This window comes from Benincasa hispida, chromosome 4 (assembly GCF_009727055.1).
Source record: "Benincasa hispida cultivar B227 chromosome 4, ASM972705v1, whole genome shotgun sequence".
Taxonomy (NCBI): Eukaryota; Viridiplantae; Streptophyta; class Magnoliopsida; order Cucurbitales; family Cucurbitaceae; genus Benincasa; species Benincasa hispida.
The window spans coordinates 38,883,985-39,028,163 of NC_052352.1; the positions used below are offsets into that span (position 1 = coordinate 38,883,985).

General features: G+C 34.2%; 4 protein-coding genes, 1 long non-coding RNA gene and 1 pseudogene across 11 annotated transcripts; 4 read left to right on the forward strand and 2 right to left on the reverse strand.

The window, feature by feature from the left end:
- Nucleotides 1-17,169: 17,169 nt before the first annotated feature.
- On the forward strand, nt 17,170-22,029 carry LOC120075670 (alcohol dehydrogenase-like 7). Its single transcript, XM_039029273.1, has 10 exons — nt 17,170-17,349; nt 17,452-17,588; nt 17,679-17,725; nt 18,189-18,514; nt 18,870-18,952; nt 19,201-19,276; nt 19,475-19,539; nt 19,703-19,798; nt 21,477-21,641; nt 21,756-22,029. Exons 1-10 carry the CDS (start codon nt 17,298-17,300, stop codon nt 21,870-21,872), a joined length of 1,164 nt encoding a protein of 387 aa, XP_038885201.1. The 5' UTR covers nt 17,170-17,297; the 3' UTR covers nt 21,873-22,029.
- Nucleotides 22,030-38,479: 16,450 nt separating this feature from the next.
- LOC120075432 (alcohol dehydrogenase-like 7) lies at nt 38,480-52,241 on the forward strand. 3 transcript variants are annotated; one of them, XM_039028817.1, is made up of 10 exons: nt 38,481-38,659; nt 38,740-38,876; nt 40,405-40,451; nt 48,244-48,413; nt 49,734-49,816; nt 49,887-49,962; nt 50,390-50,454; nt 50,835-50,930; nt 51,118-51,282; nt 51,789-52,241. In XM_039028817.1, the coding sequence occupies exons 1-10, from the start codon at nt 38,608-38,610 to the stop codon at nt 51,903-51,905; spliced, it is 1,008 nt and encodes a 335-aa protein (XP_038884745.1). In that variant the 5' UTR covers nt 38,481-38,607; the 3' UTR covers nt 51,906-52,241. The 3 variants fall into 3 exon arrangements, with proteins under 3 accessions (XP_038884746.1, XP_038884745.1, XP_038884744.1); XM_039028816.1 differs by having other exon boundaries at nt 38,484-38,659; nt 48,244-48,572; XM_039028818.1 differs by lacking the exon at nt 51,118-51,282 and having other exon boundaries at nt 38,480-38,659; nt 48,244-48,572.
- A 34,054-nt stretch (nt 52,242-86,295) lies between these two features.
- Nucleotides 86,296-95,324, forward strand: LOC120076189 (annotated as a pseudogene).
- On the reverse strand, nt 95,199-102,981 carry LOC120076191 (neutral ceramidase 2-like). The gene is made up of 9 exons (XM_039029955.1): nt 102,707-102,981; nt 100,730-100,938; nt 100,361-100,654; nt 97,462-97,717; nt 97,123-97,381; nt 96,928-97,053; nt 96,328-96,391; nt 96,083-96,252; nt 95,199-95,973 (listed from the first exon to the last, which is right to left on the reverse strand). Exons 1-9 carry the CDS (start codon nt 102,979-102,981, stop codon nt 95,410-95,412), a joined length of 2,217 nt encoding a protein of 738 aa, XP_038885883.1. The 3' UTR covers nt 95,199-95,409.
- Nucleotides 102,982-124,451: 21,470 nt separating this feature from the next.
- On the reverse strand, nt 124,452-125,850 carry LOC120076192 (TMV resistance protein N-like). The gene is made up of 2 exons (XM_039029956.1): nt 125,503-125,850; nt 124,452-124,928 (listed from the first exon to the last, which is right to left on the reverse strand). Exons 1-2 carry the CDS (start codon nt 125,848-125,850, stop codon nt 124,452-124,454), a joined length of 825 nt encoding a protein of 274 aa, XP_038885884.1.
- Nucleotides 125,851-129,604: 3,754 nt separating this feature from the next.
- Nucleotides 129,605-140,265, forward strand: LOC120075214. Of its 5 annotated transcripts, none has more exons than XR_005481228.1 (10): nt 129,605-130,471; nt 130,566-130,692; nt 130,813-130,968; nt 131,556-131,639; nt 131,850-131,915; nt 138,107-138,214; nt 138,315-139,511; nt 139,592-139,696; nt 139,769-139,842; nt 140,113-140,264. It is a non-coding gene; the product is annotated as an uncharacterized LOC120075214 (long non-coding RNA). The 5 variants fall into 5 exon arrangements; XR_005481227.1 differs by having other exon boundaries at nt 138,315-138,630; nt 139,028-139,696; nt 140,113-140,263; XR_005481229.1 differs by having other exon boundaries at nt 138,315-138,630; nt 140,113-140,260.
- Nucleotides 140,266-144,179: the final 3,914 nt, after the last annotated feature.

Sequence of the window (144,179 nt, forward strand, 5' to 3'; positions counted from 1 at the left end):
AATTAGTTTCCGTTTTTGTGTTGTAATTGTTTATGTTCAAATACGATTGGAATTTGGAACGATCATTTCGCTGCTTATGGAAATCCTCATGTTTGATTTCCTTTAGTTTACGCTAAGGGGATTAAAGTTGATCACACTGTTCATGATGAGGAATTCCAAGAACAGTAAATATGATTTGCTTGTCTTGGAAATGTGTTTATTGGAGAATGATGATTTTGCCTAGATAATTGAATTAAATGCCACTAATCATATTTGTTCTTCCTCTTAAGGAATTAGTTCCTAAAGGCAATGGAAGCTGGAGAGATGACTCTTCAAGTTGGTACTGGAAAGGTCCTTTTTTTGGCGTTGATACCCTAAATCTCATAGGATCCTGTAGTTTGTAAATATTTGTATGAACAAACATTTTGTGATTTATAATATATGATATTTTATTCACTTCAATTTATGAAATATTTGATATTTTAGTTACATTAACCACAAACCAATAAACTAAGATCCATGGTTATCATTGTAACTTAAACATGTATGTAGAGACATACAAGTGGATTGTATTTTAAGTGATAATCTAAATGGTCTGTAGTATATGGATAAGAATGGATACCTTATTCTGATGACACTACGAGTATGGCCCGTTTTTTAGGTGTTACAAATGTTGTAAAGTGCTACAAATAATCTAATACTTATCATTCATGTATTAGACATGTGAGCATGGATATCTATACCAAGGAGTTTGTATAAGATCAGACCATGAAATGTTTAGTCTCGTTATATAATGTCGTTCATAATTGAGACTTTCATTTAACTAGGATGACCATAGGTATCATGATCTTAATCCTGAGTGATTGTGAACTCCTACTTATGAGGGCGTTCCTTTGATTTGCATAGGTGAGAGTGGCCAGATCGCCGATTCAACAAGCCTACCATTTTGAGGATATGTCTGATTGGGGAGCTGGGAACTTAGCTACACAAGATGGAATTCACTTCTTCCCCGAAACAGGGGTAAGTAGATAAATTGCTCTCTTAAGGGTTGATTCCAGGTCTTGAACAATGTGGTGCTACACCCTCTCTTGGCTCGAGAAAGGTTTAGTCATAGTAGGACTATGATCTATTATTTATTAAATGAATCAGTGGTACTTAAGAAGTTAGATGTAACTATAGGGGTAAAATGGTAATTTGGCCCAGCTGTACTTACGAGCGATTTGTGAAAGGTCAACGTACTGTTGATTGGTTATATCCAATGGACACAGAAATATATTTGTAGTGCGAAGAGTGCAGCCGTCGGTCTTTAGTGGAGTCTCTGACAGTTAACGGATGGTAGATAATGTGACTAAAGAGTATAGTCAACTGACTATTGGAGCTTCAAGCTATAGGTAGGTGTCCTTGGTAGCTCAATGGATTCAAGTTGAGATTAGTTTTTGGGTTAATTTGAAATGTTCAAATTAAAAAGAGGGAATTTGATTATATAATTAAATTAATTCAATTATATATGATATAATTGATATAATGTATTTGATAAATTATCGTTTGATTGAAGGAACTAATATTTGAATATGATTCAAATATAAATTCTACGAATAAGATTCATAGTTATTAAATTTAATATAAATATGATTTATATTAAATGTCATAAAATAAAGAAAAATAACTATGGTTTATATATTGTATATGATGCAATATTAAAACTGTAGGTTATAAATATAATATGATAAGTTAGTTATCATACTTATTTATATTTATTAATTATTTGATAATTAAAAAAAAATTTCACAATAACCACCCTTAATGGGTAGTTGTACGGTTTTGTGGCGATTGAGGGATAAAATGAAAACAGTTTTCTAATGTTTCTACGAGATATCAGATACATTATCGAGTTACTACACGGTAGCATCGAGAGACTATACGATAGCTTTCTTATCTACACGATCGAGTATCAAGTCTATGTGATAGACCTTCATCTTCTAACGATCGTGTTATCATTTACTCGACCGTCTCCTCCTCCACTCTAAATCTTCCCTCAAACCAAAATAAGCCAGAGGCTAACACTCCTGGATTCTCACACCAAGAATACCAAGGTAATCTTGTGGTTCTGTCTGGTTTGTTCGAGGATCGAGTTTCTACTTGTTGTTGTTCGAGGGAGATCGTCTTGCTCGCTGTGTTCGTGTTGTTCCATGAGTTCGTGTTTGATCGAGGGATATACTTGAAGAAAGATTCTTCAAAGGTATATTTTCTTGATTTTTTGTTTGTATTTCAAGAAGTATGTTGTAATTTAAATTATATGCATAATTTGTTCTGTTTAACTGTAAATGTATGAGTTCTTTCACGATGGAGTTTAGACGATCTACTTCCGCTCATAGGTCCTCTGTATTTAAAGTTTCTTCAATTGGTATCAGAGCTAGGTTGTTCTAATTTCCAAATTCCATTGTTGTATTGAATTTCGTTTATAGTCTTGTGGATGTTGTTTATGGATGTTTACGGGATAATTGTCTCTGTTTAATGTTTTCCTTTACTTTTACAAAAGTTAATTTGTAATGGCCCCTGCGTTTTTGGGCATAATAACTTGCAATCGATTCTGTATTCATTTATGATTTTCAGTCGTTTGTGAAGAAGCTTCAGACGCAAGGAGTTGTTGTTCGCTTCGAGGGAGAAGACGAATCGATGGTCGCATCGTGTAGCTTAAGCTAGATGATCGTTTAGATTTGGCTATGTGATCGTGTAGAAATGTTGTACTCGATCATGTAGTATTTTCTAAACGATCGCATAGCTAATGCTACGCAATTGTGTAAAGAGTTTACTCGATCTTGTTGCGTTGGCTACATGATCGCGTAGATGCTCAGGGTAAATGATTGCATAGTATTTGATACTCGACGTAAGGCATGCACGCTAAACAATCGTGTAAGCTATCATGCTCATCGCATAGTCGTTAGCTACACGATTACATGGCATGCGTTACTCGAAGCGCGTTGCATGATCGCGTGGACTTTCATGCTCATTACATAGTCCTTAGCCACGCGATCATCACTACATGATCATTATACTCGATGTGTGTTAATCGACAATCAGAAAGATTTTCTACACGATCAAGTGACAAGGCTTTAAGGCGGGTGGTTCAAAACCCGATTCACCTGTTCGAACCGATTGACTCAGATTCTTTTGTAATAGTTTAGCTTTTAATTCCGATTTTGAGACAAGTTATCCCGGTCCATCAACTTTTATTAAATGGGCATGTGATGTATGTTTATATTATATATCATAATGTATGTCACATAGTTTTAAAACCCACCATAGGTTATGCATTTTATTCATGCATCATCTTTATATTATAAGTGTTATAGTATAGTAGTTTACATGATTAAATTACTTAAAGCATGCTCATGCATCATATAATATAAGAGTTATAATATATGAATGCATTAAAGCATATCCATGCATCACTTTTATTATAAGTGTTATAATATAAGGTCAAATGTTAGTATGTATGCTTAGTTCATTACTTGTTATATAAAAGTTATATATTAGTAATGAATAAAAATTGCATGAAGCATGACACTTAGGCTTATTTATAAAAGTTATAAATACCTTGTGAATGTCTAGCTTAGCAATATGAATGGTTTTAATTGTTTCATTCTTTATAATAGTTATAATGAATGAAATTAGAATTAAAATCAATAAGAAAGAGTTGAATGCAAACCTTAGGCTTTAATCATGTATTAAAAGAGTTATAAAATTTATTGAGATAGACCTAAGATCACATTTCTAATAAGATTAGAAACCTAAGTTTAATCTTTTAATTCGGTTTAATAGGACTAAATTGACTATAAAAGATTAAATATGTAACAAATATATCTATAAGAGACTTTTTAGCTAAGGCTAGTTCTGGCTAGGCTGAGGTAATTAAGTCGATGGAAACGTCGTACCCCTACCTGGGAACCTACCTGTAAAAGATGAATTAGATAGATTTGTTACATGCATGCAAATTTAATGAAAATCTGTTAAAATGTTTAATAAAACTTGAATCAAACTTGTTTAATCATCAAAAGCAAGTGTTGTTTTTTAGCAAATTAAACAACCACTTAATTAAAATCAGTAGTCGGATTTTCAAAGTTAATGATTCCTTAGGTAGAACATTCAGTGGGAGGTAATTGGGGTATATGATACTTCACTTTATCTCTACACGTTTCTCCCTAAAAATTTCACACCTTGAGATCTATCCTCGGCCTCGAGGCACCCTGAGAATGTCCTCCTACGCATGGCATATTTGATGAAAGTCTGTTAAAGTGTTTAATAAGACTTGAATCAAACTTATTTAATCATCAAAAGCAAGTGTTGTTTTTTAGCAAATTAAACAACCACTTAATTAAAACCAGTAGTCGGATTTTCTAAGTTAATGATTCCTTAGGTAGAACATTCAGTGGGAGGTAATTGGGGTATATAATACTTCACTTTATCTCTACACATTTCTCCCTAAAAATTTTACACCTTGAAATCTATCCTCGGCCTCGAGGCACCCTGGGAGTGTCCCCCTACGCATGGCATTTGGGTAGATCAATACCAAGGTGAATGGAAAGAATGTTCATAGTAAGTAGGAGCGGGATATGTGACAATATATCCTTCGATCTCTCTCATTAGGTTGGATAAAATTTTTGTGCATCGCCTCGAGGCACCCTGGGAGTGTCCCCCTAAAGGATGGTTGTTTTGCACAACTCTTTATCTGATCTTCAGAAATAGATAGGGTTGCTTTAGTCTCTTGTCCTAATCTATTTTTTCCTATGGTTGACTCATCAGGGCGGGACTCTAGGGCCTAAAATGAGGGGGTTATACTTACACAAAATTGTTAAGGATGTTAACAAATTATGGGCCGAAAAATGGTGATTGTTAGATTCAGTTACAATAAGTTGTTTTTGTCTAATGGTTGAGATTGTCTCATTCCAGGGAAGGGGCACTTGTTCACCCTATGGTGACTTTTTTCCTACCTCATTGAAGCATCATTGCAAAATAGATGTCACGTAGGGTACAATGGAACTATTTTGCTAAAACTTAGTTGGTGTTAAAAGTGGTTTAATGCAAATAGACTTATTAAGTTTGTTCTTTTTTCAGCAACTTTTAAATTATGGCTACCGCTACTCTTTCACTTCATGATAAATTGACTGCGAGAATTACGCTAGTTGAAAGAATACCATAAACACGATACTTATCATCGATGACTTAAGGTTCGTCCTTATGGAGAAGTGTCCTCTTATTCCACCTCCTAACACAGCTCGAAATGTTCGAGATGCGTACGAGTGTTGGACACGGGCGAATGAAAAGGCCTGAGCCTACATCTTGGCCAACCTTAACGACGATTTAGCCGAGAAGCATAAGCCCATGATCACTGCACGCGAAATTATAGAGTCCCTGAGGGAAATGTTTGGACAATCGTCCGCGCAACTTAGGCACGACGCTCTTAAGTACATTTTCAATTCGCGAATGAAGGAAGGAATGTTTGTTCGAGAACATGTTCTAAACATGATGGTCCACTTCAATGGTGGCAGAGATGAATAGGTCGATCATCGATGATGTCATCCAGGTTAGCATAATTCTGGAGTCGTTACCAAAAAGCTTCCTTCACTTTGTAAGCAACATTGTTCTGAACAGGATTGATTACAACCTTAAAACTCTATTGAATGAGTTGCAGACTTTCCAATATTTGCTGAAAAGCAAGGAGAAGAAGGTCGGTGAGGTAAATGTTGTCTCATCTTCCAAAAAGTTCCACAAAGGTTCAGCCTCTGGAACTAATTTTGTACCTTCTTCTTCTGGCACCAGCAAGTGAAATAAGAAAAAGGGTCGTAAAGGGAAAGCGCCTGCTGCTCCTCAGGGTAGGTAACTAGCGTGGGTTGACAAGGAAAAGTGTTTCCATTGCAACCAGAATGTGCACTGGAAGCAGAACTGCCCACGTTATTTGGCTGAGAAGAAGAAGACCAAACAAGGTAAATATGATTTACTATTTTGGAAACTTGTTTAGTGGAGAATGATGATTCTATCTAGATTATTGACTCTGGGGCCACTAACCATGTTTGTTCTTCATTTCAGGGAATTAGTTCCTGGTGGTAGCTTGGTGATAATGAGGTGACGATGCGAGTTGGAACCGGGCACGTCGTCTTAATTGTGGCAGTGGGAGGTCTCTAGTTGACTTTACATAATAAGTTTATCATTTTGAATGATGTTTATGTAGTTCCCGAGTTAAAGAGAAGCTTAATTTCTGTAAAGTCTTTGCTCGAATGCAATTATACACTAAATTTCTCAGTTAATAAAGTGCTTATTTTGAAAAATTGTGTTGATATATGTTCGGCTCAACTGGAAAACAATTTGTATGTGCTAAGACCATTAGCAGAAAATTCCATAACATAGAGATGTTTAAAATTGTCGTAACTCAAAACAAACGACTTAAAGTTTCTCCTAAAGAAAATGCCCTACTTTGGTACCTACGTTTAGAGCATATTAATCTCAATAGGATTGAGAGGTTAGTGAAGAATGAACATCTAAGCGAGTTAGAAGAAAATTCTTGACCTATGTGCGAGTCATGCCTTGAAGGCAAAATGACTAAAAGGCCTTTTACTAGAAAAGGTTATAGGGCCAAAGAGCCTCTAAAGTCAATGCATTCAGACTTTTGTGGTCCGATGAATGTGCGAGCCAGGAGAGGCTACGAATTCTTGATCACTTTTACTGATGATTATTCAAGGTATGGGTACGTTTATTTAATGCAACATAAGTCTGAGTCCTTTGAAAAGTTCAAAGAGTTCAAGACTGAAGTTGAAAACACATTAAGTAAAACAATTAAAATGCTTCGATCTGATCGAGATGGAGAATTTTTAGATTCTGAGTTTCAGAACTATTTGATAGAACATGGAATTGTTTCCCAACTCTCAGCACCTGGTACACCTCAACAGAATGGTGTATTAGAGAGGAGAAATTGAACCCTATTAGACATGGTTCGGTCGATGATGAGTTATGCTTCCTTACCTGACTTGTTTTGAGGTTTTGCAATAGAGACTGCAGCTTACATCCTAAACTGTTTCCCTCCAAGAGTGTTGCCAAAATACCTTTGGAGTTGTGGAATGGTCATAAAGCTAGTTTACGTCATTTCCGCATATGGGGTTACCCAACACATGTGCTTGAAGCTAATCCTAAAAAATTGGAACCACGTTCGAGGTTGTGCCTATTTGTAGGCTACCCCAAAGGGACACAAGGGGGTTATTTTTATGATCCTAAAGAAAATAAAGTGTTTGCATCGACAAATGCTACTTTTCTTAAGGAGGATCATATAAGGGAGCACAAACTTAGAAGCAAAATCGTATTGAATGAGCTTTCCAAAGAAACTACTGAATCTTCAACAAGAGTTGTTGAAAAGCATGCTATCTCAACAAGAGTTGTTGAAGAGCATGCTACCTCAACAAGAGTTATTGATGTAGGTTCATCTAGTAGGTCAAATCCACCTCAAGTGTTGAAGGAACCTCGACGTAGTAGGAGGGTTGTGAACTCACCTATTCGCTATATGGGTTTAACTGAAATCCTGGCTATAATAGCTGATGGCAAGGTTAAGGATCCGTTCTCTTAAAAGAAGGCAATGGAGGATGTTGACAGAGATGAATGGTTCAAAGCCATAGATCTCGAAATGGAGTCTATGTACTTCAATTCAGTTTGGGATCTTGTAGATCAACCTGATGGGCTTAAACCTATAGGTTGTAAATGGATCTACAAGAAGAAATGGGATGCTGATGGGAAGGTGCAAGCCTTCAAGGCTAGACTTGTGGCAGAGGGTTATACCCAGGTAGAGGGAGTCGACTATGAGGAGACTTTCTCACCTATTGCCATGCTGAAGTCTATATGCATCCTCCTATCCATTGCCTCATATTATGACTATGAGATATAGCAAATGGATGTCAAAACTGCTTTTTTGAATGGCAATCTTGAGGAGACCATTTATATGGTGCAACCCGAGGGATTCATAGCCCAAGGTCAAGAGAAAAAGGTTTGCAAGTTGAATTGGTCCATTTAGGGATTGAAATGGGCATCTCGATCTTGGAACATAAGGTTTGATACTGCGATCAAATATTATCGCTTTGACCAAAACGTTGATGAGCCTTGTGTCTACAAAAAGATCATCAACAGTTCAGTAGTTTTCCTAGTTTTATATGTGAAAGGGTTAAACAACATGCAACGGAAGTATCAAGGATCCATAAGCATTCTAATTCACTAACTTTGGTAAAAACTAAAGCATGCCCTTCTTAAAAAATGAGTTTTCAGAACATACCTTTGATTAACTCTCCAAGAAAACGTTTGTTCAGCTGCTGTCTTCACTTGATATCAACGTGAACCACCTCAAAGCCTTCTCTACTATACTCTTGGAGCTTTAGGCAGAGTTGTGGGACTCAAGAATAGCTTGAAGATGTGAAGAAACAAGAAAAATTCACAGCAGCCCGACTGAAGAAGACACTTTCTTCTTCTGAAAATTCTCTCAAAATTCTATATCTCTCCTTCTCCAACAACTCCAATCTTCTTTATATATATCAGATGAACATGCAAATATATGGAGTGCATGGCTTGCAACTCATGCTTGGAGAATCAAAGTAGAGAAGATATGGCTTTTGTGTGAGCATAAAGATGATAGTAATGAAGAAAACTCATTTTCATTTTGTGAACCATGCAAACGATTTTCCATTTTCTTTTTTTAAAAATAAAATGATTTAAAACCATTTTAATTCAAAATTTAATTTTCATAAATTTATTTAATATCAAATATTAAATTAATTTTTGCACAATAATCATCTTTATATGTTTAAATCATATTTAAATATTTATTCTCTTATTCCGTTTAATTTGAATGTTTCAAATTAATTTCTCAAGCTACCCTAAAGCTTATCCATTTATGAGCTAGTAGAGGGACCTTGCGGACCTACAGATCATGGGCTCCAATTATTCGAGATTAATCGGCTAAACTCATTAGTCTGATCTAACCCCCATTCGTTAATTAATGGGACACTCCATTATAGCCCATAGTTGAACTCCCCTCACTGTAGATATATTATATCCACTTAATAACCATAATCAGTAAGTCGATCCTTCACAGGTTGCTCGTAATCATAGCTAGGTCAAAAATACCGTTTTACCCCTGTGACTACATCTTGTTCCTTAAGTTTCTACTGATCCTCTAATGAACAATTCTGATTCATAATCTCTATGAATCAAATCCTTTCTCTATCATGAGAAGGCGGGGCCCCGATTGTTCAAGACCTGGAGTCAGTACTTAAGAGAACAACTTATCTACTAACCCTAAATAGGGTAGGAGTGAATTCCATTTTGCAAGGCTGTGTCCCCAGCTATTCATTCGGTCTTATCCCCAAAATGGTAAGCTTATTGAGCAGTACTGTTGGACTACTCTCACCGTTTACAGATCAAAGGATAATTCCAAACAAACAGGAGTTCATAGCTAGCTCAAGATTAAGATCGAGTTAATCTAGGTGATATAATAAATGAAATAGTCAGTTTTAACAGTTTATAAAGAAAAGTGACTATTTTCGTGGTCCAGTCTATATGCAAACTCATTGCATAGGATGCACACACTATCATGTCTCAACATGAATGATTTGTGGATCACATCGTTTGTAGCACCTTACAACTTTTTGTAACAACTATAGAGTGGGCCGCATCCAATAGTGTTACCAGGATGAGATACCCAATTTCATCCATATACTCATTAGACCATTTAGGCTATATACTGTCAACTTGATCCTGTTTATGTCACTATGACTATAGCCAAGGATGCGCTTATTGGATTTTCATAATAAGATGCAAAATCAACAAGTCATTGTTATTGATAAAATAGAATGTTTAACACGAACTGCGAGTTCTAGGGCATTCCCAACAATATGTAGACGATATCCTACTCAATTGGAATGGCGTAGGCTTACTGATGTATGAGATACATCAAGTGGAGGATTAATGTAAATGGGCTTTACATTAAGTTCCATGAAATAAAAAAAGAATTATGGTTTATATGTTTCATGAGATGAAATATTAAAACTATAGGTTATCAATATAATATAGTAAGTTGATTATCATATATATTTATAATAATATTGATTATTGGATAATTATATCTTTTTCTCTAATAACCAATTGAGTGGGAGGTTATTGATAGTTTCATGGTAACCGTGAGATAAAAGGAAAAATGTTTTCCTAATTTTAGTAAGATTTGAGAAAGAGTTTCTACTCTCGAAAAAACTCACGATTTGCTTCAAGTGAACAGGATTCACTAAACATTAGCTGAAGAGAGACTAAACGATTATAGAGTGATATTACACGATAGTTCACTCAACTGGTCATAGCTAAAAGATCACGGAGCATTTGCTATACGATCGCGGAACATTTGCTAAACGATTGGGCATTTGTCTATACGATAGAGCTTTGCCATCTCCTACTTGCTCAATCGTTTACACGATTTTTATTCCTCCAGTCTCTTCCTTTAACCAAGTCCACACAGAGCCCACACTTCTGGATTCTCACACCGAGGATACCAAGGTAGCCATTGTGGTGGTGTCTTACTCAATTCGACGTAGTTCGAGATTTTTGGAGGCCATTCGTTGGGTTCATGATCTTGGAGATCGTTGTGTTCGTGGTTGTTGTTGATCGTGTTGTGTTGAGGTCACTGTGTTCGAGCGTTCGTGCGTTACTGTCTTGAAGACTGAACGAGCATTCATGATTGAGGGAGTTTGAAGTTGAGTCTTCAAAGGTATGTTTAATCTTTTCCTTGATCATCTTAAAAGCATGCTGTAATTTCGTATTGTGCATAGCCTGTAAGTTTTTGTTTCTTGATTGTAATTGTGTATATTCAAATACGAATGGAATTTAAAATGATCATTCCGTTGTTCATGGAAATCCTCATGTATGATTTTCTTCAATTGGTATCTGAGCTAGGTTGTTCTGATATTCCAAATTTCACTTCTATTTTGAACTTCTTTTACAGTCGTGGTAGGTTTTCTGCATTTGCGTTTAAGTGTTAAATGCGTTTGTGGATGGCATTGATGAATGTTTATAGGTTAATTGCCTCTATTTAAAGCTTTGTTTTGATTACAAAGTGTTAATTTGTAAGGGCCCTTGTATTTTTTGGCATAATTAACAAGCAATCGAGTCTGTAATTCAAAGTGTTTGAGTTAGTCGAGTCGTTCGTGATGAAGTTTTGAAGCATGGATATGCGGTTCTCAGCGAGAAAGAATACCAAGAGTTGGTCGTATCATGTAGCCTCAGATAAATGATCATTGGGATTTGTCTACACAATCGTGTAGTTTTTTCTATACAATCGTGTAGTGTTTACTAAACGATCATTTAGCTAATGCTAAACGATAGGGTAAAGTGTTTGCTTTATCGCGTAGAAGTTGGAGGTAAACAATCGAGTGAGAGCATTTAATGCTCATCATTTAATAAAAGATGCGCGCACTAAACGATCGTGTAGTTAGCATGCTCATCGCGTAGTTACTGACTACACGATCACACGGTATACGATACTTAAACGCTCACTCAACAATTGTTTAGACGATTGTGCTTCACCGCATCGTTGTTGTTTAGACGATCGTTTAAGGTTTGTGTTATGCGCTACGCGCTGCACGATCGCGTACCTCATGCTTCATCGCATAGTAAAAGGTACACGATCGTTGCTAAATGATCGTTTAGCTCTGGAAGCGTAGGTAAACGATTGAGTAAAGTGTTTACTCTTTCGTGTAGATGATCGCGAGGAAGTTTGGTACATGATCAGTGGAGACGCAAATTTCGACTGGACGGTTCAAGACCTGATTCACCTTTTTGAACCGGTGACTCTTTGCATTTGTAATAGTTAGCTTTTGTTTTTGAGGATTTTGGGGCAAATTATCCCGATTTATCAATTTTTTGCTTAATATACATAAGATGTATGTGATTTATATGGCATAGTGTATGACATATAGATTTGAAACCTACATTAGGTTGTGCAATTATTCATACATCATATATTATAAGTATTATAATATGGCATGATGAAATTATAAGTGTTATAATATGGAAAGTATTATCAAGGGTTCCAACCAAAACACAGACATACCCCACCCTTAACATAAAATCTAACATTGTCCCCAATGTGATAAGAATAGAAAACAAAGGACAAAACTAAAAAGGGAAATAGAAGACTCCTGAAATTTGGCATACTGGATGGTGATGATTTTTGGTTCGCAGATTCATATGATATTCCTTCTTATCTAGGTAAAAGAGGGACCTACGAAAGAAAAACAAAAAGCTAAGCTAGCAATCAAAAGAAAAGGAAGCAATAAAATAAATTATCACTTGGCTGCCTCCAGGAAGCACAAATTTTTAATGTCGTTTGCTCGATGTTGTGTTCCTATCAAGACACATAAAAATCTCATATTTCTCGGGCCCTTTCTTCCTTGAGTCCACAAAGTTGCTTAAAGGAAGCGAGTTTTTGAAGCGTTCAAAGGCTCCATAGTCAAAAATATTTTTTATTTTTTGTGTTTTTTGGAAAAATAAAGATAGACTTGACTGACTCAACTGAAAATAAAGACTCAAAGGACTTGTGAGGATGAAGTGAGCAATATTAAAAAATAAAAGAGATGTCAAAGGGAAGAACAAAACAGGTTTTGCAGGCTCTAACTCTATCACCTGGCGATCCTCGAGATGAAGCTCGGGCTCATACTTAACCTCACATACTTGTTTAGAACATGACAGAAGATATGCATCTTCATCATCACATACTTAACCTCACATACTTGTGTAGAGAAGTTGGAGACTGTTTAAGGCTTGGAGAGGAATCACAAAGAATAGTGTCTTCAAGGGTGAGTTTCCTCATGATCTCTTCTTTTCTCCTTATCAAAGCATGCTTGTATCAATGTTTATTCAGTCGTTCTTCTCTGTATTTTATATTTTCAAAATTGAACTCCAAAGGCACTGCATTCACACGCTTTCACGAGGAATTCAATTTCTTCACCTAAGTATTACATTACTAATATTTACATACTCCGGAGGAGCTTAAGTTTGAGTGAGAGAGAGTCTCACATCTAGGGGGAGCCTAGATGATTAGCTAAGTTAGGCTCTACGTATGTCGCTGTAATCATTGTTATTTACAGATAAGTACAATGTTGTAATAGTTTGACTTTTATATATCAGTGAATCATCTTTTCTGAGCACACTGTCCCCAAAACATAGGTGGTCTATCACCAAACTAGGTTACCAATTCCTATGTGTTTATTCTTGATTTATTATTTGTTACTTTTTTGTTGTCTCTGACTTTGCTAAAATAAACATCTTATATAACATCGATGTCTTACGTGGGGAACTACGTTCTAAAATTTCAAATTCACATAATTTTTTCTAAAAATTATATATTCAAAATGGAAAAACAAAATCCCTGGTTGGTAAATTCCACTAAAGATTTAAAAAACAGAGGCAGGGGAAAGAAAGTCATCATTTCATTTTTTTTTTTTCAAATAACCCCTATTAGAATCAAACACTTAATCAATTAACTCCACCTATAATTTAAAAAATAATAATAAAGCGAGAGAGATAGGAAAAGAAGTCAATTATTACCCAAATTTGGTGGAAGAAAATTCTTATGTCTCTTCCTTATATGAAAATCCTATAAATTTATAAATTAGAAACCTTTTCAATCAACCTTTAATAACATATTCCAAAATCCTCGAGTCAACTGATGTCAATTTAAAGAGAAGAATTATAATTAAATTGCCTTTCCATGAATTCTTAGTAAAAAAAATTCTAAAAAACTCAATTCAAATGATGTAAAATCAAAGAGATTGAATTACCTTTTGATCGCATATCATGAAGCAAAAATAACTACTTCCCTACTCACGATTTGAACACTTCACAAGCAAGTGGATCAATCTTATTTGATCGTTCAAGCATTCAATCCTAGATCAAGAATTGCAAAAAAGGTTGGTGATATGAATTGTTGTTATCGACACAAAGAAATTATGATTCCCAAATTCAAAATCCAAAACTATTGAAAACAACTTAAAGGCATGGTTTTTAAAAACCTACCATAGAAAACCCTAGTGCCACATCATAGTTCATAATACAATGACAAAAATACCCCTATTTAATATGATATAAAATGGATAAAAATAAAAAGTACTAAAATTATATCAAAAGTATTAAATAAAACATCAATAATAATTTGATGCCCGAGACGATTCATATCACTTCCTCCAACCATCAATGAGAAACACTAAAACTAACAAAGAAATTCTATAAAGAACATTGACTATTACATACCATCACAGATCTTGAAGAGGCTCAAAGAGATGCCACATAGACAAGAGAGTTAGTACTATTCACCATTTTCAATTATGAGATTTTGAAAATAACGATATTGCAGTCAGCATCATTCACCATTTTCTTCGTTATTTAACTAACTGTCAATGTTAACTTATAGGCCATTTAGAACGTTTCCAAATCTCATAACCAAAATATTTGTACAGACATTGAATGCCAAATAGACATTTATTTCAAATCTTAATAACCAAAATATATCTAGTTATTTTTTATTATTATTTCAATGGAATTGTTTAAAAGTATTAAGCTAGTGTTTTTCCAATTTGGCTGTTGACAAATTGGTTGCTAACACATAAAAGGGAATAACGAGGGATAATAAAGAAAAAGTATATCGGTCGGTCAATATTACAAAAGAAAACTATATATACATTTTTAATATTCATTGAGGCCAAAATCCCAAAAAAAGAAAAAAAAATCACAAATCAAGCAACCGTTGAAAACTTGATCTCAAAATAAAAAATATGCTTAATAAAGCATAATGTCATTACTTTCTAGAAGATTTTGAATAAAAACGGCCATTTGACAAGAAGTGCTAAAACTTATCCTCTTTTTCTAGTAAAGTTAAATAAATAAATAAAACACACGTCTAAATGAGACGTGTGAAAGTTAATGTCCGGTTGTAAATTTGCCTTTTTTTCCCCTCTGAGATTAGTAATAAAAATAAAATATTTATAATTTTGCAAAAGAGTGGTTTCATTCTTCGACTTTCAATTTTATCCATTACTCCCTTAAACTTAACAAAATTGTTTCACAATTAAATTCTTAAATATTTTGAACATGCCCAACCCACCTTGAAACTATAGAAATTAGGGAAATTATTTCAAAACATAAAACTGTTGAAAATATTTATAAGATATAACAAAATTTTAGAATTATCAGTGTTTATCAATATATATTATTGATAGTTTTAAAATTTTGTTATATTTTGTAAATATTTTAATTTATTTTTCTATATTTAAAAACATCAACCAGAAATTATTACTATAAAAAAAACTCTCTAACTATAAAGTTGTGAGAATTTAACCCAATCTTTTTAATTTCTAAAGAAATAGTTTTCAAGTTGATGCTTGAGATGTATATCTCAATTTAAGAAAACAAAAAATAATATAAAAAATTATGTTCGATTGTAACTATTCCTATATTATGACCCATTTGAGTGTGTTGAAATGTAAAAATACTTAGGGGCATTGAGAGCATTGAGTTAGTTATTATAGTCGGTGGTTATTAGTTAGGTTATAATAGTTTGTGTTTGAGGTATAAATTATTTTAGTTTGGATTATAATAGTATGTGTTTGAAGTGTAAACTATTTTAGTTTAATGAGAAAATAGTAAACATTGTAGCAAATAATAAAAAAAAAATTGATGAATGTAAAATAGTAAAAACTATAACAAATAGTAAATATTGTTGACTACCGTTAATTGGAGATTACAAAATAATATTTACTATAACAATGTGTGGTTTTAATAGTTGGAGCCTAATTTGAGGCTCAAAGGGCCCTTTACAGTTTAAGAGTAGTGATGTGAAGGTTGTCAAATCATCAATCAAATGAAATTTTGTAAGTATAATCCTCATAAAATGCTTTGAATCTGTTATCCGATACTTTGAACGATCAAATACGAGGTGCCTTTGTTCTGTATTCTGAATTTTTCTCTCAAATAATAAACTATTCTCCTTTTGCCTGTAGACGTAACTAACACACTGTTAGTTAATAACATAAATTTGTATATCGATTTTTTATTGCTTTACATTTTTGTTTTCTTTATTTATCAATTCAATAACACTTAGAAAATTTACAATCAATTTTATTTATCGATTCCAGGCTTTCATGTATGTAACAATTTAGTCCATGTACTTTCAAAATTTTGTAACAATTCTTATCATAAAGATTACCATTAAAATTTAATGAAATTAATTCTTACATAGGTAGATCGATAAACTAATTATGGACTTGATATTTATATGACTATAAAGTCTAAATATTAAAATAATAAATCAACATTTAATTTTGATGGAAGTTTTTATTAGACTAAATTGTTATGACCCAATTTGAATAACTGTTTGGTTTTTTGTTTTTGAAAATTAAAAATATAAACACTTCTTCTACCCTTATTATTCACTTTCTTCTAACGTTTTAAAAAAAGCCAAGTCAAATTTGGAAACTAAAAAGTGTAATTTTCAAAAACTTGTTTTTATTTTAGAATTTGACTAAAGTTTCTAGTGTTTCTTTTACTAAAGTGAAAATTATAATTAAAAATTGAAAAGAAATAAGTATAAATAGAACAAATAGAGAAAAAACAAAACCATTTTCAAATAGAGCCTACGTACTTATATGCTTGAGAGTGGTTTTGAAAAAGTTAAAATTATGTTTAAATCACTCTAAAACACACATTCAATCATTTAAAATTAATTTAATATTTAATTTTACACTGTCAAATACATTTTCATATTATTAAAACATATTTTGAATGTTTAAAAAGAAAATCAAATAGTTTTCAAAATGATAAAAATAATTTTAATCATATTAAAAGCAATCTCTAGCATCAACTCATAACCATAATCGATTTTTAACTTTATAGGTTTAAAAATGTGATGTGAATTTTTTATTTTTTTAGGGGGACAAGATGTGATAGGAATTGAGAACGATTACTACTAATATAAACTCAAATTATAAAGATATGATGTTAGCCTCTATATATATATATATATATATATGATGTTCAGAAAATGAAAAAAAAAACTAAAATAGGTAATGAGATTCAAATTTATTTAATTTATTCACGAGTTGCTATATAATGGGACGAAGATATGCCTTTGAAATCCCACTTCAGACCTCCAATTCCAACGATATTGTATTATTGTACCATATCTCTCGGTCAACACATCGCCGGAGTGAGGGGCTCTCGTCACCGGAAATCTCCTCCCGACCTCCGCCATGGGAGATAACTCCTCCGATGCAACTGGACTTCAGTCTATCCGCTGCAAAGGTTCTTCTTCTGTTCTTCAGTTGTATCGTCTTTCCGATTAATTTTTTACCCAATGTCTCTTCCTCAAATGTCCGTTGTTTTAATGCGTTTGAAATTTGTTAGCTGCTGTCTGCCGAAAGCCTGGAGAGCCGCTAGTGATTGAGGAGATAATTGTGGCGCCGCCTAAGGCTGGTGAAGTTCGTATTCGGATAATATGTACCTCTTTGTGTCACAGCGATCTCATCTTCTGGAAATTGAAGGTTCGTCTTCTAATCATTCTTCTTTTTAGTGTTAAATCTTGTAAATGAAGTATTTCTTTTACTCGACTTTTGGTTGTTCCATTTCCGAAGGATCCTCCGGGGTTTTTTCCTAGAATTCTTGGCCACGAGGCTATCGGGTGAGTTCCACATCTCCTTTTCAATTATTTTCAATCTTTCATGGATTTAAGTATAATTCTACCTTATTAAATGAAATCTGGTGTTGAAGTTTTGAATACCTGTGATTATGATTTTCATTTGTTGTTTAGCGATATTGTGGAAGGATTATACTCTACGAAAAATGCTGCCTGTGTTTTCTTCTTAGCTGTACCCTGCTGTAAACATGAGCAATTTATGGCAATCATTTGTTGTAATTGTATTTACTGGTTGATTGATCGATTGGCCATTCTGCCAAAGACAACTACATATGAATATGCTTGTTGTGTTATTGCTTTGCATACCAGAACAGAAGCAATAAAAGAACAGCTAATAATTTGTAGTTGATCTGAAAATACCTTGTGCTTGAGAATAGGGAGTTAATTCTATTCCAAATCTCTGCTTCTAAAAATAGACCTGCTTCAGATTTGTTGTTTGATGTTGCAGAGTGGTTGAGAGTGTAGGAAAGGATGTTACTGAAGTTAAGGAAGGAGATACAGTAATCCCAACCTTCATGGCTGACTGTGGGGAGTGTAAAGATTGCTTGTCAAGTAAAAGCAATCTGTGTACAAATTTTCCTTTCAGTCTGTCTCCGGGAATGCCTCGATATGGGACAAACAGATTCACAGATTTAAATGGAGAGGTTATTCATCATCTTTTGTTTGTATCAAGTTTCACTGAATACACAGTGGTAGATATCGTCAACGTAACCAAAGTAGATCCTGCAATCCCTCCAAACAGGGCATGTCTTCTTAGTTGTGGGGTAACAACAGGTCAACTTCTAATTCATTACTTAATACTATGAAGATTTGAATTGTATGCTCCTGAATGCTCTTGAGTTTGAGTACATAACTAATTAGTGGCTGTTTAATTGAGCACAAAATCTAGTTCTGTTCTTAAAATGCTGCTAGTGCAGTTTCCTCCTTAAAAACTTGTATACCTCATTAAGAAACTTTGACCTCTATTTGGTTAGAATTTCAATTTGTTGAGAGGACAGAAGCCTTGGTTTTCGTATTCTTCCTACCTATTTCTGCTCAAATGTCATATCAACAGGATAACATTTTTGTGTATACTCAACTATTTTGAGAGCACTCAAAATTTAACAGAATGTTAAACATTTGGTTATAGGGGTTGGTGCGGCATGGAGAACAGCAAATGTAGAGAAGGGATCCACTGTTGCCATATTTGGACTAGGGTCCATAGGTTTGGCTGTATGTATGAGCTATTTGTTGACTTAGTTTCAATATAGGCAATATTTGAATGCATCCATCTTTATTCTTCCTTTCTTCATTACCCATACGAATAATGAATTAAAATATTTAAAAAAATAAAGAAGAATTTGCTGTGAAAAATTATGATTGGACAATTTGGTGAGATGTATAAAGATATGTGTAACCTGAAATGCACCCAAGTATTTTTCAAACGCCTAAAACTTCATGGTTTACCTTTGTTGTTATAGGTTGCTGAAGGAGCAAGACTATGCGGAGCAAGCCGGATTATTGGTATCGATATCAACCCAGATAAGTTTGAAACTGGCGAGTACTTTTATTTCTCTATTATGTCTTAAATTTTTTATTGTGAAGCTCCATCCTATTGAAGGGTCATTAGTTTGAAGGTAACATGGTCCAATCATGTGAAAGCACTGTTATTTAAACTTAAAAGTTCATTATAAGCATTTAAAGATCATATTATTTTTAAGTAGTCTTAAAAATGTGTTCATTTCCCAAATGCAGCAAAAAAGTTTGGAGTCACTGAGTTTGTTAATTCCAAAACTCTTGGCGATAAATCTGTGAGCCAGGTATGTAGGTTATGAATGAGATTGAATGTGATTTGGTTTCACATTCCTTAAATACAAATAATAGCTCAGAATTCACTGTTCGTTTACAAGTTTATCTAAAGAATTTTACTGGAAATGAATTATTGATGCCATTGGATTATTTACACAATTTAATGGGGAGCAGGTGATTATTGAAATGACTGATGGAGGTGCAGACTATTGCTTTGAATGTGTGGGAGCGGCTTCCTTAGTTCAAGAAGCATTTACATGCTGCAGACAGGTCCACCCTTCTCTCTCTGTTATCCATGAATATTCTTCCTTAACCATGACTATACTTTGGTTTGGTATCTATCTTTGTTTCATTTAACTCTTTCAACTGAAATCCATGTGATAGGCATGCTTGATACTGGTACACCTTAAGGGGATATTCGGGACCGAAACTATCTTAAAATTATAATAACCACCTCTTGCTACAGTAATACTATTTCAAAACTCCCAATTAACAATCGTGAACACTATTTCAAAACTTTAATTTGCTACCGTTTTTACTATTTTACATTCATTATTTTTTTATTCTTTATTATAATGTTTACTATTTTCTTTTCAAACTAAAATAGTTTACACCTCAAACACATATTATTATAATTCAAACTAAAATAATCTATACTCAAAACACAAACTATTATAATCCAACTATAATAATCTAGAATTATAATAACTAACTTCTTGCTCCAAACGCTCCCTAAGTAGGTTCTTAAATAAATAAAAATGAGTTTGCAAAAGTCTAACCATGTTTTGTTCCCCACCTTACCCTTTTTTTTTTCAGAGATTCTAAGCACGTGGATTTTAATGGTATATTATATTCACACCCTCACATGTGGGTCCCGATTATTCCAAAGCCAACACTCTCCTCATTTTTAAAATTTTTTTAATTCTATTATTATTATTATTATATATCTCTATCTGAATTATTATTTAACAATAATAATTAAAATTTTTAAAAAATCTATGAAAGTTAAAACGTTTACATAAACAAACATCTCATTTATTTTTTATATAAAAGAAATATACAATTATATAAGAAAATGCTTTAGATTTTATATATGTGCACGTATATGTACACACAAGTGAGGTATGTGGATTTGAATCATTGACCTCAAAAGAAGTAGTATATGTAATTGCCATTGAGCTGTCTTCAATTTGATATTTTATATGTTACATTATTATTCAAAACAATGATATAATCTAAATTAAAAAAGAAATAATACTATAATTTAGCGAGACTACTCTAAAGTTTTTAATAAAAATGTTTTATTTCTATCAAATTAAAAGTTTGGAGATAGAAGATAAATTATATAATTGTTTACTATATTTTTATATAGCAGAGCATTTACATTATTGAAATTATCACGTGAATAGTGGGGTAAAGTTATCCAAATATATATATATATATAGGCTTCCTACCTAACTTTTATCAAAATGATGATTAAATTGAAATACGGACAGCTGATCTATGCTCAATGCTCAGTTGATATTGAAATTATACATTAATTTAATACAATTAAATAGTGACTTGAATTTAGTCCCAATTTGAAGATGGATTTATAAATAATCTTACCTATAAAAACAATTAAGAAAATGATGATAGTTTTAACTATCCTTTTAATTGTAACTCTTTAAATAAGGTGGGTTGTGGTTTATTAATAGAGCTATGCGACAACTGACATACAAGTTTGTTAACCACAAGATTTGTGGTTCTGGATCCTCATACTCTCAATTATATTGGAAAAAAAAAATTACAATATGGTGTCATAAGTTTGAGAACATAATGGCTCAAATTGAAAGTTCAAAAGTAGAATTAAACAAAATAAAAAATTAAAAGTACTGAAAACAAAATGATTATATGGTTTAGCGTCATATCTAGAAATTAATTTCTAGAAATTCATATTTGACCTCAGGGTTGGGGAAAAACAATTGTATTAGGAGTAGACAAGCCTGGAACAGTATTGAATTTTAGCTCTTATGATATCCTTCATCGTGGGAAGACGATTATGGGATCCTTATTTGGAGGGACAAAGCCCAAATCAGATATTCCCACTCTTCTAAAGTGGTACACAGATAAGGTACCTTATCAAACAAAACTTTTTCCTTTTCTTTTTTAATGTGAAATATTGTTGTGCTATATTATATTTATTTCTGCCATTTTATTGATATTAGAATAATGTTTGACCTATCAGAAACTTGAGCTGGATAAATTTGTGACACACGAAGTGGGTTTTGAAGATATCAATGAAGCATTCAATTTGCTAATTGAAGGAAAGTCATTGAGATGTGTGATTTGGATGAACAATTGAGCAACCACCTCACATGCATTGGTTTCATCGTTATTTGTCAGCAACTATATCCATTTAAAATAAAATCCTTATAACCTTATTTTAATTAAATAAACTGTTCTTTTCTTTTCCCCTTTTCTTTAAAAAATTAAATAAAGTGTTCCTTTAGTTAAGTGTTGATTCCTGACCCCCCCTTTTTTTAATGTATGCACGTTTTCCCTCAACTTTTTAGCTATGCATAGTTTTGATATTTGTTGGTTAAATATTTGAATTATTAATCTAATTTTTAAAATCTTAAAATTTTCAAAAACTTAATTAAATTTATAAATAGAAGTAGTGTTTCTAAAGTTCCCTTTATTAAGTATTCCTCGGTTAGAGTAGAGGAGAACGGGAGGGAAAGGGAGGGAAATGTGTGGTTTTTTTAAAATAATAGTAATAATAATCACTATTATTGTTGTTTATTTATTTATTTTTAAAAATGTCACGTCAGTAACTCTATTAATGATCATTTTTGTTAATTGAGAGATTAAAATCATGTATTAATGAAATGTTAGGGACTATATTATTCAATTTAATGCAACGCGAGGGATTAATTTGCTCAACTTTGAAACCTAGAAAGTAATATGATATAAATTTAGAACTTCAAATATTAAAAGTGTAATTTTTTAAAATTAGTTCAATAAAAAAGTGGGAATTGATGACTCAAACTTCTCACCTTCTAGTAGACAATATATGTTTTAATTAATTAAATTATATTTTAGTTAGCGATTTGTCCCTTTCAATAATCGATATATAATTTGTGATTGACTTTCAATTAAATTGTCTTTTTATTCGATTAATAAATGACCAAGTTATTACTAATTAGTGATTATCTTAATCAATCGATCATTACTAATTATGTGCATCAATCAATTTGTTTGTTGTGAGGTTTAGAAAAATAAAAACAAATAAAGGCACTTTTTTTACTACAAAAATAGAAATAAATTTAAGGACAAATTAAATCTAAACGAAAGGCTGTTCATGGAGGATGGTCTTCAAGCCACATAGTTGAGTGTCCAAAACATCAAGTATGGATAGCTAAATCATGAGTGATAGAATTACACTTGTGATTAACCCACAGGAAACCCAGGATGGAAAATAAAATGGAGATCTTTAAGAGTGTCAACGAAAGCATGCACTTCATTCGTAAAGCTAGAATTCCCAACCAAAAGGTGCCAAAGAATTTTGGAATTAGTTTCGACATAGAGAAGGGAAATATCAGTCTCAAAAGCATTGGAAATCCCATTAAACATATCAATAACCTTTAGATCAACAGAGCCCATCAAAGTAAAGTGACTTTCCATAACAAGCATGAGATCACCACACGAATCGCAAACAATGACACCGAAACCCACTTTGTCATCCCGATAAGCTGCATGAGAGTTCACCTTATACGAGCCTAAGAGAGGAGCTGGCTAATTGGGAGCTTTCTCAAAGAAGAAGGGAGGGCGAATCAAAGGATCGGGAGCTTGCTCAGATTGACTAATAGATTCCACCATGTTCACCGCCCATCGAATAGGATGAAAAACTGGAGACATGTGGCCATAAAAAACTAGGACGTTGCGTCGATGCCAAATGGTAGACACAATGAAGGCGAAGATTCACACATCCAATTTATTCAATTTCTCAAGCTTTGCAAAGAAGAGAAGCAACACAATGTAATGTAAGTCAAAAAGAGGAAGGCTAGAAAGCTAGAGAGACCAGATGTGTTTACTTCCCTTACAGTACCAAAGAGCATGGATACATGACCCAGGAGCACAATAGCAAAGCGATCAGTCTCTGCGAGCAATGATGAAGCGACGAGCCAAGGCATTACGTGTAGAGAGGGAGTTTAGGCAAGCACACCACAAAAAAAGGGCCTTTCAAGGATAGAAAGGTCTACATCAATCTCTAGAATTTATCCATTTCAATGCAAAAGGTGGACAATGCTTCCATAATTGAAGCATAAGCTAACTTGTACCCACTTTTTTATGGAATATAGACCCTTTTTTCTATCATAATGCCGAAATAAACTATCCAGCCGAAATGTGGAGCATAAGGGGGTACTCTGAATAATATCAACATCTTTTAGATAGAATATAACTCAGATAACAGAGTTTTATTCCATTGCCTAACACTGACCAGACTATCCACGAAGATACAGAAAGGGGACGTGGTAAAGAAAGAAGCTTGAAAGTAGTTTCTCTAGGAATCCACTGATTAGAGTGAATGTTTGATCTATCGATCATCACCAATCCTTCAATGCCCACCTTTGAGAGCAAGCTAATGACCCCATAGAATGCTGTGTCAAGTATAGGAAGGTCGGTAGCCCAAACTTGCATGGAGAAAAAAGGAATTTGGGAAATACTTTGCCTTTAATATTCGAGCTACCGATGAATGTTCTTTTTCTAAGATGTCCCATGTATGTTTACAGAGCTTGATTGAACGGGTGGATATCATGGAAACCAACCTGCCTTAACAATTTATTAAAAATAAATTATAGAGTTAAAGTTATACAAATCAGGAGAAACCCTTCTGTATTCCATTGAATTTTTCATTTCATAAGTACACGATGAAATGCCCTACATACAGGCAAATGAGGGAAAAAAACTCCTAAACCCACGCACAACAAATTTACATAAAAGTCGGAAGATTGCATCTCTCAAGTAATTAAGAAAAGAATAAATAAATCAAGATGCAATCACGTGTTGCGCATATGCCAAATTAATGGGCTATCTTCACACCCCCTCCCCACGCAAGCCAATGGTTGAAGAATCACGAACATTGAGTTTGTCTCGTAAGCGAAGAAAATTAGTGGCAGATAAAGGTTTCATTAATATATCAGCAACCTGAGCAAAAGCAGGGAGATGTTGAACAATGATACGTTTCTGCAAAGCAAGATAATGCACAAAATATATATCAAATCTCCACATGCTTAGTTTTAGAATGTAACATGGGTTAGCACTAAGATGGACTGCACTTAGTGTTGGATTTTATGTCCTAAAACTCGTAGTTTGTAATATCATATTCTTGTTCAATAAAGCTGTTATTGAAAATCTTTAGTAAATTTAAATTCTATATTCATGAATCCAATAAACTAAGGTTCCGAGGCTATTAAGTTTTAAGTTTGAACTTTATGTAGTGACATAAATGTGGATCAAGTTCAAATATATATAGCCAAAATGGTCTATAGTATATGAATAAGGTTGAGCACCTTGTTCTAGAGACACTATGGATGCAGCCCATTTTGTAGTTAGTACAAACGATGTGATCCTAAACCGTTTATGTGAAGACATGAAAATGGGGGCATCCTATGTAAAGAGTTTACATAAGACTGAACCATGAAATAATCACTTTTACGTTTTAAATGCCGTTTAATGTATAAAACTGACTATTTCGTTAATTGATGACCTATGTAACTTAATCTTAATCTTGAGCTAACTATGAACTCTGTTCACTCGGAATTATCCTTAGATCTGCATGGTGAGGACAGCTCATTATCGCTGGCCCAATAAGGCCTCCCATTTCAGGGGTAAGATGAAGTGGATAACTGGGAACATAGGGTGCAAGACGGAATTCACTCCTACTCGTTATAGGGATAGTAGATAAGTTGTTCCTTTTAATATTGAATCCAGGTCTTGAACAAGGGGCCCTACCCTCTCATTGGCTCGAGAGGGGTTTGGTTTATAGGTTGGATCTTAAACCAATTGTTCATTAGATGATCAGTGAAACTCAAGAAATAAGATGTAGTCTCGGGGGTAAAATGGTTTTTATGACCCAGTTGAGATTACGAACAACCTGTGAAGGATTAACTTACTAATCATGGTTATATCAAATGGACACAAATATATCTATAGTGAGGAGAGTGCAACTACAGGACTATAGTGGAATGACCCATTAGTTAACGAATGTTGATTAGCTCCGTCTAAAGAGTTTAGCCAGCTAATCTCGAATCGTTGGAGCCCATGATCTATAGGTCTATTAGGTTCCTCTACTAGCTCATATGGAATAAACTTAGAACAGTATGATAGAATAATTCAAATTGTTCGAATTAGGTAAAAAGAGAGAAACCGACAAGTATATGTGATATAGTGGTCGATTTTTTAGTTTAGAGATACAACTTTAATATTTAAATGTGATTTAAATATCAAGAATATGAATACGTTCATATTCGGAAGCTCGGAAATAATGGAAATGGTCAAAGATGTAAAAAGTCAAAGAGTTGACTTTTGACTTTGAAAAGTCAAACTTTGACCGACCTTATATTCAAATGTGATTTGAATTTTGAGAAAATGAATGCGGATTCATGCTCGGGAGGTCAAAATTAGTCAACACGAAAAAAATCACAAAAAGTCAAAATGTTGACTTTTGGGTCGAAGTTTGACTTTGACCAAATGACTATTTTGCCCTTTGACTAAAGTTAGTGGGAAAATCCAAACTTTTGTTGGATAATTCCATTAACAAAATAGTGGGCTAAGTGTTGGCTTATAGTGGAGACATTAAGCCCACTTAGATAGTGGATTCTAGGTGTTGGGATTTTGTGAAGTTTTTTCATGCAATTTTGCATGGCCCTTTTCTATAAATATGGGCTTGTGTTTTTGGATTAAAGACTTTTGGACTTTTTTCCAAAATAGTTTTCTAAAATAGGGCTAAAAAAAATCCAAACCCAACCCAAATTTCACTCTTCTATTTCTATCTCTTTTTCTCTCTCTCGGGTTCTTCATCCATCGGGTCCCACAACCCGTTCTGAGTCCAGAGGATAGTAGATCAGCTCTAGTAGTTGTCTGATTCGTGTTCGATCGGAGATAGAGGAGTTTCGGGAGCTTCAAAGGTATTATTTCAAAATAACCCTAATTAATTCATTTAGGGTTGCATGTTTAATTTAGGCAATTAGAGTAAAATCGATTCTCATTTTCGCTGCGCATGTCGATATTTCTTTCATGTGGTATCAGAGCATGTTTTAATTTTACTCAATTGCATGTGGTGGGTATCAATTTATTAGATAAAATTGAGATTGGAAACTAAAATGGTTTTTAGGTTTTGGCAATTAAATTAAGTTTTCTATTGTAGTATTAACTTGTAATTGCTCACATGTTTATGAGCATTAATGTGTGAAAAAAGGGTCTGTAAATTTGCTAGTTATTAGAGTTGAAATTAGATTGTAATTGCTCAGTTCTGGGAAAGAGGACGGCTTCAAAATGGAGAAAAAAATGCTCACAGACTCGATTTTTGCTCCCAGACCCGAGAAAGGGTGCTCATAGGCTCGACCTGAAGCCCGGACCTCACTCGCGTACTCCATGCACTCCACCAAACCTGAGACATGCTCAGATCCGACCTGGTTTGCCTCCGTTTCGCGCGACCCATGCCCCGCGGCTTCCGTTGACCGCCCCCTGCATTAGTTGACCAGCCGGTCCAGTTGAGCCGGTTTGACCGATTCAACCTAATTTTTGGAGTTTTTGGGCCGGTTCGAGTGTTTGAAGCTGGTTCGAGAGCGGTTTTTTGTACTACACTAAATTATTATTGTAATGATTTAGTTGTTAGCTTAATTTAAGAACCAAAACCAATTCATTTTAGGGTGTTTAATTAATTATGCATGTTGATGTATGTTTTAATTAAATTTTGAATCTTGTTGTGCATATAGTATGCCATATAGATTTAAAATCCCACCATAGGTTAACATGTACATACATTTGATACATGTTATAATTGTTATAATGTATATAGTATGCATGTTAATTTTTTTTAATATAAAGTGTTATATTAAAGCTTGATAATCAAGTATGAATGTATGTTATAGATGTATGATTCTAGGGTTATAATGGTTATAATTTTATTTTATAATTGTTATAAAATAACCTAGACTTTAAAATCTATAACAAAGGTAAAAGTCGCATGCTCACCTGGGATTAAATTGGTATAATTTCAATCGGCTTTTCTAAAGAGTTAGAATAGGTCGATTACTTGTTAAACAAAGAATTATTTACTTACCCGGGGAGATCTTGTCTAAGGTTGGGGGTTCTTAAGATGACGGTTTACGGAACACCTCTTACCTGGAGATCAAACTGGCGTCTAAGTCAAATAACCTTGGTTTTAATGAGCATGTGTGAGAGATGTGGGGTAATAAAATTTGTTTATCACCTAGACATCATAGGTTAAAATCCAGTATAAGAGTTATACATGGATCTATCACCTAGACTTAGGATATGTTTAATTTAGCCGAAATATATCTCTAAGTATTTTTTTATACCCTAAACCGTTATAGAACACTTCAGCTTGAGAGAAGTAGCGTACTTTTAGCTCTAGCATCCCTAAGAGTTCACATCATGAGGTCCATGTAGGGCTTTGGGCCGTGCTTAGGAGTGGACTCCCTTCGGAAAGTGTTTGCATGGATCAATATCAAGGTGAATAGGGGAAGTAGTTCATAGTAAGTGGGTGAGGGGTATGTAACAACATATCCCACGGACTCTTCCATTAGGTCGCACCGTGAGATTCCTATAATGCACCTGCATGTCTGCCTTGGAGCGACCTTTCCCTTTAAAGGGTTGTATTATAGGATTTGGAACACCGCGAACTCCAAATCTGGATAGGCTCTCTTAGATCAGTTTTCATATTGACTTTCCACTTTTGGGAGCATGTTGATTCTAGTTTCTGAAATCCAAAAATGGAAGGTTACACTTACAAGAATTACTAATGTTAGTATATTCTCGACCAAAGTAACAATAACTAAAGTGCTATAAGAATAAAGAGTTATTCTGGGGTTAGCATCTAGTCAAGATTGCCTTGGTTCAAAAGATGAATAATCGATTACCCTTCGGTGGAGATTACTCTCAACTTTTAAAATATCGTTGCAAAATATAATAATGAAGGGTACATTATTAGTGTTTGCTAAATTAAATTGGTTACTTTGTGATTATAGTTTTTTCTAAAAGAATATGTTTATCTTTTTCAGCATGAATAGCTCAATAATTCAACTCTTAGCTTCCAAGAAACTAAACGGCGATAATTATTCGGCATGGAAATCAAATCTAAACACAATACTGGTAGTTGACGATTTAAGATTTATCTTAACTAAGGAATGTCCTCAAGCCCCAGCCTCAAATGCTAATCAAACTGTTCGAGAAGCATACGATCGATGGGTTAGAGCAATGAAAAGGCCCGTGTTTACATTCTTGCCAGCATGTTTGATGTTTTGGTAAAGAAACATGAATCCTTAGCTACGGCTAAAGAGATAATAAATTCATTAAGAGAAATGTTTTGGCAACCATCATAGTCCCTTAGACACGAGGCAATTAAACACATTTGCACGAAGCGGATGAAGGAGGGGACCTCTGTTAGAGAACATGTCCTGGACATGATGATGTACTTCAATATCGCTGAAGTAAATGGCGGACCCATTGATGAGGCTAACCAGGTTAGCTTTATCTTACAATCTCTTCCGAAGAGTTTTATACCTTTCGAGACAATTGCGTCTTTAAATAAGATAGAATTTAACCTCACTACCCTTCTTAACGAGCTCTAGCGATTCCAAAACCTTACTTAAGGTAAGGGGAAGGAAGTGGAAGCAAATGTTGCTACCACTAAGAAAAAGTTTTTAAGAGGATCGTCCTCTATATTCAAAGCTGGACCCTCTAAAGCTCAATTGAAAAAGAAGGGAAAAGGGCAGGCTCCCACGATAAAGAAGGGAAAGAAGGATACAGATAAAGAAAAATGTTTCCACTGTAACTAAAACGGGCATTGGAAGAGAAATTGCCCAAAGTACCTTGCAGAGAAGAAAGCTGAGAAAACGGCACAAGGTAAATATGATTTACTGGTCGGTTGAAACATGTTTAGTGGAATATGATAACTTCAACCTGGATACTAGATTCAGGAGCCACTAATCATATTTGTTTCTCGTTTCAGGAAACTAGTTCTTGGAAAAAGCTTGAAGAAGTGAGATAACCCCTAAAGTTGAATAGGAGAGGTTTATCTAGTTGAAGCAGTGAGAAGATCTGAAGTTGTTTTTTGAAAGGATATCTAGTACTTAAAATTTTTTTGTATGCACCTCTTTGAAGAGGAATTTGATATCATCGCTTGATTATAGAACACTTATATACAAATCTTTAATATAAATGAAGCGTCATTTTTTGTAAAGGGTATTCAAGTTTATTCTGCTACACTTGAAGACAATTATATAATTTAAGACCAACTAGAGCAATGTTTTTTAAATACGTGAAATGTTTAGAACATTAGAAACTCAGAATAAAAAACAAAAGGTTTCTTCCAACGCCTATCTATGGCACCTTAGACTTGGTCACATAAATCTCAATAGGATAGGGAGATTGGTCAAGAGTGAACTTTTAAGTCAGTTAGAAGATAACTCTTTACCTCCACGTGAATCCTATCTTGAAGGAAAGATGACCAAGAGATCTTTTACTGGAAAAGGTCTCAAAGCCAAAATACCCTTAAAGCTTATACATTCGGACCTTTGTGGACCAATGAATGTCAAGGCTCGAGGTGGGTATGAATATTTCATCAGTTTTATTGATGATTATTCAAGATATGGTGATGTTTACCTGCTTCATCATAAGTCTGATTCTCATGAAAAGTTCAAAGAATATAAGGCTGAAGTTGAGAATGAATTAAGTAAAACAATAAAGACACTTCGATCAGATCGAAGTGGAGAGTATATGGACATACGATTCCAAGACTATTTGATAGAAAATGGGATCCAGTCAAAATCTCTGCACCTAGTACGCCTCAGCAGAACGGTGTATCAGAAAGAAGAAACAAAACCTTATTAGATATGGTTCACTCTATGATCAGCTATGCTCAATTGCCTGATTCCTTTTAGGGATATGCACTTAAATCCGTTCTCCATATTTTGAACAATGTTCCTTCTAAAAGTGTTTTAGAAACATCTTATGAGCTATGAAAGGGCGTAAAAGTAGTTTACATCACTTTAGAATTTGTGGTTGCCTAGCACATGTGTTGGTACAAAATCCCAAGAAATTAGAACATTGTTCAAAATTATGCCTATTTGTAGGTTATCCAAAGGAAACAAGGGGTGGTCTGTTTTATCATCCTCAAGAAAATAAGGTATTTGTATCGACAAATGCCACATTCTTAGAGGAAGACCACATATGAAGTCATCAACCTCGCAGTAAACTAGTATTGAATAAAATTTCCAAAGACGTTACAGATAGAGCTAGTTCATCTACTAAAGTAGTAGATAAAACTAGTACATCAGGTCAGTCACATACTTCTCAAGAGTTGAGAATGCCTCAATGTAGTGGGAGGGTTGTTCAACAACCTGACCGTTACTTGGGTTTAACAAAAACACAAGTCATCATACCTGATGACGGCATAGAGGATCCATCGACCTATAAACAAACGATGAAAGATGTGGACCGTGATCAGTGGGTCAAAGTCATGGACCTCGAAATGGATTCTATGTACTTCAACTCTGTCTGGAAACTTGTAGATCAACCAAATGATGTAAAACCAATTGGTTGTAAGTGGATCTATAAGAGAAGACGCGATCAAGTCGGTAAAGTACAAAATTTTAAGGCTCGACTTATGGCAAAGGGCTATACCCAGAGAGAGGTAGTGGACTATGAAGAAACTTTCTCTCCCGTTGCCATGCTTAAGTCGATTAGAATACTCTTATCCATTGCCACCTTTTATAACTATGAAATTTGGCAGATGGATGTCAAGACAACCTTTCTAATTGGCGATCTTGAAGAGAGTATCTATATGGCTCAACCAGAGGGGTTTATTGCACAGGGTCAAGAACAAAAGGTTTGTAAGCTTCAAAAATCCATTTATGGGTTGAAACAAGCTTCTAGATCTTGGAATATAAGATTTGATACTGCGAGCAAATCTTATGGCTTTGAACAGAATGTTGACGAGCCTTGTGTTTACAAAAAGATCGTCAATTCTACTATAACGTTCTTAGTTTTATATGTCGATGATATTCTACTTATTGAGAATGATGTAGGATATCTTACTGACGTCAAACAATGGCTAGATACACAATTCTAAATGAAAGATTTAGGAAATGCGTAGTATATTCTTGGGATCCAAATTGTTCAGAATCGCAAGAATAGGACACTAGCCATGTCTCAAGCATCAAAATATTGTCTAGATATAAAATGAAAAATTCCAAAAAGGGTCTGTTGCCTTTCAGACATGAAATTCATCTGTCAAAAGAACAATGTCCTAAGACACCTCAAGAAGTTGAGGATATGAGAAATATTCCCTATGCCTCCGAAGTTGGAAGCCTGATGTATGCAATGTTATGTACTAGACCTGACATATGCTACTCAGTAGGGATCGTCAGTAGATATCAGTCTAATCCTGGACGTGATCATTGGACTACCATTAAGAACATCTTAAAATATCTCATGAGAACTAGGGACTACATGCTCTTGTATAGTGCTAAGGATCTTATCCTTACTGAATACATTGATTCTGATTTCCAAACTGATAAAGATGTTAGAAAGTCTATATTTGGATCAGTGTTCACTCTTAACGGAGGAGCAGTAGTGTGGAGAAGCGTAAAACAAACCTGTATAGCTGACTCCACAATGGAACCTGAATACGTAGCTGCTTACGAAGCAGCAGAAGAAGCAGTATGGCTTAGGAAATTCTTAACAGATTTGGAAGTTGTTCCAAATATGTATCTACCCATCACCTTGTATTGTGACAACAGCGGTGCAGTTGCAAATTCAAAAGAACCTTGAAGCCATAAATGGGGAAAGCACATCGAACGCAAGTACCATCTTATCCGGGAAATCGTACACCGTGGTGACGTTGTAGTGACCCAGATACCTTCTAAGCAAAACATTGCTGATCCTTTTACAAAAACCCTCACGGCTAAAGTTTTTGAGGGTCATCTACAGAGTTTAGGTTTACGGTGTTTCTAAACTAGGACAAGTGGGAGATTAAGTTGGGTGTGAATGCCCTAGTTTATTGTATTCATATGTTTATTGTACTCACATGTAATAGTAATTTCTCACAGTTAAATTCATCATCGTTTGATCCTACTAGGAGTTTTAGTCCAAGTGGGAGTTTGTTGGATTTCATGTCCTAAAACTCGTAGTTTGTAATATCATATTCTTGTTCAATAAAGCTGTTATTGAAAATCTTTAGTAAATTTAAATTTTATATTCATGAATCCAATAAATTAAGGTTCTGAGGCTATTAAGTTTTAAGTTTGAACTTTATGTAGTGACATAAATGTGAATCAAGTTCAAATATATGATTTAAGTATGTTATCTTGTCCAAATACTTCCAGCATGTTTTAGTAACTCCACTTTCATGATGAACTAGTATGATGATTTGAGCACTAAACCTTAGTTCTCAACTAAATGTTTATGACTAGTTATATGACAGATACTGAAGGATAACGAGAAGGTATCCTAAGGATACTGAAGGACAATGAGAAGGTATCCTAGTTAAGTACCTAAGGTATGGCGGTTCTCAGTTATAAGCACGGCACGTAAGTAATACGACGTCAAGGGATTGAGCAAAGTTATTCTCATGCTAAATTTTATGTGATTCCAAGCAACTTATTTCTATGATTGAAAGCATGAGCAACGTATGATGTTTACTAATGTATGAGTTTTCCAAGTATGTTTTCCATGCCTAACGCATGCTAATGGTTTTTACAAGCTAGTTCAACATGATTTAAGCCAACTTATTTTACAAAGTATGAAGCATGCGTTAGGGTTAAAGCTAAGGTTGAATGAAGCTTGATGTACTATGTTTTAAATGTACCTAAGGTGTTGACGATACATAGAAAACTCCACATGCACGTAGGCTGTTCTGAATGAGAGGCCGAAGTATGAGTCTCTTAGCCGGTAACAGACGTTGGGAGCTAGAGCGATGTATGCTCGTTCTCAAGTAGGGAATAATGATGTTTAATGGTGATTAAGAGTAGTTATCAATGTTTATGTTTAGAGGGAGTTGCTTGAGATGCCCATCGGGTTACTTAAAGAGATCGACGTAGGGGTCTCTACTAACCATAGTTCAGTATGAAGAGATCGAAGTAGGGGTCTCATCTGGCCATGGTTTGGCACTGAGAATTAGAGCGATGAATGTTCATTCTCAACTAAGATTCAGGTTTCAGATACAATAGTTTTAAAGGTTTTATGTACATGTTTGCTTGGCATATTTTAGTTCTAGTATTATGTTTTCAAACTTTCAGTTTAAGCATGAGATTTATGTTTTTATTAAGTTACTCACTGGGCTTCTAGCTCATATTTTCAAATGTTTTCCTTTCAGGTAGCGGTCAGTTCCCAAAAGACTTTTCTGTTGCTGCTCTGCCACTCAAAGAAACAGGTTGAAGGAAGCGTAATTGAAGACCTGTATTAGTTAGTACACATGTGTCTGTCTAGTGACTAGTATTCTTGATGGGGCTCACTAAGTTGTAATATTCATGTATGAACAATGTTGTGAAACCCTGTAATGTAAATGTGTTAAGTTCTGAGTTAATATGTTCGTATATTGGTGATATGTATGTATTCAAGGTTTAAGCAAAATTTAACAGGTTAGATAGGCAGTAAGTGCCAGCAAAAGAGTTGGTAACTGCTGCAGTCACCATTCCATCCAAGTTAATAGGTTAATCTAAAGCGGGGTGTGACAGGTACACATTTAGTGGGTTATGTGTATACGAAAGAGGGGTATACATAACCATGTGTACGAAAGAAGTACACATTAAGTGGCCTATGTGTATACGAAAGAGGTGTGCATAACCATGTGTACGTAAGAGGTACACATTTAGTGGGTTATGTGTATACGAAAGAGGTGTAGGTATAACCATGTGTCGAAAGAGGTACACATCCCTACAATCATAGAGAGGACTTGAGGTGTACATAAGAGGTGTACTCTAGGGGAAAGGAAAAAAAAGGAGTGAGCCATGTAAGGGAAATATTCAGGTCCGACTAGTAGAGAGTTTCAGTTCATGTTGCATTTATTGGACATAAATGCTTAGCCTGACCCTGGTAGTGGGGTTACTTACTGAGTATTTTATACTCACTCTTTCTCATGTTTATGTTTCAGATAAAAGTAGGGACGCGCCGGTGAATGACAAACAGAATCCGTGATCGAGCCACTGAGACCAGTTTTATGCTTCCGCTTATGATGTTTAGATTTCTTTCATGTTTTTCCACTTTCGGTCTGCATGTTTGAAACTTACTAATTAGTATTCGTTTCTAAACTTTTACAGTTTTCTAGACTCATTAAATTTCTAATTATGATTTATGGGTACCCTGTTATTTGACTTTGATTTAGTTTTAATGCAAATATTTTATTTGACTTTATTTATTTAGCATTTACTTCACTATGAAAAATGTATCATTTTAAATTCTATGCATGCATGTGTATAGTAACGACCTAGCTCGAGTCCTAGGGAGCCGGGTCGTTACACAACCTACTCTGATACCAATTGAAAACTAAGTGAATCACAATAATTCCACAACCTAGGAAAAATGCTATTGACAAAATTAAAGACAAATAGACAAAAATAAAAAGTAGAAAAGATGCACACAAAGACTTGTTAACCCAGTTCGGTGTAATCACACCTACGTTTGGGAGGCTTTCTGCCTATGTGAAAAGAGATCCACTAGAATGTAACTTAATTTCTACAACATACACTTCAACTAAGATTACATAAAACCGATCTACTCATAACTAGTGAGCACTAAGTTAGGCTCCCCCTAACGTTGATATTGCTTATGATGAGTCTGCAAATTTAGGCTCCCCCTAAATCTGATGCCACAACAACAACTGTACCCTCTCTTCACCTGCTAGTTAAAAGAACGCTCAACCAATACTTTGCCATAACACTACGAAGAATTTACTTGGTCATGTTGGGTTTTATGTCCTAAAACTCATGATTTGTAAACAATAATCTTATTATGTTAATCAATATAAATGTTATTGAAATTTGATTCAATAAAGTTGTTATTGAATGCTTAAATTGCTCATTTCGTTTTAGAAATAACCTAAATTCAATAAACTAAGATCCATGACTATTACATGAGTACTTAAATTTCATGTGGAGACATAAAAATAGATCAAGTGTCGTCTTTGTAGATGTTACAATTGTTGTGAAGTGATCCTGATTCATTCATGTGGAGACATGTGAGTGGGGTGTTCGATGCGAAGGAGTTTATATAAGATCGGACCAAGAAATTAGTCACTCTTACTTTATAACATTGTTTACTATTTAAGACTGACTATTTCAAAGTGATGACCTAGGTAACTTGACCTTAATCTTGAACTAACTATGAACTCCTGTGTCGGCTCCTACCCGCTTTGCATGGGTGAGGGTTGACTCAACAGTGTCGTCTCAATAAGCCTCCTATTTCAGGGGTAAGACCGGATAGATAGCTGGGGACATAGGGTACAACACAGAATTTGTTCCTACCCGCTTTTAGGGATAATAGAGAGGTTGTTCCCTTTAATTGTTGACTCTGGGTCTTGAACAATGGGCCCTACCCTCTTATTGGCCTGAGAAAGATTTGGTTTAGTGAATGGATCACAAACCGATTGTTCGTTAGAGGATCAATGAGACTTAAGGAATAAGATGTAATCTCGGGGGTAAAACAACTTTTGACCTAGTTGTTATTACAAACAACCTGTGAAGGGTTGACTTACTGATTATGGTTATATCGAGTGGATACAATTATATCTACAATGAGAGGAGTGTAACTACTAGGCTTTAGTGGAGTGACCTGGTAGTTAACAAATGTTGGTTAATTAGGTTAAAGAGTTTAACCGGTTAATCTTGGATCATTGGAGCCCATGATTTGTAGGTCTATTAGGTTTTCTTACTAGTTCATAAATGAATTAAACCTTAGAATAACACGATGAGAGAATTTGAAATGTTCAAATTGAGGGAATCAATAATTATATATGATGTAATTACACGTTTAATTATTGAATTAAACGAAATTGGAGAATTGGATAATATTTAAATTTGATTTAAATATTATATGAATAAAGATTCATGATTCCAAACTTAAACACTCAAAATCCACTTAATCTTGCAAGTAGGTGCTTTCATTTTTCTATAAAAACAAGTTGCATGAATAACTTGCACAAAACTGAGCAAGGTTGAGCTGAAATGAAGATCATGCATTGCTGAATGCTGACTAGTTTTGAAGAAGAAGAGTTCTTCAACAAACCCAAAAAAATCTGACTTCTCTTCTCCAATAATCTTCTAAATTCCTACTCATTTTGAATCCTACAATTCAATCTAAGGTTTTAGAAAATAGTAGAAAAGATCACGTGGTGGTTCACACCTTATTGCTGAGGAGATTGAAGCTGAATTTCGTGGATTAAAGGAATTTTACAAAGGTATATAAGAAACCCTATTTTCTAATATATGAACATGCTTTTTTAGTTGCTAAAATTAATGAATTAAAGTGCTTAATGATTCTGTTTGCTTTCACTAATTGCATTCTTACTCCAACAGATCAGACCAAGCTTCAAAAAGACCACATAACTTCTGTTTGTAACACTGATTAAGTAGCTACACTGAACAAAAGAGATCATTTGATTTACAATCGATCAACCTCTAAAGATGAAAATGTGGCTTACCCTAAAACCGCAAAGAAGGCATAAAAAAATGCAATTCTCATCAGGTAAGAAAGCCACCACCAACAGCAACCCAAACAAGGAAAAGATCACCCTAGCAAATCTGCCACCGACAAGGAAAGAATACCCACACCAAGCCAGAGACAAAATATCCAACGCAATAAACGAAAATATTATCAGCCAACCAAAGTTATAACAAGGATTATTGGTATTGGATTTTTATTCTTGTTGTATCTATGGATCTTGATAAGGTTATAATCATAGTGTGGCAACTTTGTGAAGCTCGAAATACAGTGGTGTTTCGGGGACACCGGATTGATGCTAAGACTATTTGGGATGTGATTAACAGACATATTTTTTTACTTTTCCATTTGGAGTGCACAGATTGATAATAAAGGAAATGAGATGTCCCTTCCTACGTATATCCTAAAGTAGATCATATGGCAGCTCCGGATAGATCATATGGCAGCTCCGGATTCTTCTTATTGGAAATTGAATACTGGCGCTACTTGGAACCTAGAAACTTGGGGGCTAGGTTAGCTGCTTTGAGATCATTTGAATTGTGAGTGGCTGGCTGACCTGACATTTATCCCCAAATGTCAAGAGGTGAAGCTCCTTGAAACTATGACGATATTTGGTCTTGAAAAATATGTATACCATCCATGTTTCGATTATCTTGATTGAATGCAATTACCTGGAGGTCATAAATCTACTGAATGATGTTGCTGTCGATTACTCGAAAGTTCCATTATTTATTAAGGAAGCTAAGGATAAGGGTGATGAGCTGGAGTTGTTTTTCTCTCATATTTGTCATAGTGAGAATGTGTTGGTGCAAAGCTTCGGTGGATCAAAAGTCTTTAATTCATTCTACTCCTTATCGTGAATGGTTTACATTGTCTGTATCTCATGATTTCCTGTGTAGGTGGTTGGTTGTTGTTGTATTGATCTTATCCTAAAAAACATTTAAGCATTTTATTATTATTTTTTAGAAATGAAAATAAAATTTGAAAAATATGAGTGAAATGGCAGATATTAGAAAATGGGATGAAAAGACTGAAAAAGGGATGTAAAGGGGGAAAAAAACAAAACAAAACAAAACAAAAGAGTGAGTTTGAAAAGCTCATAGCCGGCCGGGCTACTTCTTATCTTGTCAACGATGGAGCATAAATCGTGGATGGCGAGCGGCGGTAAGCCCATCCGGTGCAGAGGTACCAACTTCTTTTCCTTGCATTTTCTCTCTATTTCGTAATTTCTGTTGTGTATGTTTGAAACTATTGAAAATTGTTAGCGGCGGTGTGCCGGAAGGCTGGGGAGGCGTTGGTAATGGAGGACATAATGGTGGCTCCGCCGATGACCCATGAGGTTCGGATACGGATCATTTGCACCTCCCTCTGTCATACCGATATCAAATATTGGAACATGAAGGTTCTTTTTCTTCTCTTAATCCTTTCATTTTAATTTTTTTTTTTTTTTTTTTTTTTTAAAATTTCAAAACAATTTTTTTTGTATGATTAATTTGTGATTTTGAGTGAATGGTGTGTTCAAAATGTGATTTGGAGTCTATGTATGGGTTGTAGTGTGATTTGTAGATTATTTATGCGATTAATATTTGATTTGGGGCTTGTTGTGTGATTAGACTGTGATTATGAGCCTTTTTTTGTAATTAAATTATGATATAAAGTCTAATGTGCGTTTAAAGTTTCATTTTGGGATTAATAACGTGTGACTTGTGTGATTTTGAGCCTATTTGTATGATTAAATTGTGATTAAGTATGGTTAGCTTATTTTGTGATTAATGTATGTCATTGAGCTTATATTTGTGTGATTGAATTGTGGTTTTGAATCTATCGAGGAGTTTTTTTTGTACGATTGACCCATTCACAAGTGTTTTTATGATTGATGACCTGTTCCTTACAAATGTATGAAATCTAACCTTATGCTTACGTCTAACCTAAAACGAGCATTTGGTAAAAAAAAAATTATAATCCGATCCAAGGATGTTGAACATAAAGAGACACCATCTTGAGAGGACATGTGGAGGATCCCATGTTAGAAAAATCAAGAAATCTCACAATGTTTGTAAAGATATATGGACTACTCTCACTATCAATTGGTTTTGAAATGGAGCCCGTGTTATCAAATAGTTGGAATTAGTTAATTTGTTCCGTTGGCAAAGAAGCATGTTGAATAAAGAGAGTTTTCACGTCCATACAAAAAGGGCCAAAATACCCTCGAGGCCTTGCATCATTGACATTCCTTAACCCTTTGAACCAGGTAAATCCCCCCATTGTTGATCCAACCTAAACCCTCTCGTTTAGACACAACAAAGTACTTCTGTCTTCTACCCTTTGTTATAATGGTCGATAAGTTTCATTAATTTTGAAATATGGTAATAAGTTTTTGGAAGTGAGAAAATGGAAACGTGATTTTTCAAATTATTATTGGAGAATTGTCAACCAAAGAGATTTTCCCCATCATTGTACTTTTGAAATTTACAAATTTAATGAAAATCTACATGAAATTGAAATCAACAAAACACAAATACCTGATGTTTGGAGTGTAACTCTCACCAGAAATATTCTAGAAACATTAGAGTGTAACTCTAAGCTACAAAAACCTAATCATCTCAAAAATGACTTCATTAGCATTAAAAATGGGAAAGTAAACCATATAGAATAGTTTAAAATTGGATTGCGGTTTGATGCCAAAAACTCACCATGAGTTTTATTTGAACCTAATTGCTTCCCTCACTGGATTGTCATATGCAGTTTCTGCTTCATTTTCTTCTCGTTTGTTAACGGAGTTTTGTCATTGCGTCGAGTTATTATTCCGATTTATTTTTGTCTATCTTCTAAATGAAAATTAAAAAGGTCTATCCAGTCAAATTGTTTTGTAACAAACTCCCATCAATTGATATCAAATTCATCCAACCCTATTGTTCGAATGTTATTAGGATCCTCCAGGGATTGTTCCACGAATTTTGGGCCACGAAGCTGTTGGGTAAGTCACAATATCTCCATTCTCTTGGACTTTTTGTTTTTCTTTCTAAATATCTAGCATGTAAACCATAATTTGTATTTCTATTTTTCAAACATTTTTTTGACAATATGGGGTGGGAGAATCAAAGCTCCAACCTCGAGGTTGATAGTAGAAGCTTTATTTTAGTTGAATTATGCTCATGTTAACTTTCTTAAAACTTTGCTCTTTGGTAGCGTGTCGGCACGAGGCATACTCCTCAACCCACCTGTTATGACGATCTAGCTTAGCCATCACTCAGACTCTGAATGATTCTCACGATATAAGATCTTCATTATTCTTTCTAGGGGGATTGACATCGACTTTTCTTTTGATATGGTCAGCCTTAGCTCGTACCTCATCAGAATTAATTTTAGCCTCGTCTTTTATCTGTTGTTGCTAATTGACACCTCTTTGTTACCTTAGTCCTTTGTTTGAATCACCACATCTAAAGTGAGCCTAACCAACCATATCAATCACTTGATGGAGACACAAGTTACTTGGGAGAAGTTGATTCAAGCTCAAGCTAATATAACTTGCCTCAATTGAACCCTCACCGAACTAAGGCTGAACTCAAATCCTTTCAAACTAACTGTTCCAAGGTCCCGGCTAAACTTGAGAAAGTTGAAGATCTTCTTTCAAATACCACATATATGAAGGAGAAGTTTACTGAAACTGAAGTTTTAACTAGAATGCAAGATGTTGTGATGGAATACAGGGTGGAGTGGAGCGAGGAAAGAAATTGAGATGAACTTTGACTATTTAACCAAAGATTTCGAGACCTTGCGCCAGAACCCTACGCTTTCACTTCTGGGAATGTGAGCTTTGAGGTTGATACTGAAGCTAACAAGGACAGTTACTCATCATGAAGTTTAGGAACTTTAGACTTTCATGCTTCTTATGTCGTACTTTTATATTATCATAAAAGCTATTTGCATTTTACTATATTTTTCATGACGTTTAAAGTGACGCTTCTTGTTTGCTGCTTTCCTCGATAGTTGTCTGCCTTTTACCATGATCGGTCTTGACCTTGCTCTTGTTGGGGTTGGCCTTAGAGTGGAAGCTAAAATTCATTCTGGTGAGGTACAGGCCGAGGCTGACCCTATTGAAAGGAAACTTGAGGTCGACCCCTGGAAAGAAAGGATTCATCTTACGTCGTGATAATCATTCAAAGTCTGAGTAATGGTTGTAGCTGGATCGTCATAACTAGTGGGTTGAGGAGTACACCTCGTGTCGCACCCTACCAGAAAGCAAAACTTTGAGAAAGGAGTTTAGCTTCGCCCCCAATCCTAGAGTACCATATTTCCAATTTTTCATATAAGTGGGGCCATTCACAATCACCTCTTCCTTAAAGTTCAGATTTACAGATATTCGCCAAAAGTTGAACTGTGGATCAAAATTTGAAATGACATAGAAAGATAAAAAGTGACTTGGCTAAGAGGAGGTTAGCAATGATAAAGGAGACCCATTGCCATATCTAGCTCAACGAGCATGGCAACAGATGAGATGGCTTCACCCATTGGGAGAGATTTGAGCAGGGGCAAGCTGTATGAGTGTCAGAAAGCCTTGAAGGAAAAAAAAATATAAGGGAAGACAGACACCAAATGGAAACATAGAAAGATAAAAAGTGACCTCACCAAGAGGAGGGTTAGCAATGCATTCATTGGGAGCATGACCCTCATATGTACATCCATTAGACTATATTCGTATCTCAAGCGCTCAAGTTGAGTCTCAATTACAAAAGATGGTGAACTCAAAGGATGGACCTCATCGCCCATCTTGAATCCTGTAAGATCTCACTCCCTGCAAATCGAATTAAAAGAGCAACAAACAGAAAAGAGCAAAACAGAGACAAGAAGAAGGGTGAAGATGATCGAAAATGTAGCTCTGTTACTCCTTGCTTTTATTTATGAACGATTTCTTCTATAATAATCCATTCCTACAGTCATTTAAACAGCCTCTCTAAACCTTCCCCAAAATGGAGCAAACCTCTCCCCAAAAAGGACTCCCTTCTGCCTCCCCGAAAGAAGAAATACAAACAAGGAATATCCCAGCACCTTAGAGAGAGCTGGGTACTTCTCTCCTACCTAAAAGTCTCCCCACTTTTAGCAAATTCCTTTCCTGCCTCCTTTAGTACGATCCTTGCCCTTTTGTAACAGACTCGTGGTCCCCTCCATCCTCTCTCCCCACATTTTTTCCTTGATCATCATTGGTTGTTGTGACATTTCCCTTTTTACCCCTTCTTTTATAAGTATATATTATTGGTGGCCTTATAATACCCCCCTTCTCAAAATGAACCTTATCCTCAAGGTTGAAATGAGGAAACTGTTGATTCAATACTCGAACATCTTCCCAGGTTGCTTCATTCTCGGACATCCCCTTCCATTTGACCAGCCACTCGTGTGTTGCCATGTCTCCATTCCACCGTACCCCCAAAACAGTCTCAGGTGCAATTTGCAGCTCAAACTCTTTAGTCAACATGGGAGGGTGCTGTTGGACCTGTTGGCCTTGTTCGAGCTTCTTCTTGAGCTGAGAGATATGGAATACATTATGTATTTCAGCTTCTGGTGGCAAGCTTAACCTGTAGGCTACTTCTCCCACTCGTTCAGTTATTCTATAAGGTCCATAGAACCTCGGTGCCAGCTTTACACTTCTTTTAGCCAATGTTTTCTGTCTGTAAGGTCTCAGCTTCAAGTATACTTCTTCTCCCACCTCAAAATTCAATTCTCTCCTATGTTTGTCGGCTTGCTTCTTCATTCTATTCTGTGCTATGGCCAAATTCTCCTTCAAGACATTGAGTGCTAAGTCCCTCTCTTGCAACTGTTGTTCCACGGTGTTGTTGAACGTCTTCCTGTCCCCATAAGTGATTAGGGGTGGTGGTGGTCTCCCATAAACAGCTTGAAAAGGGGTGGTTTTGATGGAGATATGGAAAGTTGTTTTATACCATAATTCAGCCCAAGCTATCCATTTGTTCCATTTCCTTGGTTGTTCATTACAAGAACAGCGCAAGTAAGTCTCTAGACATCGGTTCACCCTCTCCGTTTGTCCATCAGTTTGTGGATGGAATGATGTACTTCTTTTAAGTTTCGTTCCCATCGTTGTAAACATCTCCTTCCAAAAATTGCTCACAAAGATTTTATCTTGATCAGTTAAAATAGAAACGGGTACTCCATGGTGTCTCACTACTTCCTGAATAAATATTTCCGCGACTTGCTTTGCTGAAAAAGGGTGTTTGAAAGGGGTGAAGTGAGCATACTTACTCAATTGGTCTACCACAACCATTATAGCATCATACCCTTCAGCCTTTGGTAACCCTTCCACGAAGTCCATGCTTTAGTCTTCCAATATCATGTATGGAATAGGGAGTGGTTGAAGTAAGCCTGCTGGAGTGAGGGTCTCGAACTTGTTTCTTTGGCATATTTCGCACCCCTCAACGTACTTCTTTACATCAGATTTCATTCCTTGCCAGTATAGCTCTCCACTCATTCTCTTGTATGTTCTCAAGAATCCCGAGTGTCCCCTAACACCGAATCATGGAATGTATGCAATAGTGAAGGGATTAAACTAGATTTTTTTGATAGCACTAACCTGTCCTTGTAAGTTAAACGTCATGTTGCCATTTATATCTCGGCATTCCCTCTGGATTTTCCTTCAAAAGGGTGATGATTTTCTGTAGATCCTTATCTTCCTCCACCTCTTTCAAAACAACTTCAATACCTATAATAGTAGGTGCTGATAGTGTACTAAATTCCCCTTGTTCTCGCACTCTTGACAAGGCATCTGCGGCTTTGTTTTGTAACCCCGGTTGGTATAGGATTTCAAAATCATATCCAAGTAGCTTGGTTAACCACCGTTGGAACTGGGGTTGTACTTCTCGCTGCTCTATCAAGAATTTCAAAGCCTTCTGGTCCGATATCACTGTGAATTTGCTTCCCAAGAGATAGTGTCTCCATTTTTCTACTGCTAGAACAACTGCCATCAATTCTTTTTCATAAATAGACTTCCCTTGGGCCCTTGCTGATAATTTCTGACTGAAATATGCTATAGGTCTCGAGTTTTGGGACAGAACAACCCCTAAGCGAGTTCTTGATGCATCTGTTTCTATCACAAATCCTTTTGAGAAGTCTGGGAGNAAATCATATCCAAGTAGCTTGGTTAACCACCGTTGGAACTGGGGTTGTACTTCTCGCTGCTCTATCAAGAATTTCAATGCCTTCTGATCCGAGATTTGGGACAGAACAACCCCTAAGCCGGTTCCTGATGCATCTGTTTCTATCACAAATCCTTTTGAGAAGTCTGGGAGGGCTAGGACGGGGGCCGTGACCATGGCTTGCTTCAGATTCATGAAGGCTTGATTGGCTTCTTCACTCCATTTAAATGAATTTTTCTGGAGAAGCTTGGTAAGAGGGGCTGCTATATTCCCATACCCTTGCACAAAGCGTTGATAGTAACCCGTGAGCCCCAAAAATCCTCTTAACTCAGACACATTCTGAGGTTGTGGCCACTCCCTCATAACTTTAACCTTCCCATCATCAACTTCTACTCCATTAGCTGATATCCAATGGCCTAAATATTGTATTCGCACTTGGCAAAAGGTGCATTTTTTTGATTTGCATACAGCTTGTGATCTTGAAGCACATTGAAGACCACTCCCAAGTGTGTTTCATGTGTTGATAGGTCAGGGCTGTACACCAATATGTCATCAAGGAAAACAAGTACAAATTTACGAAGGAAAGGACGAAAAACCTGGTTCATTAATGATTGAAAGGTGGCTGGTGCATTTGTGAGTCCGAACGACATGACAAGAAATTCATAGTGACCTTCATGCGTTCGGAAAGCTGTCTTCTTGATGTCCTTCTCATTCATCCTGATTTTGTGGTACCTTGACCTCAGATCTAACTTAGAGTAGACTGCTGACCCATGTAATTCATTTAACAACTCTTCGATGACCGGTATAAGGAACTTATCAGCCACTGTTGCTTGGTTTAGTTTTTTATAATCAACACAAAACCTCCATCCTCCATCTTTTTTCTTCACTAATAGGACTGGGCTGGAATATGGGCTGTGACTTGGCCGGATGATCCCTGCCTTCAGCATTTCCTCCACCAACTTTTCAATTTCTTCCTTTTGGCAGTGGCCGTACTTATATGGCCTTACATTGATTGGTCTCTGCTCCGTGTTCATCAATATACGATGGTCTATAGCTCTTTTAGGTGGTAAAGCTCTTATCTCCTCGAAAATGTCCTTATTTTCTTCGATCAGAGCTCGGATCATTAGTGGGAGTTCTTCTGCCTCCTCGAGTTCCTCTTTCCCTTCATTCTTTTCTTTACTGTCATACTCATAATTTTGAAACTCTACCAAAAACCCTTGGTCATCCTCTTCCCAGGATGTTGTGAGTGTCTTGAAGGAAACCTCTGCCTTGGTTAGGGAAGGATCACCCTTCAAAAAGACTTATGAGTTCTCTGACATAAATGACATGGTTAAGGATGGCCAATATACTCCCATGAATCCCGTCGTGCATAACCAAGGCATCCCTAGAACCACGTCCATCTGTCCCAAATCAATCGCTAGGAAGTCGACCTTCACACTGAGGTTGGGTAGTTTAAGATCAATCGCCTTGCAGATCCCTCCCCCTCTTATAGCATCCCCATTTCCAATGACTACAGAAAAACTCTTTCTATTCATTGGTATTTTCAGTTCGTCTACTAACCTTTTATGCACAAAATTGTGTGTGGCTCCGCAGTCGATCAACACTAATACCTCCTCTCCCTTCATTGCCCCCCTCAGCTTCATCGTCCCTGGGCTGATAGGTCATATATCGATCTCAAAGCAATTTCGGCCGTTTCCTCTGTTTCTTCTTCTTCTCACGGCCCCTCTTTTTCCTCTTGCTCCAGGTTGAGTTCTTCGTTATCATTGGTGATGAATAACATCAGTTCCCGGTTCTCCTTTTGCTTGCATCGATGGCCTGGGCTGTATTTCTCATTACAATGAAAACATAGTCCCTTGTCCAGCCATTCGCGAAACTCACTATCTGAAAGCCGTTTCATGGGTGGCTCCTTCTTCACGAAGTTGCTCTTCACAGGTAGGGTGATCCTTTTAGTCCCTTATGTCTCCAAGCTCTTCCCGCTCTTCAGTATCGAATTTTCTTTGCCTTGGGCTTCCTTTTTGCAAGGCCCAACAACCCCCAGATCTGCTAAAGCTATCTTCAGGGCTACATTGCGGTCGCTCACCAGTTGGGCTTCATACATACATTCCTCCAGAGTGGTTGGTTTTCTACTGATCACTTCGGCCCTCAAGGTTGGTTCCAGTCCATTTACAAACGCATCTCTGAGAACTTCTTCCGCCAGGTCGGGTAGGGGTGTCGAATACGTGACAAATTTCTTCACGTACTCTGCATAAGTTCCTTTTTGCTTTATTCTCAACAATCTTACGCCCAAGCTCCCTTCTCCGGTCGGTCTATAGTATTCGAACATCCTCTGTTTCAGCTCCTCCCATATTCTGATAGGTCTCCGGTTGTGGCTCCATCGAAACCAGTCCACTTCCTCTGGCCCAAAGCTGATGACCGCGACCTTAACCTTCTCCTGATCAGATAGCTCGTGGATTTCGAAGTAGTGCTCTGCCCTGTACACCCAAGACTCCGGGTTCTCTCCAGTGAAAACGGGTATTTCCAGCCTCTTGTACTTACTTTTATCGGATCCCCCTCCTCCATTGCTGGGGGTCGACTCTGTTTCGTCAGCCTTCCCTTTCATTTTCATCCTCCTCCCATCAGAAGCACCCGATTCTCAGCCTTCCGAGCCGTATTGCTTTCTCTCATCTCCTCTGTCAACTTTTCGATGTTCTTGCACAAACCCAGCAGCATCTCTTTCATCTCCGATACTTCCTTCCCATTCTTTTCAAGCCTTTCTTCTATTTTTTTCTGAGCCATCGCTCGTGTACGCCCCAGGATGAAGTGGCTCTGATACCACTTGTAAGATCTCACTCCCTGCAAATCGAATTAAAAGAGCAACAAACAGAAAAGAGCAAAATAGAGACAAGAAGAAGGGTGAGATGATTGAAAATGTAGCTCTGTTACTCCTTGCTTTTATTTATGAACGATTTCTTCTATAATAATCCATTCCTACAGTCATTTAAACAGCCTCTCTAAACCTTCCCCAAAATGGAGCAAACCTCTCCCAAAAAGGACTCCCCTTCTGCCTCCCCGAAAGAAAAATACAAACAAGGAATATCCCAGCACCTTAGAGAGAGCTGGGTACTTCTCTCCTACCTAAAGTCTCCCCACTTTTAGCAAATTCCTTTCCTGCCTCTTAGTACGATCCTTGCCCTTTTGTAACAGACTCGTGGTCCCCTCCATCCTCTCTCCCCACATTTTTTCCTTGATCATCATTGGTTGTTGTGATATTTCCCTTTTTATTCCTTCTTTTATAAGTATATATTATTTGTGGCCTTACAAATCCCTGAGCATATGGATCAACTTCATAATAAGAAAAATAAAATGAGTCATGGCTAGAGTAAGAAGCACCATCACCAAAGGTGTTCAAACTCACATCATCATCACTAGCCACAAATGGACCGCAAAAATAAAATGAAGAAAGAAAGAAAACCAGCCTTGCAAAAAAAGAAAAGAGAAGAAGATATGGTTGGAAGATGGAAGTTATGGAAAGGACCCTATTTTATAAGCCAAAAAGGGAGGAAAGTTGTAATTCAAATTTGAATTAAAATTTGCTATTTAAAATCCCTATTACAAATTTGCTTATTGTTAAGCTATTTTGTGTTGCAGAGAGGTTGAGAGTGTAGGAGGTGAAGTAAGTGAAGTAAAACAAGGCGATTTTGTGATCCCAACATTCATGGCCGAGTGTGGGGAGTGTAGAGATTGCACATCAAGTAAAAGCAATCTTTGCTCTAAACAGCCTTTCAAACTCTCTCAAGGGATGCCTCGATGTGGGACAAGTAGGTTCACTGATCTTAATGGAGAGGTTTTGCATCATTTTATGTTTGTGTCAAGTTTCAGTGAATACACTGTGGTGGATGTTGCTCATCTCATTAAGCTTGATCCTATTCTCATCTCTCCTGACAAGGCGTGCCTCCTTGGTTGTGGCGTATCAACAGGTAGTTCTAATATATTATTCTTGCATTGAGTCCATTTTAATATTAGAACTCAATACCTAAACATTCAAATATTCAAACATTGACAATGAGACCATTACCGTTAGGAATAATGAACCTCTAAATCATATCTTCACGATGATATGATATTCTTCAATGTCCACTTTGGGCATAAATTCTCATGACTTTGCCTTTGATTTCACCAAAAGGTCTTATACCCTTGGAGACAATTGTCCTCCCATATATATCCATGATCATCTTCTTATCTTGCTAATGTGGGGCTTTGATTGTATTTCAAACAATTCTCCCCTCAAATAAAGGGCCATCAAGCCTCCCTTCAAATAGTCATCTCTTCAAATTATACTTGAGCACACCACCCATCCAAAAGCTCAACCTGGAAATAGTCACCCTTCGAATTACACTTAAACACTGCCTGCCCAAAAGCTCAACCACAAATGGATACCATCATGACTACATCTTCCAAGGATCCACTTCTTATTCGATGCTCCATGATTCTACCAGTATGGCTGAGTCCGATTATAGCTCTGATATCACATGAAATTATGTGGAGAACTCCAAATTCAAAGAAAAACCATAATCCATCAGAAAGAAATTTACTATGTGAAAATTTGTCACAAATACTGAATTCTCTCCACATTCCCGGTTACAAGAGTACTCTCTCAAAACTTTTTACACCATTTTCACTCTCAACTAGAGAATACTAAAAGGGAATTTGACTAAAGTTAGCACACCCAAACTTAGATTGTTTCTAATTGGAACAACTTGAAAACAAAGTCAAACTCATTTTATATTACTTGAAACCCATTACTTTCCTATATTTTTTAGCTGCAGGAACTCATGACTTTCCCAATCATTTAAGATGTGGGATTTCTCTCTTCAAATATGTTGCCAAAATCCAACAATTACTTTGGGTATAGTAGATTTGTTCTGGTTGTGTTTGGAACATTTTGATGTTTAGGTATTGAGTTCTAAGACCTTTTACAAAAAAAAAAAAAAAAAAAAAAATTGGGATTGAATATTTTTTTTGGGTTTTAGTTTTGAATTTTTTGTTGATTAAAATAAATTTTAAACAAACAAAAAGATGCATTTTAACTGTGAGAGTAGTAGTAAGAAAGCTATTGATTGTTAGCCATTTGGTTCCAGGAGTGGGTGCTGCTTGGAGAACAGCAAATGTGGAAAAGGGATCTACTGTTGCCATTTTTGGGCTGGGGACTGTAGGCTTGGCAGTAAGACTTCATTATTCACTTCAAAGACTTCATTCAAAAGTTTCATGGCTAAGGATTGTTTGGTATTCAGGTTGCTCAAGGAGCAAGAAAATGTGGAGCAGCTAGAATTATTGGGATAGATGTCAACCCAAATAAATTAACATTGGGCAAGTATCTCTTACATATTTAACAAGTCAAGGTTCAAATTTCAACTATTCACACATTATTCTACATTATTAATTATTAACAAAATTCTATGGCATCATAGCATGAATATTTGATAGATTGTTTTTTTTTTCCTTACAATATGTGGGGTGGGGGAACTGAACCTCTGACCTCGAGATTAGTATATAACACAAGCATATGCTAGCTGAGTTATGCTCACGTGCTCGTGAATATTTGATAGATTTGAGTAACAAATGTCGGATTTGATATCAAGTATTTAAATGTTTGGCTTAAATTTTTTTCCAAGTTGAACAAGAAGTTTAGTAACAAGAAAAATGCATTTATATTACAGTCTAATATAAGCATTGAGTTTACTATGATGAGTTTCCACACATTTTTCTAATGAATTATTTATTTTCTTCAATGCAGCAAGAGAGTTTGGAGTCACAGAGGTAGTTAATTCTAGAAGCATTGGAGATAAATCTGTGAGCCAGGTAAGAGCCACAAATTTTATGATCTTGATAATGTTGAAAACATATATTAAAATGATGAATTATATATATCTTTTTTGTATATATAAACTTAATTTTTTATTTAGCTGAATAGAAGATCTGGAGTTCAAATTCATATTTCTCCAACTACACCGTTTTAGTTTCTAAAGCTTGATAGTTGTGTAGTCTTTCAAATTAGAAAAGATTTTCAATTACATTTTTCAATTTTCAAATTTAATTTTAAAAAATCTATTCTTATAACGACAGTACTTAATCGTTGGACATTGATTCGACTAATAATGGGAGAAAATATTAAAAAAATGAATTAACTCTAATTTTCAACTAAAACTTTTGAATCCTAACATTTTTTATTTGACATGCAGGTAATCAATGAGATGACCGATGGGGGTGCAGATTATTGCTTTGAATGTGTTGGACAAAGTTCCTTAATCAAGGAAGCATTTGCATGCTGCAGAAAGGTATCATTATGTATATAGTTTTTGGTGTTTCAAATTTTAGTTTAACGTCAATGTAAGAGTAAAAATTTGAACATCTGATAGTAACAAAGTTGATTTATTTTTAAGTTGACATTTGAGTTGGTTTTGTTTGCGTTATTTTTCTGTATTAACTAATGACGAACAATTTCTTTAACTTCAATGAGTTTAGGGTTGGGGGAAAACAATTATATTTGGTGTGGAGGAGCAAGCTTCACTTTTAGGTCTCAAATCTATAGATGTCATTTATCAAGGGAAAATGGTGATAGGATGCATATATGGTGGACTTAAGCCTAAATCAGACATTCCTACGCTCCTTCAATGGTACATAGATAAGGTACCCAACAACAACTAATGTGAACCCTACTTTTTTCCTTTTTGCTTGTGTGTGTATAATCTTATAATTAATATTTATTCTATATTGCTACCAAAACTACCAAAGGCTCTAATTTAGTTCCTAAACATAATTTTATATGAAAATTATTATGAGCAAAAGTTTTGCTCAAGTGAGCTTAGCTCAATAGTAATGGACATAACCTTCCATAGAGGTCGGAGGTTTAATTCTCCACCTTTGTAGTTGTACATAAAAGAAAAAATTATTATAACTTTAAGGGATCCAATTTTGTAACTAACCCTGCAAAATAGAATTTTAAGAAGTTTGGAGATTATATTGATGATCAAAATTAAAAGTTTTGAGACATAAAATTTAAAATGAAGATATGATGTTGTCAAAATATAAGTGATAGTATCTCAACTATATCTTTCACTTTTGTTTGTACTTTTTATGCAAATTCCTCTGCATGGTGCAATTTTATTTATTTTAGACATATGTGAACTTGACAGAAACTACAATTGGATTTATTTATCACACATGAAATTGGGTTTGAAGACATCAACAAAGCTTTCAATTTGTTAAGTGAAGGTCAATGTCTTAGGTGTGTGATTTGGATGACCAAATGAAGCAGCCTCCTGCCTTCTCACTCTTCAAGCAACTTCCACTATTACAAACTCCTTTTGTATTAAAGTTTAAATGTTTCTTTTCTAGAACATTGGAAATGGATGAGAAGCCTCAATGAAATATATGTTGGTTCACTTTCTTGTATTTTGGCTGGGAAATCAAAAGCATTATGTACAGGTTGCACAAATAAAGTTGGGGCAGTTGTCGAGGGGCGGATCTATGAAGGGCTAGGAGCAAGTGCTCCTCAAATTGTGACAGATTTACATATTTGTATATTGATTTTCATTAAATATTAAAAAATTGTAGATATAGTTAATATATATTGTCCATTTAGTAAACACAAATAATCAGAGAATGCTGTAGTGGTGCAAGGTGTCGTTTTTTCTGTAGTGGGTGTGTCACGTGGCAATTATATTTTTTTTGTTAGAAAGAACTATTAGAAAAAAGTAATATTTTTGTGTCTAACTTTCTTCACCAAATATATTTACATTTATTTTAAAAAAATATATAATATTCTAATTTTTAGTATACTTGAAACAAATCGAAAAAAGTTCATTCCATTTTATTTTTATATAGAAAAATGAATTAAAATATTTATAAATATAGTAAAATTTCATGGTTTATTTGCGATCAGATAGACAAAGATAGCCTATCACATACTGACTATGATATTTTGTTATTATTTGTAAATATTTTCAGTAGTTTTATTATTTAAAATAATTTTTTTAAAAAGAATATACAAATATTTTTTGGGCTTTATAAAATTATTTTACGTAAAATGATGAGATGTTTTTTACTTATATATTTTACTGAATGATTCTATAAAGATTCATAACAATTTTGTTATTATTTATTCTAGATAATATATATCAATGTATTTAAAATTACATTTATGTGAAGGTTAAATTATAAGTTTAGTCCCTAAGATCTGAAAATTGTTATTAATAAATCCCTAAACTTTTAACTTTGATTGTAGTCCTTAAAAGTGTAATAAATCCACAAGCCCCAATTTTATATCTAGTAGATCTTAGAAATACTAAAATATATAAAAGTTAATTGTTTTATAAGACAAAAAAAAGTTTGTCTAATTGAATCTTATATTTTAAATTTTATAGTTAATAGATAAATTAATTTGAAAAAAAATGTCTAATCGAACCTAGTAAGCATAAAGTTAAATTTGATATCTAATATAACATTAAAATTTTAACATTTTCAAACGGATAAGAGATCTATTGAATGCATAATTGATATTTTAGGTTTTTTTAATACAGTATTTAGGAATCTATTAAACACAAAAATCAATAACTCATGGACTTATTAAATATTTTTTAAAGTTTAAGAACTAATATATAAATAACAAAAAATCTTGAAGTTTATATAGGCTAAACTTCTAACTTTATATATATTTGTGTCCCTGACATGAAATTCTGTTGGGTTTTATGTCCTAAAACTCGTAGATAGTAAATGTTATCAATTTCCATCATCAACAAAGAGTTATCAATGTTAATTCAATAAACGTTATCGATTGTGTTGTATTATATTTTATCTTAATAACCCTAAATCCAATAAATTATCATCTAGGGATGTCTTATGAGTCTTGAATGGCATGTGGAGATATATAAGGATCAATGTTCAAGAAACAATGCTCTATAGTATAGGGATACGACTGAGTACCTTATTCTGGTAATACTATGGATATGACCCATTTTGTATTTGATACAAACACAATGATCCAACGCGTTCGTGTAAGTAACATGCAAGTGAAAGTATTCTATGAAATGAGTTTGTATAAGACCAGACCGCGAAATAATAACCACTAGATGTAACACCGTTAACTAGTTTGGTTTCTATTTCAATTGGATGACATAGACAGCTTAGTCTTAATCCTGAGTGTATCATGAACTCCTATTCACGAGGGATTGCCCTTTGATTTGTATGGGTGAGAGTGGTCAGTCTGCTGACTCAATATGCTTACTATTTTGGGGACAAATAATACAAGATGAAATTCGCTTCTTCCCGACTTCAGGGTAAGTAGATAAATAGATGAGTGTTCCCTTAAGTGTTGTCTTCAAGACTTAAACAAAGGACCCTACCCTCTCATTGGCCTGATAGGGGTTTATATGTATTGGTTGGATCACAAACATGTTCGTTAGACGAGCATTGGTACTTAAGGATACAGAGGTAACCCAAGGGTAAAATGATAATTTCACTCAATTGGTGTTATGAACACTCGTGAAGGACTAACTTGTTGTTATTGGTTATATCCGTGGACACAGAAATATATTTACAATGCGAAGAGTGCAACTATCGATTTTTAGTGGAGTGCCTGGTAGTTAATGAATATCGATTAATTTAATTAAAGAGTTTAATCATTTAATCTCATATCATTGGAGCTTCTAATCTGTATGTCTGTAAGGTTCCCTTGTTAGCTCACTAAAGGAAAAGAGAAATGATTTGAATTGTTCAAATCAATTGATGGAATAACATATTAATAAGATTAATATGATATGGTTAATTATAGACGTGATCTATAATTAAGAGAGAAATATTTGAATAGGATTCAAGAATCAAATTCTTCATAAAGAATTAATTAATTAATTTTGAGAGGTGGATGCAAATCAACATATGATGTTTATTAATTAGTCAAATATATATATATATATTATATATATAAAAATTGGACTTAATAAGGGTTATTTTAATTAATGAGCTAATTAATTAAATTAGCTTTAAGAGTAATTTTGGAAAGCTATGGAGAATATAAATTTGTTATTTTGCCCAAATTAGGCTAAGAAAATTCATTTGGTGAAATGAAATTCTAGCCTCCAAATTAATCTCCTCTTAAAATTTCTCTTCTCCATATAAGATTCTTCTTCCTCATCCAAAGTGTCGAGACTACTCTTCTAGCCTTGGGTTCCTAAGAGAATAACGAGGTTTCACTTATGGTAGTATCCATTGTTTGTTGGAGAATCGTTTTGGAGAAGATGATGAAGGTATGTGCTATTCTTCTTCCTCTTTACTACTTTTCAATTAGCATGCTGGTATTTTACATGTTTATCCCCTGTTTGGTTCTATTTTTTGTGCTGATTTTATTTCATTTAAATCGAAAATCGAAATGCAAGGTGTTTACACGCTTCTGCTCGGGATTCGATCCCTTCAAGTTCTAAATCTGCCACTACATTGCCAAAATAGCAATCAAACCCAAAGTATTAGAAAATATAACACAGTGCAAAAATAATTTGTAGATATAACAAAATATAGATCGAGCTCTCAAAATCTATCAATGATAGATTATATTGCTGACAGAAGTCTATCAACGATAGAGTCTATCACTAATAGGAGTCTATCAGCGATAGATTCTATCATTGATAGATTTTGTTATATTTACAATTCTTTAAAGATATTGTTATATAGTTAATTATTAACCTAAAAGTGTTACCTATTGTATTTATCCAATAAAGTTTGGGCAAATTACAAAAATCACCCTTAAAATACGGTGGTAGTTACAACTATATCCTCAAACTTTCACTTGTAAAAATTGAGCCCTTAAAGTTATATAAGTGTCAAAATTAGACCTTTAAACTTATATAATTGTAGAAATAGTAACAATTGTATAAGTGTAAGAATTCGATTTTTATCATTTGAGAGTCCAATTTCTACAACTATTTCAAGTTTGAAGGTCTAATTTTAACATTTGTATAAGTTTGATGACTCAATTTTTACAATTGAAAATTTGAGGGTAGTTTTTACAATTCGTTAAGGGATTAGAATTCCCCGCAGCGGAAACAATTGGACGTATCAATCTCTAAATTTCGTTTTACAGAATACAAAAAATTTAGACTAACGGAAACCATTGTAAAAGATAAACCTAAGCATGCTTTCTATAGTTCAAATAAAGAGAAATGAATAAAGAAATCACATATCCTTGAAGACCAAATCTTCACGTTCCTCTCCAATTCAAGTCGTCTTCTCCCGATCTCACGAACTTGGTATCCACTAACTTAGCGAATAGAAAAGGACACCACCAAGGGATCTTCCTTGTTATTCTCAGGGACGAGAACCATGCAGAGGTGTGGGCTTGGACTCAATCTTGACATGAGAGAAGGAGAAGATAACCAAGAGTTTTTTCTTCTTTGTGAAATTCACAGAGAGAAGGAGAACCTGAGAAAGACACAGAAAGAGAGAGAACTTTCTCTCTCTTCCAATTTGTTATCTGTGAGAGGCAGATATTAAAGAGTGAGGGAGTTATAACTCCTTCCCCTTTATTTTTAATAAATTCAAATTAAAAAAATTGAATTTAATATATGTATTTATATTAACCACTTATATATTTAAACCATGATATATCACATATAACATATAACCTATAGTTAATATTATATCACATATAACATAAACTACAGTTTATTATTCACTCAAATAAACTAAGGTATTAATATGAATCAAATTCATATTATTTCTAACCTATAGTTTTTATATGAATCACATTCATATAAATAATTGAATCATATTCAAATTATAACATCTCTCAATAAAATATATAAATTTAATATAAATCATATTTATATTAATTTAACATATAGTTCCTATTGAATCATATTCAAACATTTATTTCTATCATAAAACTATATTAATTTAATATAAATCATATTCACATTAAATTTCAACATATAGTTTTTATATGAATCATATTCATATAATTAATATTTAAATCATATTCAAACATTTATTTCTCTCATAAAAATGTATCAACATACATTATAATGTATCAATATACATTATTCAACTGTATCTTATAAAATTAATTCCCTTTAATTAATTTGAACAATTCAAATCACACTAAAATTAATTTGATTCCCATCAGTCCTCATTGAGTTAACGAGGGGGTCTTATGGACCAATGATTGAAGCTCCAATGATACGAGATTAATTGATTAAACTCTGTTAATAAAATTAATCAACATTTATTAACTGTCAGTTACTCTAATAAAGACCGACAACTGAACTCTTCGCACTAGATATATTTATGTGTCCATTGGATATAACCAATTAACAGTGCGTTGATCCTTTACAAATTACGCGTAAGTACAACTAGGTCAAATTACAGTCTTACCCTTGTAGTTACATCTAACTTCTTAAGTACCATCGATCATTTTAATGAACAATTAGTCATAGTCCAACTATGATCGAACCTCTATTAGGCCGAGAGAGGGTGAGGCGCCTCATTATTCAAGCCCCGGAATCAACCCTTAAAGGAGCAATTTATCTTCTTACCCTAACTATAGGGAATGAGTGAATTCTTTCTTGTCCCAACTCTCCAATCAGACGAAGACCTAAAATGGTAGGTTTATTGAGTCGGCGAATTTGGCCACTTTCACTATACAAATCAAAGAATCGCCCTCATAGGCAGGAGTTTACAACTCACGCAGGATTAAGGTCAAGTCACCTATGGTCATCATGGTGAAATGTAAGTCTCTTCTAGCAATGGTGTTATAAAGAGAGACTTAACATTTCGTGGTCCTATCTTCATATAAATGTTGGGATTGGTGTCATAATTCTCCCGGAATCTCGTTGTTTGTAATGGTACACATTGTTTGATGAATAAAATAAATGTTATTTCATTCTGGCTTTTACTCATATCCAATAAACAAAGCTCCTTGGTTATCTTATGTGAACTTAAGCATATGTGATATACAAGTGGATCATGCCTTAAGTGATAACCTAAATAGGTCTGTAGTATAAGGATTAAGGTGGGATACCTGATCCTTGTGACACTATGGATACGATCCGCTTTGTAGAGAAATACAAGTGTTATAAACTACTATAGATAGTAGATCCTAACATTCATGTGGAGACGTGCGAGCGGGGGTATCCTATACAAAGAGTTTGTATAAGACCCGGACCACGAGATGACTAGACTTTGTATATAACGCATTGATATTAGAGACTTACATCTCACCTAAACGACCATAGGTGACACGACCTCAATCCTGAGTGTTTTGAGAACTCCTGCCTTTTAAGGCGGTCCTTTGATTAGTATGGGTGAGAGTGACCAGATTGCCAACTCAACATGCCTACCTTTTTGGAGACTTAATAATCTGCAGGCTGGGAACTCAATTCACAAGATGGAATTCACTTCTTTCCCGAAGCAGGGATAAGTAGAGAGATTGCTCCCTTAAAGGCTAATTCCGGGGCTTGAACTTAGTGGCCACAACTTCTCTTTGGAAGAAAGGACTCAGTCATAGTAGGAATATGACTTATGTTCATTAGAGGAATCCGTGGTACTTAAGGAGTTAGATGTAACTACAAGAGCATATTAGTTATTGGCTCAGCTGTACCTACGAGTAATCTGTGAAGGGTTATCGCACTGCTGATTGGTTAAGATGGACACATAATATATATGTGGTAAGGAGAGTTCAACTGTCGGTCTTTAGTGGAGTGCCTGGTAGTTAATGGATGGTGGATCCCGTGACTAAAGATTTAAGTAAGTTATTCACATATCGTTGGAGCTTCAAGCTTGGTAGCTCAATGGATTCAGTTAGAATCAATTCTTGGTGTTGATTTGAAATATTCAAATTGACAATAGGTAATTCGATTATATATGATACGATCGATATGGTGTATGAGATACATCTAGTGGAGTATTAATGTAAATGAGATTTACATTAAGTACCATGAAATAGAAAAAGAACTATGGTTTATATGTTTCATGAGATGAAATATTAAAACTATAGGTTATAATAATAGTATGATAAGTTGGTTATCATTTATATTTATAATAATATTAATTATTGGATAATTAAATCTTTTTCTCTAATAACCAATTGAGTGAGAGGTTATTGGTGGTTCATGATAACCGTGAGATAAAAGGAAAATTTTTTTTTCCTAATTTTAGTAAGTTTTTATCAAAAATTTATTTTGAGATTTTCTCTCGGAAAAAGAATCTCACGGAAGTTGTCAAGTAAATACGATTTACTAAGCGACAGCTTGAGCGATGTAAACGATCGTGTAGTGTTTTGTAAGCGACAGACACGGAACAAAGCGATGAGCTAAACGATCGCTTAACTTTTGCTAAACGATTGGGCATCGACCTATACAATAGGTTTAGTCTTCTCCCACTTGCTCAAATCGTTTACACGATTGTTGTTTCCTTCATTTCTGCCTCAAACCAAGTTCACAAGAGCCCACCCTCTGGATTCTCACACCGAGAATACCAAGGAAGCTTTCTTGGTGGTGGTCATACACAACTCGACACCGTCGAGGTTCTGTGGAGGTCGTCCATGCTGTTGGGGTATTCGTGATCGAGGCGATTGCAGAGTTCGAGTGCGTGGTGTTCGTGTTGTGTAGTGGTCGTGTTGTTCGAGTGTTTGAGGTTGCTGCGTTCGAGCGTTCGTAAGTAAGGAGCATGGAGACGAGTCGATAAATATTCGTAGCATTTCTCCTTGTTCATTTGTATTTTTATGCTGTAATTTCTGTAATGAGTGCATAACCATTTGTCTCTATTTACGACTGTAATTTGTAATGTTCATACATGATTGTAATTTGGAATGATCTATTCCGTTGCTATGGAAATTCTTGTGTTCGATTTTCTTCAATAAACTCTTTTGTATAAGATACCCTCGGTCACATGTCTCCATAAGAATGATCAGGATCAGATTATTTGTAGCACTTTACAACAATTATAATAACTACAAAGTAGGCTGTATCAGTAGTGTTACCAGGATAAGGCACCCAACCTTATCCATATACTACAGACCATTTAAGTTATCACTTAAACATGATCCACTTATATGTCTCTACGTACATGTTTAAGTTATGTTAGATAACCTTGGATCTTAGGTTAATGGATTATTGCACAAGTAGTATAAAATTAATCAACCATTGATTCAACTAACATAAAACTATGAGATTTAGGGCATACACCCCAACAATCTCCCACTTGCACTAAAGCTGGGGAAATATGAACCGGTAAGACATGTATCCTAGGGCATACACTATATCTTACATGCTCTCCTACTTGCCCTAGCACACTAGAGACCTTTCTTGTAGTCCTAAACAATCTAAGAGATCTTCTCACACTGTAGCCTAGAGAATCCTTTTATATAACACAAACAGTTATGTCAATAAGAACCATCTGTTCACCAACGAGATGTACTCACATTTTATGTTATTCCTTCCACTAGGTGCTTACACATGGTCTCCAACCTAATCCTTGAATCACATTATTTCATAAAGTGAATATATTAAGTTATATCTAAAACAATTTTCAAATAAATCAAGACACCTTGAACATAGGAAAATTATTGTTTCACAAGCACAATACTGCCTCTCAGTCTAATAGAGACCATCTAGGATAAAATTTGGATTTCTCTAATTCCAATATGAAACAGTGTAACTCGTAAAAAATCAAATCTTAAATTATATACATTGAAGTTTCATTATTCGTAAGTTTTAATTTTCAACACTCAATGGTCATACCATCGAATTCCCTGATTAAACCAACCAATTGTGTATTAAATGTTAATGAAGTCTCATGTAAAATTGATATCCCTTCAACATTTGGGGTGTCTTACGAAACATTTTCCTTAGACATATCAACGTCATTGTAGATTGGTACATTACCATTCCATCTTTAACAATCACATCGAACATTAAACAACTACTTTGTAAATGTAAGATTCATGAGACAAATTAAACAACATGTCTGAAACATCTGTATGTGGACTTTTGATATACAAAATCACTTTAAATAAACTATTTGAAATTGGTTGAACAGTCAAAACTTGTATATTGATTTTCATTTCTTTCATAATGAGCAAATATCAATATAGAACAGATAAATATCCACGTTTCATTTTCTTGTCTGTACAAGAATACCATCATCACTTAAAGTCATTGATTATGATACTATATCAAAAAATTTCTTGAAATTGTATAGGTGCTCTGAACTCCTTTTCATAAAAGAAGCTATCCAGTTTTACACATCTCATATGTAATAATGAATGCACTAATACTCTGCTGTAGAAACTAGGTAGAAAATTCACTTACAGTTCATTTTCACCCAACAACTCTAACGTGGGTTTTTACCTAACGCCAAGAGTCTTTCTTTGAAGATCTATATCTCCAAATACTACATTTTCAAGCTTTCTTTTCGTAGACCATTTGATGCGTTTTTAATATGTGGTGAAATGAATGCTAAATATTGATTTATAACGCACTGTTTTATCTTGTCGAACCCAAGTGTAAGTTCAGCTAGAGTCCTGATGAGTCCAGGGTCAAACTCAGGGATTACTTTGTAAGTATGCATTGAAAATTACTGTTTCGATCTTGACGCGTCTAAATTACTAAATGAGTGATGAGTTGGTTTTATGCTATTCTAATGCTAAAGTTGGTTAAATGACAAATGCGATGGACAATATAATCTATGTGAGACAGTCTGTGCGATGAGTGTTAAATTTGAATGGATAGAAGTAGGGTTGAGAAGAATATTCACGAAGTAAATGCATAAATCACACGTTCAAGTAGATCACTCGAAATTGTAACCTACACATTTCCTTCTATTAAGTATTCTAACAACCTAGGGTTTAATTTACTTAGGCAAAATATGGCTAATTATTTTTACTAAATGATTATTTCTTTGAAAAGTTAAACAATTTTGATTAATATTCGTTAAACACTTTAACAAATGTTCATCAATTGCATGCTTGTAGCAAATCTATCTAATTCATCTTTCCAGGTAGGTTCTTAGGTAAGGGTGTTCTGTTTCCGTCATCTTAAGTACCCCGGCCTAGACAGAACTTGCCTTAGAGAAAAGGTCCCTTATAAATATGTTTGCTACAAATTTAATCTTTTATTGAAATCATTTTAATCCTATTAAACCGATTTAAAAAGATTAATCTAATTTCTAATCTCATTAGAAATTTGTGAAGTTAGGTTTATGTGAACCATATTTTAAAACTATTTTAAAGAATGATTTTACCTAAGTTCACATGCAACTCTTACTTATTGATTTTAATTTCTAATTTCATTTATCTACAACTCTTATAAAGTAAATGAAACAAATAAAAATCTACATTGCATTGATTGACATACTTTATAAAATTATAACGTTTATAAGACTACCTAAAGTAATGTCATGTATCGTGGAATGTTCATTTGATTACTACATATACATAATACTTATATATAACAAAGTAATGAAATTAAATAACATACACTACATGCATACATTCAAACTATATATTATAACGATTATAATATAAATGATGCATGGTTATGTTATTTATGCATGCAAGCTTATAGTATAACACTTATATTATATGATGCATGAGCATGTTATAAAATTAAATCATATATATACATATATTATAACACTTATAATATAAATGATGCATGAAATTAAATGCATACTATGGTGGGTTTTGATTCTATATGATATATAAGAAAAAGCATACATCATATGTATATTTAATACAAATAGTTAATGGACCGGATAGGACACCTAAAAGAAAATTTAAAGGCTAACTATTACAACATAAGAGTTGTCCGGTTCGAAATAGATGAACTAGGCCTTGAACCGCTCGAATCGAACTACCACCTTTGGAAGTCTCTATAGTAATCATGTAGCATAACTAGTTGTAAGTCTTGCAGAAATTTTCTACATGATCTTGTAGTAGAAGCTACACGATCTTGTAGTGAAAGCTACACGATCTTGTAGTAAAACCTGCACGATCTTGTAGGAAAAGCTACATTCCTCATCGTATTAGTGCTCTGAATTTCTTGTTTGAAGCTCCCTAGGAACAGCACGAGCGACTCAAACCAATGAATTACAGGCTCTATAGCAATAATTATGCCAAGAAACACAGGAGCCTTTACAAATCAAATTTGTAAACAAATAAAGCCTTAAAACAGAGTATCCTATCTTGAAACATCCATAAACAAAACCACATTCAAAACTATTCATCACATGGAACAAAATATAGAATATATAAAACCCACCATTACTGTAAAATCGACTCAACAGAAAAGAATGGAATTTGGGATTAGAAAACCTACAACCTGGCTCTGATACCAAATGAAGGAACTCTAACTGAGGGAAAGATCCTTGAGTGGAAGCAAGATCGACCCAAATTTTCATTTTTCATTGAATATAAGTTTTACAGTAAATAAGAACAAGATATGTATTTACTTAAATCATAGCATGCATTAATAAAGGAGAAAACTTAGGGTTTAAAAAACCCTTACCTTTGAAGACTAATCTTCAAAAATCCCTCGAACAAATCACGAACGGATCTCTTTCTCCAAACAGGAACACCACCACTTGAGAACCCTATGTATTCTCTTGGGACAAAGGATTCAAGCAAGAGTTGTGGGCTTGACTTGAATCCTTGGAAGAGGGAAGGAGATAGAGAGGAGGAGAGGGAAGAGAAGAACTTTTCTTCTCTATAAATTTTTTTCCAGAGAGAACTATTCTCTCAGAGAGAATTCAGGAAAAAGATGAATCTCCAACCACATCCTTCTTTCACAACCCACGAAAATTAACTGAGAGAATGGGGGGAGGGAGTTGTAACTCCTTCCATAATTAATTTAATTTAAATTAATTAATTAAATATATATATATATATATACGCACATACTATATGCTATATCAAATATAACACACAGCCTATAGTTTTATATTGTATCAAATACAACATAACCTATAGATTTTATTTTCTCTCAATAATACATGACATTTAATATAAATCACATTTATATTAAATTCACTTATATGAATCTTATTCACATAATTGATATTTGAATCATATTCAAATATTTAATTCCTCTCAACTTATTTATAGTATTTAATATAAATCATATTTATATTAAATTTAATTACATGAATTTCACTCATATAATTAGTATTTGAATCATATTCAATTTTCTCTCATATTACCTTATATTATAATGTATCAAATAAATTATATTAATTATATCACATATATAATTAATTCCCTCAATTAATTTGAACACTTCAAATTAATCAAAAACTAATTCTCAACTAAATCCCTGTTGAGCTATAGAGGGAACCTTATGGACCTGTAGATTGAAGCTCCAATGGTACTCGAATAATTAATTGAACTCTTTAATTAAATTACCCAACATCCGTTAATTGCCGATCATTCTACTAAAGACCAATAGCTGCACTCTTCGCACTACAGATAAATTTCTGTGTTCATTGGATATAACCAATCAACAGTGTAATGACCCTTCACAAATTGCTCGTAAGTACAGTTGAGCCAAAAGTACCATTTTGCCCCTGTAGTTATATCTAGCTCCTTAAGTACCACTGATCCCTCTAATGAACAATAAGTCATAGTCCAACTATGACCAAGTCCCTCTCGTGTCAGGAGAGGGTGTGGCCACTATGTTCAAGACCAGGAATCAACCCTTAAGAAAGCAATTTATCCACTTGCCCTTGCATCGGGGAAGCAATGAATTCCATCTTGTGTTGTATTCTCAGCTCCCAAGTCAGACAAATCCCCAAAATAGTAGGCTTGTTGAGTTGGCAATTTGACCACTCTCACCCATACAAATTAAAGGACTATCTTCATGAGTAGGAGTTCACAACTCACTTAGGATTCAGGTCATGTCACCTATGGTCATTCTCATGAAATGTAAGTTTTTGTTATTAACAACATTATATAAAGAGATTAATCATTTTGTGGTTCGGTCTTATAGAACTCTTTGTATAGGATACCCCCACTCACATGTCGCCATATGAATGATCAGGATTAGATCATTTGTAGCACTTTACAACACTTGTAACACCTACAAAGTGAATCGTATCCATAGTGTTACCAGGATAAGGTACCCAACTTTATCCATCTACTACAGACCATTTAGGTTATTATTTAAACAAGATCCACTTGTATGTCTCTACATACTTGTTTAAATTACATGAATAACCTTAGATCTTAGTTTATTAGATTGAGTATATGCTGATAAAATAACACTTATTTTATTAACAACAATATGTTTATACAGAGTTTACAAACTACGAGATTACAAAAAGATTTAGAACACCAATCCCAACTATCACACTATTGATTGGTTATATCTATTGGACACAGAAATATATCTGTAGTACGAAGAGTGCAGCTGTTGGTCTTTAGTGGAGTGCCCGACAGTTAATGAATGTTGAATAATTTAATTAAAGGAGTTTGATTAATTATTCAAGTACTATTGGAGTTTTAAGCTACAAGTCTATGAGGTCCCCTCTGTAGCTCAATAGGGATTTAACAAGAATCAATTTTGGATTAATTTGAATTGTTCAATTAATTGATGAAATTAATTATATGTGATATAATTAGTTTAATTTAATTATATATGATATAATTATTATAATGTATTTGATACATTACAATATAAAATTTATTTGAGAGGAAATAAATATTTGATATGATTCAAATATTAATTGTATGAATTTGATTCATATAATTAAATTTAATATAAATGAGATTTATATCAAATGCCATTGATAAGAGAAGTAAAACTATTTAAGGTTCTATTGTAAATGATACAATATTTAAACTATAGGTATATATGTTTTTATGTCATGTACACTATTAGTATATATATTATATATATATATAATTCATACATATAATATATATTATATATTATATATTAATTAGTAGTTATTATATAAATAAATAAATAAATAAAATATATATATATAATAGTTTTATTTAAATTTAAATTAATTTTTAATAATTATATTTTAATTAAAGGGAGGGAAATAACTTTCGTCCTCTAGTTTCTCTCAGCTCACGTGAAGAATGGTCGTGGTTATGAGATTGGTTTTCTTCTTCACAAAATTTTTTTTGGAAAGACATGCTCTCTTGTGAAAAAAAAAATGAACACGAAAATCTCATAGGAAGAATACACACCCTCTCAATTCCTCTCCATCTCCTTCCCTCTCAAAAATTCCAAGAGCCCACACAACTCCTTGGATTTTATCCTAGAGAATATAGAGGAAAGACTTTTGGTGCTAGCCATTTGGATTTGTTTGTGACATTTGGAGAAGAGGATACACGGAAAGAAAAAGTTTTTCAAAGATAAGGTTTTTCTTCAAACCCTAAATTCCTATTCGTTTTAATTTTAAGGCACGCTATAAATTGTTGATTATATGCTATTTTCTTCTGTAAAATCTTGTATTCTATGAAATGATTTTTGGGACCGATCCCCCCCTTCCACATTGACCTTCATCGGTTCCTTCATTGGTATCAGAGCCAGGTTTTGATCCTAATTTTATATTCCATAATTGATTTTATTAGATTCATGTGGGTTTTTCATTATGTGATTTATGTGATGAATGTATAGAATGTTAAATGGTTTACAATTTTTGGATAATTCAGGATTGGATATTAGTTTTGTAGGTTTTAATTTTTTACAAAATATGATTTGTAAGGGCCCTTAGTTTTTTTGGCATTATTTTGTTATGGATGTTCTGTATTATTGAGTCATTCGTGGTCGTTTCAGTGGATTTCTATAGAAAACGAGACCAAAAACAGAGAATTCGAAGGGATCGCAACTGAATAGTGGTAGCTCATACGATAGCGTTGAAACCTGTTCGTTGACCCCTAGCGTTTGCAACGTTAACAATTTGGTGAATGACATGTTCTATCCGTAGTATTTGCATTTTCCGCGAGACAAAAAGAACAAATCGGTTCGCGCCGGTTCGATTCGTAGCTCGGCTGGTTCGTGTCCGATTTGGTTGGTTCAAGTGATTCGGGGCCCGGGTTCGGGTGCTGAGCGAACCAGTTTGTGCGGTTCAAGATCCAATTCACTTGTTTGAACCGATTTGACAACTAATTCTTTAATAGATAGTTAATTTTGATTAATTAAATTAATATAAGTGTTATATTAATTTAATTAATCAAAATTAACTATTTATTATAGAATTAGGTTATATTAATTTAATTAATTGTTTAGGAGTCCAATCTCAGTCCAATAATTATTTTAAATTATGCATTTGATGTATGATTTATTTTTAATTTTATATATGTTATAATGTATGCCATATAGTAAAAATCCTACCATAGGTTATGCATTAATAACATAGTCATGCATCATTTATATTATAAATGTTATAATATGTAGTTACATGATTTAATGTTATAGCATGCTCATGCATCATATAATATAAGTGTTATAGTATATGTTTGAATACATTAATAACATAGTCATGCATCATTTATATTATAGAGTGTTATAATATATAGTTGAATGTTTGTATGGATGTATGTTATTAATTATAGCATTACTTTATTATATAAGTGTTATATATGGTTAGTAATGAAATGGAATTGCATGAAGCATGACACTACTCTAGGTATGGGAAAGTTGCAAATGTAGACATTAGACCCAAAATATTAGCAGATATAACATAATATAAAAAAAATTGAAAATATGGCCAAATTTAAATAGTTTATTAGTGATAGACCATATTATTGGTAGAAGTATATCAGTGATAGATCTTATCACTAGTAAGAGTCTATCAACAAAGTCTATCACTGATAGACTTGGGAGTCTATCAACGATAGAAGTCTATAGCTGATAGACTTGTCTATATTTGCAATTTTTTTTAGATGATGTTATACACTTGGTTATTATTCCTAAAAATGCTATCAATTGCAATTATCCTTAGGTAATTTATAATTGTTATATTTTTTACTAAGTATGTCAATGAATGAAATTGTATGGATTTAATTTATTTCATTTATTTTATAAAAGTTATAATTAAATGAAATTAGAAATTAAAATCAATAATTTATAATTGCATGCAAAACTTAGGTTAAAATCATTTTTAAAAAATAGTTTTAAAATATAATTCACATATCCTTAAGATAAATTCTAATAAGATTAGAAATTAAGTTTAATCTTTTAATTAGTTTAATAGGATTAAATTGGTATTTAATTAAAAGCTTAAATTTGTAGCAAATGTATCTATAAGGGACCTTTTGTCTAAGTCAAGTTCTTGTGTCCCCCTACGGATGGCATTTACATAATTCTTTACTTCAAACTCTAGAAATGGATAGGGTTGCTTTAGTTTTTACCTTAATCGGTTTTTCCTTACGATTGGCTCATTAGGGTGGAACTCTAGAATCTAAAATGAGGGGTTACACTTACAAGAAAATGTTAAGCGAGTTTAACAGTTTCTAGACCAAACAATGGTGACTGATAGTTATAGTAACAAGGAGTTTTTCTGTCTATTGGTTGAGATAATATCATTTCAGTGAAGGGGCATCTGATCACCCTATGGTGGCTTTTGTCTTGTCTCACTGAAACATCATTGCAAAATAGATATCATTTAGAGTGTATTAGATTATTTTGCTAAATTTGATTGGTTTTTTGCAAATGGGATAATGCATGGAGTACTAATATAAATAAATTATATGGTTTCAACACATTACATTATGAATTCTGCAACACTAAACTTACTTGCTGCAGACAAACTTATCGGCAAAAATTATACTACATGGAAAAACACAATCAACACAATTTTGATCATCGATGACCTTAGATTTGTCCTTATAGAGGATTTTTCTCCTGTACCAACTCAAAACGCCACTCGAAACGTTCGAGAGGCATATGAACGTTGGGTACGAAAAAATGAGAAGGCCCGAGCGTATAACTTGGCTAGTCTTTTTGAAGTCTTGGCTAAGAAGCATGAGTCTATGATCACTGCCCGTGAGATCATGGAGTCCCTGGGGGAGATGTTCGGACAACCGTCCGCACAACTCAAGCATGACGTTTTAAAACAAATCTTCAATGCCCATATGCAAGAAGGGGCATCTATTAGAGAACACGTTCTTAACATGATGGTCCACTTCAACATGTTGGAGATGAATGGGTTTGTCATCGATGAGGTCAGTCAGGTAAGCTTCATCTTAGAATCTTTGCCTGAAAATTTTCCTACAGTTCCGCAAAAATGCTGTTATGAATAGGATTGATTACAACCTGACCACTTTGCTCAATGAGCTACAGACTTTCCAGTCCTTGATAAAAAGCAAAGGACAAAAGGGAGAGACAAATGTTACCACATTCTCTAAATAGTTCTACAGAGGATTATCCTCTGAAACTAAGGCTATGCCTTCTTCTTCCAACACCAAAAAATGGAAGAAGAAGAAAGGTGAAAAAGGGAAAGATAACCCACCAACTGCTGCTCAGAAGGGTAAGAAGGCCAAGGCTGCAAAGGGAATTTATTTCCATTATAACTATGAGGGACATTGGAAGAAGAATTGTCCCAAATACTTGGCAGAAAAGAAGAAGGCCAAACAAGGTAAATATGATTTACTTATATTGGAGACTTGTTTAGTAGAAAATGATGATTCAGTCTGGATAATTGATTCATACGCTACTAACCATTATTGTTCTTCATTTCAAGAAATTAATTCCTGGTGGCAACTGGAAGCTACAGATGTGACGATGTATATTGGAACTGGGCACATCTCTTAGCTGTGGTACTAGGAGGACTCTGGCTTACTTTATATAATAGATATATTTTGTTAGAAAACGTATTTGTTGTTCCTGAATTAAAGAGGAACTTAATTTCTGTAAAGTGTTTATTGGAAATAATTATACTATTTTCTTTAATATAAATAAAGCGTTTATTTGCAAAAATGGTATCAATATTTGTTCTGCTAAGCTGGAAGATAATTTATACGTGATAAGACTGTTAGCAACTAAAGCCCTCCTTAACAATGAAATGTTTAAAACTGCGATAACTCAAAATAAAAGACTTAAAATTTCTCCTAAAGAAATTGCCCGTCTCTGGCACCTAAGGTTAGGACACATCAGTCTCGATAGGGTTGAGAGATTGGTTAAGAATGAACTTCTAAGTGAGTTAGAAGAAAGTTCTTTACTTGTATGAGTCATGCCTTGAAGGAAAAATGACTAAAAGATCTTGTATTGTAAAAGATCATAGGGCCAATGAACTCTTGGAGCTTATACATTTAGACCACTATGGTCCAATGGATGTTAAAGCAAGAGGAGGATTTGAATATTTCATCACTTTGACTGACGATTATTCAAGATATGAGTATGTTTATTTAATGCAATAAAATTTTGATGCTTTTGAAAAGTTCAAAGAGTTTAAGGCTGAAGTTGAAAATACATTAAATAAAATAATTTAAACATTTCGATCTGATCGAGGTGGAGAGTTATTGGATCTTACATTCTAGAACTATTTGATAGAACATGGAATTGTATCCCAACTCTCAACACCTGGTACACCTTAGTATGGTGCATCAGAAAGGAGAAATCGAACCATGTTGAACATGGTTCGGTCTGGTCTATGATGAGTTATGCTTCCCTACCGGACTCATTTTGGGATTATGTAGTACAGACTGAACTTATATTTTGAACAATGTTCCATCCAAAAGTGCTACGAGAATACCTTTGAAATTATGGAATGGTCGTAAAGTTAGTTTATGTCATTTCAAGATCTGGTGTTGTCCAACACGTGTACTTAAGGAAAATTCAAGTAACTAGAATCTCGTTCAAAATTATGCCTATTTGTAGGTTACTCTAAAGGAACGAGAGGTGGTTACTTCTATGACCCTAAAGAAAATAAAGTGTTGACAAATGCTACATTTCTAGAATAGGACCATATAAGGGAGTATAAGCCCTGCAGTAAGATTATGTTGAGTGAACTTTCCAACGAAGCTACTTAACCTTCAACAAGAATTGTTGAAGAACCCAATACCTCAACAAGAGTTGTTGAAGTTGGATCATTTATTAGGTCAAATCCACTTCAAGTGTTGAGGGAGCCTCAACATAGTGGGAGGGTTGCGAACCTGCCTGTTCGTCATATGGGTTTAACAGAAATTCTAGCTGTGGTAGCTGACGAAGATATTAATAATCCATTGTCTTACAAGAAGGTAATGGAGGATGTTGACAAAGATGAGTGGTTCAAAGCTATGGATCTCGAAATGGAGTCTATGTACTTCAATTCTGTTTGAGATCTTGTAGATCAACCTGATGGTGTTAAACCTATAGGTTGCAAATGGATCTACAAGAGAAAATGGGGTGCTGATGGGAAGGTGCAAACCTTTAAGGCTAGACCTGTGACAAAGGGTTATACCCAAGTTGAGGGAGTATACTATGAGGAGACTTTCTCACTTGTTGCCATGTTGATGTCTATCCGAATCCTTCTGTCCATTGGCTCATATTATGACTACGAGATCTGGCAATTGAACGTCAGACTACCTTTCTGAATGGAAATCATGACAAGACCATTTATATGGAGTAGTCTGAGGAATTCATAATCCAAGATCAAAAGCAAAAGGTTTGCAAGCTTTATCGGTCAATCTATAGATTGAAGAAAGCTTCTCGATCTTGGAATATAATATTTGATACTGAAATCAAATCTCATAGCTTTGATCAAAATGTTGATGAGTCTTGTGTTTACAAGAGAATCATCAACAGTTTAATAGCTTTTCTAGTGCTATTTGTAGACGATATTCTACTCATTGCTAATGATGTAGGTCTACTGATTGAAATTAAAAATTGGCTAGCGACCCAATTCCAATTAAAAGATTTAGGAGAGGCACAGTTTGTTCTGAGCCTTCAAATCTTTAGAGATCGAAAGAACAAAATGCTAGCTCTATCTCAAGCATCGTATGTTGACAAGATGTAGAACTCCAAGAGGAGTTTACTCCCTTTCAGGCATGAAGTTATATTGTCTAAGGAACAATGTCCTAAGACACCTCAAGAGGTTGAGAAAATGAGACGAATCCCCTATACATCGGTTGTTGGCAGCCTGATGTATTCGATATTATGTACTAAACTTGACATCTGCTATATGGTAGGGATAGTTAGTAGATATCAGTCTAATCCAATATTTGATCACTAGACCGTCGTTAAGAACATCCTCAAGTATCTATGGAGAATGAAGGACTACATGCTCGTATATGGTTATAAGGATTTGATCCTTCCAGGATACACAGACTCTAATTTCTAGAATGATAAGAATTCTAGGAAATCCACATCAGGATCAGTGTTCACTCTGAATGGAGGAGTAGTAATCTGAAGGAGCACTAAGAAGAGGTGCATTGTTGACTCCACCATGGAAGCTGAGTACGTAGCAGCTTGTGAAGCTACTAAGGAAGCTGTGTGGCTGAGAAAACTTTTGACTGATCTGGAAGTAGTTCTAGACATGTTAAAGCCCATCACCCTTTATTGTGATAATATTGGTGTTGTGGCTAATTTCTGAGAGCCTCAGAGTTACAAGCGTGGAAAGCATATAGAGGGGAAGTATCATCTCATCCTAGAGATTGTGCATCGAGGGGACGTTATCGTCACGTAGATAGCTTCAGAGAACAACATTGCTGATCTGTTTACAAAGACCCTTATAGCTAAGGTGTTCGAGGGACACCTGCAGAGTATGGGTCTATGGGACAGAAAAAATGTAGTCTAGGGCAAGTGGGAGATTTTGTACTGGGCACATTTTATGCCCTATTTTATTTCTTTTCATATTTGTATATTAGTGTGACTTGTATATTGTACACCCCATTAGCTTTAGGACGAGTGAGAGATTATTGGGGTTTATACCCTAAATCTTGTAGGGTCCTGTAGCTTGTAATTATGATATACAAATATTTTATTTATTTAATAAAATATGAGATATTTTATTTGACATTTGGTAACATTAAACCCACAACTAATAAACTAACATCCAAGGTTATCATCTGTACCTTAAACATGTATGTAGAGACATACGGGTGGATCATGTTTAAATGATAACCTAAATAGTCTATAGTAGATGGATAAGGATGAATACCTTATCTTAGTGACACTATGAATACAACTCGCTTTGTAGATGTGAGTGAGGGTATTCTATACAAAGGAGTTTGTATAAGACCAGACCTTGAACTGACTAGTCTCATTATATAACATTGTTCATAATAGAGTCTTACATTTCACCAGGATGACCATAGATGACATGACCTGAATTCTGAGTGAGATGTGAACTCTTGTCTATGAGGGCGGTCTTTGGATTTGAATGGGTGAGAGTGGCTAGTTCGCCAGACTTAATAAGCCTACACATTTGGAGATTCGTATAATTAGAGAGTTGGGAACACAGCTACACAAGACGGAATACACGCCTTCCCTGACGTCGGGGGTAAGTATATAAATTGCTCCTTTAAGGGCTGATTCCGGGGCTTGAATAATGTGATGCCATACCCTCTCTTGGCTCGAGAGGGGTTGGTCATAGTTGGACTGTGACTTATGTTTCATTAGAGGGATCAGTGGTACTTAAGAAGTTAGATGTAACTATAGGGGCAAAATTGTAATTTTGGCCTAGCTGTACTTACGAGCAATTTGTGAAGGGTCATTGTACTATTGACTGGTTATATCCAATAGACACAGAAATATATATGTAGTGCGAAGAGTACAACTGTTAGTCTTTAGTGGAGTGCCCGACAATTAATGGATGTTGAATAATTTAATTAAAGGAGTTCAATTAATTATTTAAGTACCATTGGAGCTTCAAGCTACAGGTCCATGAGGTCCCCTCTGTAGCTCAACAGGGATTTAATAAGAATCAATTTTGGATTGATTTGAATTATTCAAATTAATTGATGAATATTATTATAGTAATATAATTAATTTAATTTAATTATAGATGATATAATTACTATAATGTATTTGATAATTATAATATAAAGTTTATTTGAGAGGAAATAAATATTTGAATATGATTCAAATATTAATTATATGAATTTGATTCATATAATTAAATTTAATAAAAATGAGATTTATATTAAATGCCATTGATAAGAGAAGTAAAACTAGGTTATATTGTATGTGATACAATATTAAACCATAGGTTATATGTTTTATGTCATATAACGTATAATTATATATATTATATAAGGTAGTTTATATATATATATATATATATATATATATAGCTTTATTAATTTAAAATTAATTTATTAATTATTTTTGTAACGACCCGACCCCTAGAACTTAAGTAAGGCCGTTACTAAAATAAATTCATGCAAAGAATTTAAAACGACGCTCAGTCATTTGAAATAAATGTTAATTAAAAACAAGAGAAGTTTTCAAAAGACATTTATTAAATGCAATTGTTAAAAACAATAATAGGGTACCCATAAATAATAAGGGTTAATAAGTACATATGAAAAACAATTCTTAATAATAAGTTTCAAACATCAAAACTAAACATTAAGGGAAACATGAAAAGAACTCTAAATCTCATGATGCAGAAGCGTAAAATCTAGTCCCAGTGGCTAGATCATGAATTCCGCTGCGCCATCGCCGGTGCATCTCTACCCTTACCTGAAACATCAACATAAGAAACCCTTACCTGAAACATCAACATAAGAAAGAATGAGTATGAAATACTCAGTAAGTAACCCCACCACTAGGGTCAGGCTAGGCATCTATGTCCTCTAGATACCCGCCTATGGCACATAAATACATGTAACATATAAGAGACTGAGTCCTATCCTATTGTAGTTAAGTATGCCCACAAAACTAGTGAATTCCGAAGGAGACAAAAAACTGGTGAATCCCAAAGGAAACACAAAACTGGTGGATCCCGAAGGAAACACAAACTGGTGAATCCCGAGGGAAACACAAAACTGGTGAATTCCGAAGGAAACACAAACTAGTGAATCCTGAAGGAAACACAAAACTGGTGAATCCAGAAGGAAACACAAACTGGTGAATCCCGAAGGAAACACAAACTGGTAAGCATCTAACTAATCAATGAGGATATTCACACAGTCTTAACGTGCTAAGATTCAACATTGTACGGTTCTAAAGGATACATAAAAATCCTTAATACCATGGCTGCATCACATACCTATAATTCTTAACAACATATTATACATCATCCATGTATAACTTATATCATAAAGCCACAACATACAAGTGTTCCTCAATGCCAGCAGATCAGACATCGACATATGAAAACACATACTATCACATACTAACGATCAAGCAGTTAGGTATGTATGTAAACAAATCAGAATTTGTGCCAGAACATACTTTGATTCAAGTCATACTGTCAATCAATATGCTAACATTTACCATAACATACGCTTATCATGCTAGCATACAACTAGAGCCTGGCCCGTGGGCAGTTCCAGTGATAAGATTACTTACCTTTACTTGTAAATTCCAGAAACTAGCAAGCTCAACCTCTTCCTTGTCCAACGAAACCAAAAGCCCACAGGATCAAACTTAAAAACACCCAAAACAAAGACACCAGGACACCTCAAGATCCAAACCTAACACCCAACATCATGGCAAATTATTTTAGGCCGCAGTCTATGGTTCAGTCAAACTTAAATCGAGAAATTCATAAACATACAACATGCTTAACAACCCACATAAGTTTAGAGCCTTACTCTTCACCAAGATTCGTCGACTCCCCCTTTACTCGGCTGGACGACAACTTTAGCAACCTAAAAATTTTGCCATACATCCAAAACATGACGTGAACCAACAATTTAAGGCCAAACTCTAGTGACTGCTCAAAATCCGTAAGAAATGTCGTTCAACATATTTATAGGTGAAGGTGCCGTAAGCGAAAGAACGGGTAAACGTGCCGTAAGAAATGTCGTTCAACATTGAATATTTAAAAGAATAAAAAAATAAAAAAATAAAAGGTTATTCTTTTTTATTATTTATAAAAAATAATTCCGTCCAGTCGCGGCACATGCGTGTGGGATGTCCACCATACCCACATTTGCTTATCTCTTCACCCCTTTTAAAACATGAGTACCCCCTTGGGGCTTAAACCTACAAGCAAATGTGGGGGTATGTGAGGAGGCTTTTCATTGATAAAACAACCAATGTGAGATTCTCTTTTTTCTTTTTTCCATTTTAAATAAATTTTCACTAACAATCCCCCACTTGAAAATTTAAAACAAAAGAAAACTTTTTTCCATCGAGCAATATCAGTCTGTACAATATCGTGCATAAGTAAAGGTGTCTTACGACTTGAACCTTGACATAGTGAAGATGATTTAGAATATACTAGAGTAACTCTTGGTTTTAAACTCTATCTCTAACAACATCTCCCACACAACATTATTAGGATGTAGTTCGAAAGCTCGTGCTTTAGAGCCTAGCACATATATCCCGGTTTAGTGAATACTCTAGAGAATTTGTCTAAAATTCCATAAGAATCGGCCCCCATTTCAACATTCACATAGGTGAGTCTATCAAGAGTACTCCTATAGCTAGGTACCTCATTTGACATCAAGTATAGATCTCATTAAGAACTAGGTTCAACCTTTTTACACTTCAGGATATTATCCTCAGACTCTAGGTCATAGGAAAGGAACTCTCTGTTTGTTTTAGCATGATTCACTTCATATGACTTATGATCAATTATTACCCGTTGAACATGTTTCTTAGGATTTTCAGTCTACAGGTTGGATTTTCCTCACACGTGGTTCATATTTCTATAGGCATGAGTCCCATCTTTTCTAAGGTTTTGAAAACATTCTCTTTGGCTAGTCCTTTCGTCAAAGGATCTACCAAATTTTCATCAGTCAGTATGTGATCCACTCTAACTGTACCAATAGTGAGGAACTCTCTCATGGTACTGTGCTTATGACGTATTTGTCGTCTCTTTCCATTGTAATAACAGTTCTAAACTTTTATGATTGTTGTAGTACTATCGCAATGGATCAATATGGTTGGTATTAGTTTTTTGCATAAGGAAATTTCTGATAGCAGACTTCTAAGTCAGTCTACTTCTTCACAGCTGTTGCTAGTACTATCATTTATGTATCCATTATAGATTGGGCTAAAATAGTCCGTTTCTTGGACTTCTAAGAAATAGTTCCACCTGCTATATTTAAAATATAGCCACTAGTAGCCTTTGAATCATCTGAGAGGGAGTTATAGTCAGCATCACGAACTCTTCTAGGACAGTGGAAAACTTCTGATAATGTAATCTTAGGTTTTGGGTTTTCTTCAAGTACTCATAACTCTTTCTACAACATTCTAATGTTCTATAGTAGGTTTCCTTGTAAACCTACAAAGTAATCCTACAACATAAGCTATATCAGGCCTAGTTCAGTCAGTAACATATCTGAGACTACCTGATGCTCGCATACTCAGATTGATTAACACCATCATTTGTGTTCTTGAACAACTGAACATTAGGGTCATAAGGAGTACATGCTGGTTTACATTCAAAGTAATTATATTTCTTTAGAATCTTCTCTATTTAATGAGATTGATATAAAGAAAATTCCCTTTTCATACATACTTTCTTTTATGCCTAAGATTACATCTGTTTCTCCTAAGTCTTTCATATCAAAATTTGCACTCAACAAGGATTTCACATCTTTATAACGTGCAAGTTTGATAAAAAAAAAAATTAAGAAATCATCTACATACAAACATATGAGAGTGCATTGATTGTTTTTGAACTTATAAAACCTACACGATCGTGTAGCTTTTTCTAAACGATAAGTATTTAGCTATACGATAGCTTCCTTTTCTCTCCCACTTGCTTATCATCTATACAATTAATTCTTTCTCCAACCTCTACTAAACTCACCAAAGACCACACTTTGGATTCTTACTACGAGAATACCAAGGGCACCATTTTGGTGGTGTCGTCCCCGTTGCATTCACTTGTTCGTGACTGTTCGTGTTGCTGCCGTTCGTGCTGCTACAACCGACTTGTTTGCTGGGCGATAGAGATCGCGGAGAGGTCTTCCGCTGCGTCAGAGTTCTAAACTTGAAAGGTCTTCAACTGGTATGAGAACTCTTTCCCTTGTACTTTATTTTTCAAAGCATTCCTTTAATTAGATTGAATTTGCATAACTGTATGTTTGAATGTATATGTTGTATTTCGGTCACGGTGAAGTCGGAAAGATCCGAATGCACTCATGGATGTTCTTCGTTAAGAGTTCCTTCAATTGGTATCGGAGCTAGGTTCTGATATTCCAATTTCATTATTGCAACAAATTACATAAACATTTTGGTGGGTGCATATCTGCTCTGTTTAATCGTTAAATTGTTGTGGATGTGCGGATTAATGGATGTTTTCATGGATGTTAGCCTCGGTTTGATTTAATTCTTTTACATTTTGTGTTGTTTGTAAAGGCCCCTGCGTTTTTGGGCATTAATAATCGTTATGAGTCTGTAATTCAAAGTCAGTTTGAGTCTTGAGTTGTTCGTGACGAAGATCGAAGAAAGGGTTGCAGTTTTTTGAGGAAGGAGATGATCAAGGGTTGATCGCATCGTGTAGATGATGGTGTAAGTGATCGCTGAGTATCGAGCCGTGTAGTCGATGGAATGCTCACGTATCGTTTAACGCACGCGCGCACTAGACGATCGTTTAGCTCAGGAAGTTTCATCGCTTAGTAACTGACTAAACGATCGCTTAGTAATGCAAGGTAAATTGTTTACATGTCGACGCGTTGATCGCTTAGTAACTTTGCAGCCTCATAGTCGTCTACGCGATTGTTTAGTTTTTGCGTCTATCGTCTAGTGTGCGCTGGGCGACCATTTACCTACGAGATTTACTATACGATGGATTTCTCCTGGAAGTTCAAGACCCGGTTCGCATGTGAACCGATTCGCTCAATAAAAAATGTAATAGATAAGATATTTCACTCCGGTTTTTGTAAAGGCTCATCCCGGTCCATTAATCCTTTATTTATTACATGCGATGTATGGTTTTTATATGTCATATGGTATGCACATATAGAAAATCCCACTTTAGGTTATGCATTGGACATACATCATCTCTTTATTGTAAATGTTATAATTTAGAGAAGCATGATTTAATTATGTAAGAGCATGCTCATGCATCATATAATATAAGAGTTATATTTATGCATGCATAAAAAGCATTGACATGCATCATCTTTATATTACAATTGTTATAGTATAAGGGTGAATGATAACATGTTTGCTTAGTTATTATGCGTTATAAAAGTTATGTATAGTAATGACTAGACATTGCATGAAGCATGATACATAGGTTACTTTATAATTGTTATACATACCTTTGTTGTGCACAATGGTTTTTTAGTTGTTTCTTTTTAAAAGTTAAAGAGAAATTAGAACTAAAAGAAATAAGAAAGACATGCATGCTCACTTAGGTTTAATTCATGGTTTTAAAATGTTTAAAACTTGAATCACATAAACCTAAGATCACGGTTCTAATATGATTAGCAACCATAAGACTTTAATCTTTTAATCAGTTCAATAGGATTAAATTGGCTAATAAAAGGTTAAAGTGTAGCAAATCTATCTAAAGGGACCTTTTGTCTAAGGCGGGTTCTATCTAGGCTGGGGTATTTAAGTTGACGGAAATGTAACACCCCTACCTGGGAACTTATTTGGAAAGGTGAATTAGATAAATTTGATGCATGCATGCAAGTTAAGGACAGTCCATTAAAGTGTTTAAATGTGACTACTTGAACTTGTTCATATTTCATAGACAAATGTTGTTTATGAGCAGAGTTTAAAAAGACGATTTAGACTAAAATCAGTAGCCGGATTGTCTAGGTTAATGAACCCCTAGGTAGAACATTCAGTGGGAGGTACTTGGGGCATAAGATACTTCACTTAAACCTTTCATGTTTCTCCTAAATAGTCCACACCGTGAGATCTACCCTCGGCCTCGAGGCACCTTTGGTGTGTCCTCCTAACGGATGGTGTTTGGATAGGTGGAATATCAAGGTGGATGGAGAGAGTGTTTATAGTTAGTGGGAGCGGGAAGTGCGACAGTAAATCCCTCGGTCTCCCTCGTTAGGTTGAATAAAGTTACTGTGCATCGCCTCGAGGCACCCTGGGAGTGTCCCCCTAAAGGATGGCTATTTTGCACGTTTCTTAATTTGATCTCCTTTAAGAGGATAAGGTAACTTCATCTCTTGTCCTAATCTGCTTCTTCCCTACGGTAGGCTCATTAAGGCAGGACTCAGGCACCAAAAGTGAGGGGTCACACTTATGTGGAATTGTTAAAGGCTAATAGTTCTGGACCAAAAAATGGTGGTTGTTAGGTTCAGTTCCAAGAGTTGGTTCTGCCTAATGGTTGAGAATCTCTCATCCCAGCGAAGGGGCAACTGATCACCCCACCAGTGGTGTTTGTCCTGCCTCACTGGAGCATCATTGCAAAATAGAAGTCTATAACTTAGGGTATTGAAACTATTTTGCAAAACTGACTGGTTTAAAAGTGGTTTAGCAAAAATCTAATAACGTTTTGTTTGTATTTTCAACAACCACTCTTTTTTTTCAAAATGGCAATAGCCACGTTGGCTTTGTTAAGTGCTAAAAAATTAACTGGCGAAAATTTTGCAACATGGAAACACATGATCACGATGATCCTAATCATCAAGGATCTTATGTTCGCTCTCACGGAGGCCTGTCCTATTCCAGCTCCAAATGTCGCTCGAAATATTTGGGAGGCATACGAGCGATGGACAAGGGCGAATGAGAAGGCCTGAGCCTACATCTTGGCAAGTCTTTCTGAAGTCTTGGCCAAAAAACATGAGCTATGGTGTCAGTACGTGAGATCATGAAGTCCCTGTGGGGGTTTCGTTGTCTTATCAGAAGGCAATGGAGGATGTTGACCAGGATGAATGGGTCAAGGCTATGGATCTTGAGATGGAGTCGATGTACTTCAACTCAGTATGGGATCTTGTAGATTAACCTGATGGGGTAAGACCTATAGGTTGTAAATGGATCTACAAGCGCAATGGGGTGCTGATGGGAAGGTACAAACCTTTAAGGCTCGACTTGTGGTAAAGGGTTATACCCAGGTATAGGGAGTCGACTATGAGGAAACTTTTTCACCTGTTGCCATGTTAAAGTCAATCCGCATCCTCTTGTCCATTGCAACTTATTATAATTATGAGATCTGGAAAATAGACATCAAGACGACCTTTCTGAATGGCAATCTTGAGGAGACCATTTACATGGTGCAACCGAGGGATTCATAGCCCAAGGTCAAGAACAAAAAGTTTGCAAAATGAATTGGTCCATTTATGGGTTGAAACAGGCGTCTCAATCTTGAAACATATGGTTTCGATACTGCGATCAAGTCGTATGTCTTTGACCAAAACGTTGATGAACCTTGTGTCTACAAGAAGATCATCAACGCTTCAGTAGTCTTCTTAGTGTTGTATGTAGACGATATACTACTCATTGGGAATGATGTAGGTCTACTGACTGCAGTTAAGAACTGGCTAACGACCCAAATTCCAAATGAAAGATTTGGGAGAGGCTTAGTTTGTTCTTGGTATATAAATCTTTCGGGATCGTAAGAACAAAGTGCTGGCACTGTCTCAGGCATCGTATATTGATAAGATGTTGCTCAAGTACTCGATGCAGGACTCCAAGAAAGGCCTACTGCCGTTCAGGCATAGAGTCACTTTGTCTAAGGACATGTGTCCTAAGATGCCTCAAGAGGTTGAGGAGATAAGATGAGTTCTATATGCATCTGTCGTTGGTAGTTTTATGTACGCGATGCTCTATACTCGTCCAGACATCTGCTATGCTATGGGCATAGTCAGTAGGTATCAGTTTAACCTAGGCTAGGGTGACTGGACTACAGTGAAGAACATCCTCAAGTATCTTCGGAGAACGAGGGACTACATACTCGTGTATGGTTCTAAGAATTTGATCCTTATTGGATACACGAATTCTGACTTTCAGACTGATAAGGACTCTTACAAGTCCCCATCAGGGTCAGTCTTTACTTTTAATGGAGAAGCTGTAGTGTAGCGAAGCACTAAGCAGGAATACATCGCCGACTCCACTATGGAGGCGGAGTACATAGCGGTTTGCGAAGCTGCTAAGAAAGTCGTTTGGCTCAGGAAGTTCTTGACAGAATTTGAAGTTGTTCCAGATATGTCTAGGCCCATTACCCTATATTGTGATAATAGTGGGGCAGTGGCGAACTCTAAGGAGCCGAGGAGTCACAGGCGCGACAAACACATAGAATGGAAGTATCATCTGATCCGCGAGATAGTGCATCAAGGGGACGAGATCGTCACGAAGATCGCTTTGGTGCACAATGTTGCTGACCCATTTACAAATGCTCTCACGGCTACAGTGTTTGAGGGTCACCTACGGAGCATGGGTCTATAGGATCACCCATGGCTGGGCTAGGGCAAGTGGGAGATTTTTTTGTGTTGGCCTTTTATGCTCTAGTTTATTGTTTTGTACTAATTTTTTTTTTGTACACCCTACTTCTCTTTAGGACAAGTGGAAGATTGTTGGGGTTGATGTCCTAAAGTCTCGTGTTCTGTAGTTTGTAAACAGTTTATACGAACGCTTGTGTTGTATATGATATTTACTTCACATCTTGTATTTTGCTCAGTTGCTTGTTTTATTTGCTTTACCACAAACCAATAAATAAAAAATCCCTGGTTATCTGTATGTGACTCAGGCATGTATGTGGTGACATACAAGTGGATCATGTCCTTGAGTGATAACATATAAATGGTCTGTAGTATATGGATTAAAGGAGGAAAACTTATCCTGATAATGCTACAGATGCAGCCTGCTTTGTGGAATGGTTCACAAGTGTTGTGACTTGTCATAGATGGTCTGATACTGATCATTCGTGTTGGGGACATGTGAGTGGGGGCATTCTATATAAAGAGTTTGTATAAGATCTAACCATGAAGTGTTAACGTCTCGTTATATAACACCGTTCATGATAGAGACTTCACTTCACTAGGATGACCATAGGTAACATGACCTCAATCCTGAGTGAGTTGGGAACTCTTGCCATTGAGGGCAGTCTTTTGATTTGTATGGGTGCGAGTGGCTAGGTCGCCGATTTAAACCTACCATTTTGGGGATTTGTCTGATTTGGGAGTTGGGAACTCAACTACACAAGATGAAATTCACTCCTTTCTTGTGGTAGGGGTAAGTAGATAGATAGCTCCCTTAAGGGCTGATTCCAAGGCTTGAACGATGTGGTGCCACACAGCTTCTTTTAGCTCAAGAGGTGTTCACACATAGTTAGACTATGATGTATTATTCATTAAAGGAATCAGTGGTACTTAAAGAGTGACATGTGACTATAGGGGCAAAACGGTAATTTGGCTCAAATGTACTTACGAGCATCTGTGAAGGGTCATCGTACTCATGATTGGTTATATCCGATGGAACACAGAAATAGATCTGTGGTAAGAAGAGTTCAGTTGTTGGTCTTTAGTGGAATGCCTCATAGTTAACGGATGATGGATCTTATGGCTAAAGAGTTTAGTTAGCTATTGACGTACCGTTGGAGCTTCAAGCCACAGGTCCATTAGGTCCCCTGGGTAGCTTGGGTAAAGTCGAGAATCAGTGTTTGGGTTAATTTGAAATGTTCAAATTGACAAGAGGAAGTTCGATTATATATGATATAATTGGACTGGTTAATTATATATGATATAATTGACTAAATGTTTGAGATACATTATTTTGGAGGAAATTCGATATAAATATGATTTATATCAAGTATAGGAGAAATTATTATAGTAGATATGTGATATCAAACTATAGGTTAAGAATATAATTTGATTATATTTATTAATTATTTAATTGATTAATTTTATGATAATTGACCTAAAATTTCTCTCGGACGTGCATTAGTGGGAGCAGCCGCTTCGGTTATGGTAACCAAAGAATAAAATGAAAATTAGTTTTATTTTACAAAGGTTCGAAAAAATTTGGCATCGGTGTGGAAACGTAAACGATCGCATAATCGAGAGCCTATACGATAGTTGCTCAGTGCCTCAACGATCGCACACCTCGCGCCTAAACGATCACACGCTAGTTCCTAAATGATCGCTTAGCTTTCCTAAACGATCACATAGTGNCTCAGTGCCTCAACGATCGCACACCTCGCGCCTAAACGATCACACGCTAGTTCCTAAATGATCGCTTAGCTTTCCTAAACGATCACATAGTGTGCCGTGCTTTCTAAACGATCGTCCACCTTTTACTAAATGATCGCTTAGTAAAACCGACACGATCATGTAGCTTCTTCTAAATGATAAGCATTTAGCTATACGATAGCTTCTTTTTCTCTCCCACTTGCTTATCGTCTACACGATTAATTCTTTCTCCAACCTCTACCAAACTCACCAAAGACCACACTTTGGATTCTCATTCTGAGAATACCAAGGGCTCAATTTTGGTGGTGTTGTTTCCGTTGCGTTGACTTGTTTGTGACCATTCGTGTTGCTGTCGTTCGCGTAGACGATCGTGCTGCTGCAGCCGACTTATTTGCTAGGCGATAGAGATCGTGTAGAGGTCTTCCACTGCGTTAGAGTTCTAAACTTGAAGAGGGTCTTCAATTGGTATGAGAACTCTTTCGTTTGTACTTTATAATTCTAAGCATGCCTTTAATTAGATTGAATTTGCATAACTGTATGTTAGAATGTATATGTTGTATTTTGGTCACGGTGAAATTGGAAAGATTAGAATGCGCTTATGGATGCTCGTCGTTAAGAGTTCCTTCATTTGTCACTTTCATTAACTTTGAATCCCTTAGATGTGATGAGATTATCGAATTTCTCATGCCATTGCTTAGGAGCTTGTTTCAGGTCATAAAGAGATTTATCTAACTTGCAAACCTTGTTCTCTTAACCAAGTTCCATGTAAATATCTTCCCCAAGTTCACCATTCAGGAATGCAGTCTTTACATCCATCTAATGAACTACAAGGTTGTTTGCAGTAGTTAGAGAAAACAACACAAAATTGAGGTGATCCTGGGGAGAAGGTGTCAAAGAAATCTATGTTTTGTCTTTGTTTGAAACCTTTAGCTAAAAGTCTGGCTTTGAACTTATCAACTGTTCCATCGGGTTTGAGCTTCTTCCTCAGGATCCATTTGCATCCTATTTTTCTTTACAACTAGAGGTTACGTCTACTAAATGCCAAGTCCTACTTGACTCAAGAGTGTCCATTTCATTATTTATAGCTTCTTGCAGTAAATTGGCATCTATTGAAGACAAGACATTTTTTAGGTTCTTAGGATCTTCTTCTACATTGAAAGTTTGGAAGTCATCTCCTAAGTCCTTGACAGTACGAGTTCTCTTGCTTCTTCTAGGCTATAGTTTTGCCCCCTCATTTTGAAGTTTGAATTCTAATTGAAGGTAGACTACTAGAACTCGAGCCACTACTATTTCTTGATTTAAAGAGAAATTTATCTTAAAGGAAGTCAACATCATTGGATTCTATAATCACTTGATTTATTAGGTCACAAAACCTATAGGCTTGACTATTTGTTGTGTATCCTATGAAGACACATTCGTAGGCTCTACTGGTAAGCTTCTTTCTTTTGAGATATGGTATTTTTATATAAGCTATACACCCATAAGTTCTGAAATATGACAAGTTCGGTTTCTTATTCTTAAGAACTTTGTAGGTGAGGTTGTGTTTATAGACTTTGGTATTTTATTTAGCACACAACGCACATTAAGATAATTTCACCCCACTAATAAGAAACAGCTCCTGAATTAAGTAAAATAGCAACTACTAGTTCAGATAGAGTTTTATTTTTCCATTCAATTTTTCCATTAATTTCAAGAGAATAAGGTGTTTTCTTTTCATGAACCATGTGAATTATAACCTATTCAGTTTCCTCTATCACTACAAAGTCTCTTAACTTTTCTATTAAACTGGTTTTCTATTTCAGTCACAAACAATTTGAACACATCAAAAGCATCATTTTTATTTTTCAGCAAATATATAAAGGTGAAGCCATAACAATCATCAATAGAGGTAATAAAGTATCTTTTACTATTCCTAGTGAAGACACTATCAAATTCACATAATTGTGAATGAATTAAATATAGAGGCTTATATTCCCTAAATATAGATTTATGCAGAGTTTTTAGTTACTTTAGCCTGACTACAATATTCGCATTTATCAAAGTCGTTCATGGAAAGTTTAGGAATCATTTCCAACTTACTCATGTTGCTAATTATTCATTTATTAACATGACAAAGCCTAACATGTCAAATATTAAAAGAACACAACATATAAATGGAAGACTTAGTTTAATTTACGTCAAGATTAAGCTTAAAAATTGCATCAGTTGCATAGACCTTTCCCATGAAGATATTATTTTTTGTAAGGGTATACAATTTGGCCCCTATGGTCTGAATAAAGCTGAACTTGTTGAGGAGATAGCCCGAGATCATATTTTTACTAATCTCTGGAGTGTGCAGAACTTCCTTCAGAGTGAAGGTTTTCATAGTGCTAAACTTCAGTTCCACCTCACCGACTCCAGCAATTTTAGTTGAGTGGTGACCTCCCAACAAAATATTTTTATCCTTTGTTTCATAATAAGTCTTAAATAAACTAAGATCATGACAGACATGACGCGTAGCACCAATGTCTGTTCACCACCTCTCAAAGCCATCGGTCACATTTACTTTTGTGATCATGGCTACTAACGGTTCTTCTGTTCGGTTTTCCTGCTCAGCAGGATGACATCTGTTCCTATAGTTCCTGGCCATATGTCCATGTTTGTTTCAGTTATAGCAAAGAAATTGTACCTTTCCTCTTAGTTTCCTTTGACTTTGGTTTAGATTTTATCACAGTAAAGGTGGGCCTTCCTGGTAGGTGTTTACCTCTTCCCTTTGGTCCTGCTTGCGGGCTTCCTTCTCAATCCTTAGGCGTGTTATCGTAATTTCCAAGGAGAATTCCTTAGTCTTGTACCTTAGGGTATTTTTAAAATCCTTCCACAAGGGAAATAGCTTGTCAATAATAACAACAATTTGAAATTTCTCATCAAGAGGTATACCTTCACTTATTATCTCATGAGTTATTTTCTGTAGTTCATGGGATTGGGCCTCCACGCATTTGTCATCTGTCATTTGGAACTTCAGGTAACGACTTACTGAATATTTTTTTGAATCGGCCTCCTCGGTATCATATTTTTTTTGTAGGGCATTCTAAATTTCTTTTGTTGTCTTCATTATATTATAATAGTCATAGAGATCATCAGTTAGACCATTTAAAATAAAGTTTTTGTAGAGAAAATCATTTTCTTCCCAAACAGCTACATCTTTGATCTGTTGTTCAGTAGGATCTTCTTTGGGGACAACTATCTTCTCAGTGGTGCGGGCGTGAGCAACCTCCTTGATGGTGAGGAAGAACAACATCTTTTGCTTCCAACGTTTGAAGTGCACCCCTTCGAATTGGAAATGACGGTTGAGATCAGAGGGCATAAAGTCGGTATGTGTAGACATGGCCATAAAAAACCATGGTAGATGGATAACGTCTTAAAAATTGTTGGGAATGGTTCCTTCGACAGACAGAAGACTATAACAAAAAAACGGCTCGAACGACGATTGTTGGAAAGAGAACCTGCAAAACGAACAAACGGTGAAAGTAGGCTGAGTCGCGGATCTCGCTCTCTCTAAAACGTTTCACAACTCTACCTTTTATGCAATCAGTTCTGAATAAGCCCACACCGTCCCTAAAAACTTCTATCTCGATCGAAAATACATTGAAACTGATCGAAATTCTGACACCCTTCTATCGGAAAAGCTTGGAAACATAAAAGGAAGAGGAAAGTATTTTCGTCTGTGAGTAGAGAAGAGAATAGGGGAATCACACCGCGTTCTAATGCTTTTGTCTGGAGAGGTTCACTCAATTTGTAGGCAGAGAGCCCTAAAAAAACGTCATGCACAACGTAAAGGTGGAGGACGCACACGACTCACGGTGAAGGCACCGTAAGAAACGAAATTCAACATTGAATTTTTAAAAGAGTAAATAAATAATAAAAAATAAAAGGTTATTCTTTTTATTATTTATAGAAAATAATTCCACACATACGCATACGCCTTATCTGACCGAACAACGGTGCACGTATGAGATGTTCACCATACCCATGATATTTGCCTATCTTCTCATCCCCTTTAAAACATGGATACTCCTTGGGGCCCAAACCCATAAGCAAATGTGGAGGCATATTACGAGGCTTTCTATTGATAAAATAATTCATGTGGGATTCCCTTTTTTTCTTTTTTTCCATTTAAAATAAATTTTCACTAATATATATTCTCATAGGAGGAGCACATGTAAGCTTTTTCTTTCAATAGCTTGTCAAATGACTATAAAAAAGTCCTAAAGTTATTAATTATGATAACATCTCAAATTATTAACTACAATTTCTCATGTGATAAATTGTAGTTAGATGATGGGTAGAAAGATGAAAAAAGATGGGTACAGCTCACGATGCATGTAAACCCTAGAACTTAAGTTCCTAAGCATCTATACATTGAAGTTAACTCTGGTGTTTGTATGCTTTAAGATGCATAGTAAGTTTAATCTTTATTGCATAGGTGTGAAACATAGCAAAGAAGAATAATAAGAAGGAAATCTTTCTAAGTGTGGTTGAGAAGTTTGGTTATATATATACACTTGTTTATCAAGTTAAGTAAAGGTGAAGAGACAGGGTATAGGTACTAGCTGGGTAGTAGATGTCATAAGAGGATTGACATCTGTTGTCTTCATATATTTCTTTCCAGATTAAGAGGGTAGCTTGAGAGGGGGTGTGACAATGCGACCTAAATATTCTTTTTTTTTTTTCATTATTATGTCCAATAATTAATCCTCTCAACACATAATCCTATTGAATTTGAACTAGAATTTATTTTTTGTTGGAATTTTAAAGTGAGGTTGAGAGTGTAGGAAGTGATGTGAATGAAGTAGAGCAAGGAGATATTGTGATCCCAACATTCATGGCAGAGTGTGGAGTGTAAAGATTGCATATCAGAAAAAAGCAATCTTTGCTCTAAACTGCCATTCAGTTTCTCTCGTGGAATACCTCGATGTGGAACCAGTGGGTTCAGTGATCTTAATGGAATGATTTTGCATCATTTCATGTTTGTTTCAAGTTCACTGAATACACTGTGGTGGATGTTGCTCATCTTGTTAAAGTTGGTTCTAATCTCATCCCTCCCAGTAGGGCTGCCTTCTTAGTTGTGGTGTATCAACAGGTAAATAATAAATCCTATAACATTATTTAATTTGTTGGCATTGTTTTTTTGGATAATTGTTTTGCAAAGTCAGAGGGGGTCATCATTAATTTGTTTATATTTAGAGTTCGATTTAAAAAATTTAAGAGTAATATGTTGAATAACCATTTAGTTTTTGAAAATTAAGCTTAATGAAACTCTAATATTTTGTTACCTAAAAATGTTAATTTCAAAACCTATACAATTTTTTTTTAAAAAAAAAAAACCGCAAAAACTTATTTTTGTTGTTGGAATCTGACCAAGTATTCTAATGTTAACTCAATAAAGATGAATTGTAAACGTAAGAGCCTAATTTTCAAAAATCAAAAATAAAAACCAAGAAGATATCTGAGGAACTGAGTTAGTTATTATAATGTTGTTCTATCTAATGAGAGGGAAATGAGAAAAATGGGAAGTGTGTTAATTTCATTCTAGAAAACTCCATATAAATGCATATCTTATGTCTAAAAATAGATTCCACAATATTAGCAATTTATCCTACTAACTCCACAAGAATAGGAACTTAGACTTGACTACAACTGAAAATAACTTCAACTACTTCCTAGAAACTAGGAATTGACTAGACCAACTCAAAAACTAATTTGCAGTTTTGAGTTACTAACATTCTCCTCCTAACTCAAATACTGCAAACACCTAACTTGCTCCTAAGAGCTTGAAAACGACTCACACAAAACCCAGGTTCAGCAATTGATCATCCATCTTGTTGTACCATACCATAAAAGCTTGCTTCAACCCATAGAGAGTCTTCTTCAACAAATAAATCTTATGCTCTTATCCAGGTATGATGAATCCATCTGGTTGCTCAACATAGATCTCTTCTTCTAACACTCCATTTAGGAATGCTAACTTCATATCTAGATGATACACCTTCCATCCATGTTGGGCTGACACAGCCAGTAGCAACCTGGTTGTATCCATTCTTGCAACTGGTGCAAAAGTCTCAAAGAAATCAATTCCCCAGATTTGTGCATACCCTTTTTGATGAAAATGCCCCAACCTCTTGTGCCATAACTCAGTGTCATTTACTTGACACTTGAAAGCTATATGCTCCTTCTCGAGTGGATCCAACGAGAAGCTCTTGTGCTATATCTTTATTTTGAACAACTCATTCCCATTGGAATCAGAAATGAGGCACTTTCCTTCTTCAAACAAAACTTTGAATCCCTTCTCTACTAATTGACCAACACTTAACAAGTTTTGATCAATTTTAGGGACAAACAACACTTCAGTAATCAACTTGGTTCCAGCACAACTCTCTATTGACACTGTGCCCTTCCCCTTTATTTCTAGATAATCACCGTTTTCTATCTTCACCCTTGACTTGAATGACTTGTCAAGGTCATTGAACAACTCTTTGTCACTTGTCATGTGATTGGTATACCCACTATCAACCAACCAACCATCGCATTGAGTGGCTGATGAGAAACAAGTAGCCACAAAGAGTTGATTTCTTCTTGTTGTACTACAACATGTGCTCCTCCTTGTTGTTGAGTTTTTGTTTCCTTACAGAATCGTTCAATATGCCCCAATAAATGACATCTTCTACACTTTACATCTGGCCTTCTCCAGCATCTGAAATGTGGATGATTCTTCTTCCCACAGTGCTTGCATGTACTACTAGCATCCTTTGCAGTAGACTCTGAGCTAGCTACTACTGCCACTTCCCTTATTCTCTCTTCCACCTTCTCCCTACTGCACTCTAGCTTTCAATGCCCCCTTAATGCTTTCTTCTTGTCTCATCAACCTCCTCTGCTCTTGTGCTTGCAAAGCACTAACCACTTCTATCACCTTAACTTTTGAGAGGTCTTTAGTATTTTCTAATGAAGCAATGGTTGCTTCATATCTCTCAGGTACTGAAACTAGAACCTTCTAAACCAATTAATTGTCAGATAAAGTGGTTCATAATGCTCTTGCCTTGTTAGAAATCCCAATCAACTTATCTGAGTACTCTTTAATGGACTCAAAATCCTTCATTTGCATTCTCTCGAATTCTCGCACTAAGTTCAACACTTTCTTGCCTTTAATCCCCTCAACACCTTCATACTCACTTTTGAGGAACTCCCAGATCTCCTTTGCCGACTTCAAGGCCAAAATTCTGTTGAATATGGCGAGAGACACAACTGTATATAGGCAAGCTCGAGCTTTTGCCTTCGTGGTGACTCTCTCCTTGTGAGTCTTGATCTGATGTATTGGGTTATCAGGAAGTGGAGCAATCTCATAATCTTGCTCATTTTCTTCCCAATAATCACAATTCTCCATGTAGGTTTGCATTCTGATAGCCGATGTCTGGTAGTTTTCACCATCAAACACAGGTGGAGCCAATGAAGAAAGACTGTTTGATCCTAATTCCATCTCTAACAACTCTCTCAGGTGTATCACTTAGTTTCTCTCGGAGATATTTCACTGATCCTCACTCACAAATCCATTAAGAATTGAGGGCTCTAATACCACTGTTATTCTAACTAATGAGAGAGAAATGAGAAAAATGGAAAGTGTGTTAATTTCATTCTAGAAAACTCCATATAGATACATATCTTAAGTCTAAAAATAGATTCCACAATGTTAGCAACTAATCCCACTAACTCCACAAGAATATGAACTTAGACTTGACTTCAACTAAAAATAACTTCAGCCATTTCCTAGAAACTAGGAATTGACTAGACCAACTCAAAAACTAATTTGTAATTTTGAGTTACTAACATATAATCAGTAGTTATTGTAGTTTGTATGTTATAATAGTTTGTGTCTGGGATACAGACTAATTTAGTTTGGATTTAATAATACGTGTTTGGGGTGTGAATTATTTTAGTCTGTTTGGGATGTACATTATAACAAATGAGGATTTAAAATAGTAATATTGTAGTTAATTGTAAGTTATAATAGTTGAAAACACCTATTATAATTGAAGCCATAAACATGGAATGAGTTATAATAGCCCCACTCTACCTATTTAAAATTGGGAACCCAAACATTCCCAAATAGTTATGAAACATAACCTAAGATTAAAATTTATTAACCAAGCTAAAACATAGGGGAATATGTTTTTCACTCTAGAATAATGCAAGTTACAAATCTCCTCATTTAAAATAGATTAATTACCATGAAGTTGATCAAGCTATGCTCACACGTTGATGAATTGAACAAGAATTTGAATAATGGTAATATATAATTTGTATTTCTATTTAGTTGAGTTTTTTGTTAGTTTTGTAAAGATTTTTCGTAGAAAAGATAACATAATTGTTACCTATTTATAGAATTACAGGGGTGGGTGGTGCTTGGAGAACAGCAAATGTGGATAAGGCATCAACATTTTTGGACTGGGGGACTATAGGTTTATCTGTAAGAATTAACCATTATATTCACTTGAAAAGGCTAATTCACTTAAAACCTTAAATTGGCTAAAGGATATTATTATTATTTTTGGATATAGGTTGCACAAGGAGCAAGAATATTTGGAGCCGCTAGGATTATTGGGGTAGATGTTAATCCAGATAAATTAACATTGGGCAAGTATTTTGTATACTAATTTACATTATATTTCTCTTTTTTCCATTTAAAGCGTTCATAAATTATAATTAATCATGGTTTAAATGTCAACTTTTTTACACCTTTTTCAATTGGTTATTGTATGTTTAAAGGTTTTGTTTTGATTTCTAAAACTAATACAATCTTTTTTTTAGTTCTTGTACATAAACTTTTTTCTTTTTAACTTTTGACCAACATCGTATGAGGTATCTAATATTTTATATTTGAGATTTTAAGTAAGAGGGGTACATGAGTGTCTCTTGTATGTATTTATCTTTCTGCATCTTATTCCTAACAGAAAAAGTTAAAAAATATTTAAGAAAGGGAGAAAAGAAGAATATGTCAAATAGGAAATAACTGTTATTAGACAGTTGGATGGATTTTATAGTTCAAGATGCACCTAATTTTTTTCTTAAGTAATAGATATGTCGGGTTTGATATCAATTTTTTTTCAAACAATATTAAAAATTAGCATCAAATCAACTTAAGCAACCTCATGTAACATATTACTATTTTAAAAGTCGATAGTTAACCTATCCTATTTTGTCTAAACTAAAACAAAATGTGGCGTATATTTTATGGATTTATATTACATAGTTCCTTTATTAGGACCGTCTCAGTTTTTCTATGACATATACAAATTTTTTTCTTCTTTTTCTATGCAGCAAAAGAGTTTGGAGTCACTGAGTTTGTTAATGCTAAAAGCATTGGTGATAAATCTGTGAACCAGGTAAGAACCATGTAACAAAGATATCAGAAAGTCAAAAGTAGGTCAGCTGGCAAACTCTTCTTCTTATTATTATTATTATAAGATAAGGAAATCCAACCTCTCATCTCGATATCGATAATATAATTAAGCTTATACCAGTTGAGCTATGCTTGTATTGATGGTAACAAACTCTTATTACTTCTCGTTATAAATATTTTTGAATATTTATTGTATGTGACTTGAGTAAAATAATGCACAAATATTGAGATGCTCTGATAAAAATGGTCATATTATAAGAAATAATACTTTTTTTCTTCTTAATATTTGATAAACCTATTTGATGGTATTCATTCTGATTCTAAAAAGTTTTTAAATATTAAAATGACACGTTAATTGGAATAACTAAAGATGAATTAGCATGATATGACACTGATTTAATAGTAGTTTATAAATTTTTATTTCTTAATTAACATTGATATTTCATTGATCAAGTCTAATGCCAATTTTCACAAATCCACAATTGAGAGAAAATTTTCAAGTTATAATTTGTAGGTGATCAATGAGATGAAAGATGGAGGTGCAGACTATAGCTTTGAATGTGTTGGACTAGATTCCTTAACTAAGGAAACATATGCAAGTTGTAGAAAGGTATACTCCCCTTTCAGGAAAGTCGAAATTTTGAATCTCTAATATTTTAGTCGATGAGTATGTACTTTCATTCATCAAGACGGAGGTATGTTATATTAGCCTAATCATCATTCATTGATTTTCTTGCATTAATGAGTATAGGGTTGGGGAAAACAATTTTATTTGGTGTGGAAGACCCAGCATCATCAATGTTGGGTATCAAATCTATAGATTTCATTGCTCAAGGGAAAATGATAATAGGATCCTTATATGCTGAACTTAAGCCCAAATCACATAGTCCCAAACTCCTACAATGGTACATGGTTAAGGTGAGGGTGACCAACATCTTTGCCCTAATTTTCCCTCTCTTTGGTTTGTGTGTTTGTTATAATATTTTATATAAGAAATAATGGTTGCACCTATTTTCATGCATTTTTTACTTTACGTAGTAAAAATAAAAAACAAACAATTCATTTTTTTTAAAAAAAATTGACACATAACAAACATTCGTTGTGTGTTTTCTAGACTGCATAAGAGATGAGTGCATCTCATTTTGCACCCAAATTTATTTATTTATTTTAGGTTAAATTATTCACGATAACTACAAACTTATTTTTTGTTTGAATTATATGTTCCTAGATTTTAAAAAGGTTTACTATTACTGCTCAACTAGGAAAGTTTTGTTCCAAATACTACCCTTAATGTATGAACTTGTTTCAAAATATATATTTTTCTCTCAAATAAACCATAAAAATTGACATGACAATTTATTTGCATATCTTAAAAGGCATACTTTGTGAATTTATTTACAAAAATTAAGATTGTTATTACCATTTATTTTATCTAAAAAATATATTAGTAAGTTAAACACAATTTTTACACCTCGGCTACCATGACATTTTACGTAAATTTTATTGCAAATAATGTCAGGTATGTCTTTCAATTTTTACATATCATTTATTCCCTAATTTTCATCTTATTTTAACAAGAAAACTCTTCAAATATATATATATTTTTTAACATAGTTTAAATTTCAAGGCTAACCGAAGTTCAAGAGTATTTTAAATAATTTAATATTTATTCTATATATACCTACCTAAACCATCAGATTAAATGATCTAATTAATCTAGTTTCCATAACATACTTTACAAAGAAAAATTATTAAGAAAAACTTAAAATGATTAAAATAAATACTATTGAGAAGTTTCTAAACTAAAATAAAATTAAAAGTTTGGAGACTAAAATATAATTTAAACCAATCACAACTTAATTGTAACATGATCAATGTTAAATAGTTGAGCATTTAACTTTGGAATGGTGCTTTTGGTTGGTTTTTGATATATATGAGTTCCTGTACACTGTGCCATTGATGTTAGAATATATGAACTTGACAGAAACTGCAATTGGATTTATTTATCACACATGAAGTTGGGTTTGAAGACATCAACAAAGCTTTCAATTTGCTAAGTGAAGGCCAATGCCTTAGGTGTGTGATTTGGATGACCAAATGAAGCAACCTCCTCCTCCCTTGTTACTCCTCAAGCTTAAACACCTTTCAATATTACAAACTTCCATTTGTATTAAAGTAAAATGTTTCTTTAGAATACTGCAAATGCTTGAGAAGCCCCAGTGAAATATATGTTGGTTGAGTTTATTGTACTCTTTGATGATCCAAAGTGTCGAAGTCGATACACACCTGGATCGGCATCTATCGGGATGTCCCATTCGATAGTTGCTATGCTGTTGATAAATGTGTTGTTGTCTAATGTCCATTTGAAAAACAAGGAGAAATCATCATCATCATACACCGGTGTCCATCGTTGTTTCTCCAGCCTTTCGACCACGGCATAGGTTCCTTCGGTTAAGAGGTCGAATCTTGGGTTTGCACTCCAAAATGTGGCAGCTGGTTTCTGTTTGCCTCCTCTTTTGAACCAACCATTTGTTGGTAATTTGATGTCTTGTTGAATGTCTCCAAAGTTGATGCCGTTTGGGGGTGATTCTCCAAAAGGATCTATTACGAACCGGAGTTGGACGGAGGAAAGGTCTGGTGGCGAGGCGATTGGCTTGGCAATGTTTTCATGTTTGGCTATTGCTATTGCTAGTTTCTTGAACTCTTGAATGTATGCTGATAGAGTATGTGGTCCATAAAGAGTTGAGGCAGCCTGAAGATAGCATGGAAACATTGAATGATTAATAAAAATAACTTAATTTTCAAAACTAGCCTCGAGTTGTTTCTTCCTGGTTTCAATTTGAGACTAAATTAGTGCTTACTTCATATCGTTGTTGCTCATATTCTTCAAAAGTAGCGACATACTGAGAGTATGTATTTGTAAGCCCTGCAATCACAACGTGGGTATCATCATCAAACTCTCCATTTCCATTTCTAATTAGAGTTTCCTTTACTGCTTCCCTTAGCTGTCGGCCAGCCATTGTTGTGAACTCTGAAACACACAAAGGGTTAAGGCTACACCGAGCGTAAAAACTCGAAATTTTTAGGGTCCTCTTTCTATTTATACCTCCTGGTACTGAGAGTATGATCAGTTTTCCTAGCCTGAGAATTTGAATTGGAAGAATTGCTGGCTGCAGATTCACCCATCAAAGTTAGCAGTCAATTACAATAAGCATTTTTTCGCACACCACATTCAGGGCTTCGCTTATATGATGAATTCTGTTTCATGTCCACTGAACTCTTGAAGTTTAAAAACTTCCAATTCTGATTCAAACAAATCTCTCTCATCAATAGGGGTTACTTACATGTTTATGTGATATTTATGTGACAAATATTTTGGACTACCAAATGATAATTTATCATGATATGACACAAGAAAGTATGTAACCTGGACTAGCGAACCATAAACGCACACAAGCAACATATATTTTAAACTGCATTTGTTTGCCAGTTTGTCCACCTTATTTTATTCAACTAAAGAACTCTTTTGTGTTATCTATTATCATGCCCAACATGTCAGGGATTTAATTCATTTTGGGTTTCTTTCGTTTTATCAATTTTGTTTGACCCTCATCTTCTTCCATGGAATCACATATACCATATAGAAGCCTTATACCAAAGCTAATCAAATTTGCAATTGATTGAAGGGAAACAAATTCTTTCATACCGCCCAAGCATAAGGTTCGAACATCTCGCCAGTGTCCAACAAAACCGTCTTCGGCTTCTGACAGCCAACCTGAAACTCGCTGGGTTTCTTCAATGAATCTCGCAACTTCTTCCATAACTTATTGATCTGCAACAAAATTCAACGATAATGGAAAAAAGAAAGGCAAAGATTCATCCTATTTGGCATTGTACTGACCTCAGTATCACCCTGTTGAAAGCCAAACACGCCAGGGCCATCCGTAGTTCCAGCGGCAAAACCAGGGCCAAGGGCAGCTGGACATGTCTTGACAACATTATTCCCATCCAATTCAACTTCAATGTCCGTGAAATTCAGATACACATGGCGAAAATCGATCTCCCCTGTTAGCTTCTCTGTAGCTGTTGTGAACAAATCAGCCGCTTTCTGGAACTGTCTCTCCCCAATGATCTTTGTGCTCAGAATTTCATCTGGGAATCTGTGTGGCATTTTAACAAACAGGTGATGTGCAAAAACTTGGTTGGTAGAAGAAAGAATTTTGTTGTATGTAACGTTTACCCAGGCCCGCGGCCCACGCATAGAAGGTCACTGCCATGGCAAGATGAGCGATTGAAATCGCATGGCTTTCCTGAATCAATGCAAAATGCGCCAAGGACGTTGGGCGTGACATCGCCAACATTGGATTGGCAAAATGCTGCTACGAAGAGTGATCCGTCGTTCTTCCTTACTTTTGATGCTTGGCTACTTGTTTTGCTGCAGCGTTTTCCTCCTGTTGCCTTTATTGTCTCTGCTTTCCTCATCAACTCTACGATACCTGTTTTCAAAATAACTATTTTACAAGAAAAAAAATATTTTTAAGTGCATTCCGACCCATTTTCTTTATTCAGCCTACTAAATTATTCAATCACAATTTCACATTTGACAAACTCTTGTTATTTCGTTTTTGAAATATTTTAATTTTTTTTATGTAAGTGATGAAAATAAGATATATAAAGATGGATGCATTTTAGAAAACATCCAAAGATTACCCACTTTCAAACAAATATATATTATTAAGGAACATAAAGTTAATTTTATAAAATGGTGTTGAATGATCCAATAGTATTTAGATTTAATTGATCTAACAGTTTTTTTTGGCAGTTGTATTAAATTAATGTGTAGTATAAGTTTTATCATCTCAGATTCTTATACTCTATTTCTTTCTCTCTAGTACGTAAGCTTGTTGATCTTCCTAAGTGATTGGGTTTTTTCTTTTTTGGATTGGTTGATATATTGGATGATTGACTTTTGATATTATTAGTCTTTTTAGATGATCGATTTTGGATCGGCCTCCAACTTTTATAATCGGTTTGGATTAGCCTCTAGCATATTGATCTATTTGAATTGGTTTCTAGCTTATTGATTGGCTTGAATTAGCCTCTAACTTGTATCAATTTATTGAAGTTTTCTAGTTTTTGAATCTTATGAGTTTTAAATCTTCTAAGTTTTGAATCTTGAAATTTTTTTGATGTTGTCAAATGAAGGCCGACCTTTTTTTTTTTATTATTTTAATAGAGTTTGAGAGACACTATATGGGTTTAAGCTTGATTGACTTTGGGTCCAACCTTTGGGTTTAGATTTAATCCAATATTTTAAAACCGACTTTGTTTAATTTGGCCAAATCCATTTTAGTAAGCCTGGGATACCTTAGCTTCAGGTCCAACAATGCACATGGTGTAATTTGACTAGACTAGTTAACATGACCCGATTGATCATTAAAATTGGTCTCAAATTTCTCCATCATTAGTTTAACTTAATGATGTGATGATTTGGAATTGACTGAAATTTCTCAATCAATAGTATGTACTATTTTTTTAAAATATATTTAAGCGATGAATATGTATCAATAATAGATATCTGTCATTGATAAAGGTAAAAATAGTCTATTAATGATAAACATAAAAAATGACATTGTTAGTAATAAACGTAAGAGTAGTGTGCCAAACATATAAAAAAGTAGTTGTTAATACACATAAAAATTATAATGCCCCAGACCCAAAATTCGAAATCCAAATTAGAATGTGTTGGCCTCGACATTCCCATGCATCTCCTGTGACCTGGAAATGTTATCCTTACTTGTCTTGAATGTTTCTAAGAGTTAAAGTTATCCCTACAAACCAATACTGGTCCAATTTCTAGGAGGTCACGCAACATAGGATTGCTTCAAGCTAAGTATGCTTAGCTTTGGAGTTCCTATGATTGAGCTACCAAAAAGAAATGTGCACCTTGTTGATATAGGTAGTGATTTTCAATTCTTTAAACCTTTTTTAACCATACTTTCATGTCCGTATGATTTCTCTCATTCAGATGTGACCTCGGTTCGTTCATATCCCCTCCTAAACTCGAGACATTACATGCACACTTAATTGTGAAGTTCTAATGAGATCTGATGCATTAGTGCTAGTTAACTTAGGAGGGGGATATGAATGAACCGATATCACATCTGAATGAGAGAGATCCTGAAGACATGAAAGTATGGTTAAGAAAGATTTAAAGATTTGAAAGTCACTATCTAACCAACAGGTGCATCATGTGTGAGGATAATAGCCTTCACTCTTGGAACCGGTTCAAGTCAAGCAAAGATGGCATTGGTAGGCTATAGGGGATGTAGGGGAATGTTGAGGGACATCAGGTGTCAAATCTGGATTCCAAATCCTAGTCCAAATCCTGGGCCTAGAGCATTACAGATGGTATAGAGTGAAACCTCTTCCAGTAAGATGTGGTTTGAGACAAACAAAGTGGAAGCTGGTGGGCATGTAACACCCCAAGTTTAAGAGGGGGATATGAATGAACCGAGATCACATCTAAATGGCAGGGATTTTGAGGACATGAAAGTATGGTTAAGAAAGGCTTAAAGAATTGAAAGTCATTAGCTATACCAACAAGGTGCACCTTTCTTTTTGGTGGCTCAATCATAGGAACTCCAAAGTTAAGCGTGCTTAGCTTGGAGTTTCTATGTTGGCTGACCTCTTGGAAATTTTCCTATGATGCATGTGAATAAGGACAAAGTATGCTGAAAGGAAAATATTATTAGTCTACTAATAATTTACATATAATTTTTGGGCTTTTTATCTACTTGACAAATTAAGTTTTAAAAATTAGGCCCATAACCTAAATTTATTATAATTGAAGTTTGCATATTATTTAGGGGGTGAGCCAAACACTCCTTTAGAATAGTAAATACTATTGAAGTTTGCACATTATTTATCGAGTAACTCAGTCTTATTTTCTTCTTTTACTTTTTACATTAACAGAAAAATATCATCTTACAACTTTACATCTCAAATAAAAATTTATTAATTTCAAGATATTAACTCAAACTTATTTACTCCACTAAGTGGCTTTCTATTTTAAAAAACTTTTATATTAACAGAAGAAAATAAGAAAAAAAAAAAAAAAATTTACACAATATTAATACCTGAGGTATTATTGGAGGAGGTTATTTTGGTACGTTTAGAGGCGACCCAGTCTTCGAAAAACCTGGCAGCAGCGCCCTTATTATCTCCACTAATCAGCTTATTATCTCTACTCATTGAAGTCCCATGCGTAGGGAACCAACTGAATGCCCCAATGCTATTCCCACTCTCTCCATCAACAAACTTCAAAACACTCATTTCTTTATCTACATTGTTTGCATATCGAGCTCGTTCCTCTTCTGGGTTCATAAGGTAAGCACTTGGGCTTCTATTAATCCCCCCATTTTCAACATCCCCTGTCACTTTACTACCGTCATTGAACATCAACAACTAAAATCGATTGACAAAATTTAAGGTGTCAGATTGCTTGCCTTTGTTGAATAAGATGAAGCCTGGCTTGAGGCTTTCGTGAGCTTGTATGATGCTCTGTTCAATGGCATTGACGATGGCATCGAACGATTGTTGAACGAAGCCGAGAGATGTTATGGAGTAAACTAAGTATTGTAAATAGCCGCCAGGGCCGGCGTGTGTGTGGATTCCACTTATTGCTACGTTCTCTTCTGTGTATAGATCACCAAACCTTTGTACAAAATCTTCTCATTTTTAGTTTGTGGCAACGGCATGACATTTAAAATACAACAAGATTATTTAATATCGATATCAAACCTTTCGATTTTATTGATATATATCGATATAATGATAGATATTTTCATTCTTGATACTGATAGATTGTTTGTTTATATGTATGTTTTTTGTTAATTCAATGACCAAATAAAAACAAAGTCAAATTTTAATAACTAACTAGAAATTAAATTCACATCACAGTCAAATATATCAGTTTTGAAATTTCAAAGAGATCAGATAGAAACTAAATTGAAATGTGAAAGACCAAAGATTATTTACAAAACTCAAGGGCCCAATAAAAATTAGATTAAATTGTAAATTTGGCTGTTTGAAAAAACTTAGAATTCGGTCTCTATTGTTTAACTCTCATAAAGAGTTTCTATGATAGAAACTATCTATGAGAATTTCATCAAATCAGGCCATTATATGACTAAATTCTAACTTTAAAAATATACAGATTGAATTTTAATTTCCTCCAAACTATAGGTACCAAATTTTTAATTAAATTGTAAAGTTTAGGCATTCTTCAAACCATAGAGACCAAATTTACAATTAACTCTAAAGTTTAAGTATCAAAATTGTATCTTACATTTATTTTTATTATCTTATAAATAGAAGTGGTTAAATTTATTTGTATTTTTTTTTATTTGTTAGAACATTGACTCTTCAAATATCTCCCTTCCAATGGTATGACGTTATGTCTTTAGATATAAGAAGCGCTCATGATTTTTTTTTTTTTTTTCATCTCACCCAAAAGGTCTCATTCTATTAGAGATAGCTATCCTTATTTATATATCTATGATCTTTCCTTTATATAGTCAATGTAAGACTATGGTTGCATTCACAACATTAAGAGACTCTTTGAGGTACTTAATTAGTTGGTTATTACAATTGTGGGATTATAGTAATTTGTATCTTAGGTGTAGGTTAAACAGTATGTGTGTGTGGTGCAAGTTATTTTTAGTCTGTGTTTAGGTTTTTTTCCTTCTACTATTTTTTTACAACTTTTTTTTTATAATTATGTTTTTTTATACTTTAATTTAATAAATAGATTTTATTCATTTTATAAGCTTCATTTATGTAACTATACTAAAACTATATATAAATGAAAAGGCAAATTTTGAACCTTTTCAAATTTTATTGTAATTACATTTTTATACTTTAATTTAAGAAAGAAGTTTTGATTAAATTTTGTACGCTTCATTTTTCTAAGATTACACTAATTTTTTTTTTTTTAAAAAAAGTCAAAATTGAAAATTTTTCTTCTTTTCTTTTTGTTGTGGTTACTTTTTTTATACTTTAAATTAAGAAAAGAATTTGATTACATTTTTATAACCATACTAAAGCTAAAAAAATTGTGAAAGTTCAAATTTTTTAATTTTTTATTACATTTTTTATATATACTTTAATTTTAGAAAACATATTTATTTAAAAAGAAAAAAAATATATGTTTTCTAAAATTAGGGTGGAGAGAACTTAAGGTTGATAATAAAGTTCATGTCAGTTGAGCTATATATGCTTATGCGTTGGGTAGTTATCTTTATATATAGAGAGAGGGGATGGAAAGATCGAACTTGATATTGATAATACAAGTTTATACCACTTGAGTTATATATGGTAATGTTGGGTAGTTATTTTTTCCTTCCTTTTTTTTAACCTTTTTGTTGGCTCATTGGACATAAATATTTCACCGACCACCTATATTAATATGCATATTAATATACCTAGATTTGAGCCTCTCAAGCACTTTAATGGTGACCAATTGGGAAGCCATTCCAGCATCCAAATTAATAAACGCAATTCGTGGCCCATCAACAGTCTTGGCAACAACAAAAGTCCTGGCTCTCAGCCTAAAATGAATCCCCGCCGTGTTCTGATCCATGTTCGCATAGCCTATCATGTTCACTCCGGCAGCCGGTCCAGTCATGTCGAAGCTCCCGACGCCGACCAACCAATCTCCATTAACACACCAACTCACGGCTGCAATTACAGTGGCCATAGCTATAAGCTTCAATAACTGCGGTCGCATCTTGGCTCACCTTCAATTTTAAAAAATAATCCAATTTGATCATCAAATAATGGCCTATATTTGTGGTTTTGATAGCATTATATATATTTATATGGTTTCAGTTTTGCTTAGTATTTGGTGATTGGGCTTTGGTTAAAAACTAGGGGTGGGTTTGTCCAAGGTTGCGCATCCCACTAGGTGTGCTTTTTGTATTCATTTAACATTTCCTTTTCGTTTTTGCTTGTTAGTTTGTAATATTATTTTTATTGTTTGTGTGTTTAGATTGGTTGGATTGGTCTTCTTTGGAATAATTTCTGTGATTACATGCTACCAAGTATGCCATGAATATGAAATTATATAAGTGATTTCTTTTAGTAATAACTATTTGATTTCTTAAATATATTTTTGGTGTCTAATATTTGAGCTTAGAGTCTGTTCGATCCCTAAAGTTTTATGGACTTTAGTCCCTAATGTTCTTTTAAAAAGTTCTAAATAGTTCTTAAGTTAAAGTTTGTCGTTAGTCCTAAATGACATAGGAGTGGTGACGTGGCCAATTTTAAATGATTAGGCAAATTGTATATTATTTTATGGTTAAAAATTATTTTTGGTTCTTAAACTTTTATGAAAGTAACAATTTAGTCCCTAAACTTTGTTTTGTAATGATTTAGTTCTTAATTCTGTAATAATTTAGTCCTTGAACTTTAGTATGTAACAATTTAGTCTCCAATGTAAACAAATTTATCAAAATTAGATGTCAAATTTTATTATTTTATGATGTATACTTTGTATTTTATGAAAATATTGAGTCTCTAATTAATTTCTTGGTTTATTTATGCAAGAGAACTCGTTAAATCTTAATACTAATTTTTAAAATAGGGATTAGATTGTTACAAATTTTAAAGTACAAAGACAAAATTGTTGCATTGTAAAGTTTAAGGACTAAATTGTTACAAAATTGAAAGTTGAGGGACTAAATCATTACAATCCAAAATTTAGAGATTAAAATTATTACCTTTACGGAAGTTTAGGGACTAAAAGTGATTTTTAACCTTATTTTATTGACATGACGTTTTTCCCTTTTACCTTTTGTAAAAACTAGGTAGTTGGTGGGTCTACACCTTGTATCTGAAGGTGTAAGACCCACTACAACGTTTCATAGTATTTGAATACACTATAGGAATATACTGGAATGTTTATTTTGAAATATTGTGTTGGAAGAGGAAGTTCATAGATAATTGAGAATGAATGAAGAAAAATAATAATAATAATAAAATTTCAATGGGTGATTAAGGACAAAAATGAGAAATTTCATAATTAAAAAGATTATAGTAAAATTGAGGAGTAAAACGAGATACAATGAAAATATGGATACTAATAAAATATAATTTTAAAATAAATATAATGTAATGTAAGAAAACAAATCAATAAAATAAAATAACAAAAGTGGAATCAAATATTTCTCAAATTTCTCTGATCTTTTTGGATTTCACTCCACCGATGTGTATTCTTTTACAATCCACTAAATATCACTATTTATAGGCAGTTTGGTTAGTAGGAGATGGGTTTATTTGGACACTAATAATGTGTAATTACATGACACATGAATACTAAGCCATATGGAACAATGAGGGGACGAAACATGTTCTTTTTAGAACACATGGCCAGTGGGGGAATAGGTCATTTGTTGTTTTTAGGACACTAAGCTTAGGTAGTAATGTACATCTATTTTTATTATAATATTTATAATACTTCCACTTAGATACCCATTATATATATGAAATATATTTTGTTGAAACCTTACTAGGAAAAAACCTAATGGGAAAAAAATTCCAGTGAAGGGAAAAGAGTACATATTTCATATTATTTATACTTGTAAAAAGATACAATATGTTTGCTTCCCCTCATAGAAACATCACTTGAGATCTTTGAATCGTCGTATTGTAATGTTGTGCATCAATTTTTAAAGGTTGCGGTTAATAAAAGTTTTGTAAATAAGTCTGTCAGGTTATGATTCGAACAAATTTAATGTACGCTGATGTCACCATTTTCTTCAAGATCATGAGCATAGAAAAACTTTGGTGAAATATGCTTTGTTTTATCTCCTTTAATATATTCTCCTTTGATTTGAGATATGCAAGTTATATTGTATTCATATAATATCGTTGGAAGATTTTTACTAGAAGACAAGTCACATGTTCCACGAATGTGCTGAGTCATTGATCTTAACCGTACACACATTCTCGACTAACCTCATGAATTGTAAGAATTTTAGCATGATTTGAGTAAGTTGCCATTATGGTATGTTTTTACTGATTTCCATGATATAGCAATTCCTCCACATATGAATAGATAACTCATATCGACCGTTCATCGGAGATAATGGAGTATATGTTTAATTTCACTCCAACGTCTTTTTGTTGGAAAAGAATTGTATCTAGCCAATAAATTTACTGAAAATGCAATGTTTGGTCTTGAATTATTAGCAAGATGTACCAATTGCAATAAGATATGATACTTCAGGACCAAGAAGTACTTCATTATCATCTCGGGGTCGAAAGATATCTTTCTTTACATTCATGAACAAACTTCCAATGGAATATTCAATTGATGTGCTTTATCCATATATAATCTTTTAAAGATTTTTCTTGTATAAGTTGATTGATGAACAAATATCTCATCTGATAAATGCTCAATTTGCATGCCAAAACAATTTTTTTTTTTTTTGAGATATTTCATCTCAAATTCTTTCTTAAGATATTATAATGCTTTAGAAAGCTTTTATGAAGTTCCAGTTATATTTAAGTGATCAATATATATATTTATAATAGCAAATCCTGATTGTGACTTTTTATAAACACACAGACATATTAAATTATTTTTATGTCATTCTTTCAATAAATATCTATTCAGGCGATTGTACTGTTGGAGTTAGTATGTAATTAGTGGAAGAAATCAAGATCATTAAACACTCTAATTCATCAATTTTAGCAATTAAGACAGGATGCTCATAAGATAAAAAGATGGTTTTAGAAGTTACCTTTGAAGAACTTCTTCAATCCACGAAATCAGCCTGATTCTTCACTCCAAATGGATGTAGACCACCACTTGATCTTTCCTGCTATTCCCTAGAACCTTAGATTGGATTGTCGTATCCAAAATTGATCGTGAATTCAAGGGATATTTAGAGAAGGAGGGATATTGCAGAGAATTATGAAGAATCCTTCTTCAACAGCTTTTTGAGCTCGAATTTTTCTTGCATGTCCTCCCTCTTTTTGCACAAAAATGGCTGAAATATATTCCATCTTATTCATGCAAACCAAATCAACATGGTAATGACACCAAGTAGTTGAAAATTAAATGGAATTGTAGTGCTAAAAGTGGGATAAACCCACCTGATAAAAAATGATTTAAAAATCAATATATTTATAAAATTAAATAATTGTTTTAATGAATTTAATTTTCAAAATTAAATAAAAAAAATTGATTATTTATTTGAATTTTCATAAAATACAAATTTTTCAACTTTTTATTTTAAATAAAAATTAATTCAAATATTTACTTTTAAATAAAATTTTAATCAATTAAAAATAATTTAATTAATTAAAATAATTTAATATTCAATATTAAATTAATAAAACACCATTCCATAACCATGAATCCATATTCATGTAATTAATATTTAAATCAAATTTAAATTATTATCCAATTATCCAATTTCATTTAATGCGATAATAAACGTGTAATTATATCGTATATAATTACTAATTCCTTTAATTTAAATTTGAACGTTTCAAATTCTCTCATCACACTATTCTAAGATTTAATCCGTTTGTGAGCTAGTAATGGGGCCCAATGGACCTACAGATCATGGGCTCCAATGATTTAAGACTAATTGACTAAAACTCTTTAAACCAAATTAATCAATATTCATTAACTACCGATTTATCCACTAAAACCCAGTAGTTGACTCCCCTTATTGTAGATATATTTTTGTCCACTTGATTAATCGTAATCAGTAAGTCGACACTTAGCAGGTTGTTCATAATAACGGCTGGTTCTTACTCCTTAAGTCCCACTGATCCTCTAATGAACAATTAGTTTGTGATCAAATCACCAAACTGAGTCCCTCTCGAGCTAACGAGAGGGGGCCCTTCTTCAAGACTTGGAATTAGTACTTAAGAGAACAACCTTCTCTACAATATTCCCGCTTTTATAAAAAGGGCGGGTAGGAGTGAGTTCCGTCTTGCACTCTATGTCCCCAACTATCTACCTGGTCTTACCCCTGAAATAGGAGGCTTATTGAGTCGACACTATTGAGCCAACCCTCACCCATGAAAATCTAAGGATAATTCCAAATAAACAAGAGTTCATAGTTAGCTCCGGATTAAGGTCAAGTTACCTAGGTCATCGCTTTGAATTAGTTTGTCTTAAACAGTAAACAATGTTTATAAAATAAGAGTGACTTGTTTCTCGGTCCAATCTTTACACAAACTCATTGTATAGGACACCCCCACTCGCATGTCCCCACATGAACGATTCAAAATCACGTCGTTTGTACTAAATACAAATGGGTCGCATCCAATAGTATTACTTGAATAAGGTACCCAACCTTATTTATATACTATTGACTGTTTTGGCTATCTACTCGAACTTGATCAATTTTATGTCTCCACCTAAAGTTCAGGTACTCATGTAATAGCCATAGATCTTAGTTTATTGAATTTAGGCTTTTATAAATGTAATTTATATATTCAATAATATATATATTGAATAAACCACAATAACATCTTTATTACAAATAGAATAAGTTTAATATTATAATTGTGAGTTTTAGGACATATAACCCAATAAACTACATTAGTTTGGTTCCATTTTTTCCCTGTCATAACATAGTTTATTGAAATCTCATTATTATCTTTAGGTATTTCACCTTATTCACTAATCATGTAAAGGATTTTTTTACTATTGTTTTTTTTTTTTTCAAGTATTTTTAACTTTGGAACCCATTGGCCTACCACGCTTCTGGTGTTCCCCTAGACTCATTAGCAACATCTTGATGTGTTGGGATATCAATTTTCGATGATATATATATATATATATATATGATTTAATTACTTTCGTAACATCTATAAATGCATCTTGTAATTGATTCACAATATCCTGCAAATGAATTATTGCCTAAACTTTCAATTCATATTGATCTATATGGGGATCTAAATGAGAGAATAACGATGTATTCCATGTAATTTCTTTTTCAACTTCTTAATTCCTCCCCTTAATGTTGGAAAATTTGTCTCATTAAAATGACAATCAGCAAATCGTGTAGTAAATATATCATCCATTAGGGATTCAAGATATTTAATACACGATGAGTAATTATATCCAACATATATCAAAACAAAAGGTCTTAATTGAATAATCAGAAAATAGTGCTCTTAACTTAATTATTTGAGCAAGTAATATTGTGAATGCAAGGTTTCGACTTGATAATAAGCACAAATGTGGTCCATCACTAGAGAATATGTCTCCTTATAATCAATACCAGGTCTTGAAAAACTTTGTGCTGTTGAGGTTTGTGCCCTAAAGTCTCGTGTCCTATAGTTTGTAAACAATTTTGTACGAACGCTTGTGATGTATAATATATATGATGTTTACTTCATTCCTTGACTTTGCACATTTAGATGTTTTTATTTTACCACAAACCAATAAACTTAATATCTCTGGTTGTTTTTATATAACTTAAGCATGTATGTAGTAACATACAAGTGAATCATGTCTTAAGTGACAATCAAAATGGTCTGTAGTATATGAATATAGGAGGGAAATCTTATCCTGATAACACTACGGACGCGACGCACTTTGTGGAATAGTTACAAGTGTTGTGACTTGTCATAGATGGTCTGATCCTGATCATTCGTGTAGGGGACATGTGGGCGGTGGCGTCCTATACACAAAGTTTGTATAAGACCAAACCTCGAAGTGTTAACGTTTCGTCATATAACTTCATTCATGACAAAGACTTCACTTCACTAGGATGACCATAGGTAACATGACCTCAATCCTAAGTGAGTTGAACTTCTGCCATTGAAAACGGTTCTTTTATTTGCATGGGTGCGAGTGGTCAAAGCACCGACTCAAATCTACCACTTTAGGTATTCGTCTGATTCGGGGCTTGAACGATGTGACGCCACACATCTTCTCATGGCTCGAGAGGTGTTCACACATAGTAGGACTATGTTGTATTGTTCATTAGAGGGATCATGGTACTTAAGGAGTAAGATGTAACTACAGGGGAAAAATGATAAATTGGCTAGTTGTACTTACGAGCATCTATGAAGGGTCATCGTACTGACGATTGGTTATATCCAATGGACATAGAAATATATCTATAGTAAGAAGAGTTCAACTGTCAGTCTTGACTGGAATGTCTGACAGTTAACGGATGGTGGATATCGTGGCTAAAGAGTTTAATCAATTATTCACATACTGTTGGAGCTTCGTAAGGTCCCCTTGGTAGCTTGAATACAAGTTAAGAATCAGTTTTTGGGTCCGTTTTAAATGTTCAAATTGACAAGAGGGAGTTTGATTATATATGATATAACTGAACTAGTTAATTATATATAATATAATTAACTTTATGTATGAGATACATTAATTTAGAGGAAATTGAATATAAATATGTTTTATATCTAGTGGAGGAAAAATACTATGATTAATATATGATATTAATCCATAGGTTATGAATATAATGTGATTATATTCATTGTCTATTAATTGGATGGTTAAGGGATAGTAGGTCGGCGTCTCTTCTGTTTTCATAACAAATGAGTAAGTTGAAGAATATTTTTTAGACGCTTAAATTGCTCACGGTGTGTTAAGCATTGTATGCGCGGACATAGTGTTGAAATGTGTCATCGCTTATAAAACCTATGCCTATACGATAGTGCTTGAATGATCGTTTACCTATACAATAGTGCTAAGTGATCGTTTTAATGCTTACACCCGTGCGCGCTATTTACTAAACGATCGTTTACCTTTTCCTAAGCGATCATTTAGCGCCCGATATTTACTAAACGATTGTATAGACGATCACTTACCTTTTCCTACACGATCGTATACTTCACCTAACGATCAAGCATGTTATCTATATGATAGACGAGTCTTTCTCCCACTTACTTGATCGTTGTATACGATCTCTCTTCCTCCTCCCCTCTACCAAATCTGAACAAACCCACCTTTCGGATTCTCACTCCGAGAATAGTGAGGGCTCTGAGTGGTGGTGTCATCCCCGTTTCTTTCTATTCATGTGGAGACTATTCGAGGTAGACGATTGGGATTTATTGAACAATAGCTTACTGTTTCAACGAAAACGAGATTTACTGTGAAAAATAAGTCTTCAACTGGTATGATCTCTCGATCTCTTATTTATTGTTCTTTTAAGCATGCCAGTAATTTAGCGTTATGAATGCATATTAGTATGTTTGAATGTATATGTGGAAATTCTGTCACAATAAACTAGAAAGATCCGCTTCCACTCGTAGGTATTCTTGAATAGAGTTCCTTCATGTGCAACTAGTCTTGCTTTATATCTTGTGACCTCCTTATTTTCATTTCTTTTCCTTACAAATACCCATTTGTACCCCTCAGGTTTAACATCTTCTGGTGTTCGGACTACTAATCCAAAAACCTGATATTTTGAAAGTGAGTTTAATTTTGCTTCGATTACTTCTTTCCAATGAAGCCAATCTTTTTTATATCCACATTCTTCAACGGATTTTGGTTCAGGGTCTTGATTTTTAGATATAATATAAAGAGCAACATTATACGCAAAAATGTTGTCAATAATTACACTAGTTCGATTCCATCTTTTTTCTGTCATGACATAGTTTATTGAAATTTCATTATTATCTTTAGGTATCTCACCTTCCTCACTAGTCATGTCAAGGATTTTTTCATGGGTATTTACATCCTCAACCAAGTCTTTTTCACTATTAATTATTTTTCGTTTTCAAGGATTGTATCTTTGGAACCCACTAGTCTACCACGCTTCTGGCGTGTTCCAGACTCATTAGTGATAACTTGTTGTGTTGAGATATCAATTTTTTATGCAACATTTGCAGCTGGTATATGTGACTTAGTTACTTTATTTGCATCTATAAATACATATGGTAATTGATTTTCTATATTTTGCAAATGAATTATTTTTTTAACTTCAAGTTCACATTGATCTGTATGAGGATCTAAATGAGATAATGATGATGCATTCCATGTAATTTCTTTTTCCAACTTCTTAATTTCTTCCCCCTAATGTTGAAAATTTGTCTCATTAAAATGACAATCAACAAATCGTGTAGTAAATACATCACCTGTCAAGGGTTCAAGATATTTAATAATTAATGGAGAATCATATTCAACATATATTCCTAACCTCCTTTGAGGACCCATCTTAGTGCATTGTGGTGAAGCAATTGGAACATATACTGCATACTCAACAATTCTCAGATGGAAAATATTTAGCTCATGACCATAAGCTAATTGTAATGACAAGTACTTATGAGAAGCTACTAGCCTAATGCGTACAAGTGACGCTGCATACAAAATAGTATGTCTCGATACAGATGAAAGAAGCTTAGCTCTCATAAGTGATGGTTTTGTAATTAATTGCAAACATTTTATGAATGATTCTGCTAAACCATTTTATGTATGAACATGAGCTACAAGATGTTCAACACTTATCCCAATTGACATACAATAATTATCAAAAGCTTGAGATGTACACCAACATTATCTAGACGAATGGTCTTAATTGTATAATCAGGAAATTATGCTATTAACTTAATTATTTGAGCAAGTAATCTTGTAAATGTAAGATTTCAACTTGATAATAAGCATACGTGTGATCATCTACTGGATGCATCTAATAATACCTTAAACTATCTAAATGGTGGTGGGTTAATAGATCTACATAAATCACCATGAGTTTGTTCTAAAAATGCGGGTGATTCAGTCCCCACTTTAGCTGTTGATGGTCTAATTATCAATTTTCCTTGAAAGGAAGCATCACATGATGATTCATGAGATTGAAGAATCTTCTGACTCTTTAATGGATGTCTATTTGAATTCTCAATAATTCTCCTCATCATTATAGATCCTGGATGACCCAATCGGTCATGCCAAATTGTAAATATATCTGGATTCATGAACTTCAGATTCATTGTTGCATATGTTTCAATTACTCGTATATGAGTATGATATAATTCAGAAGATAAAGCAAGTAACTCTTCCAATATACGTTTCATTTGAGACAGTGGATATGATATATATATATATATATATATATTCCATATTATTCTTACTATTAGTCTCAATATGATAACAATTGCAACGTATATCTTTAAAACTTCGAAGATTTCTCTTTGATTGACTAGAGAACAATACATTATCAATTGTAAATTTTGTTCCTCTAGGCAAAATAATATTTGCTTTTCCAAATCCTTCGATCAGGTTTGTAGAACCTGATATCGTATTGACTTTTGCTTCTAGTATCGTCAGTTTGGAAAAATATTTTTTATTTATAAGTATTGTATGTGTAGTTACATTGTTTTCAGGCATACATCTTCTTTACTCATTTTTTAGACATCCAACATATGAAATTGATCTAGGTTTCTTCATTAAAAGAAAATAATTACAATAAGAAAAAAAACACTTAAAATATACAGAAGTTACTTTAAAAAACACGATGATAGATAAAAGAAAACAACAACATTAAGTCTAGATATTCTCAAAGTCAAAAGAAACACTTGATGTTCCACCAATTGTGTCAATATTCTCTTCAAGAGAATTAAAGAAGTCCATCACATCCAAATTTGTCATGTGAGATGGGTCAAATGTCATTATCCTGATATGCAAAATTTGCTTCCATATTTTTCTCTTTTTCTTCAGGGAGGCTTGATAGAGGTCAATTAAGTGTTTTAACATACGACAGGTACATGACCAATGCCTAGTCATTCTACATCAGAAGCTTTTATTTTCACCACTCTTTGAATTCTTATATTGCAGAGCTTTTCCTTTGTGATCATCATTTTGCATGGTTTTTTTGAAATTTGAGTGATTAGAGTGACCACCACGAAAATAATATTTATTTCTTCCTCTACCACGGTCATGACCTTAATCATGACCATGACCACGACCTCGACTACAATTATTAACTTTCATAGCATTCACTTCAAGGAATGGTGTCATTCTGTTTAGTCGAGATTCATGATTATTCATCAATAGCTCGTTATTTTGTTCGGCCACAAGAAGACATGAAATTAATTCAGAATACTATTTAAAATATTTCTCTCGATATTGCTGCTGCAGGAGCATATTCGAGACATGAAATGTAGAAAATGTCTTCTCTAACATATCAACATCAGTAAATCTCCGCATATTAACTATTTTGAACTGATTTTAAATAATGCGGAGTTGTAATCACTTACTGATTTGAAATCTTGTAGTATCAAATGCATCCACTCATAACGAGCTTTAGGAAGAATAACTATTTTTTTTTTTTTTTATGTTTATACCTCTCTTTCAAAATTTTTTACAAAATATGGGGATCTTTTATTGTAAGATACTCAATTTTCAATCCCTCGTGGACATGACGACGAAGGAAAATCATAGCTTTTGCTTTATCCTGACTGAATGTAGTATTTTCTTCTTTAATAGTCTCCCAAATATTCATAGCATCCAGGTTGATTTTGGCATCAAGTACCCATGACAAATAATTATTGTCGTTAATATCGAGAGCGAAGAATTCTAATTTTGTGAGATTTTTCATAGCAGCACTATCATAAAATATTGTACTTATGTTAGAAATTTAATAGATATTGAATATGAAATATTTTTAGGATCTACCTTATGCAACGAAGGGGGAAAACCGAAATATTTTTAGGATCTACCTTTAGCAGAGAAAACGACAGGAGCTCGTGCTGATAATGCGTTGTGAAATTGAGGAGTATGACCAGAACACAGATATAGAGAAAATATAATATAATAATATATTTATATAACAATATTAAATATATAAAATATAATATAAAATAAAATAACCAAAAACATAAAATAGCTAAAATTATAAAATTATAAAATTGGATAATATGAAAATTAGTGGAATTTTGAAGTGAAATTCTCACCAATAGATGTGTGATTTTATGATCCACCAAATGTCACTATTTATAGACAAAGTGGCAAGTAGGATGTGGACTTACATGGACACCAAACATGAATAATTACAAGATACATGAATAACATAAAGGGTGACACATGGTTTTTGGGATACTAAGCATGTGACTTTTAAAAAGAAAATGTTAGAAGAGTTAAAAAAAAAAAAAAGAAAGGAAGTAGTGGATTTGGTTAGAATTAACACTTGTTTATAAATTTAAAAAAAAAAAAAAGAGAGAGAGAGAAGAGAGAAACAAGGAAGAAAAGAAAGAAGGATTAAAATGAATACGAGTGAGAGAAAGAATGAAGGAAATTAAGGAAGGGGAAAATGAGAGTTTTTTTTTTTTCGTATGAATGTCCTCTTCTCGGGCACATTTATGTTTTTTGACCCACCCCCATAAACCTATGATATATAACCTTCTGCTTATGTTAGAGGGCACATATAATGTTCACATTCATATCGGGTTAGGGATGAAATGTCTAGCCTAATAACTTTGCAAAAGCCTACCTGATTTCATAATTAAAACGTGATGAATATTTTCTACATTGTTTCCATCCAACATCGAATCGTGGTAGGGAAGCCAAGCCTAGTCCTGATGATTTTAAAGTAAAATCGCAATTAATAAATTAAAAGAATTCTAAAATGTGTTATAATTTATATCACGACAACAATGAAACTTTCAATCTAATGGTGACTTAGCCCTGATCCAATGCTATGGCCCAGCACGGTGGTACTTTTCCAAATAGAAAATTATAATTCTAATTATGAGCCATGACATCGAATTCAGTCTAAGCCACCGTCGGGTTGAAAGTTTCATCGCTACTGCAATATAAATTAGATTACATTTTGGAACTCTTTTAATTTATTCACTGTAGTTTTACTTTAAAATTGGGTAAGGTTTTGGACAAATTGTCAAGTTGGGCTTGGCTTCCCTAATGCAATCCGATGTTGGACGAAAAAAGTGAAAAATATCCATTGCTTTTTTATTCTAAAATCAGGTTTAGGCTTTGACAAAGTCATCAGGCTGAACAGTTCATCCCTAAACTAATATGAATGTGAACGCTTTAAGTGCCCTCTGACATAAGCAGAAGGTTATATATCATAGGTTTATGAGGGGTAGGTCAAAAAACATAAATGCACCCGAAAAGAGGTAATCCATATAAAAAACTCAGAGAAACGGGGAATGTGTTGATACATGCTACATGCCATGAAATGCATGTTTTTAAGCCTTATTGTGCATACTTTTACTAGGAAATATAAGCTCTTGAATGTGTTTTCTCCTAAATTCGGTGATTAGTAGTTAAGACGAGCTTACGAGATGTGATTGTGCTTAAATGGTGTTATTACTAATTCTAAGGTGATTTGTAGATTTTGGCAAGTGATTTTGGCCATATTGTAGATTCTTGTCTGATGCGGCCAATCACCAAACTCATTGCGGTCGTATCAATGAGCCTTAATTTTCTAAAATTCAACCCAATCAAATGTGGTTGTGATTTTCACATTTTAATAAGTTGTCCAACCTCAATTTCGCCTGGTAAATGCTTATTGCATGAATTTTGGCCCTCCTTAACCGATTTGGGGTCTATAAAAAGGTGAAACTCTCCATTTTCGAAATTCAACTCTCCACGATGAGATCATCACGAGACCTCACCATTTCTGTCATTCAATAACCCCATTAAACATTTTCTTATTTGTCCCAAGTTAGTAGCTTCAAGTACGAAAGTCTCCTTGAGGTGTAACGACTCTAGGATTATCTAATCCTGTGAAAGCGTATGGTGAGGAAGGATTCTACCTTGAAAGAGGAGGATCATCCTAGGAAAAAAAACTTAGGACTCGTGCTGCATTGTATCTTTATAGTTTATTCCTACCTTTCTTATCATAATGACCTATTCCATATGAGACCCAAAATTTGATTTCAGAATGAGGTCTGAATTCAAAAGAATATATAACCGACTAATCTTGAAAAGCTCAAAGAATTCTTCCAAAGCAAAACACCTCAAGATAATCGCTAAATTAGTATGACTCAACTAAAATTTTAAAAACAAAACGTGTTAAAATAAGATAGCAAAACCGCGAGTGCGTAAAATCGTTGGTGAATAATTATCTTTTAATTATAACTTAAAATAGTAAGTGCAAAAAATATATCACCAATTGCTAGAAGATACCATATCCTATCTTCTCCAACTTTGAGGAAGTAGTGGTAAAGGCCTTCGTTATGTAATATAGTGCCCGACTCTGCAATATGATGAAAACTCAACGTAAGACTACAACAAAACAGAGCAAGAGAGGTAGAATACATATCAACCTCATTTTTTTTATTAAAAAAAATCTACATTAATTTCGAAGCAAAGAAGAAAAAGGAATCCAACAATTAAGTTTCCAGTTGAAGAGATGTTATCTATTATGATAATTTACTATATACAACAATGAAATGTGATCCATTGCATCAATTATCAACAAAAATCTAAGATTGCAACAAATAAATGGTAGTGACAGAGAAAGATAAGTATGACAATCTAACAACTCGGGCAGCAAAAACATTGCAAAGCTGAGGCATAACATTACAACATTAAAACACCTAGGATTTTCAAAATACAGAGAGCTTCACCCATTGGCATATCTGATACAAAACCAAAGTCTGGAGCTCCTTAAATATAATTCAAATATTGCCTCAGTAATTAAGGGAACAGTTCGTGGTAAATACAACCATACATAGAGTTCAGAACCACAAACGTCGACCTCGGAGGGGAAAAGGAAGGGAAAATAAGCGCATCTAAGCGAAGGAAGAGAGAGAGAGTAGGCAAAGCTAGAATCGTATTGTTGAATTAAGGTCGCTTACGAGTTTAATTGCAACCTCTTCATTTGTCTGTATATTAGTACCTGCAGATGGAATTGAAGCATTAAAATCTAGTTGTTGTAATAGAGCAGCATAATGAGAAGCTGGAATGGAGAAAAACCAGACGAACCAAGATAGATCTCCTCGAAGGAGCCACTACCGATCTTTTGGCCAAGGTAAAACTTACTGCCGATGCGAGGTTCCATCCGAAAAGGAAAAAGAAGAAAAAGAAGCACAGAAATGGAAGATGATTAGGAGAAGTTGAACATGGAATCGAGGGAATTGAGGGAAACGATGCTGAAAAGAGGAATCAGAGGTTCATCAATTAATAAAGAAATGAAAGAAAGCGAGAAATTGTAATTAGAGATTTAGGGCAGGGCAAGGGCGGCTAGGGTTGGGTAGTTAAAAACTTAGAATTGCAATTAATATCACTTGCGCATAGCCTATCGTTTAGCTACCACGGCCATCGTTTACCTCAATCGTTTAGCATTGCACCTTATCGTTTAACGCATCTGCCTATCGCTTAACTTCATCGCCCAACGCTTGCATCTATCGCCCAATGCGCATCGCTTAATATTCCACCTATCGTGTAGCGCATCTGTTCATCGTTTAGCACATCACAGCTATCGTCTAACACTTTCACTGATCGTGCAGTACTTTGCCTATCGTATAGTCCGATCGTCTAGCATGTCACTCCTCATCGTTTAACGTGGAGTGCATCTTCACGATCATCTAAAGCATCCGTCTATCGCTTAACGTCATCACCCTGTGCCTGCATCTATCGCCCAACACCCATCGCTTAGTATTCCACCTATCATTTAGCGCAGCACGGCTATCGTCTAGCTTCTACACTTATCGTCTAGTGCTTTCACTGATCGTGCAATACTTTGTCTATCGTATAGCCCGATTGTCTAGTGCGTCACTCCTCGTCGTTTAATGCCGCACGCATCTTCACGATTGTCTAACGCATCTTCACAATCATAACCTTTCTCAAAGGTTTTTATTAACCTTCAATAAAAGGTGCATATTTTTCAAAGGACTTATCAAAGCCTCAGATAAATGTATGTCTTTCTCAAAGGTTTTTATTACCCTTCGATAAAAACTATATATTTCTCAAAGGTTTTTTCAAAACCTCCAATAAATACATATCTTTTTCAAAGATTTTTATTAACATTCGATAAAAAGCATATATTTCTCAAAGGTTTTTCCAATACCTTCAATAAATGTATATCTTTCTCAAAGGTTTTTATTAACCTTGTGCATATTTTTCAAAGGACTTATCAAAGCCTTCGATAAATGTATGTCTTTCTCAAAGGTTTTTATTACCCTCGATAAAAACTACATATTTCTCAAAGGTTTTTTCAAAACCTCCAATAAATATATATTTTTTTCAAAGGTTTTTATTAACCTTCGATAAAAAGCATATATTTCTCAAAGGTTTTTTCAATACCTTCAATAAATGTAAGTACATATTTTCAAAGGTTTTCTCAATACCTTCAATAAAAAGTACATCTTTTTCAAAGGTTTTTCCAATACCTTCAATAAATGTATATCTTTCTCAAAGGTTTTTTTATAGCCTCCGATAAAAGATTGTCGAAATAGCTCAATTTTCTTGTCATGATATATATTTCTAAAAAACGAGGATACTGATACGTTGAAGATACACTTTCTTTTTTTTAAAAAAAATCTAGGATATAGATAAATTTAGTATACAAGTTAATAACAATAACACAAAATAGAATACAAACACTAAATACAATACAAAAAAGCAACATCTAAGATGTTGAAGTACAATAGTTAATAAAATGCAATAGAAAATTGACTCATATTGCAAAGAAGAAGAATAAGAAGATTAGAGAGAGAAGTATGAAGATAAACGAAGAACTTATTGTTCAAGATATCCAAATGGTTTATATTTTGGTGGACTTTGTGAGGACTCAAATGTGAAGATGGAGATTAGAAGATTCTAGTCTAGGGTTTGGTTCATTATTTATTTTTTTTCTTTTAGTTTTGGACTCGAGGAGTGAGCTTTTTAAATAGGTTGCTTAATTTTAGACTGGGAAAGATTAGATGAGTTACTTGTCTTTTTTCTTTAAAAAAGAAAGTACGCATAGAAATAGATACGTCAATTCGCGTGTCAGATACGTATCTGAAAAATATCTGAAAGTATAGATACGTCAAATCGCGTGTTAGATACGTATCTAGAAAGTATCTGGAAGTATCAGTATCCAATACGTGTCTGATACTGATTCTTTGCCGCACATAAAGTATCTGTGCTTCACAGTTGAGAAGTATAAAATGTTTGTGATATTCAAAATATGATAAAAGAAAAATGTACTAAAAGTCTTTACGTGAAGTTCATCCTTCAGATATCTACACGATAGTATGATTAGAGATGTCCACGGGACGGGGCGGGGCGGGGACGGGAAAGGTTTCCCCGTCCCTATCCCCCCTCCCCTATTTTATTCCCCATCCTTACGAATTCACTTGTGGGATCGGGGCGGGGATTTCTCGTAGGAAATTCGCAGAGATCAGGTTGCCGCAGGGAAAATTTTTCCGTTTGTTTTTCTTAATATATTCATTTTAACAAATTTTTTATTCTCAACCAAATAAAATTATATATATTAAATGAGTTATTTCTAATAAATTTTTCATTCAAAGACAATGATATAAAAAATCATTATAAAATAATACTATTATATGTGTAAAAATATAATTTAATCCTATAATTTCTAAAAGTTATCATTTAAATATTACAATATCATAGTCATATTTTCCATTTAAATACTACAATATTTTTTTTGAAAGGTATTCTAATTAAAGAGTGGGATGGGAGAATCGAATCTCAAACCTCGAGGTCGATAGTATGAACACTATGCTAGTTGAGCTATACTCCATTTGGCCAAATATTACAACATTTATGGCTTAAGGTAGAAAGTCTTAAATGTTAAAACAATTTAGAAATGTATTAAAGTTACTAAATGAAAATTAGAAAGTAACTAACTTTTTATATTACAATTTTTTGTAAAAGTAAATAAAAGTAATAATTATTATTATATAATTATAATAATTATTATTATTATAACTCATATTCGGTTTATTGTAAAACAAATATGAGTTAATAATAATATAAGTAATTATTATTATATAAATATAATTACATAATATATTCATTGGAGCGGGGCAGGGAACCTAGGAGGGGACGGGGTCGGGGATGGGGATGGGAATATAATCCTCGTCCCCATCCCTGTTAGCCAATAGGGAAAAAATTTATCCCCACTCCCTCCCTCATTCCCCACCCATTCGAGGCAGGTCCCCGTGGGGCCCGGCCCCACGAGTAAATGAACATCCCTAAGTATGATACTATCTTAGTACGGGCAAAATTTCGCTGACCCTAGACGCGCAATTTTAGGATTGTATCATATAGCAGCGGAAGCACAAGGCACTCAAATTCACTAATTTTGGCAAAATATAAAAACATATTCTACAGAAAAAATGGGTTTCAAACATACCTCTTGTAGAATTTCTTCAAACCTCTTTCTCCCGCTGCAATTTTTCCATATCTTATTGTAGACCACCTCAAGATCTTCCCACTATTCTCTTGGTGCTCTAGATTGATTGTGGACTCAAAACAAGCTGAATCAAGGGATGAAGAAGAAAAGCTCACTGCAGCAACCTTTGTTGAAGAACCTTTCTTCAAACCGAATTTTCTCTCAAACATCTGTAGATTGCATGTCCGATTTTCACTCCATTCTTCCTTATTATATATGGCAGATAACATTGCAAAGAGAAGAGTTGCAATGAGTTGCAGCTCATGCTTGAGAGACAAGGCAAGACAATGCAATATGTGTGAGCTTACTTGGTGATGGATAATTGGAAAAAATAATTTTTCTATTTGTGTTTTTATTTTCAAATTTTTCCAATTTTGTCTAAAAATCAAATTTTGATTTAAAATCTATTTGATTTTAAAAATGAAAATTAATTAATTTCATAAATTAATAATTAAATAAAACTTAATTAATTTAATATCAAATATTAAGTTAATTTTAACCATATCCATTTTTATATATTTAAATCATAATTTAAAATCATATTTAAATCATATTTAAATATTAAATTTCTCCTATTTCCGTTTTCTAAAAGTTAAACATAAATATATCTCAATATAATTACTAATTCCCTTAATTCTTAATTTGAACATTCACATTAACTTATCACGTTATTCGTAGAGCTAGTCCAGTTACGAGCTAGTAGGGGGACCTCGCGGACCTACAGATCATGGGCTCCAAGGATCCGAAGATTAATTGGCTAAACTCATTAGACCAAATTAAATCTCCATTCCTTAACTAATGGGTCACTCCACTAAAGCCCATAGTTGCACTCCCCTCACTATAGATATGTTATATCCACATGATTTAACCATAACAACAAGTCGACCCTTTGCAGGTTGTTTCGTAATAATGGCTAGGTCAAATATCTATTTTACCCCCGAAGATTACGTCTTATTCCTCAAGTCCCTACTAATTCTCTAATGAACAACTGGTTTGTGATCCAATCATCAAATCAAACTCTCTCAGCCTAGTGAGAGGGTGAGGCCTCTATTCAAGAGACCGTAGATTCAGTATTGAGAGAACAACCTTTCTCCTATCCCTAAATCGGGTAGGCATGAACTCCGTCTTGCACCCTATGTCCCTAGCTATCTATCTGGTCTTACCCTTGAAATGAGAGTCTTATTGAGCTAGCGCTGTTGAGCCAACCCTCAACTATTCAAATCTAAGAACAATCTCGAATAAACAGGAGTTCATAGTTAGTTACCTAGGTCATCTAGGTGAAATAGTCAATCTTAAACAATAAACATCGTTATAAAGTAAGAGTGACTTATTTCTTGGTCCTGATCTTATGCAAAGCCATTGCATAGGACGCCCCCACTTCTCATGTCATAGCATGTACGAATTAGGATCACATCGTATGTTGCACTTTACAACTCTTTGTAACAACTACAGAGTAGGTCGCATCCAATGATGTTACCAGAATAAGGTACCCAACCTCATTCATGTACCATAGATCATTTTGACTATTTACTCGAACCTGATCCACTCTTATGTCTCCACATAAAGTTTAAGTACTCATACAATAGTCATGGGTCTTAATTTATTGGATTTAGACTTCCATACAATTTATGAGATCAATAACAAGTATATTGATAATAGAAAATGTTTATCATTTTACAAACTGCGATTTTTTAGGACATAAAACCCAACAATACTCCCATTTGGACTAAAACTCTAGTGGATCAATATGTACAAATATATACAATGTTGAGTTTACATGGAGAGAATAAAATGTACAAATACAATAAGTTAGGGCATCACAATACCCATCAATTCTCTCACTTGCCCTAGTGATACAAAACTCATAGACCTAATACTAATAGGTGACCCTCGAACATTTTAGCCGAGAGGGCCTTCGTAAATGGATCAACTAAGTTGTCTTGGGAAGCAATCTGATAAGATGGTACTTCCGTTCGATATGCTTTCCCCTTTTATGGTTTCGTGGTTCCTTTGAATTTGCAATTGCTTCACTGTTGTCACAATAGAGAGTGACAGGCAGGTGAATGTTAGGAACTACTTCCATATCTATCAGGAACTTTCTGAGCCATACTGCTTCTTTTGCTGCTTCGCTTGCAGCTACATACTCAGCTTCCATTGTGGAATCCGCAATACAACTCTGTTTGATGCTTCTCCACACAACTACTCCTTCGTTTAGAGTGAATACTGACCCCGAAGTTGATTTCCTATAATCAATATCAGTCTGAAAGCCAGAATCAGTGTATCCAATAAAGATTAAATCCTTAGGACCATACACGAACATATAATCTCTCGTTCTCCGAAGATACTTGAGAATGTTTTTAACAGCAGTCCAATGGTCATGACCAAGATTGGATTGAAATCTGCTGACAATTCCTACGGCATAGCATATATCGGGACGAGTACACAACATTGCATACATTAAACTCCCAACTGCATATGTATATGGAATTCGATTCATCTTCTCAATTTCTTGAGGTGTCTTAGGACTCTGCTCCTTAGACAAGTGAATTCCATGCCTGAAAGGTAAAAATCATTTCTTGGAATTTTTCATTTTATACCTAGACAACATCTTGTCTATATAAGATACTTGAGATAATGCCAATGTTCTGTTCTTGCGATTCCGAACTATTTGGATTCCAAGAACATACTGTGCTTCTCCCAAATCTTTCATTTGGAATTGTGAAGCCAACCATCTCTTAACGTCAGCTAGATATTCTACCTCATTCCCAATGAGTAGAATATCATCAACATACAACACCAGAAAAGCGATAGTTTTGTTAACGAACCATGTGAATTTGTGTGTTGATTCTCTATTCTTTTCACATTTTTTGTATTCTTTATCTGTAGAACATGATCATCCCCTTATCTAGCCAACATGAGACTTTGGTTGCATTTTCAACAATTGTCCCCGTGGACAAACTACCACATTGAGCCTCCTCTCAAATACTTATCCCTCTAAATTACGCTTAGCATATTACCTTTTATCTAGGTCAATTCTTCACCAGAGGACACAATTTGTCTGAATGATCAAACCATGAATTTACTATGACTAACTACGACTACGTCATTGAGACATTAATTTCTTTGTTCTCCTCTAGAGGATGTTTTTTCAACAAGGATTTTCTATCGACATAGCTAAGTCAGGAGTATGGTTCTATTACCACTTGTTACATTCCCAACAATATAGAAACTCACAAAACTTTAAGTAAAAAAAAAAAAAAAAAAAAAAGAAGAAGAAGAAAGCTTCGGAAAACAAAAAACTGAAATCTTAAATCTAAGATCAACTTAAAATATATATTTTTTTAAATTTGGATCTAACAAACTTAAAAAAGAACCGACTTGACAGAACCCAAATATATTAAAATCTAAAATGATAACGAAAATTACAAGATAAACCAAGTGTTCGAGGTACTTGGACTATCCCAAACTTGTGAGATAACTCTCAAACCCTAATTGATATACCAAATATTGCTTATCCTCTCCATTTCTCCTCCCCTCTATTTATAGCCAACTTCCCTAACAAACTCTATGATATTCCTCTAATACCAATCATATCACAAGTGTAATAATTTAATTAAGATAAACCTAAAATCATAAATAAATAAAAGACATTATTAAAAGGTAGAAGCGAAAAAGTGAAACCTTATTCATTTGAATACTGCTATGAGGCAAGTGCAACTCAAGGAGACATGTTGAACAAAAATTTGATGGCAAACACTTCGATGGATAGCCAGGCCAATTGAGAAATCCTAATAGGTTGGAGAGAAATTCGATTCCTCCAGAAAGACGCACATTATGAATTTCCAATATTCTTAAATATGTCATACGTTCAAACAGCTTGGAGGGAACTGTGAGCATCTAAGAACTTCACATTGAATTCATGAATTTTGTAAGGTTGATGAAGTAAGTCTCTGTTTGTAGTTGTAATGATAACTCTACTCCCTGGACCAAACCAATGAGGCCCTCTAGCTAGCATATTTAGTTGCTCTTTCTTTTCAACCCCATCAAGAACTAGAAGAACCCTTTTATTACGTAGTCGATTCCCAATCATTTCCGCTCCCAAGTTCTCATTCCATATTCTAATGTTTTCTTTTAAACCAAAATGGGAAAGTAGTTGTTCTTGAAGTGATACTAAATTATCTTTCTTGGAATCATTTCCAAGAACGTGAAGAAAACAACTGCCATCAAATTTAGATGCAATGCAATCATAAACCACTTTAGCAATGGTCGTCTTACCGATGCCGCCCATCCCTACCATCCCTATAAAACGTACATCATCTAATCCTAAACCAAGTTCCACATTCATCTGTTCCAATGGATTTGTCATTCCAACTAAATTTTTGTCAAGGTTACTAGCTTAGGACGACATCTATCAAATATATGCTTAGTGATTTGCTTGATGATGTCTACTTCAGGGCCGCATACCAAAGGAGTGAGTTTGTCAAACTTAACCATCAATATTACAAGATGAAAAGAAAAGACGATCAAATGAGAGATTTCACGTATGATTTTGAAATGATTAAATTATTTTTGTCATGTTTAAAATAACTCTAAAACATACTTTTAATCGCTCAAAGTCGACTCAATGTTTAATTTTACATTTTAAAACGAATTTTTCAATGAATGATTAAAAAAAGGAATGGTTTCGAAAAAAATGACAAAAGTAATTTTAACCATTTTAGAATCATCACTCTCAACTATGTCATTAGTCCACCAGTATTGTGTCACAACAGCTCCAGAGAGGTTGCCAATTTTTTTCATGGAATCCTTCCAGTTTCGAACGTCCTCCAAATATTTTTTCTTTTGCTCGTCTGAAAACTCAGCAGCTACATGTTCATGCAGACGAAAGCTTTGTTCGAAACTTCGGACTGATGTCGAACGTCTGAAGGAGCGACATGATAAAACACAGGAAGGATTAGATCTGTCCTACGACCCATGGTAGCTATTATCTTGGTCAACTCTTTCAAGCACCACTTTGAAGAAGCATAGTTTTTTGATAGAATCACAATCGAAAACCTTGATTCTTCAATTGCTTTCATTAGTTTTTTGCTGAGATTATCTCCCATTAAGATCTTCTTATCATCCATAAAAGTCATTATTCCCAATCGACGTAATGCATCGTATAAAAATCCGATGAAGGTGTTGCGAGTATCTGTGCCTCTGAAACTTATGAAAACATCATAGCTCATTCGTGGATGATTGTGAAAAGTTGATGACTGGACCTCCATGCTTCCAAAGCACCTCAAAGTTCAAACGAAAGACTCACGGTAGGATCAGCTTCATTTTCTTCTTCTTTACAGGTTTTTCATCACTACCTTTTTTTTCTCCATAGATTCAAGACTGGGTCTTCATTGACATTTGCATTATTGGTTCAGTGAATGGTCCCTTTCTTAAACTCATAATCTCCATTAAGAATTGAAATTAATAAATAAAAGAAAAAAGACCATGACCAACGTGTGAACCACTTGGAGGTGACTTTATCTATTGTTTCTTTTAAATAATTTTTATAAATCCGGTTTAGAAGTAAAACGCTCATTTATTTGGTTATATTTTTTCACATGTTTTTTTTTTTCTTTTAACACGTAAAAGTTTGGTTTGTACTATAATTAAAATGCTCATACAAATATATCAAATTATAAAGAATTAGTAAACACAATTTGCATCTAAAACACTATGACTGACCGCCGGGGGGGAGTTGGTAATTGTCGGTTGGTGGGCAAAAGTGTTTGTGATTGGAGTGGGCAAGCACCAACATATCTAGTATAGGTCTGGGGGACTCGAACCCCTCAACTTTATGCTCTTTATAGAATATATATATATAAAAAAATTGACATAGTATAATACCATCAACAAGCTCAATGATAAACCCTTACGTTTGGAGATTAAGACGGAAGTCATCTACTGTTCAACTTCATTTTTAAATTTCTTTTTATTCATTTTTATAATTATAAAGCTTCAACTTCAATAAATCTTTAGCTTTTCAATTTAGTCTTCAACTTTTTCTTGGCTTTCTTCAACTTCTTCTCCTACTTTGTGAGGTAAGATTTTTTTTTTTTAATTTATTTAATTTTATTCTTCTTTTTAAGATTGTTATTTCTATGCATTTGGTTTTAATATTTCAAATTATTTTTATTTTTTGTTTTAATTTTTTAAATTTCTTCTTCACCCTCTTCTTGGCTTCTTCTTCATCTTCTTCTCCTAGTTTGAGAAAGTTTTGTAATTTATTTTTCTTCTTCTAGTTTTTTATTTTATTTATATGCATTTGGTTTTCCATATTTCATATCAATCTTTTTTTTTAGTTTCTGTATTTTATATTTATTTTATTAATTTTCAAAATAATTTATGCATCTTAAGTAAACATCTTAAACTTTGCTTGTTGGGTTGTTTAAGTTATGATATTATGTTATGTTGTCAGTTTTTTTTTATGAATTCATGGGTTGTTGTTTAAGTTAGTAAATGTATTAATTATTACTGAATCATGAAGCCCCATGACAATAAAATTTATGGATCTGCCACTGTAAGCATGAAGGATTCTAGATGAGGAGATCCTTGAGTGGAAGTGGATCGTCCCAAATCTCATTTTTATAGAAGTCATAATTTTAGAGAGATAGAAATCAATTATGCATTTAATACATAATTTTCAACATGCTTAAACAAAAGAAACTAGAAGAGAAAAAGGGGAAGAGAAGGCTTATCATTGAGGACTAAATCTTCATGCGATTCCTCTCCAACAATTTGACACCACCACGAATGGCTACCTCGATATTCTTAGGTGAGAACCGAGTCTGTGGGGCTCTGGCTTAGTGAGAGAAGGGAGATTGAGAGGAGAGGAAAAGATTTTTTTTTTTGTTTTTTCACACAACTATTCTATGCGTTTTTTTCACTTTATCTTTTGTAGGAAGAAGAAGAATAATCGGGAACCAGCTTCCTAGTTACCTGATGTGGAGAGAATAAAGGGGAGAAAAGTTATTTCCCTCTATTAAATTTAATTTTAAAATAAAACAAAACAAAACAAAATTTAATATTGATAAATTAAAATATTATAATATATATATATATATATATTATATATAAATAAATAATTTATTATACATATAAACATAACTATATGTTATATCATATATAACATATAACCTATAGTTTCAATTCTCTCTTATCAATGGCTTTTAATATAAATCACATTTACATTAAATTCAACTATATGAATCTAATTCATATAATTAATATTTGAATCATATTCAAATATTTATTTTCTCTCATAAATACTTAATATAATGTATCAAATACATTATAGTATTTATTTCATGTATAATTAATTTGAACAATTCAAATTAATCCAAAAGCTGATTCTTATTTATTCTCGTTAAGCTACCGAGAGGACCTCATGGACCTGTAGCTTGAAGCTCCAATAGTATGTTAATAATTAATTGAACTCTTTAATTAAATTATTCACCATTCGTTAACTGACGGACACTCCACTAAAGACCAACAGTTGCACTCTTTGCACTACAGATATATTTTTGTGTCCATTGAACATAACCAATCAACAGTACGATGACCCTTCACAAATTGCTTGTAAGTATAGCTGAGCCAAAATTACCGTTTTGCCTCTGTAGTTACATCTAACTTCTTAAGTACCAGTAATCCTTCTAATGAACAATAAATCATAGTCCAACTATGACCAGAACCCCTCTTGAGCCAGGAGAGGGTATGGCGCTACATTGTTCAAGCCCTGGAATCAGCCCTTAAGGGAGCAAATTATCTACTTGTCCCGACATTGGAGAAAGAGTGAATTCCTTCTTGTGTAACTATGTTCTCAGCTCCCCAGACGAATCCCCAAAATAGTAGACTTATTGAGTCGGCGATCTGGCCACTCTCATCCATACAAATCAAAAGACCACCCTCATGAGTAGGAGTTCACAACTCACTCAGGATTCAGATCATGTTACCTATGATCATCCTCGTGAAATGTACGTCTCTATTATGAACAACGTTATATAATGAGACTAAACATTTTGTGATCCAGTCTTATACAAACTCCTTTGTATAGAATATCTCCATGTCTCCACATGAATGATCAAGATCAGATCATTTGTAGCACTTTAAAACAATTGTAACATCTACAAAGCGGGTCATACTCGTACTGTCACTAGAATAAGATATCCAACTTTATCCATCTACTATAGACTATTTAGGTTATCACTTAAACATGATCCACTCGCATGTCTCTACATACATGTTTAAACTCCAAGATAACCTTGGATGTTAGTTTGTTGGTTTGTGGTTAATGCAACTAATTTTTGAAATAAAACATCACATATTTATTATATAAATAAAATGTTTATACATTACAATTACAAACTATAGGACCTTACGAGATTTAGGGCATCAACCCCACAATCTCCCACTTGATCTAAAGCTAGTGGGGCGTACAATGTAAAAGTCATACTAAAGTACAAAGTACACAAATCAATAAACTATGGCACAAATCGCCAATACAAATCTCCCATTTTCTCTAGTCTAAACATGACCTGTCTCGTAGACCCATACTCTGTAGGTGACCCTCAAACACCTTAGACATGAGAACCTTTGTAAATGGATGAGTAACATTGTGCTCCGAAGCTATCTGTGTGACAATCACGTCCTCTCGATGCACAATCTCTCGGATGAGATGATATTTTCGCTCTATGTGTTTCCCCCGCTTGCGACTCCTAGAAACTCGAGAATTAGCCACAATACCACTATTATCATAATAAAGTGTGATGACCTTTGACATATCTGAAACGACTTCCAGATCCGTCAAGAATTTCCTGAGCCAAACAGCTTCCTTAGTAGCTTCACAAGCCTCTACATACTCAGCCTCCATAGTAGAGTTAGCAATACACCCTTGCTTGGTGCTCCTTCAGACTATTGCCCCTCCGTTAAGAGTGAACACTGATCCTGATATGGATTTCCTAGAATCCTTATCAGTTTGGAAAATAGAATCCATGTATCCAGTAAGGATCAAATTCTTAGAACCATACACGAGCATGTAGTTCCTCGTTCTTTGTAGATACTTGAGAATATTCTTAATGGTGGTCTAGTGATAAAATCAAGGATTAGACTGATATCTACTAACTATCCCACCACATAGCAGTTGTCAGATCTAGTACATAACATCACATACATCAGGTTGTCAACAGCCGATGCATAGGTGATTTGTCTCATTTCCTCAACCTCTTGAGGTGTCTAAAGACACTGCTCGTTAGACAATATTACTCCATGTCTGAAAGGTAGTAAGCCTCTCTTGATGTTTTGCAGCGAATACTTGACAAGTATCTTGTCAATATACGATGCTTGAGACAGAGCTAGCACTACAAGAAAAACCACTTTTATTGACGTTTGCAGTTTTAAATACCTGAGGTTTTTATGAAAAATAATGTCAAGAAATAGGTATTTTAAAGAAAAAAAACATCAAGAATTGTTTTAAAAAAGTAGAGGTTGTGCATCTTTTTCGGAAAATACAGTACTCGACGTTTTAAAAATATCAAGTTCAATTAATGGTTTCTTGACGTTTTGAAAACACCAAGAATACTAGAATATACAGGGAAACGTTGCAACACTACAGATTTTAACGAAAACATGGAAAAAGTGGAAAATGTGCGCGTCACGCTCTCAATAGCATTGTAACGCTACGGGTTTCGACGGAAAAATAGCTTGAGGTTCCAAGCTTCGAGCTTCGTTTAATTCTATAATTCCCCCAAAATCCTCTTCCTCTCTGTCGATTTGCCGTTCCAATTCGCAAACCACTTACAATATTCATCCAGAAATTCGGTATCGTCCTCGCCATGGAATGTACCAATGCCAATGGTAATTTCCCCTTTCAATATTTCTCAATTATTTCTCTTTCTCTGATCTCTCAATTTCTTCTTCTTTTTTGTTTTTCCAATTTCTATGCCCGAAGAAACCCTGTACTGTGCTCTACAGAACCAAGCACTGGAGCATTACTAATTATTACCCATGGGGGATCTCTTTGGCTTTTCTCTACATGAATCGATTGTCCGAGCTTCTGATTCACAAACCTGGCAAGGGTTTCCTTCTCTATCTCCTTGTCCTTCTTCTTTCCCTAATTTTAACTATCTTCTTTCTTTCTCTCTATTTTCCTTTATGTGTTCTATCCGATTTGAAGTTTTAGGGTTTTGTTTTTACAGAGATGATTGTTCTTCACGATCGTGGAAACCTACAACAGTGGAGGATGGAAGCATTATCTTCAAGAAATCACAGAGTTTCAGGTTTTGTGAAAAGGGTATCATGATCGAAGGAGAAACAGAATCATGCCAGAGAATATTTGAGGATTGTGTTCATTGGTCCGTTACTTTCAATATCTTTTTCATTTTGTGAATATTTTTCCTTATAAAATTTAACATGATTCTAGTTTCTCAGTCTATTTAACATGATTCTAGTTTCTTAGTTCTTAAAGAACTCGTGTTTTGAAGTTATGCATACAACTCAAAGGGGTTCTCAATTTTGCTTTCCTTGTTTTTAACTTTTTCTACTCTCGGATAAACTTTCTCATTTTTTATTTTATTAGGGGTCTTGCTTCCTTGAAAATCTCCCTCGTTCTGTTATGAAACTATGTTCAAGGTCTTTCTGTCTGTTAGAATCAGTTTGTAGGGAACTTTATATCAACAATAAAGAAACTAAAAAAAGAAAAAAAAAGGTAGCGAGCCAGTTGCAAAGTTCCCTCGGATGGATGAACAATTTCAGAATTTTTCTAGATCAACACTTTTTTTTCTTTTTCTTTTCTTAATTGATATTTTCATGTTTTCCTCACACTTTGTCATGGACTCATGCTTATATCTAGTTGAGGGGATGTTATTTTGGCATTAAATCAATCTCAGTTTTATATATATCTAACTATTGACATCAGCTAACATTTTGAGCCAATTTGCAGATTGGGCAACACATCACCTCCAACGGTGGTGTCGTAATTGCTGAAGAACTTGCACCATATCTGGATTTGTCAGAGGGGAACATTGTAAGTTTCAAACTGAAATTGATAGGGGTTGGGGTACCAATGGAAAATAATTGATGTGTTTTCAAAGATGTAAACAATTTGGTTGAGGTTGCCAATCATTATTGCTCGACGACTATTTGACAATAGGTGGAATGGAATCAACTCATATTTAAGTGTAATTCAAATCTTAGTTTTCTGTATGATTTTGTTTCATCTTCTTGATGATTGCAGGATGATGAGTCGTACATTTTACCAGTTCTTTTACGTTTTGATGGCCAACGTGAAATTGATGAAGAGGTATGTTTAACAAGATATGAAATGCTTGAATGGATACAATTAGCTCAATCTACCCATATTTGATGCAATAATATGTGAACACCAGTCTGTTGCTAGGTTGAGGCTTGAAGCGTTGTGCTAGTTATTTCGTCTATTGAGGCTTGAACACAAGTCTAAAATCGATGTTACTTATTTCGTCTAATGGATGCAATTATCCTAGTTATTTCATCTATCCCAAAAAGCACAATCTACCCATGGGTGAGGCTTGAACAAAAGTCTGAAATTGTTGTCACACTTCTCACTCCCACTTACTATAAACAATCTCTCCATTCACCTTGATATTGATCTATACAAATGCCACCCGTAGGGGACACCCATGGTGCCTCAAGGTTGAGTATAGATCTCACGGTGTGAAATTTAAAGAGAAATGTGAAGAGGATGAAATGAAGTATCATATACCACATTTTCCTCTCGTTGAGCATTTTACATAGGGTTAATTAACTTAGGAAAATCTGGCTACTGATTTTAACTAAGAGATTGTTTAATTTGCCCAAAAACAACTCTTGCCTTTGGATAGTTTAAAATAAGTTTCCAAGTAGGGGTATTACATTTCCGTCAACTTAAATACCCCAATCTAGACATAACTCACCTTAGACAAAAGGTTCTTATATACATTTGTTACAATGTTAATCTTTTATGAAGAATCAATATAATCTTATTAAATCGATTAAAAGATTAAACTTAAATTTCTAATCTCATTAGAAACGTGATCTTAGATCTATTTGAATCATGTTTTAAAACAATTTTAAAAGATGATTATAAAGTAAGGTTTGCATGCAACCATGAATTATTGATTTTAATTTCTAATTTCATTTTATTATAACAATTATAAACAAAAGAAATAAATTAAAGTCATACATTGCATGCTTTGACATATTTTAGTAAACTATAACATTTGTAAATTAACCTAAAATAGTGTTATGCTTCATGCAATTTCATTTCATTAATAACATATATAACATTTATATAATAAAATAATGAAACATACTACAGCATACATCTATACATACATTGAATCATATATTATAACAATTATAATATAAATGATGCATGAATGTGCATGCATGCATATATTATAATATTTATATTATATGACGCATGAGCATGCTATATTAGTTAAATCATGCATATACATATATAATAACACTTACAATATAAATGATGCACGAAATTAAATGCATAATCTATGGTGGGATTTTATACTTTATGACATACAATATGACATATCTATAAGATTAAATCATACATCACATGTATAATAATAAAAGAAATTAACGGACTGGGATTGGACTCCTAAAAACATAAATAAAAGGCTAACTATTACAAAAAAAATACATCTGGTTCGAAATAGGTGAATCGGACCTTGAACCACTCGAACCAGACAATGAATTGGTCAAGATGAACCCATACAACTCAAACTGAAGAATCCACGAACCGAACCAGACTAGAAAAGCATGAAATCTTTGTCTCAGAGCGTCGCGATGCTACCAACAATTTCTTCGTATATCGCATCACAGCGTCGCGACGCTAGGGCACAGTGTCGTGATGCAACTGTACAGTCGCCATTGTACAGTTTTGAACTACTTCGAAACTCCGTCATTTTTTGCCTCGAATTCTCTACAAACCAGTCGAGAACAACCACGGATGACTCAACAAATGAATTTACAGAATCGATCACAAGTTTACGCCCCAAAACACGGGCCTTCACAATACCAAATTTGTAAAACAAAAGCGATAAAACTAAATGTCCAATCCCGTAAATATCCATTAATGCATACCACTCAACATAAAACTCATCACATGAATTTACAGAATGCAAATACCCACCATTGACTATAAAATTAATTAAAAAAAATGGAAATTTGGGATCAAAATCTTGTGGCTCTGATACCAATTGAAAGATCCTAGATGAGGAGATCCTTGAGCGAAAGTGGATCGTCCCAAATCCCATATTTAAAGAAATCATAATTTTCCAGAGATAGAAAACAATTATGCATTTAATACATAATTTTCAGCATGCTTAAACAAAAGAAACTAGAAGAGAAAAAGGGGAAGGAAAGATTTACCTTTGAAGACTAAATCTTCATGTGATTCCTCTCCAACGATTGGATACAACCATGAATGGCTACCTCGATATTCTCATGTGAGAACCCAAGAGTTTGTGAGCTCTGACTATTTTGGTGAAGGAAGAGATAGAAGAGGAAAAAGAAAATTTGTTTTTTCATAGAACTATTCTATGTGCTTTTTTTACTTTCTCTTTTGCAAGAAGAAGAAGAAGAATCAAGAACCAACTTCCCACTTACGTGATGTGGAGAGAATTAAAGGGAGGGAAGTGCCTCTTATTTTCATTTATTACGGTTCTTTTTTCACTAGTGTTGTAATTTGAATAGTCTTAGTACTATTTGTAATATCGGTCCTTATATATCGTATTAACAATCGAAAGATGGTCAAAAGAAAAAATCTCTATTTGACAGGGTTTCTTTCTATACCTATGAATTTCATTGGACCCAGAAATGATACATTGGAAGAATCTTTTGGCTCTTCCAATATCAATAGGTTGATTGTTTCGCTCCTGTATCTTCCAAAAGGAAAAAAGATCTCTGAGAGCTGTTTCTTGGATCATAAAGAGAGTACTTGGGTTCTCCGAATAACTAAAGTATCATGCCTAAATCTAACTAGGGTTTGCGGTAGTGGAGGAACTGGATCGGAAAAAAGACGAATTTTAGTTGTCAGATATCTAATGAAACCATCACTGGAATTGAGATCTCATTCAAAGAGAAAGATATCAAATATATGGGGTTTATTTTTATATATTATATAGATGATCAGATCCGCAAAGACCATGATTGGGAATTGTTTAATCATCTTTCTCCGAGGAAGAGGCGAAACATAATCAACTTGAATTCAGGACAGCTATTTGAAATCTTAGTGAAAAACTGGATTTGTTATCTCATGTTTTCTTTTCGTGAAAAAATACCAATTGAAGTGGAGGGCTTCTTCAAACAACAAGGAGCTTAATTTTAAGCAATTAGATTCGATTCATAAGAACCCCTAAATAATTTTTCAATAAAAAGGAAAGTCTAAAGTAGATAGGTTTTCGCTTTTTAGCTCACTCTCTTTTGGTAAACTAATTTATTATACATAAAAACACAACTATATGTTATATCATATATAATATATAACCTATAGTTTTTATATTACATCAATTATAATATAACCTATAGTTTCAATTCTCTCTCACAAATGACTTTTAATATAAATCACATTTACATTAATTCAACTATATGAATTCAATTCATATAATTAATATTTGAATCATATTTAAATATCTATTTTCTCTCATAAATACTTAATATAATGTACCAAATATATTATAGTAATTATATCATATCTAATTAAATTAAAGATTATAGTAATTATTTCATATATAATTAAATTAACTTAATTATATGACATATAATTAATTCCTTCAATTAATTTGAACAATTCAAATTAATCTAAAAACTGATTCTTATTTATTCGCGTTGAGTTACCGAGGGGACCTCATGGACCTATAGCTTGAAGCTCAAACGGTACATGAATAATTAATTAAACTATTTAGTTAAATTATTCACCATTCATTAACTGACGAACATTCTACTAAAGACCGACAATTACACTCTTCGCACTACAGATATATTTCTGTGTCCATTGGATATAACCAATGAACATACGATGATCCTTCACAAATTGCTTGTAAGTACAGTTGGACCAAAATTACTGTTTTGCCTATGTAGTTATATGTAACTTCTTAAGTACTACTGATCCCTTTAATGAACAATAAATCATATAGTCCAACTATGACCAAAACCCCTCTCGAGCCAGGAGAGGATGTGACGTCATATTGTTCAACCCCCGAAATCAGTGCTTAAGGGAGAAATTTATCTACTTGCCCCGACATTGGGGAAGGAGTAAGTTTCTTCTTGTGTAACTATGTTCCCAACTCCCCAATCAAACGCATCCGCAAAATGGTAAGCTTATTGAGTTGACGATTTGGCCACTCTCACCCATACAAATCAAATGACTACGTTCATGGGCAGGAGTTTACAACTCACTCAAAATTAAGGTCATGTTACCTATGGTTATCCTGGTGGAATGTAAGTCTTTATTATGAACGGCGTTATATAATGAGACTAAACATTTTGTGGTCCGGTCTCATACAAACTCGTTTGTATAGAATATCCCTACTCACTGTCTACATATGAACGATCATGATCAAATCATTTATGACACTTTACAACAATTGTAACATTTATATAGTGGGTCATACTCATAATATCACTAGGATAAGGTATCCAGCCTTATCCATATACTACAGACCATTTAGGTTATCACTTAAATATGATCCACCCGTATGTCTCTACATATATGTTTAAGCTCCAAGATAACTTTGGATATCAGTTTATTGGTTTATGGTTAACACAACTAATTTTTGAAATAAAACATCACATATTTTATTACATAAATAAAATGTTTGTATATTATAATTACAAACTATAGGACCCTACGAGATTTAGGACATCAACCCCAAGAAGGCAAGGGTGGGCCGTAGAGCTATTGGAAATGAAGTAGTATGTTTTGAAAATTGCACTTTAGAAAAAATGCTAGATTACACAAAATACCCTTAAATTTTGCACTTCGTGTCAAAAATACCTTTGAACTTTCAAAAGTTTCAAAAGTATCTTGAACTTCCAAAATAATTTAAAAGATACTACTGTTAGTTTTGGATGTAAACCATTAATGTTTTGTGTAAAAAAATATCCCTAATTTTTCAAAAGTTTCAAGAATACCCTTAAACTTGAAAAAATGTTAAAAAATACCCTTACGGTTATATGAACAAAAATCATCAATAATGTCTTACTCATCTATTTTCCCTCTTTTTCCTCCCTTCTCTTCTTTAATACCCTCTAACTCTCTTTTTTGTTAACTTTTTGACATTTTTTTATCTAAAAAAATAATAATAAATATAACTTTACACTTTAGTCACGATATAAAGATTAGAAAGAGATTAATGAAAGCACCAAGGATTTTAAGACTTGAATGTTTCTAACAAAATTGTACATTAGGTAGTTGAGTGTGTGTTAATAGCCAAATACATTTTTATTGACCTTTTATTGTTTTCATTTGTTTTAAGGAGAGATTTTGAATTTGAAAATCTAAGAGATTTTGTGGGATTTTGTGTTTTAACTTAAAATTTTGGTTGCTAAGAAAATTCAGGTAAGAATTGGAAAAATAAGAGAAAATAAGAGTATATATGAAAAAGAAAGATATCTATATAGTTTGTTTACAAATTGGTTCTTTTCAAACTTAAGAAAACTTCCAACAAATTGGTCATCATATTAATGGTAAGAGCATTTTATTTTTAAATTTAAAGTTATTTTTTAGAACGAGGAATTAACGGTTTATGTTTTTCTTTAGTGGAGATATGTTTTTTTTTTTTACTTTTTTTTTTTAAAGATTTAAGGGCATTTTAGATTTTTTTTTTTAAAGTTCAGGAGTATTTTTTAAATAAAACTTTAATGGTTTCCATAAAAAATAACAGCAAAGGTATTTTTGGACTCTTTTTTAAAGTTCAAAGATATTTTTAAATAAAGTTTTAACAGTATTTTTGACACAAAAATATAAAGTTCAAAGTCTTTTTTTAAGTTATCCAAAAGAAAAAATAAAAAGGATAAAACAGTGTGTTTTGAAAATAATTTGGAAAAGCATGTTGATTTTTTGTCCTTCATAGAGTGGCTCTCTTAACGTGACACACCATTTTCTCGCTTTTTTTTTTTTTTTTTTTTTTTTTTTTTTTTTTAATTTCTTCCATTAACCATTTAAATTCTTCCGTTGATGGCTTTTGTTGTATATTAGAATACATAAACGTGTGTTGCACGTGTCTTTTTTTTTTTGGTTATATATATATATATATAAATTGAACAAACAAATTAAGATTAAATTGAGAAACAACACTACAACAATTTTGGAAAGATGTGCGAAATGTATATATAATCATCACATTTCTCGAAATGGTTATGCGAATCTTGCCCAAGAATTAGTAAGTTTTTCGTCTTAAATTAAATCTTTTATTTTAATATGTTTATGCTAATTAAATATGTATGTTCATGTAGAACCTATCGAATGATCATTCTTATCAGGCGACTTCATGGGAAGAAGCAAGAAACGGAAAAAATAATGAATATTTTGATGAAGCTACTCGAGAATGTGTTAATCGGATTGTAAGTTTACATTGTGCAAAGTTTAAGATGATATATATATATAATGTTTGGAACTTGTGATGATATAGATATTGTGTGAAAATTGTAATATGTTTTACAGGATAAATTGGTTGAAGTCTATGAAGGTGAAGATGTTTTGACCAAAGTATTGGGTACAGAGGAATATTGGGGACGTGTTAGAGGAATGAGTGATTTTGTTTTCCATTCTTAATATTTCAAATTAGTAAAACCAAAGTTCTCAATGAGCCAAAGAATTGAAGGAGGCTCTAACGAAAAAAAATGTTTGACATGGTAAAGTATTAAGAGAAAGAACTCACAGGAGACAATCTTATCAGTCCAAATCATCTGTTGGAAGTGTTGCACTAAGTACATCTGAAGAAGAAGATATTAAGAAGATGCCTGAAGAAGATTTGGAGGTAATTTATTTGTTATGACTTTTAAATTTTAATCATATTGTACGTGTTTAACCATGCGTGACATAAGTTCTTTTAAATTTGTTAAGGGGACACCATGCCACTTGGCTATAAGAACTGTAGATAACATTGTTGTAGTAGCCACAACATTTGATGATGATGTATCATGCTTAACTGTTAAAGTTCTGATTGACATTGTCATTGGAGAAGATTTGCATATACCAATTCCTGTGAAGGGTAAAATAGAGTCCTTAAATCAAGCAATAGGTAACTTCGTAAAATGGCCTCGTGAACTTGTAGTTATGGTTGACGAGAAAAAAGTATGTCTCTTTTTCAGTATATGAGTTTGGTTATTTATTATTTTTCCTACTTTGAATTTTTGTAACTTTGGTTATGGTAGGACCATTCAACAATTAAGAGTTTCAGCCAGTCCTCTAAATATACTGACGCCAATGGTACCATCAAACTCTTGAATGGACATGTCATGCATAACATGAATGATGTAGACATGATCCGTATCACTTTGGACGAGCATATATTTGGAAGAGACAAATTTATTTATTTAGGCACGATGATCTGACCCAATATTGCAATATGGTTGAAATAGGCTACATGTGTATTTTGACATATATTGTGTAAGTATTAGTCATCTAGATTCACTCATGTATACTTTGTTTCATGTTTAAATAATAAATTTTAATTTGTTTAGGTATCTTTGGGATGAATGTGGTTGTGATATTACGAAGAAGTTTTTTTTTTTTTATAATTTATCAAGCAAGAATATCGCCACACGTGAAGTCTCAAGATATTCGATCTAGAAATTTAGTCAATCAACTACAATTGGCTAATTTAGACTAATTAGTCCTTATTCCATATAACACAGGGTAAGTAAATACAAGTTCTTAAGTTATTTTTAATTTACATTATACACGTACTAATATTTCAAAATTGTTGCTTATTATAGTTATCATTGGATATTGATTGTAATCAATCTACAAGAAAATTGTGTTTATATTTTGGACTCTCTTTGAAGTAAGGTTCAAGAGGATTTTCATGGAGTTATAAATATGTAAGTGTAATTGAACTTTCTTAGGTCTTAATTGAAGTATTTATGTTTAACTAATGTTTTCAAACTATTTAGTGAATTGAAAACATGGCAAGCCAAGCACGATCTCTAACACCATCGGTCTTCTCCAAAATGGAAACCTGCAAAAGGTAAATTTGCATTCATTTTTTAACAATTTATGTTCATCGAACATAAGAATAATTGTTTTCAACTTCTTTACATGAAGTACCCCCATCAATTAGATTTTGTAGTATGCAGGTACTATGTGCAAAAGTATATACATGAAATAGTGCATAATCCTACTACTCCCATTACTAGCCTCGTACATATATATATATTTTTTTTTTATATACTAGCTTTAATTTAATAAATGGACGTAAACTTATGTTGAATTTATCTTTTTCTTTTCCTCTTTGTAGTTCAATACAAAAAATGCATATACCCAAGGAGAGATTGACGTAATTCGAACCCAATTAGCAAGTTTTGTTGGCAGTTTTGTGTAAGGATGTAATTCTTGTTTTTTTTTTTTTTTTTTCTTGTCTTAATAGAATATAAATACTAGTTTAGAATGAATGCAAATTTATCTAACCATGATCCGTTTATTGGAAGATTTATGTATAATATTTTTGTGTTCATAGGGTATTTGGTGTTAAGTATTCATGGAATTAGTACTAATTGATATTTGTGAATGAGAGAAAGGATGACTTGGTGTAAATATTCTATGAAAGTCTGTTATTGTTATGCAAATGTTGGTGATTAGTGTATTTATTTCATATTGATTCTTGTTTGTGGATAAATTTCATAGGTGGAAGAAAAATATTGATGGCTTGCCATGCAATTTTTTTTTATACTTTTTAATAAAAAAACAATGACGAACATTTCCTGACCCAATACGAGACATATAATGTCATTTTTAACTTGACCAAAAAAATGGATTCAGCAACAGAATTAAAAAAAAGGACAATAATTGATAAAACGGACAGATTCTGAGCTTTAATGTCGGTTTAGAGGGCTTCATTTGATTCTTTGTCTTTAGTTGCAATCGTGCAACCGACATTAAAGGACTTTAATGTCGGTTGCAACTGACATTGAAGCCCTTTAATGTCGGTTGGAAATTTCATTAAAGGTCTTTAACAATCGACATTAAACTGTGTTATTAAAGCCCTTTAATGTTGGTTTAAAACTGACATTAAAGGCAACCGACATTAAAAGACTTTAATAACACTATCTTTAATGTCGGTTTAAAACCGATATTAAAGCCCGAAATTCTTTTAGTGCAACAATTTCTTTTTTAATAATATTCACAAGGAAAAAGGGATATATAGGTGCATCGAGACATCTCAATGAGATTAACACCCCTCTTGCACCCTCATCACATCCCAAGACTAGAAAAGATTCATTGATATAAAGAACAGTACAAAAAGAGTTAGAGAGAAGTTGGATAAAGAAGACAATACAAAGAGGACAACTAAAGAAAAGCCTTCCAATTAATAGAGATATTAGTGATATCATAATTACAAAAAAATAAAGCTTTGATTTAGAACAAAAAGGGAAGATAAATTCAGAATGTCCTCCCAAAGCTGCCGCTGAGACTTACCCTCAATGTGAAACGTTCTGTCATTATGCTCCACCAAATACTCCATAAGGTAGCTCCAATAAGATTACTGAGAAGGATACTTCTCTGAGAAACATGATTGAGGCGTATAAAGGCATCCAAAACAAACACTAACGCATGAGGAGCTTATACAACAATATCAATATATACGTAGAACATAGTCCATAGATGTTTAGAGAAGCTGCGAGTAGTAAGGAGATGTTTAAGGTTCTCACCATGGGATTTGCAAAGAATGCACCAATTAGGATTGAGATTCAATGTTGGAAATATGCTTTGGCATTTTTCACTTGTCTTAATGCCCCTGTGCAACAGCGACCAAATGAAGAACTTGCACTTTTTAGGAAGGAAAGATCTCCACAAGGGACCAACCTCCAACGGCAATGAGTGATCAGTAGCAGATGCAATGTAATCCTTAAGGGATTTGATTAAGAAGATACTTGTGGCAGAAAGGGTCCAAAACATATCATCCTGGCCATTTGAATCATCGGGGACCTGCCAATCAGCCGAGTGAGTGAGCCAAATCAAGCGTTCTCTCTCCAAAAGAGGCCACCTAAAATTTAGGTTGCACATATCATGTTCAGCATCCCAGGCATTTTTGACCGAGAAGAGTTCATCTTCAGACAAAGAAACAAATCTAGGGAGCATTTGCTTTAAAGGATTCCCCTGAGTCCATCTATGGAACTAGAATAATATCAACTCCATTTTTCACTTTCCACTGTATAGGATTACACACAACAGGCTTCATTTTGATAATCTCGAACCATGGGGCTTTAGCATTGATAAAATTGCATCTGCTAGGAATGGATCCCGAGTTAGAACTGTCATATTTACTATCGATCAAAGATTTCCAGAACCGATGAGGTTCATTGAAATACCTCCATATCCCTTTTCCAATTATAGCATCATTGGCTATTCTAATTTTATCGATGCTCAGGCCACCATTTTCTTTTGGTCGAGTAATGAGGTCCCACCACACCAAGTGAGAGCCCCTTGATCATTTGTGCCTTCCCAAAGGAATTTTCTCATCTTCTTTTCAATAATTTTGCAGACAGCAATAGGAAGGGAAAGATAGTACGTGGAAAGATTGCTAAGAACAGCTTAAATTAATGTTAATCTACCCCCTTAGATATGTAGGAGTGCGGTCAAGAAGTGAGCTTGCTATCAATATGCTCAATTATTGGATCGCAAAAGGCCTAAGAGGCATGTCCAGATAATCAAAAGGAATGTTGGTGACTGAGCACCCCATATGTTACTGGCCAAATTGAGACTATGAAGGAATTCTTATCAAAGAGTATCTTTGAGCGGAAGCGAGATCGTTCCAAACTCATTATGACAGAATTACCGCATTCACAATCAAATAGAATAGATATGAAATATTCAACAAATTACTGGCATGCTTTGAACTTAAACAATAAAGAGAACAAAATACGTACTAGTTGTAGAACTCTTCTTCACTAAAACTCGTTCTCCTCCAAGGAATGCTCCTCTTGCTCTTGCTGGGAAATTCGAAGCAAATTGTCCACCAAAACCCGGTCGTCTACCCATGAACGACCTTCACACGAACACAGCAACGGGGAGGACACCACCACTTAGAACCCTCGATATTCTCATTGTGAGAATCCAGGAGGTGTGGGCTCTGTTGGATTTGGCAGAGAGAAGGAGGAAGAGAAGATCGTATACCACGACCAAGCAAGTGAGAGAAGGTTGACGTCTATCGTATAGACGATGCTTGATCATTTAGGAAGCGGTACATGATCGTTTAGTAAATAGGCCATGATCGTATAAACGATCGTTTAGTAAACGCTCGGGCGCGCGATCATTTAGGAAGAAGCTAGATGATCGTTAGCAAATCCTATGCGATCGTTTAGAAAGCTGCACACGTGTATACAATCATGTAGAAACATTGAGCTATTGTGTAGGCTCTTGGTTTGCTATGCGATAGGCAATATACACTATATGTGAGCGAATGATCGATCTCTTTGCAAAATGAAAAGGATTTTCATTTTATTCTTCAGTTACGAAAACTTAATGTAACCTCCCACTATCACACAGTTACGGAGAAAATGCCGGCATAATTATCTTATAATTGTCAAGATTAAATAATAAATATAATCATATTATATTCATTAACCTATAGTTTAATATCACATCATAGGCAATACATTAACCATAGTTTTTTCTCCTCTACTAGATACAAATCATATTTATATCCATTTTTCTCCAATTAATATATCTCATACATAATGTCAATCATATCATATTAACTAACTAATTCAATCATATCATATATAATCGAACTCCCTCTTGTCATTTGAACACTTCAAACTGACCCAAAAACTGATTCTCAACTTGAATCCATTGAGCTACCAAGGGGACCTTATGGACCTATGGCTCGAAGATCTAACGGTACGTGAATAGCTGATTAAACTCTTTAGCCACGAGATCCACCATCCATTAACTGTCAGGCATTCCACTAAAGACCGACAACTGCATTCTTCTTACAACAGATATATTTCTGTGTCCATCGGATATAACCAATTAACAGTACGATAACCCTTCATAGATGCTCGTAAGTACAACTAGGCCAATTTACCGTTTTGCCCCTGTAGTTACATCTAACTCTTTAAGTACCATTGATCTCTAATGAACAATACAACATAGTCCTACTATGTGTGGACACCTCTCGGGCCATGAGAAGATGTGTGATGCCACATCGTTCATGCCCCAGGATCAGCCCTTAAGGGAGCAGTCTATCTACTTACCCCTACTTCGGGGAAGGAGTGAATTCCATCTTGTGTAGCTGAGTTCCCAGCTCCCAAATCAAACGAATTCCCAAAGTGGTAGGATTGAGTCGGCGATTTGGCCACTCGC

What these genes read in the sequence shown, in the direction of transcription:
- LOC120076191 (XM_039029955.1), bottom strand. Translation starts at nt 102,981, where the DNA reads ATGGCCACTGTAATTGCAGCCGTGAGTTGGTGTGTTAATGGAGATTGG. An exon ending in TGCGTGGGCCGCGGGCCTGG is followed by an intron (nt 97,382 to 97,461) that starts GTAAACGTTACA and finishes AATGCCACACAG; the next exon opens with ATTCCCAGATGAAATTCTGA. An exon ending in ATGAGCAACAACGATATGAA is followed by an intron (nt 95,974 to 96,082) that starts GTAAGCACTAAT and finishes TGCTATCTTCAG; the next exon opens with GCTGCCTCAACTCTTTATGG.
- LOC120075432 (XM_039028816.1), top strand. Translation starts at nt 38,608, where the DNA reads ATGGAGCATAAATCGTGGATGGCGAGCGGCGGTAAGCCCATCCGGTGC. An exon ending in TGGGGACTGTAGGCTTGGCA is followed by an intron (nt 49,817 to 49,886) that starts GTAAGACTTCAT and finishes TTTGGTATTCAG; the next exon opens with GTTGCTCAAGGAGCAAGAAA. An exon ending in CATTTGCATGCTGCAGAAAG is followed by an intron (nt 50,931 to 51,117) that starts GTATCATTATGT and finishes CAATGAGTTTAG; the next exon opens with GGTTGGGGGAAAACAATTAT.
- LOC120075670 (XM_039029273.1), top strand. Translation starts at nt 17,298, where the DNA reads ATGGGAGATAACTCCTCCGATGCAACTGGACTTCAGTCTATCCGCTGC. An exon ending in CCCAGATAAGTTTGAAACTG is followed by an intron (nt 19,277 to 19,474) that starts GCGAGTACTTTT and finishes TCCCAAATGCAG; the next exon opens with CAAAAAAGTTTGGAGTCACT. An exon ending in CATTTACATGCTGCAGACAG is followed by an intron (nt 19,799 to 21,476) that starts GTCCACCCTTCT and finishes ATTTGACCTCAG; the next exon opens with GGTTGGGGAAAAACAATTGT.
- LOC120076192 (XM_039029956.1), bottom strand. Translation starts at nt 125,850, where the DNA reads ATGGAGGTCCAGTCATCAACTTTTCACAATCATCCACGAATGAGCTAT. An exon ending in ATCATGTCGCTCCTTCAGAC is followed by an intron (nt 124,929 to 125,502) that starts GTTCGACATCAG and finishes CCATTGGAACAG; the next exon opens with ATGAATGTGGAACTTGGTTT.